Raw genomic sequence first — 144,179 nt, 5'->3', positions numbered from 1 at the left:
GCGATGCATTACTTGTTTATCTATAGACCATAAATCATGAGTCGACGCTATCCATATCGCATGACCATGCACAGCTAGCGCGAGAAACTTCAAGCTGCTGATCTTTCGTTCTCGCGTCTTTTGGGACTTGTACAGCTTCCGCTCACGCTAAGACTGACGTTTCTGATATTCCAGGAGTGAAGGGCTGTTCAATGAAGACTTCCCCTGAGTCACTTTTAATTATTGCTTAAACTGCTCATGTGTAATGATATGTCTCTGAGTTACGTGTTGATTTGCACGGTTGCTGAAGTGGTGCGAGGTGGGATAGTGGACCTAGTGGGATACAGAGCGGTCATGAAGTCCCTTTCCGTACACCAAGGGAGGCGTTCAAGGAGATCTTTAATGAGCGCCCCCAGAATATACGAATCCATCGTAACATCTCTATTTTGTGTTCCTTTTAACGCGGAAAATGCATTGCGGAGAGCTAGAGGGCGCGTTGCAACTTAAAGGGGCACTAAAGGCAAATACTAAATCGGCGTGTACTGTTTAAATACCATTCCATAAACCTCGCAACGCTTGTTTCGTGCTGAGAAAAGACTTAGTTTACGAGAAATTTGCACTGAAGGTTCCGAATACCTTTTTTTTTAATTCAAATCTCCCGCCACCCAACCAGGGGAGTGGTGACGTTGCATACGCCATCATACCCTTTGCTGCCGTCGGTGAGTAGAACGGCGCCCGACAGATGGCGATACCGAGCCAAGACAAAGCGGTGGATTCGCCGCTGCAGCTGCTTTTTGCTTAGGTGGCGTAGACAGTTCAGGCATACCGCGATATCACATGGAAGTTGAATTCTCTGCTACTTGCAGTTTGTGCGAGTTTCGCGAGCCAGCAAAACCAGCGCAGGCACTACGCGATAACGAAACTATTGAAACGCTAAACCTTTCAACTTCCCTCGTCGTTGTGGAAGGTAATTTCAACGAGTTCATCTTTCTAAAAATTAAATAGGACTGGGCATGCCCAGTTCTATTTCACTTGCTTTCGTCATCGGGCAAGTACTTGAATGTCCCGGGGGGAGTCTCTAATCATGCCCTACATTTACCTCGATTTCTCTATTATTAAGGCTCTCTTCGCGATAATACTGACGCCTCGGAGATTCTCGAGCACTAATCTATCACCTTAGCTTGACTTGATATTTGCCTTTAGTGTCCCTTTAAGGGCCGGTTGTAACACCTCTCTCCTAACCGTCCTATGAGCTCGTTATAACGAAGCTTGCGAGCGTGTCGCGTTCACTGAATCGAAGAAACGGCATCGATCGTCTGGAAGCACAAGCAGCTCGCGGCAATGCGTGGCAAAAAATTATATGTACAGACCGTAGCCCATGATGATCGATCTCACGACAGCTCGGCGCCCTTTGAAGTGTCACTTCTACTTCTTCTCTTCTTTGCCGCGTTGCAGGATCGATCTTCTTCTTCCTTCCTACGCTTATTGTGCCCAGAAGATCGTGTGGGTAGCTCACCTTGTGCTCAATTCGTATTCCACCTTTACTTGCACCCAAAAGGGTTGTCCACCCACCAATTTGGTGCTTTATACATCTTTTCAATCATGAAAGATCAACATGTTGGGGTTCCATATCTGGACCAGGACGAATTTTTCTTCACTTGCAAGGTTTTCATGCTGAGGAACCTATACAATTTTGTTCACCAGCACACGCAAACGGGCACAGCAAATATATATATGCTAATATATGTCATATATGCAAAGGGTTCCTATTTCGTTGCAAAGCATAAAACATAAGATTTCACGTTTCCGATCTGTACTCATGGTACAACTATGCATATATATCGTTATGGCAGCTCTCCATTACGATGTCTCTCAGAATTTGCCACGCCATGTGCCACTTGTTGACGTGATGCTTCTCGTCGCGTTTTCCGCAATGTAGGTGTAATGCTGCCCCATTAGGATGTTGTGGGCTGATAATAATTATTGATGCATTGTAGATAGCTGTGGTGTCATCGCGATCTCCCACTTGTCCCGTCCCTGTATACACATAGGAAAATATTAATTTTACTACTTCTGTTTGTATAGGGTTAGCGATGCTCGAGCTATTATTTTGTAAGTGTAGTGAACTTGCAATTGCGTAAAGAAAAAAAAATGTATTTGTGCTTTTTCCATGGGCGTTATGTTTAATCTTACTTTTAGAATTCGTGTTTGTGCACGACAACTCCTTGAAGAGCTGTAAGAAATAGGCCCACGAAAACAAACATATATGTGCAATTTCATTTCCACTGCTCGATACCAAAGATGCAATAATTTTTGGCCACCTTGGTTTGCTTAGCGGGCACCCTAAAATATCTAAACCTAAGTGTACAGACATTTTCATCGTCGGCCTGTACCAAAACGCGGAGACGCTTACACTGGAAGCACGAAATTGCATCTACAAAGCAACAAACGAATCAATATCTGAAAGAAATCTGCAGTAGAGTGAGATAAAAATTAAGAAAATGTAGTTGCTGACGTCCGCAGAAGTTTGACTTAAGTCTGCGAAGATTTCAAGTAAAAGTTGCAGTTAAATTTCACGGAATTGAAACGCCAAGTTCATTCTCCACAATTCCGAGACTCCGTAAGTTCTCCATAGCGAAACGGATATCGCAGCTACGTAAAGAGGAGTTAATGACGCACCTGTTATCTCTGTTGCAGATATTACACCCAAAAAGCCGCGTATGTAATTTAGCACATTTCCCGGTGGAAATGTTCTACCACATGCTGCTTGCAAAATTGCCACATCAATTCCTATTGCGGAGTTACATAAGGCTATAAACCTGGCGCTCTTTTTTGGTTTTCGCGATCTTTATTGATCTTCGCAAAAAAAAAAATGATGACCTCAATCAAAATTTGATGATTATCAGTAAATCAGAATTTCACTAGTTCATTGATATGCTCAGTCGAAGTCGGTTCCGCAATGAAAGCTTTTCAGCGTTTCGCATCGATTTGAATAAGAAAATAGGGCTCAACCTAAATGTTCCTCAGTGGAGCTTCAAAGCCTTGAAAGTGTTCTCGTGAGCGTTTTGGCCAGACGTTTATGAAGCATGAATCTACGGGCGATCACCTTTAGAACAGTTTTGATCGGGCGAATTGCATAACCTGTCGCCTCAGAAGTCCTGCCTGCTTCAAAAGTCGCGCCAATTTTGAATTGTCCGCATAGGAAAACGTCAACGTAGCCAAGGGCAACGCAAAAGACGCGCTGGTCATACCGGGCGTCACCAACGTCGTGTTTCTTAAAATAAGCTCGTCGAGCTACTAAATATAAGCTTCTTTCGGTGATCCGAGCATTGCGTTTTCCATGTCTACGATTTCTGCGGACTTTCTGCCCCAAATTTAGCGAGAACTTTGTATCCCGCTTGTCAACGCTGCGCCATCAGCTGTATGTGCGTGTGTGTGGTGTTTTAACCTTTTAATCCCTTTGTCAAACTTCTGCCTGGGCTTGTTGTCGGCTTGCGATGATATTAATTCGCTCCTGCTTACCAGTGCCACTGCGGTTAAACGCCTGAAAGCGGTAACGTAGCCTTGAACGGCCGGGAGGCACTTCTCTCCGAAAAGGTTTGTAGAACCCGCTCCCCATTGTTTGCGCATTGGGTTGTGATAACCTCCTCGTCGCGGACATTGCACTCCGATGCCCGATGTTGACTGCTCGCCAAACTCGCCAATGTCACATTTAAGCGAATGGCTCCACTTATGGCGTGAATATATGTGCTTTCGTTAACGACATCAGTTCAAACGGTTAGCTGTTGCTGGGTTGCTGTCCGGTTGAGTTTGCTGCAGCGACAGGCTGCATTGACAGTTGGTCCGGCGTGACACTGCGGTAATCGCCGTTTCATTGTTAGCGTCTTGTGCACTCGCCCTGGCTATGTCGTGTTTCCTTTCAATGGCGTTGGTGACCGTGTCGCAGGCTTATGGCAACGGTGGAGGAAGGCGATCCCATACATCCTCATTGCCTGAACTGCGTGAACGTTGCCAAATGTTCGGCGCGCCTGGAGAAAAGGACGAGCTGCCAGATCGTGCACTGCAAGCTCGAATGCGGCGCCAGCTTCCACGCGTGCAAATGCCAGGAGCATCAGCTGCTCTGTCCCAATGTCAAGGTGAGGCTCACGTCGTGTTGTCATTTGATTGTCGGCGATTGGTGTACGCTGTTTTCTCGTTTGGTTTTCAAGTTGTGACGACGATTAAGACGGTCGACGCTGTCATTTTCATGCAGCGCTGACTGTGCAAGACGCTGTCACTTTCGCGCAGCGCTTACTGGGCATTTGCCTGTTTACCTGATTGCCTGTTTACCAAATAACCGTTTGGGTGGCGATCCATTGCATGTCCCAAGCCTGTGTTTACTTCAAAGCTGCTGGTCTGCCAGCAGGATTTTGTCAGGAGCTCTGTAGTGTTTCATGCAAGTTTAGTATACCAATGTCAGCTTTTGTGAGGAGCAAGAAACGAAGCACTAATAGTGCTGGCAGTGCTTTTAAAACCGCAGTGTTGAGAAAAAGCACTATGCACCAAATAGCGCATGACAGCAAGTTTCAGCTGACAACATGACAACAATTTCAGCTGTTGGAAGCCTCCATGATAACATTGCTTGGAGTGACCAAGAGACTGTTTTCACAGTATTCATGATCCCTGTAATGATTTCATCTGTTAGAAGCCCCCATGATAGCATTGTTTGGAGGGATCATGAATGCTGTTAGAAGCTTCCATGATAACATTGTTTGGAGGGATCAAAAAACTCCTTTCACAGCATTCATGACCCCTTTTAATTTTTCCATGTCATTTGCTAGGTTTTCGATCTGTTTCAAAGACACACACGAAAAGTAAATGCACAGTCACCGCTAACTCTGAAACCTCTGTTCTCGTTATAAGCATTCCCATGTTATTTCCAATAGAATCCACCTATGGAAACTGCCGATGCTTCGCCTCTCTCGGCAGTTCGCTTCCAAATGTGCAATCAGTTAGGAGCAATGCCACTTTGTCGTGGCTTGTGCCAATTAATCACATTGTTGCCTGAAATAAGAAGCCAACTGATTCGCTGATTGCCATCAAGGGAGCACTTGCAAGAATATTCTTTGCATGTATGAGAAAGGTATTTTTCTACCGAAATACTTTTGACCACAAGTTACTACAGTTAAGTATATTGTTCCCGTTCAACAGCTTAGACTTTAGCACCACTAAACTCCATTTTGTGATAGTTTGGTTCTGCAGCAGCAAAGGAAATTTAATAGTAACAATGCATTCCCTCTCAGTGGCCAGGTGATGGTGGTGAGGGAACAATGATGACATGCAATTCTCTGGATAATTCAAAAGCTTTTGGGCTCCTGCTTCCTGCCCTGGGGGTGACTACATTTCATCTGCGGATGAAAAAATTATAGGTTAAGAACTTGGAAAACAGCTTTGCTGGTCAGCCAGAATACAAATTTTTGCGAGCGGTTTTTTCTTCATTTATTATTTTTCCACAAATAGAAAAAGAATATTGTCTTATTCAGTCATTACTTGACTCAGAAAAATGACTAAAAGGGGAGAAAGCACTGGAAAACTAGGTAAAGTTCAAGAAGAGGCTTGCTGCACCACAACGACAGTGAAAACGAGCCTGCTTTTCCAACTAGATTTTGTAGTGAGCGTTTCGGCCATTGCACGGAAACGAGCTCATACTGTTTTGCAAGTTGTCTATTCGCGAATGACTGCTTCCTTACCTGTGTAGCAGCATGCTGTCAAAGTGACAATCGCTGAGGCGAAGTGCGCTCACTGATAGTGTCACTAAATTTGCTCGCATGGTCGAGGTACTGAGAAACTCAGGTCATCAGAACTAATCTGGAAGTCTTCCACTCCCACCAAGTTTTGTTCGTTGGTCTCTGGCCATACCATTGGCAGTCTGCTCATTGTTAAGACACCATAGGGGTGCGTGCTTGTAGCATGTTTATTCTGACAATTTCCTGGGGCAAACAAAATTGGCAACAGCAGTGATACTGAATAAGTCACTGTTGTCTAAAAACAATGTGTTGCTTGTCAGCCTCTGCCGTTCCGTGTTTGCTGCAGCTCATGTGCTGCATCTAAATGCAAATCAATGCAAATTCAATGTTAATGAAGTGCGTATGTAGCCCTGAAAAGCATGTGCTCTAGGCAAATGTGAAAAAGTGTGTGCTATCCTTCCATCTGGTATTGTGTCTGCTGGTTAAAAAAAAAATTTTTTTTTGAAAATTTGAAGTTCACAGGCTGGCAGCTATGCGTACACTGGTAAATTTACTCATGAGACCACTCTTTCATACCTATTCCATAGCCGTGAGTGCTTGTAAGTGCTGGAGAGAGTGGGTATATGCGAGTGCAAATGCATGGACAAGAGTGCCAGCAGATGTAAGTGGCTGTAAATGTGAAATCTTTGTTGCAAATGTAAGTAGCTGTAAGTCATCTTTGTTGGCGCACGAGTGACCAACATCGCCTGCCTATTCCTACTGTCTGTTATCTTCAACGAAGTCGTCACCTAGTTCCATGACTTGCTAAAAAAAAACAAATAATTGGAGTTTGCTTTTGACTGTGGCACAGAGTATACCTCTAATGTGCGCGTCCTGTCGAAACGTGGGAGACGTCATCACTGTCTCATTCCTTACTCAAGGTGCCATGTGCCAACGCTGTCAACGGCTGCCCGGTGTGGCTACTCCGAAGCCAGCTGGGTACCCATCTGCAGCACTGCCCTGCGAGCCTTGTGTACTGCACAGCCGAATGGAACAGGTGGGGTTGGCTTCGCAATGCAACTGGCGATCGGCAGTGCGTCGATCGGTCGGGAAAGCTCCAGCTGGACTATGCCTTGGCCATGCGAGACCTGCGGTCTCTGAGGGACGGCAGCCATCGTGGGAAGCTAAACAAAGAGGGCAGCAAGGACGATGCAATGCCAGTGGCTGCAGCACCTGTAAGTGTTCCCATGGCCGTGTTTTTATTTGAAGGCGAGCCTCTTTTGTTTCAAGGCGATCAAGGCGAGTGTCCGAGTGCAAAAATAAAACCATCAGGACACATAGCGCCATGTGCGACCTGCATGTAGCCTTGCTGGTTCATCATGTCGGGGAAAGTTCTTTTAGCGCAAAAAACCGTAAAGATGTGAGGAGGCATGCTTTGGACACACACAGCACTTGCATGTTTGGTGTGCTCTGTGCGCCTCCTGATGTTCTTGTGTTTCCTTGTGCCTCCTTGTGCTAAAAAACTTGCCCTGACATGATAAATGAAATGAACAAGCCCACATCAGAATCCTGATTTAGTTTCCTTGCTGTGAAATTGAGAACAGCCCACATACGTGATTCTGATGGGATCCCAAATCTAACTTGCTCCCAGTCTTAAAGCATTAGATTTCTTGGGCTCTTCCCCCACCCCAGTTTGTGGTTTGTCAGTTTCTTGCCAGTTTCTGTATATATATCAGGTATTGCCTGATATATATACAGAAATAAGTACAAATCTAACATGTACCATTTTTCAGAGAAGTTGGGTCAAAAAATTGAGTGCACATTTCAATCAAACATAAACTGGAGCTGCGGCCGCGGTGTTAGCAACAGCATACCGTCAGATGCAGCATCATTGCCATCACAAAATGGAGGGCTAGCACATTCTCATGAAGGTTGTAGTGGGCTTATTTTATGCTCAATGGTCAAGCGATTTTGAATGTAGTGGGTCCATTCGATTTGCCTGCACTTTCTTAACTAGTTCACGGGATGCAGCACTTTGCTATTTGTTTCACCATTTCAACACAGTGGCATCTGCACATCGCCATTCGTTTCACTCAGTGCAGGCTTCGTGCAGGATGAGGTCACAGCATTCCCTGCACTCGTCAGAAAGGTAGTGTAGTGTTTGTGCAGGAGGCGTCGTGCCGGTTCTGCACAAGCAATAGAATTGTCCTGAGGACAGATGGGCGAACTCTGTTGTAGTGTTGTGCGGTAGAGAGGAAAGCTGAACGCTTGGGTCAGCTGGAATTTTTGATACTTGTTGACATGTGAGCAAAGACCCTTGAATGTCGATGTGTTCAGAGAAATTCTCCTGCACTATCGCAAAGAGCGGTTACGCTACCCCCCAGCACACAAAACACTAAATAAGTCACAATCCACCACTTGACGACTCCTTCAGACACGAACTTTTCCGAACCCCGTGCTTTACAACCGCATGTACCCCGAAGCATACTCCCCACTCCGCAAAGTGTGCAAGGCCCGCGCTGACCTCGATCATATTATCTGGCAATGCCCCAAAGCCACACCCACCAACACCTTTTGCACTAACACACGCATCATTAGTACGGCCGAGCAGTGGGAGACATTGCTGCTCAGCTTGGACCCAGAGGAGCAGCTCTGGGCCGTCCGGATGGCTGAAGACGGCACCAGAAAGCAAGGACTGGCCGTCGTCTGAGGAAGGGGAAAATTGGGCGTTATTCTCCCGACCCCCGACACCCCTTAACACCATCAAGGACATAATAAAGTTTTATCTCTCTCTCTCGATGCCCAAAGCTTGAATGGCGTCTAGGCCCAGAAAAGTGCCTTGGTTCGTGACATGAAATGTCACTACTGCAGCCTTGTTGCGGTACTTGGCGAGCACAGAAAAATGTCCTGAATGCTATGTTTCTTGCTGCGAATAATTTTTGGGTTGAAGACTCGAAGAAAACAAGGGAAAACCCTTGAAATGTTCTTCGTACATGGAGCTGTTCATCAGCGAGACTGTAGCTTCTGTATCCACAAGCATTTTGAGTGTCGCAAAGAAGATTTCAGTGTAAATTATTGCCGGACGGAAATTTGGTGCTTGAATTGTCAGCACAGATGAGGCTGTAGTAGCCAATTCTGCCTCAGCAGTAGAAAAAGCAAGCTGAGCTCGAGCAGGAGACTGTCGATGCATTCGGTTCCTCGAACGGCAAACTGTAGCGTAATGTCCCACTTTTCCACACGCATGGCAGGTAACATGCTTGGCTGGACAGCCTGGATCAGATGCGATGTGGCGAGGTGAACCACATTGGTAGCAATGGACTGCGATGTCTTGACTGGCTTCGCAGAGTTTGGGCTGGGCACCATCTTGGCCGGCCTCCCCAGATCACGACTTTCCGCCATGCCGTTGGGTGCCATCTTGAACCTGCTGGTTGGAGAGAGAAGGGTGGCGGGGACCACCTTCTTGTGCACCTGGCCAAGGAAGGCGATGGTTGTTGATGCCATCTTGGCGTTGCGTGGACACGCGATGCACAGGCCAACTGTTCCTTGTAAACTTGCTCCATGTTTCGTCCGATCTCCTCGGCCTTCTTGAGCGTGAGGGAAGGTCCTTCGTAGAGTAACCTTTCTCGTATTTTTCCTGATGCAATGCCTTGCAAAATTTCAGCATGAAGAGACTCGTCGGGCCAAGCGCCAAACGCACAAGCAGGTGCTAACCTTTGAAATGCGGTGATGAAGTCCTGGCAGGTTTCCCCGGGTAGTGTTTTCTGTTCCTGAAGATATGATTTACCAGGGGATTTGTGCTTTTTTCATAATGTGGGTCGACGATCTGAAGAATGTCTTCGAATGTTGCAGCTGTCAGGTCCGTTTGCGATGCCAGGTCGTAGTAGAGACGCTGAGGAAAGGATACTGTCGCTCGCTCATTTTTTCGTTCGGACTATTCGCTTACATTGACAATTATCGTTGATGGGCTCTGCGTAATTTTGTGTGGTCTAAAACTTCATTGTGGTTGGCCTCTGCATTTTTTTTTTCTTGCTCTCCCCTCTTTCTCAATGCAGTGTGTTAGCAGTCAAGAGATATATACATGGCTTTCTTTGCTATTTCTAAAATAACTGTTTTGACTCCCAATTTCAGTGCAAATCTTGTTCAAGGAGCCTTCACAGGGCATTGTGATCAACTTTCGTTGCAGAGGGGCCTTGGGACCACAGGCAATGCCTGGTGCTTGTACAACGGTGGCAACTGCACTAACAGCAGCGACGGCGTAGATAGTCATGCCACCGGTAGGTTGAATGGGTATGTGAACCACGTGTGCGAGACATCCTGCGTCAAGGCCAGGGAGGAGGAGAAGACAAATCGCGGTGATGTGGACTTCAGGCTCATGCGAGCAGCTGGTGCGTGCTTTGCGGCGAAGCACGGTGTTGGCCTGAATGTTGAACTGTGCGTCGAGTTCCTGACGCGGTACCAGCTGAAGCCGGACAAGGTCTACACGTTTTCTTGCTGCCAGGTGGGTGTTTTGCTCACTTCGTGGTGATAGCCGTTCAGAGCCCAAAATTGGGTTTGCTGTGTCTGATCTGCTTGCCTGCCTTCTTTTACTATGCGAGCGATGACCATTGTTGGCATAGTTTTATCATCTATATCAGTTGCAGTAAACATTGGCTTACTAACTATACAAGTGTGGTGTCATGCATGCGCAGACAAATAAGGGTACTGAACCGAACTTGAAAACCAAAACCGTACCCAGGTGAAATTCTAGCTGGAACTGAACCTGAACCCGAACCAATATTCTTGGAATGTGCGCGAACTCGAACTGAACCTGAATGAAAAAAATATGAAGTAATGGTTACTGGTCTGGCACGAAATGGTTCTGAGCATATAGGGTAAAAAAAAGAGGTGTTCATGCAAAAGTGTTTCTTTGAAATTTAATTACATTTTAGTCGGAACACCACAAGAGAGCATTGTTATGATTCACGAGTTGCTTTATGTGTGAGAATGGAGATAGGCGATAGGTATGTACTGGTAGCTATGCATAAACATGGTAGAGATGCTTGCACTTAAGAACACAGGCGTGCCAGATGTGTTCTTAAGAGAGGCCGCTGTAGCTCCCATTTCGGCCATTAGGTTATCTGGCTACTATTACTAGAAAAACCCTAAAACGCACATACCAGCACACGTGCAGCACAAAACGGACAGTGTCCTCGAGAAGAAAAAATTGGAAAACCAACTACAGTTAAACCTCAATACATGTATGACAAAATCAATAAAAATGACAGTTTATGTTGTTATGTAAAAATTTCATTGTATTGAAATTTGGCCTTTTATGCAAATAAGTACAGTTGCTGATAAATTTTTTTTTTACACAGAGGGGGCTGCAAATCTTCCAAATTATTGGGCAACTGAAAAAAAAGCACTTGAATGTGAAAAAAAAAATTGCTTTGTTGAATTTGAGAATCGGTGACAAAAGGTGCGGTTTTGGGGTGTGTCGATGACATGCTCACAATGGCGACACGAATGAAGTGAAGTCAGCCATGCTTTCGCATTCATTCCACTCTCATGGATGATTGTGTCGGCGGCAATGGAAAGTGAATGTTTTATCTGCCTCTGGCTTCAGTGCGTCTCCAAAACTAAGATTGTGCATCATCCAGCACTAAACGCATGGGAAGACGGTGCACAATCACTAAAAGTGTATCTGGGTATTGACTCTCTAAGTATTGGTAGTGACTCGCTATTAAAGTGACTCGCTCGAGTTTTAACGCTGATGCCCATAGAATGAAGGCAGTATCGGTCAAGGGCATTGAAGAAGCAAATGTTGGTGATTCTCTTGGTGATGCTTTGTTCAACCAACAACTTTAGAATATTTTTTTACATTACATGAGTGTTCTTGTCAAAGCAAAGTAAAAAAAAAAAAGGCTGCATGCTGGCGAATACATAGTTGTCAGTGTTTTGCACCAGCAGCTAAGTAGAATATGGTCACACCCTGTGCAACCAGGTGGCACCACCGACCTGGTTGTGCACAATTAATTCTCCATTAATTTGGTATTCCATAAAGGGCAATGTGTTTATATGAACAAATTAAAACTCTTTTGTTAACGCTCAGTAAGTTACCTGTTGAAGCCCCTTTGGTCTCGAGCACAATGTACTTGACTTCAGCATGTCCTGTTGTGTGTTTCAGGTCTTTCGTCGCGATGAATATGCCTGGCATTATCAGAATGTCCACAGGGACATACACTGTGGCCTCAATGGCTGGCTTGAGCACAGATGTCCGTTGGCCCAATATGGCTGCAGCTTCTCAAGGCGAATGTTTCATCCTTCTCCGTCCGGATCTCAACTCGTCTACAGTGAGGTACTGGAGAGCTTTGGACTTGCTTTTCCATCAGTGGGGAAGGAAGCAAAGCAAAATGGAGAGGGTGATGCAGATAAAGGGTGAGTTGTGCAAGAAACTTGGTGCCGACACAATTTCTGTGGGCATGTGTGTTAAAACAGTAGCTGCATGAGAAACCGCACCCTATGGTTCAGCCTGTTTCTCAGAAACCGTTTCTGTCTGGTGAATTTGATAACATCGCAGCTCCCAATGGGCCAGAATCCTAGTAGAGTTAAGAGCTCGCTTTACAACCTTGTTGTAATTTTTGTACTGTTGAAATTTTAATTGCAAAAAGGCTTTCTGCTTTTCTGCTGTGTGAAGGCACAACCTGTACATGCCAAGATTGGTGAACATTAATGATGTGTAACTACATCTACAAATTTAGAAATGTGCCATCATAGGTGAGAACATTAAGAGAATCCAGCCACTTGATTTTACTAAAGACCTTGTGAAACCAGCAAATAATGAAGGCAAGGGAAATTAACTGTTTGGTAATTGAAGCTTGGAAATGGTTATGAACAGAAACGGGAAAGAAAAAAGACAACTTGGATATTTGTGTAACAAGTAACAAAACCTGAACGCAAAGTTTTTGAGTGCATATAACACATCATTTTTTCTCATGGATTACATGTAGTGTTTTGTGTGCTCCAGAGCAGTAAGTTTCTGCTCCAAAAGCTAAGGTGCTGCTCCAAATTGCAATTTTGTTTTGCTCCAAAAGGTGCTCCAACAATCCAAGCAACACATCAGCCACTAACAGTAAAGTGCTGGAGAACTGTGGACTTGCCTTCCCATCAGCTGTGGAGGAAGCCAAGCCTAATGTAAAGGCTGATGCAGATAAAGGGTGAGTTGTGCTTATAACTTGACAAGACTAGGTGCACCTATCGCAGTAGCCGACCAGTGGCTATAACGTTGCACTGCTGAGGTCGAGGTCGCAAGTTTGATCCTCCCTGCGGTGGCTGCATTTGTATGGGGGAGAAATGCAAGAATGCCTGCGTGCTTGGATTAAGGCGCACATTTAGCTTTTGTCTTTCCCCATGATTTTGGACCTGTGTTTTAATCGTGTTACTCCGGACGTTGTCACATTCTGCCATCTTGGGGATTTTGAGCCGACCTGAGAAAGAGTAGCGGCCCTGTGGGTGTGGAAATGACAAGATGGCAAATTGATGCAAGCATTCAAAGGAAGCACCAAATCAGTTTAGACTGATAAAGCAATCTCCAAAAACCTTATTTTTGTTAATTTCATGGTAATAGGTAGATTATCAGCAGAGAAAATGAAGGTCAAAGTTCAGTTATTCAAATTATGCTCCAAAACCGCAGCACTGTCCCATCACTGTATTGTCACGCATTTCAAAGGATTTTTTTCGCCTTGTGGCCATTGTGGCTCAGTGCGTGTTCCTGAAACTTGCCAAGCTCAGTGTCTGGCTCCTTTGGAATAAAATGCGAGTACATCTTTAGCAATAAAAAATTAACTAGGCCCGCGCAGTTGTTAGAATCCATGATGTTACAGTGAGCTGGTGTGAGCACTTAAGGCGTCATAGCCCTCCTTCTTGAGTTCTTGCGTCTTACTAAGCCTCTTCTGATGGTGTTAATGGCTTTCTTGGTTTGGCGAGGTGTTCATTTGTAAATACATCTCAAATCACTTTTCTCTTTAGTATCCCTTTAGCAGTAAGGCGTAATTTGACGGTGTCCAGAGCAGCACCCAAGCGTAGCTTTCTGTATTTTTTCGGTGCCTTCCCAGCTGCTCTGAAATACGTGGGAGCCACTGGTCCACTATGGCAGCACTACGTTCCTAGATACATTGAGTCCGTCGTCGCTATAGCTTGGACAACTTTCACCACATTCGGCCGCTTGTCCTTAGTTTCTGCACAACACACACTGAAGTTAAGTTGACATGACCCTGACCATGCCTAATAAACCTAAAGTAAAATCGGAAAGTGAAGTCCTTTAAGGGACCCTTATTTCTGGCTTTACTGGGTAGGCATAAAAAAAAGTGTGCTGAATTCATTGACTACAATTTTCAATGTAAGTGAATAGCCCGAAAGAGTGAAAAAACAAAGGCTTCCTTTGCTGAAGTGCAAGCACCTACTACTGAGCACCATCTACGTAATGCTGACCAACCACAATAATGGGCAAAAGAGGCTATTTGCTTTGAAATATACAGGTAGCTGTCATCAAAAAGGCATGCTAAGAAGAGCACAGTGCTGGTGCCGGAGTGCTTGAGTGTTCTTGTTGGTAGCATTGGAGCCACACAACACAAGTAAAAACAACTGTTTAGTATACTGTTTCAATTCACAATGGCCTTTTTGTTGCTGGAAGCTAGGACTTTGATATCGTGATGTGGCAGCTAGTGGTTAGTTTCATTTGGGAGGAATTGAATATAAAATTTACTGCAATTAGGACCTAATTGACAATATGTGATCTTTGGCCATTTCGATTCTTCTGTGTTACACTTCACATTATCTTTTTTATTTGCTGTTCTCTTTCAGCTTTTGAGGGCATTTTTCTGTGCAATAATATAGTTTCGATGCGCCTTTGTGAACATGCACGTCTGTGGCATAAGCTTTTTTTATACCTATGTTGTTAGTATTTGTGGTCGCTTTCCAGTATATTAATGGTTTCTAGACGCGTGTAATTCGTGTTTGGTATGAGATATTTATAGTGTACAAGTTGGTTCTTAACGTATTTTTAGTTAGGCAATCTCGGGTGTGAGAGTACAGCTATGTGCATGTTTTGTGGTAGGATATCACTTCATCACTTTATTGCTTTATCACTTTATCACTTTATTACAACTGTTTATCTGCATTATAAGCACACACCTACGTTGTTTAAAAAAAAATATGCGGGGGGTTTTCTTCTTGCAGGGCACAATCTTGCCTACCCAACGGGCACTCTCATACCAATGGCACTTGCGGTGAATCTGGTGATGGCGTGATATCGAGTGCCCTAGCATTCTTGGACTCCCCTCCTCTTGATGGGGAATCTGGTGATGCCGCGTCATCCAGTGGCCAAGCATTCTTAGACTTCCCTTTTGAAGTAAGACCCTTTTTTTAGGGATGGGTTACTGGCTTTTTTTCCATGAAGTCAAATGCAAATAACTTTTTTTTCTCACGGCTGGGCAGTATCGCGATACAAGAGTATCTTGGAGATACTTTTGAGTATCTGTAATTCTTTATCGAGATACATTTGAAAAATGTATTTGTATCTCAGTAGCGAAATAATTTTCTGATGTGTCGATTATATTTCGATACTCTGCAGGACATGGGTGTCTCGTTACTTTCTCTTTTTTTGTCGAAAATGGGCCGACGTGTTTGCAGCACGTGTCATTGCTTTTTCCATTGACTGTCACGATTACAACTGTGAAAAGCTCAGCAACACGGCATAGAGAGACCATGAGCGAGACGTAGATCGGCGTTTCACATGCATGTGACGAGCGCCGAGAAACTTTCAACATGCTGCCGAGAGGCGAGAAACCAAAATATCAAGAAAAAGAAAGCACGCGCTATCACGAGAGAGTAATCGCCCAGTCTCGTTCGCGAGTCTTGTGTTGAGGCCGAACCGACGCTGTCAGAAGACAGCCTATTTGAGAAGCTGCTGTTTGCTTAAGTGCAACTAATGCTGCAACATTCGATGCGCTGCAGAATTATTCATAATATTATGCAGCACTTAGTAAATGTCTTCGCGGAGCATCCAACATCCCTGAAATAAAAAGTTATTCCATTATCCGTATTCTTGTATCTGTATTGTATCTGCGTTCCGTGACACTTTTCCTTATTTTGCAAGATATCTCCGAAATATCCCGTTACGTCAAAGACAAATGTACTTCAGCATCTGTATTTTAGGTTTCCAGCACATGTATTTTGATATCTGTATTCTGGAATACTTTTCTGAGTATCTCTGCCCAGCCTTGGTTCTTTTTTATTCCTCAGTTATGAACAATAAACGACCCAACTTGCCATGGTAGCCTGGTGGCTAGGGCATTGTGCAGCTTAACTTGAGGTTGGGGGTTCAATCACAGCCATGGTGGTGCAATAGTGGCAGTATTCTGATGGTGATGGAATGCAAAAACACTTGTGTACCATGCATTGGGTTCACATTTGAGAACCCCAGGTGGTTGAAATATAATTTAGAGCCTCCCACTACGGTGTTCCTCATAACCAGCTGAGTAGTTTAGGGACGTTAAAACCCCATAGTTTGATTTTTTAATGTGCATTCCTTGGCACAACCTCCATGGGGATCAGAATCAGCATAGTACAGCCCCAGATCATGACCGATGTGAGGGCTCTCCCTCCCTCTTGCTGTATGCAGGGTTGAAGCATTTCTCACATCAAGTTCATTTTCTGTTTAATTTCAGGTTCTGCAGCACATAGCTGGCTTTCTGGATGCTTTCAGCCTAAATAACTTCTCTCTCGTCTCTAAACGTCTAAGGGACGTCTCGTGTTCACTCCTGAAGAGCCGCGGAATGGTGGTGCTGAGATGGGAAAAGCATGGAAAACTTACCTGGAGAGTCCATTCAAAGGTAAGTTCCCCACCACATGCTTGGTGGCCTGGAAGACATGCATAATTTGTACTGTGCATTGTTGTGTGGGGCACTGTTCTGCGAGGCACTATTGTACGGGGCACTATTGTACGGGGCGCTATTGTACGGGGCGCTATTGTACGAGGCGCTATTGTACGAGGCGCTATTGTACGGGGCACTATTGTATGGAGCACTAATGTACGGGGCACTAATGTACGGGGCACTAATGTACGGGGCACTATTGTATGGGGCAGTACTGTACGCGGTACATGTTGTGGGGGGCATATTGTGCAAAGGGGAACTAAGGACGATTAGTACCTACTCCTTATAAGTGCTTCAAAAATTTGAATCAAGAGCCTCTACTTTACTCTTCGTGGGTTTTAGGTCCACATTACGAACACGAGGGAAAAAAGGAAATGGCATTGAGAAAGGTCATTTTGTATCTCCTGCCCTCATGGTCATGTAGAAATATTATGTACTGCCAGCGAGGTAGTGATGGTGTTCGTTACAGTAGGTGATGTTGTAGAACAATAATCTGGACATACTTGATTATTTGAACAGCTTCATGGACCTGCCACTCATCGTCCTCTAATGACTAATGACAAAAAGCACAGAAATTTCTGACACCTTACAGTATTCTGCTCCACAATTCGGAAACCGTTGACATGACCATGTGGTAATTCATCCTGTGGCTCAGGCAGACATGATTTAGTCACTGGCTTGCAACGAAGGTGCCAAATAAAACAACGTACAAAGGAAGGCGACATGGGACAAGCACGTAGGCGCACCTACATGGTTGTCCCGTATTGCCTTCCTTTGTCGATTGTTTTATTTGGCGCCTTTGTTGTAATCATGTATAACCAACTCGCCCAATAACACGGGCTCTGTCACTGGCAGCAGAGTCGCATGATACTGGCATACAAAAGTGTGCTCTACTGCAGTCTTAGTACACCACAGTACTAAGTGTAGTTTGTTGTGTCGGCAGCGGCAGGCAAGTGGGGGGCCCTCAGCCAGCGAACGTGCACGAGCGCCGACGCAGTGAAGGAGACACGGAGCTGACTGCTCCCGATGAAAACCGGAACGAAGACTCGGCCGACCTGCGGCCGTTTATTGCTTATAAAGGCTTCACACGCCAGATGACACCTCCTGATTGGTCCAAGCTCGTCACATCACAGAAGGGGGGTGCGCCATCTAGCTAAACAACTACAAAACATACACGTACAATGACACAGAGATCTGACAGGGGGCGACACTATACTACATCATCCCCCCCTGGAATCAAAGTAAACATACAGTGAAACGCGCACACAAGACGCGCACTTAAGTCCAAAGGCGATTTCAGTTCGTTCCCCCCCCACGTTCACAAACGCGCACCAGTTGTACACAAAGCACGCACTCAAGTCCACAACAAATTCAATCCGTCCCCGCCCAAGTTCACATACACGCGCACCAGTCTTGGGCACCAAAACACAGGCAGTCACTCAAAGTCCAACAAGGAACACGGCACAAAACTCACTGCACCGCAACAAGGAACACATTTTACCTGTGTGAACGAAAAATGTGAACTGCCTCCAAAATGTCACAACGAGGCCCCTAGCCATGGCATTTCGAAGACGGCAAAACGCTCTACATTCAAGAAACATAATCGTCAAGCCACGGAGGCCGTTTTTTAACACGATGAGGACGCGTGCGTACCTCAGAAGAACTTTGGGGGTTGCGACGCGTTTCGGTCGACTTTAAAGACCCAGTCGTCCCACTACTATTTCCCTCCCCCTGGTTGGAAAATTGAATGTGGTTGTCGCTAAAAACTGGAGAGGGTTGCCCAGGAAGCTCCTCTCGAAGTCCCAACAAGTCCTGGGATGCTACCGATTCCCCCACGGAATCAGAAACGATTGCTGACTGTGTAGACTCGGAAGCGATACAGTCAGGTGCACTACTTAAGTGATGCCTATGAAAGGACGATGTCACGCCAGACGAGTCATCGGAATGACTATCCAGGTTTGAATACGAGTACAAAAAATCTTTATCAGTTGTGGACAATGTACTATGTTTTGAATTATCTACTATTGTGGTTAACTTAGACGCATTCCACGTCTTCCCATCACTGAGTACAAAAGAGGATGGTCCTACCTGGGCCTTAACTGTACGAGGCGTACTGTACTTAAAAAATCCTTTCTTGGCAAGTTTTACTTTGACGGTGTCTCCCACCTTGATACGAGTTGCCTGAGCACCTCTACGTTTGTCTGCATACTGTTTAGTTTGCCGCTGTTTCTGCGAGACTCTCTCGCGAACTTGTGGAAGAAAACTGTCCTGAACTGTTATGTGCTTACGCAACCTGAAGTTGCTAATATCTATCTTTGAACGAGGTTGACGACCATGAAGTAGGAAAGCTGGGGAGAGACCCGTTGTAGCATGTGATGTAATCCTATTAGAACCCAAGAATTCTGAAATGCTTTTCGAAGCATCTCGACCTTCAAGCCTGGCTACCTGCAGGTGTTTGTTAATGACTCGGTTGAACCTTTCTATTTGACCATTTCCCTGAGGATAATAGTTGGAGGAGAAAAAATGAGCGATTCCTTTTTCCTTTAGGTAATCTTGGAATTGTTTTGAGACAAACTGCGGACCATTGTCTTTAACTATAGAGTCTGGCAACCCTTCACGGCTGAAAGCCCAGTCAAGAAGCTTAATGACATCATCTGTGGAGATGGAATTAGTACCAAGTACTTCTGGCCACTTTGAGTAGTAATCAACAAGGGTGACTAGATACCTAGGGTAGGACGTGTTTAATGGGCCAATGATGTCCATTCCCAATTTCTGCCAAGGGCCCGTTCGGCCATTCAACTGGTTGCAATGGAGCTACATGAGGCTTTGCAGACTTGTCTGCCAGCTTACATACATGACAATGCTTTACATACTGTTCAACAGTGCTATCCATCTGGGGCCACCAATAGCGTTCACGAAGAAGCTGCTTAGTACGTACTATGCCCTGATGATTTTCATGTGCCAGCTGTAGAAATGTAGGTATTAGGACACTGGGTGTTACCACACGATCACCACGCATGAGTAATCCATCTACAAATGACAATTCTTCATTCACATGAAAGTAAGCTATTAAAGCATTGTCTATGTTTTTCTTAGAAGGCCAACCTTCTGCTAGGCATTTACTGACCTTCTGAAGCGTCTCATCTGTACTCGTTGCAAGTTGCACTGTTTCCTTGTCAACGGCCGATGTGACTAAGGATACTATTTCTTCCTCCTGAACTACATTCTGCGAATCCTTTACTGGAAGTCTAGACAAGGCATCAGCTACTAGGTTTTCTGATCCTTTGCAATATTCAATGTGAAAGTTGTAATACAGTAGCCTGGCTGACCATCTTGAAATGCGAATAGGTCGACGACCTGAGTCGCCAGCGGACAGTAATGCAAATGCTGCTTGATGGTCAGTTCGAAGAGTGAACCGTCTACCCCGGAGGTAAACATGCAATTTTTCACATGCGAACAGACATGCCAGCGCTTCACGCTCACCTACAGAATACTTTCGTTCAGCTACAGACAAAGTTCTAGATGCAAAAGCTACAGTTTCTAGCATAGAACCATACGGTTGCTGTAACACAGCACCAACACCAACATCAGATGCATCAGTCGTGACTACCACAGGCAATTCAGGGTTGAAAATCTTAATGACAGGGGAACATGTAAGACGAGCTTTCAACTGGTTGAAGCTACGTTGTGCATCATCAGACCAAGCAAAATTTTGCCCTTGCCTGAGCATGAGGCGAAGCGGTTCTACAAGTTCTGCATAATGATCAATGAGCTTGGCATAGTAACCAGCTAATCCTAAGAAGGATTGCAATGACTTAATATCTGTAGGAGCAGGCGCATTCAGGATTGCTTTTACCTTGCTTTCTGTAGGCGAAATGCCTTCAGCTGAAATTTTATGGCCCAGAAAAGTCAGTTCTCTCACAGAGAAGACACATTTTTCATTCAGTTTCATACCACTGTTTGAAATGCAAAGCAAGACTTCTCTTAAGTTAGCATTATGCTCAGGTTTTGTCCGACCCCAGACCAAAATGTCATCAAGGTAACAGACAACATTCTTACAACTCTGCAAGATTTGTGACATCATTTTCTGAAACACTGCTGGCGCGGATGCCAAGCCAAAACAGACACGCTTGAACCTGAATAAGCCTTCATGAGTTATGAATGTAGTGAGATCTCTACTACCTTCTTCCAGTAACAGCTGGTGGTAAGCAGATGCTAGATCCAGCTTAGAAAAATATGTGGCACCATGAAACATTTGCAATAACTCTTCTATGTGCGGCAAAGGATACCCATCAATGACAATTGCCTTATTCGGTTCCCGTAGGTCAACACGGAGCCGGATGGCTCCATCCTTTTTGCGCACCACGACGAGTGGAGACACCCATTCAGAAGCCTCGACGCGCTCGATGACGTCTCAGTCCTCGAGACGTCGCAGTTCATTTGTCACCTGGTCACGGAGAGCCAGGGGTAGTCTGCGCAACTTTGAAGATACTGGTTTCATACCTTGCCGCTGATGTATTCGGTGCACGAAGTTTTTGACGAGTCCCAACTCGCCACTGAAGAAGTGATCAAAACCCGGAGGCACACCTGTGGGGCTCTGTACTGGAGAAAGCATAGCCAGGCAGCATGTCAGCGACGTACCGTCGATTTGTATCCCGAAGCGCTGGATGGCGTCAAGACCCAGCAGTGATGTTCCTGTAGACGTTACATGGAACGTAACTGAGCACGACCTTTGAAGAGACTGGACAGTGGCTTGGAAAAGGCCTTGAATGTCGATGCGTTGCTTGGAGAAATTCCTCAAGTCCACTACTGTTTTTGACAGTCTGTACTGTCGACCAAAGTGCTTTCTAAAATCCTCGGCCGTCATCAATGAGACAGACGCTCCTGTGTCCACGAGCAGCCGCATGGCGACGTCGTTAACCACGACCGAGACTTGTAAATCCCTTTTAGCTTCCAAAGTGCTCACCGTCAAGACAGACGCGGACGGCTGTCCTGCGGAAGTTGAAGACAGCGCGTCTGCGGAAGAGACGTGCTGAACAGTACGGGTTTTTCGGCATACTGATGCAAAATGGCCCAACGTGTGGCAGGCGTTGCACCGCCGGTTCCTTGCGGGACAATTCCTGTACGTGGCAATATGCTTCGTGCTACCACACCGATCGCATGAACTACGGTCAAAATTAGGGTCCTTCGCATCCTGTGCTTCATTGCGGGTCCCGAAGGAGCCTCGCGGAAAATGTCGATCATCTGGGCGGCCTCTTGGAAGACGTCGGCCATCTTGGCGGCTCCTTGGAAGAAGTCGGCCATCTTCATGGCCTCCCGGACTACGTCGGCCATCTTGGCGGCTCCCCGGAAGAAGTCGGCCATCTTGGCTCGTCGACGGAGCGCCAAGTTGAGCTGCCTCGATTCTCTGTATTTTCTCCGAGTCGAACGTGCGGTTCGCTCGATGCAGGGCTTCTAACGAGCGTCCAATTTCTTCTGCCTTGTCCAGGGACAGGGTTTCGCCACGAGCCAGCAACTTTTCGCGAACGCTGACATTCACTACCCCATGTATGATTTGGTCTCGGACGCGCTCGTCATAGGTTGTGCCAAAGTTGCACTGTACCGTCTTCTCCTTCAATGCGGTCACGAATTCCAGGAATCCTTCTCCCTCGATCTGCTTTCGACTGGTGAATTCGTGCCTTTCCGCCAGGACATTTGTTGACGCGGCGAACAGCCGGTCAAGCCGCTGCAAGAGTCTCGGAAGCTCTGACGCTGGCGGGGACCGCATCACTTGACGTTGATGCTGCGCCGGTCGACTGCCTTGCTGCTTCGCTTGAAGCTGACGCTGCGCTGGTTAACTGCCTTGCTGCTTCCTGCTCCTCGTCTGCAAAGTACTTCCGTTGTCCCTCACGCCCGAGAGCGCTGACGAGCGCGGACGCTCGTTGCACGTCCGTCCAGTCGCCACCGCCGGCCGCTTCGAGGTGGGCCTTAAAAATTTTTTTTCAGCGATACCAAGGGATTAACGGTGGGCCGGGCACTTCAAGAAAAACGGGAAGGTTCGCCGTAAAAGCCATGCCGGGTAGCGTGCAGGAGACTGTGCAGGAGGCAAGCCGGAGCTCGCCGCAGGAATGAGGCACGGAAGAACAAGGGGGCGAGTAGGCCTAGGCTCGGAAGCCTCGCGACGCCAAGTGCGTCGGCGGCGTTTGCAGGCCGTGCCGACACGTAAAGGACGCTTCACTTGCGAAGCTCGTTGGTTTCCCGGGGCTTCGGTTGGAACCGCTGCGGGATTCCCATCCTCGTTGCCAAAAGATGTTGTGTTGGCAGCGGCAGGCAAGTGCGGGGCCACCGGCCAGAGAACGCGCGCGAGCGCCGACGCAGTGAAGGAGACATGGAGCTGACTGCTCCCGACGAAAACCGGAACGAAGACTCGGCCGACCCGCGGCCGTTTATTGCTAATAAAGGCTTCACACGCCAGATGACACCTCCTAATTGGTCCAAGCTCGTCACATCACAGAAGGGGTGTGCGCCATCTAGCTAAACAACTACAAAACATACACGTACGATGACAGAGAGATCTGACAGGGGGCGACACTATACTACATAGTTGTAGACGGATAATTTGGACAAACTCATTGGCTTGAGCAGCTTCATGGCGCTGTGACTCACCCTATAGACGTAATGAGAATGACTGAGTTTCAGAAACGTTTTCAGATAGTATGTCATTCTGTATGAAAAAAGCAGGGGCACACCAAGCATGTGCACCCCCCCCTGCCCCCTTGCAGTTTCTATGTACCAGGGTAGAAACTGTGACAACATTCGCTCCAAACCAGAAAGAACGTGATAAAATGACGACTGTGATGTGCAACAGCGATGATGTGTTTTCCTGCCTCCCCAGGCTGCCCTTGTTTGCAGCATATTCAGTGCTGCCAGCTTCATAACACAGCAGCTCGTGGGCATCAGCCAGCAGCCAGCATTTGCAAATTGTGCTTGTGTGTGTTTGTTGGGTGGCAGAAAGTAAAGAAAGCCTCACTTTGAAAAACAAAAAAAAACGTAGATACAGCTTGAGGCAGGCTTTGTTCGACCGCTGTTCACCACGTTAATTGTCGATCTTTCTGTGAACCGCTGTCTTGATTGAGTCTGCACGTGAACTGCTACATTGAAAGGATGCTGAGAATTTCAAATGGCTCCAGGAAAACGCGAGAGAAAAGTAACAGTTTTTCCGGATAGGTGAAGCATTGGTTGCGATAGCAAATTATCTGACAGCTATATGAAGTAAGCTTAGTCATTTTATCAGCTGCATAAACTGCTGTAAAGAGTCCCTTACTAACCAAGTTATCAAGCGCGTTGTCAAGAGCGCACAGGCAAACACGAACACATCTCGCTTGACGACTGCGGACACTCGCTGTCAGAACGCTGGCCTGATGAAAAGCGGCAGCTGTTGTGAGTTTCCCTTCATGTCGCTTCTTGCTTCAACACGAGCTGGGTGTGCCAGAACATAGCGCACTTGAAGCCATAAACTTTTCTGAGGTCCCTTAGTGCTTCAAACCCAGTGCAGATTACCACCAAGGTAAGACGCACTCAGCTGCTGCAGCTGAAGTAGTAAAAGAGATCCAGACTAACCTGCCCCCTTCAGTCTGTGCACTTTAGTCTTAGAACGAGGAACACGCATCTGGGTATGCGTACCTCTGCGACAATGTTAATCCATCTTGTAGATAATGTGGCACTTAGGTGAGCTGGAGATGTAGTCGAGTTGAACATTTGATGAGTATTGAAGTGCATTGTCATAAATTCTTTTTAAATTTATAGTTAACATGGCAGTTTGAAGAACTGTGCACACAATTTTTTTTGTGTGCACAGCCCTCTTTTTGTTAATGTGAACACTGCATTTTATGCCTCTTTGCATATTTGAATGTTTTCTTGTATTTTCACATGTATAACTGCACTTGTTATATTGCCGTCACAGTTGCTTGTACCATGTGTATGTGAGGACGTCAGAATCCCTCAAACTGCTAGCACAACCTTTTCCTTGACCCATCTAGCAACATTTTTGTTACTGATTGATTGAGGAGCTGAAAGGAAATTTTTGATGTCGCAACATGACATGTGGCAGCAGTGACATGACGACCTGAATAAAATAAAAAGGGTATGAGTAGGAGGCTGGTAAGCAAGGTTGATGAAGCATGGTTATTCTGCTTTTCCTTTCAGAGCTGGTACTTCAGCAATGGATTCAGTCCAATCAGTAAGTGGGTGTTCTCGGATGAAGAGCACATGTCCAGTCACCTGAAGCAATGCGAGTACTTTGACCGCAACATCAAGACGATGCCTACGGCTGTATGCTTCGGCTTCAGAAACTCTCGAGGCCCCAAGACGCTAGTTCACTTGGCTATGAAAGCTCCACCGACTTGAGCAGTACCAGTTCTGTCTTTGCAAATCATTGTGCACAACATTAATGGCAGTGTTATGAAGGTGTATGAAAAATATTACTTGGGGAAAAGTATTGTTGGGACTTCGTGGTCCGCAACATCGAGTGTGATTGGTAGTTCCTGATGTCGGGCAGTGTTGCATCTATTTTTGGAATCTAGGGTTGTGCACTGTGGATTTGTAGAGTAATGGTGGCCTGTTGTCTTGTTTATCTTACTGGGAGGAGGAAATTGAAGAACGGCCTCGATCATCAGTGAACTAAAGCTCAGCAGTAAAGTTCTGGAACAGCTACAGGAATTAGGCTTTGATTGCATCAGGTATTGTGCTAATGGTGTACGTTGAAGATGTGTAAAGAGTACTCGCATGCCAGCTGATGTTGAAATCAAAAGGGGAAGTGAGCAGAGTGTGCAAGAGGGTCTGCAGCTTGCTCGTGTGACATTGCTTATTAGTTTGTGATGATCTCGAGAAAACCTGAGTAGGGGCAGCTCGCTTATGGGACATGTTGGGTGGAAAAGCTGAAGAGATTGCAGCTTATTTGTGTTGTTCTGCTGGCCTCGGGCAGTCCGTCTCAAACTGTAATAGTGAACATCAGGGGTGGGCCTCTAGATTGCCGAATAACAGAAGCGGATAATTTAACACCTTTGACTCTACTTTAGTGCTTTAGTACAGTCTAAAGCACCCCGCTGGAAGTGCACAGAGAGGCCACAAGCTGAAATTGTCAGCTTGTTGCTTGACTTGCCGTTTAGGGTAGGCTGCAATGATGGACCAAAGGACTGATCTAGTTCATAGACCTAGTGTGACTTGACTCAGGTGCAGCGTATCCTGCTGTGAGCAGCTAGCTCATGTGGTACCCATGTGGTACCCATGATTTTGTGCCAGTGGCCTGCATCACACAATGAAAGACATACATTTTCAGAAATATTGAATAACCTGGAAAAAGAAATCTATTCTATGTAATTACGCTGTCCTATACAAATATTTGTAGCAGGGTAATTCTGCACGCTATACAGGCAAAAATATGAACAGACTGTTAGTATTATTAGCTTGACTAGAAATACAAGATTTGCACATGTCTGTCACGGATGTGACATGAAAACGTACATTTTCTACAAATGTGTTTTGAAACACAAGCACATGATATAAAAGTTTGCACAATACTCAGGTCGGTATCACTGCTTTCACCTTAGGACATCTTGTGCACAGAACTTGTCAAAAATGTTGCATTGTGTTTTTTGCATGCAGAAAATTTCGGCCAATTTCACACATGCTCTAATTCTATCTAGATCTTTACTCACAGGGCACCCAAATCATGAGAAGGAAATTTACAGACGAATAGAAATGGGTTGGAGTGCATTGGGCAGCAGGCACGACGAAATCATGACTGTGAGCTTATCCCTCTGTTGTTGAAAAGAAAAGTACAATCATTGCATTCTCCTGGTGCTAGCATATGGGTCAGAAACTTGCAGGTTAAAAAAAAGCCCAAGAACAAGTTAAGGACCGTGCAAAGAGCAATGTAAACAAATATGATAGGTGTAATGTTAAGAGACAAGAAGAGAGTGGCATGGATCAGAGGGCAGATGGGGATAGCCAATATTTTAGTTAACATTACGAGAAAAAAATTAAGTTGGGCAGGCCACATAATGCGTAGGGCAGATAACCGGTGGATGATTGGAGTTACGGAATGGCGGCCAAGATAACAGAAGTGCAGTCGAGGATGACAGCCAATTAGGTGAGGTAATGAAATTGGAAGATTTGCAGGTGCAAGTAGGAATCGACTTGCACAAGGCGGGGGTAATTGGAAATTACTAGGAGAGGTCTTTGTCCTGCAGTGAACATAAAGGTAGGCTGATGATGATGATGATATATTTAAAAAGAAAGAAAGAAATTTGTACCCCTCAATATCTCATTTCTTTTTTTCCCCCAACCGTGCACACCCCTAATCACACTTTCTCTGTGGCCTGAATCACTCATTCGGTCCATTGTTTGAATTCACCTTTACGAGCAAACAGTCTCTGTTGGGACAGGTTTTGGTCTGTCATTGAGTGAGAAGAGAACTGCGGTTATATATGTAATGTTTACCTGTAGACGTGAACTCAGTGGCGTTGGTTATTTGATCTAGTGAACGTGTATTCCTAATGTGTGTGTGTGTGTTGAAGTTTATGAGAACCTTAAGTGTGTAGTGAGCTTCAGTGAACATCGCGTTCTCGTAGTGGATGTTCCGCGGTTCAGTACCTGCGAGTGTAAGGCCAATGGTCAGGGTGTCTGCTTAATGGCAGTATTGTTTTTGGTGATGACTGGCGAGTTTTTTGGTGCAAGAGTATAGCATTTGGTCATGCTATGCCTGCCACACATTTCAGGGTCTTTCACGTTTCGAGGCAGGCGCAGGTGGCATTTTGAGTAGCGAAGTGCACGATCAGAGACCGCATTGTGCAGTGCTTGTCTGTACCAATCATCTGCATTTGCTGTGTGCCAAGACATTCGTATTGTTTTTTTGTTTTTATATCTAAATGACTACAGAACAAGAGCCCTTTTAGCCAACATGGCAGAAGCCTTTAGGTTAATGTGTAAAAAAAAAAAGAAAAAGAAAATTATGGTGCCAGTTGGTATCGGGACCTTTTGCCCATGAAGTACAGAACTTGACTGCTGGAAGATGTCTTCCTTTTTTTTCCCCCATTTAAAGAAATGAATTGATGCCTTGGTGATCGAGCATTTTTTGGCACCAAGCATCTCCCATAGTGGCAAAACCTTTGCTGCGCTCTCGCAGGAGCCTTATCACTAAATGTGAGCATTTATTTTTTTATGGACAGGCGTAAACTGCACAGAATTTTGGTGGCTAAAATTATGCCCCATTTGTAGAGCTTTCAGTGTAATTTGTTCTTTTGACTATATTCTTTTTTGTGCTATTTATGGCATTTAAAGGTTTATCCTGGCACATCATGGCCAATTTGTGAACGGGCTGCTGAAATATCAGATCAGATTGCGTGCAATTTTTCTGCATTTATGTGATGCAATAACTGTAGTGTTACTTGTTTAATGTTTGTTGCCTATTTATTCTCGTTTTGTTCTCTCTTGATGGGAATGTGCTTTATGTACAAGCCACTTATTGACTTGCAAAAGAATTTTTGTTTGTTTGTTTCTTGTACATCTGGGTTTCTTGAGTGGGAGCATTACGAGTGTTTTAGGCCAGTGATTTTAGTTGGCAGAGCTGCATTATTTTGGTATATGAGCTGCAGCTGTTGTTTTGTGCATTCCAGTCGGTCTGCTTGATTAATGTGTTGACCTCAATGCCAGTCATGTGCTTAGCTCGTATAAAATGTGCACGAGCTTTATGAGCACTGCTACAGCTTGTCGAGTACACCTCTAAGATTAGTAGCATATTATGGAGCTTTCAGCGCAGGAGAGAAAGAGGTTCATTGCAACAAAATTACATTCTACATGAAAATATTTCGTTGCATCTGAAATCTGTTAAAGCAGTAATTCATTATGTCTATGTTTGTTGTAAAGAGGTGCGGTTGTGTGTGGGAGTGTGTATTTAGGAACAGCGCCATTAGTGATATCTTGTGGTGCTGTCATCAACCATAATGCACTAGTAAGAGCCTAACGTTCCATGACCCTGAGTAAACAAATTACCTTTGGAGTGACTATGTTGTTGCCGACATGTTTGACCCGGCAGATGAGGGCAGAACAGTTCGGTGTTTCAGCACAAGTTCTGTGCATTTTGGTCCAGCACGCTGTCACAAGATGCCACTACCAGTACTGGTGCTGTGGCTCTGTACGTTCCAGTATTTCAGCATACATCTATGCTAGTAAATGCTCCTGTACTAAATCTCACTAATGGGTTTGGCGCTATACTTGTGAACTTTCAAAACTGACGCTTGATGTGTTGTCTGTCTGGTGAGCCCTGATAAGTTCAGCTTTTTTCATGCTATTCTTCAGCTTCCAAGACACTGGCACTTTCTGCTTTCATTACGTGTTGGTTTGTAGCACTTCATATGTTGCGATTGGAAGTCTACCTGGAGAGAGCAACTGCCTTATTGAATGTGGCGAGGGCTTGTATTACCAAAGCATTAGAGTTGTGTACATTCAGCTCAATGTAACGGGGAACTACAGCAGTGTGTCGCCCATTTTTCTGTCCACATAGCTCAGAGATTAGTGAAAACAGCCTCTATTTTCTTAAGGTATCGCATCTGTTGATGGGGTTGTGTCAAATGAACACTTCCATTAGCAGTGATTTCACTGGGCGAGGAGTGTTCAGATTCAGAGTGGCCAACGTAATCCAGACCTTAAAAAGAAAGAATACCTTGGGTTTCGTGGAGATTACTTGCTGCCAGTGCAAAAGAAAATGGCATGTCCTCCACACAGGAGACGATTGCCGAAGCGCGTACACCACTGCTGAACCTTACTGCACTTCGCAAACTGTCTTAAGAGACTCTCTTTGTGGTGCAGATCTATTTGTAGGAGATGCCCGAAAGCCTGTGCTGGTGAGCGCACTTACTTCTTGCATTTCCCTAGTGTATTCTTTGTGTTGCTGTGCGTCGTGCTTGTCGTAGTAATCTTTTGTCGTTGCCAGGTCGCCCTCCCACGTAACACGTTTTACATTTCTCTCCGATAGTTGTGATGCCATGTGTCGGGGTCAAACCGACAATGAATGGCATTGCCAGTACTTTCTGCTGTCATGAATGCTACGGTTTTCATTGCCACTTTTGCTACCAGCAATCCTTAGTACACAAAATTTTCGAGGTGCTATTTTTTTGTAGGGTTGAATGAGATGACAGCGGGGTTATACCTTGGCAGTTTCTTTTCTTCTCTTAGCTTTTTTCGAGTTTGTTTGGAGAGCTATGCATTTGCACTTTAATCTAGCCTTTCCATAACCACGTGCTGCATTTCTTAATAGTTTGTCTCCTGCTTCACTCTTTTTCCCCCATTTATTGTCGGCTACTGAAAGTTGTTTCTTCGCGTTCCACTCCATATTGCATGCAATTTGCATTATTTCATGGAACAAGAGAACTTCACCAGGAATCTTCAAAAATGTGAAGATTACGCTTCTATTAATTAAAATCATTGCAAAAGCTCTAGAAAGGCAAAGCAAGCAACCTTCCAAAAAGGTGACGTGCATGTGACGGAGCTGCTGTGGGAACCATCGCATACTGATGACATTTCCGTGACAACCTTCGCAGTTTTGCCATCAGGGCCAAAATTTTAATCACTGATAAGGAGCCACTGTAACCTGGCATGGTACGCCATGCTACTTCTGTGCACTGCAGGGATTTGTCCCACAAGCACTGCCATGCGTGGTGAGCGATTAGCTGCAAACTTATTGGTGCGCTAAGGCGGGGTGAGTTGACGTCACGTCGCCACCGCTTCAGTCAGGTGTCCTCACAATCCACTCCTGTGTGCCTTAATCACAAGGTCTGGACAGAAAAGAATCGATGAGTTATAGACTTGACTGCGGTCGTTTATGTCGTGTGGATCAGCTGTGGCATCAGCTAGGTGCGGTTAGACATTGTTAGAATGCTAATTGCAGGGAATGTCTTTCTGACGTGTTTCTGCAGTGCCGTTAGCTCACATTGGAACTTTCTTTTCTCTCGACACAAGAACTGCGGTGTTATCCGAGCCAAAATGCGCACTGCGAGTATTGTCCTTTATACGTAGCCACTTGGAGCACACTTTACTGGAGTAATGGTGCTTTCATAACAGTGTAAAATGGTCACCACTAGACTGGGCGCCAAAACGCCGAAGGTGCATGAAATACAGTTCATGTAGCTGCTTGCTACTTAAACTCTCGGATGCTGTACATAATTTAGTGTACAAAGAAAAGGTGTTAAGTGTCCTAGATTTTCATGTTCGCAATGTATGTGCTAATCAAAAATCTTTAATCCTTCTAAAGCTTGCTTTTGCCAAGAGGTGTAATTATGTGCATTGGAAATACAGTCAAACCTGGATATATCGAACCTGAAAGGGATCACAAAAAAGTTTGATATGTAGGCAATCCAATGTATACAATAAAAATATTGTACAAATCTTTTTCAAGGAGGTGTTACAGCTGTTCGTTTACACAATAATTCGTTATATGTGGTTTCGATATACCGAGTTCGACTGTTTTTTCAAGGCATTATGGCCATGTAGCCTGTGGTTTAGCATATTGGAAGGACTGGCAGTTGATTTTTAAAACACTTTTCTTTTCCGCAGTATGATGGAAAGTTTCTCAGTTGTGTTATCAATTAACCATTGCTTCCTGTGCAAAACGTGTAATTATTCTTTAGTGGGCTTTTTCAATCTGAATGCTCTCCGAACCTGGTGCATTGGTGCTGGCAACAATTGTAACAGTGGTAACACGCCGCAAAACTGTTATGTCTGGATACGGATGCAGTTTTGACAGAAAACAAGATTTTTGATGATACGATTTTTACCTAGAAGAATGTGTCTGCTCCATTAGCTCACACGCCATACATGCATGCTTCTTTATTCGTTGTTGAAATGAATATTTGTCTGTACTGGTGCAATTTATGGAGGAGGCTACCCAGTATCATTCGCTTACCAGGCATTTGGAGGAAACGTACAACATACTTGGGAGTTAGTGCTAATGTTGCCAATGCAGTGTAATGATGCTAATGATGCCCGAATTAGGCAAATGCTTATGTGACACCCATGAGTTACAGAAGCAGAAATAGAGAACCACCTTAAATGGAACATGCGAGTTGATGTGCCCAGCAAAAGAATGTGGCCGCCTTTTCACTGGCTATATAAATTTAGTTATGTGTGAAGAAGCCTGCATAGTGGCAGTAATATATTTTCTTCCTTCAAAAGCAGGACACATTTGACGAGGACTGAAGCTTGTGTATACATATAAGGCCACAGGGTATACACGCTATGGGAACAGTCCCATATATTGTGACATGTTTCCTCTCACTTTGCCCAACTTTCAGGGCTGGTTTTAAGTACTATACATACTTTCTTGTTTAAATGATAACAGTACAATTTCTTGTGTGCCCAGGAAAGGCACGACTGTTTCGCCTGCACAACACAAGATATGCTCGGTTTTTGGTTCCTTCAAGCCACACTGGACAAATGAGTACTCCCTGTTTTCGTTGTCACTTGTAAAAGAGGGTGAGAAAGTTTAGTGAAGAGGCAAGCATGTGTCTGCTACAGACTGCATTCAATTCCAAGTTCCTGGTGTCTGCCTTTGTGCTTTTATCCCTGGGTTTTCTGTCACGGTGTGGGTGTTGTGCAAACCGGGTGTTGCAGTGTCACTACACTTGTGATAAGGTTTGGACCTACAGGCAGGATAGTCATGTTACCGGTGAAATTGTTGCCACATCTTGCAGCACAGCATGTTGTGATGTATTACTCTGGTTTACACTCGGTTGTCAACGGACAGTCCACCTGTGTGCTTTGTTGATGGTTGGAAAGTGCGGTTTATTGCGATCCTTAAGTCTATTTTTATAGAAGCATTTTTGAGATTCCCATTTTCTCCCACTTGTGACAAAAAAAAGTGACTCGCAGTAAGTCGTTTGTGCTGCGCGCATGTATGGTGGGTGTAGTGTTGTAGTGTTGTATAACTTGTAATGCTGGCTGTAATTCTTGTAACTAGCTGTATACTGTGCTGTCTTTTCAACCTTGATAGCTTGCACATGGCACTGCTGGCGCCATTGCCAGCTGCTGTCCACAACTTTTCTTAGCACTGCTTGGTACAGTGACAATTTTTAAAGGGGCCCTAAGCCACCCCAAGCTCAAAAATATATTTTTAGACAGCTGGTTTCCAAACACTATTTAGTGAGCATCGTTCTGCAAAAAACTCGATGTAGAGAAAGTAATAAGAGGATGGCATAGTTCTAAAGTGATTGAGGAAAGCAGGGCATTTGCCACTGTATTCTTGCTTCATTGCATGCACTTACTCAAGTGGCTGCCAGTGAAGCATCAGAAAAAATGCTTGCTGAGGTGAGCACATGGCTTGCATATGGCACCTTTTGCTCTCATTCCTTATTTCTTACTACCATGTTATAGTTGATTCTCCCACTGATTCAGGAAACTGCTTGTTTGAAGATTCTTGTGTATTGTGTGCTTTTAGATGAGTGCGTATGCAAAGTTGTGGACTGAAATCTTGGAGGCAACAACTGTCATTTGCCAAGTGCATGCTAGATGGCGCCACAGTACATACCACACCACCTTAAAAGCAGGTGTCGGCAAGGCACACAGTATTTGTGCCTTCCGAGCTAAAACTCATCAGCATGCACCTTAACCATTGGTCGACGAGCAATGGTTGACATCAGTGGCGCTGTGTACAGGAAAGCCTCAGATTGGCCCACTTGCAGTAATGCATGAAGAGCCTTTAGTTTGTTTTGTTGCTAGCCAAACTTCACATTTGATATCCAGTTACATGACACAGCACAATTTGGAGAACTACATTTGTGATCAAAAGCAAGCAAATGCAGAAGTAGAAGCCACAAATGTGTCTCGGTAATACTGTTGGCATGAAGGAAGCAAGCTCACAGTGCAAATGTTTTATAGTGGCATAAAGGGAAACTAGTTCCAGAAATGAAAATACTGCAGACGATGCCATTTTCTTATTTCTATTTTTGTTACTAAAGAACAAAAAAACACAAATGTGCATGCTTGACATTTACCTGGATTGCTCTGCCAACATGATGGACGATTCAATACTTGGAATAGTGGAGTGTTACAGGCATTTTGTGTACTTAAGAGACAGCCTGCCCAGTGTTATGCAGCGGAGGAAAATGTTGCTGGCATAGGGAAGAAAATGCAGTTGTGAAAAATATTTTTTGAACTCCCCACAATGAGTGGTGCCTCAATATAAAATGCATATCATAACTACTACATTGACCTCTGAAAGTGTCAATCACAGATGTTAGAACCAGCTTAGGGCCCCCTTAAGGTCATAGCTACAAGCAGTGCCTTTGGTATCCTGGAATGGCGACTTCTGCCACAACAGTGCAAGTTGTCAGTATTGCATATTCTATTTTTGTTGTTCCGCAATGCAACGCCAATCACTCCATTGAAATGATTGTTTCCACTCATACGAAACATGGCCAGTAATACAAGGTTAGTTTGTATCATTTTACTGTAACCTGAACTGACTTCTTTAAAGAAACTGTTAGGACTGTGATGCTCTCTTTAGAACAATCATTCAATTTAGTTGGTGTTGTTAACATTTATAAAATTTCTTTTTCTATGCTTGTGGCTTTGGTATTCTAAAAGCTTTTGTCTTGGTCTAATGCAGGTTGTGTAAAGTCCTTGCTTTCATGCTTTTGCAGTGTTCCTGCTCAGCACTGGTTGGGTGGCTCGCTGTCTCATGAGTGCTCAATGAATACACAATATGCTCAGTTCATACTTATTTGCAGATATGTTTGCACAGGTTTCTAGTTCCTGGGCTTCCGTTATTTTCCTTAACCAGAGCCTCGTGCCTGGTAACTTGGTATTGGCACTGCCATTGAGAGCCTGTGAACATGCTCAGCATGGAGCAGATATAGATACCTGAACTGGATTTGTTCAATCTACGTGTGCTCACGTGATTTAAACATACTCTTTCGTGTTAGTCTAGATATGTATGTGCTCCCCTAAGATGGAAGAAGAATCTGCTGTATGTACGGATTATGAGCCAAATTGTGCTTTCACTTTATGTGTCGGCATTGTTGGTGATTGGTTATGTTAATAAGGTGACTTTTCTCTGTGCTGCATGATTACCAGAAGGCCCGTGTTGCCTGTCTGATCGTCTTTCTGTAACTGTGCTTCTGAGAGCCACATATGTGAGGTCACGGGCATGGGGTGAAGCCATTGGTGCGACACCACCTAGGAAACTTGGGTGGTGCAAATCGGTGCCCTTGATTGTGAGGTTTTGCCCCGGGTGTGACATCGGGGCACTAAAGTAACTGTTCCAGATGGAAGCAGGTTCGCAGTACGGGCCCGGCTGCGTTGCCCTTACGGAGCATGCAGTTTGAATGAAGCAATCTTCTGTTTATTGTCACTGTTCTGTTAATTGTCATGTTATGCGGACATACATATATCAGAAAACAAAGCCCCAAACAATGTTGAACTGCCTGTGTCTCTGTGTTCCTCTTAGTTGGTGATCTGTGATTTCACAAAGTTGGTGCTGGTGCGAATCGTAACAGCCGTATGCGATGCTGTGCGACTGCAGCTTGTAGGAATTAGGAAAAAAAATCTTATGAAAGGCACTGAACATTAAAAAGCTTGCAATGCCTGAAATGTAAAAATAGTGTGATGATGTGTTCAAGAGAAACAGGGAGAAGAAATACCAGAGGGAAGGTCATAATAACCTTGATATGCTAAACCGGAATAGCGGAGAGTAAGGTAGTGTGTTGATATCAGAAACTAACGGGCAAATGATGGAAGTCGGGGAGAGGTTTTCATGCACCCTGTAATGGCCATCGAGGGTTGATGATGTGATGAGAATGACTGCAGTCGTGTGCTCGAGCTGTGTGTCTATGGGCTCTGGTTTGTCAAAATGGCCGCCAGGCACACTCGCTGTGCTTATGCAAACTAGAGGGTATACACCAAGGTGGCACGACTAGGTTCACTATAGATAATAGACCACAGCCAAGGAGCAGGACAAGTTACCTGGAAGTCAGCATCCGGCTTCACAAAAACTGATGTAACGACCTTCAATTTCCTTCTTCCATAATCTCGGGAGTGACATAGAAAGCTTGAAACAAGCACGTCCAAATTTCGAGCATTCCTAAAGAAGATCTCTCCTCTGATCAATTTCTGCGTTCTTAAAGGGCCTCTCACCAGGTCTCGTCGTAAATATTGGTTATTCTTGCAACTTAAGATGATCATTATGCTGATTTTAGTGTTTGGACAAATTGACTGCGGCATGAAAATTGCGCAGTTCTCGCTGAAGAACTGGCATTATTAAAATAAAGGGCATAGACGAGTCCAGTTACATTTAAAAACAGGCTTATGGAAAACTTTTAGAATATGAATTGCCCACTGGAAGCCACTAATTATGCAACATGGAGCCTGCGTACTCAAGCTCCATAATTGCGAAAAGGTCGATTGTGAGCCGCCAACCCCCCTGCCCAACCTGTCACTGAGACATATTAAATTTTTGAAGTGAACATCCCAGAACCATGATGTAATCTTGAGACCATCCATACTAGAGACTCCAAATTATAATTTTGACCGCCTGGGGTTTCCATAGCATGTACCCAAGTCTAAATACATGATCGTTTTTGCATTATTTCCAATGAAAGTGCAGTCGCCGCGGCCTGAATGAAACTCGGGACCTCAAGTTCATCAGCGTAACGGATCTCGAAGGCTATGCTTTCACTGGCTGCACGAACGATTACGGAAGCAAAAAATGCGTCATAGACGCCATGTAGTAGTAGCTGATACCTAAGCTTTGGCTTTTGCGCCCTCGAAGCGCTGGAGATCGCTGCAAGTGTTGACAGGAGCCGGAAACACGTCATGGTCGCCTAGCTTTGGACACCTCATATTCCCAAAGCAAGTGGTTATTTCACTACCTGTCGACCAGATTTCGACGATCGTTTGCTGTGCTAAGTTATTGTGCTCGAGTGTTATTTGTTTTGCCGAGAACCAGGAGGCCTTAAATCCGCCCCCGGGAGCGATTGAAGCAACGGCAGCCATATTGCTAGGGGCAATTGAGAGAGCGTCCTTAGCATGAGCCGCGGAATGTGCGCAGGATTCGATTGCATTTGTAGTCCCGCGATCAAATCGTGAGAAGAAACATTTTCAAGATGTGTATCAGTTCACAACTGTGTGTCGTTGAAAAAACGTGGGAACAGCAGAAAACACTTTTTTGTGACAGACTTGAACTTTTCAAAATGCATATTCGTTCATTACACGCTCCGGTCGGAACTTGCGCTCTGTGTCAATTGTTTTTAAATAATGCAAGTCGCGAAAGCAGTGTTACCGCGCTTCGCAATGCGCTTGATTAGATTAGATTAGATGTGGTGTATCCGAAACAATTGTACAGCAACGTGTAACGACGCGTAATTGGAGTTGAGCACAACCGCGCTTGTGTTCAAGCCAAAATGCAATGTCTTGCCGGGCGAGTTGATACGTATTTGTGAATAAAAAGGAAGCCACTGAGACACGCAGACGCGTACACGAGGGAAGAACTGGACTGGATTTCGATTTCAATTCGCTTCATTTGCGATATAGTTCTGGCTGGTTGAGCGCTGCACCTTAGGGGAGTGTGAGAGCGTAGCCTCGCTGCATGTCTACATGCCTCGTACACGACGTGTGTCAGGGCTGGCAATATGGCGTGTAGCTACGTTGCTACAATACTAATCGCTGTAGTGCGGGCATTGACCGTAAAACAGCCCATCAATGTAGAGTGTACGATAAAGTATTATTTCAAAGCTATATTTGTTATTTTCATGGTAAAGCTTCGGTTATTGGGAGATAAAGTCAGCCATGGAAAGAAGAATGATGGGTGTAACGTTAAGGGATAAGAAAAGAGCAAATTGGGTGAGGGAACAAACGCGAGTTAATGACATCTAAGTTGAAATCAAGAACAAGAAATGGGCATGGGCAGGACATGTAATGAGGCGGGAAGATATAACCGATGGTCGTTGAGGGTGACGGACTGGATACCAAGGGAAGGGAAGAGTAGCAGGGGGCGGCAGAAGGTTAGGTGGGCGGACGAGATTAAGAACTTTGCAGGGATCGAGACCGCATGGTGGCTTCTCCCGGCGGCGAATTCTGCGAAGTGTTTCGTCGACATCCGAAGGAACGCCGAGTGTGGGAAGTGCGTCGCAGTCGGAATTGGCCCGCGAACGGCACGCCAGGGGCGGAAGGCGCGTAGGCCTGGCTTGCTGTGTGTACGGGCGACCCAATAGAGGCGTGGCAGGCGATGCGAAGGATGCGCAACTTCCAGCATCTGGACGTCATGCGTTCTTTGCAGTCCTTTGCCTGTCCAATAACGCAACAGCTGCTCATATACCCGCTAGTCGGGCTATAAGTGGAACTTTAGCTATACTTTATTTACCGTGGTTTCAGTTTGTGTCTATAATAAGACCACGTTTCTTCCGCAATGAAACGCGACTTTTTTACCAAAGCTCTGCCATATAGATCAGAACACATCGCATCGCACATTTGCGGAAAACAGCCGCTGCCGTTGCGTTAGACTTTCCCTAGTGGTAAAATGATATGTTTAGATGTGTGAAAGAAATAAGTATAAATGGGCGCTTTTGTATTCGATGTTTGAAGCGACACGAGGCATCTGTAGCAGACTACTAGTTTTTAGAGTGAACGGTGTTTCTCTGCGCAATTTACAAGTAGCGCTTTTTACAAGGGCGCTCAGCTGCCCGGAATTGCTTGATAGCTACAATAAAGCGTGTTGGCTTTACTTATTCGACTCTCTTGCGTCGATGCGGCACGTATGGTGGACTATGAGACGTGTTAAAACGCTTCAGGCAGTCGGCCGATGTACGTAGCGCCAGGGGAAAGGAGCACCTAGATAAAACGAAAAAATAAAATATGAGTTATGAATTATGTACGTAATGACTGCGCCACTGCAGCGTGCCGCTCAAGAGCCCTTCTTCATATTATACAAATCAAAGTATCGCTCACGCATGTGCTATCCTTTGACGCCATTTATAAATATTTTGCACCAACGCAGCAGAATGTTAGCCTCTTCCAAGGACGTTCCATCTCTGAGACAACGAGCGTGTAAATACGATTATTCCGGCCACTGAAATCCTGCCATAATTTCGAACGAGCCACCTCGCCAACGCTGAAGCAAGCGTCCTGCCTGAGTAGCTAAAAACGCCAAGAGGGCGTTGTTTGACAGCATCCAGAACAGCACCGCGGAGCAGCGACCGTACGTTTTGGACTGACACGCTTACAGGTGACAGGAACAACGGTGCTTCGCATAAAAATCGTTGCAGGCGTCTGATGCTTTCGGAGTGGGCAGGACGCGTTTCACACGGCCGCATTAGTTCGTGTTGTTATAGAGCGAATTCTCGTCTCCCCTCCCAAACACTGGCGCACACCCACTATGGGGGGAATGGTCAAAAGCCTGTGGTTTTCCGTATGGTTAGAATTAAAGCAAAACTAGATTTGAAGAGTTGAGCATGGGACTAAAGAACTGCAATTTAGAAGTGTAATGAAAATATGATTAATAATTCTTCTTTGCCTCTTCTGCGGGGCTTGGCGCTCGTCGTCGTTTCGTCGCTGTTTTTGTGGCTCGAGGTAGCGTGTGGGCCACGAATCCACCCGGCACATTGACGAGTTCGTCCGGCAGTACGAATCAAGGAAGAATGGTTTACATTATTTACACTGGCTCCAGATACGGAAGCACGTTCCACGGAGGAGCACATTAAACGTCTGTGTTCGTATCGGGACACGTCAGCACACCTCTCTGCAACAAAAGTCTCCACTTTTAAAACTGTCGTCTTCCCTAGGAGACCCGACTAGGGAATCCGATGACTATATCTCGGCCAACCACAACCGTCGAATTGGTCGTAATATACATCCCATGATGTCGTACTGTTCCGCGAGACTCCGCCTCCTATGTCGCACCTTCGCCCCCGTATATGGCGCAAGCGTGTAGCAATCTGGGAATCCTGTGTCGACGCTGTTCGCACGGTATCCTTCGACATTGGCCCCTGTCGTCAATTAGTTCAGCTTGTCAAGGTCAGGTTCAGGTAAAGTGACGTTCGCTGTAATCACCGCTTCTACGGAGGGCGATGGCTGCTGTCGCCTCGAAATGAGCCCCTCTGATTGCGCGTCACAGTTCATGTCGGGCCTGGGCGTCGTCCGGGCGGTCGCTGATGAAAGGACTGTCTCGTGGTGAACGTCTTAAGAATGTTCATCGCCGTGTTCAGACGTTACACCCGATGTATTTTTGGATGTAAATTGAGAATTTGGGCCTCTGGGTATGGGCTGGATGCTATCGTGTCGAATACGCAGCTTGGGCCATGTAGGTATACGTGTACATTTTGCTGCTGGCTGCTGCCTGGACTGTAGTATAGACAACTTGGGTCACTGGTCTTGTATCACTGGGAATGTGCACGAACAATAACTTCATGCGCTCAGTACGTGTAACTCGGTATGTGCCTACCGTGTAAGTGTCCAGTTGCCCAATCCCGTGGAATGCACGTGTCGAAGGTCCGTAAGGAGTATGAAGACTTAGATGTATTTAGATATGTGTCGCATTTCTTAGTGCATGCAACTTTTATCAACACTCCTCGCGCACCATGCACCGCCTTAGTTCGAACTCGTGAGGCAGAGAGCTAAAATGCACTGGCGACCAGGCTGCCCCGCTGTCATCCGCGACTGCAACTAACTCGCTAGCTCATCAAAAAACACTTCGCCTCACCTACACTGCAACACTGCCTTGGATATCTGCGTGTTCCTTCGTCTTCTACTTCGTGGTTATGGTTTAAAACGTAACACTAATATGGTACTGTTACCGCTCGTTAATCATCATTCCCGTGGCCGACTGGCAAGAAATGCTGGTCTTCGCGGGGGTGGGAGGTGGCCAGGCTAAGTCTTGGCGGGTGATTGACGCATTACTCACGTCAAAGAGGTGGTCTGCCGCCGGGTGGTACTTCTGGTATCTGTCCGACCTCCTCAACAGGGAGAGCTATGGGCAGGTCACGGGGCCCGACTGAAGCGCAGAAGCACGGTATCGGAATCCCGGGATACGAAGGGCTCCCAGCAGCGCCATCTTTTAGCGCGAACGCTTATCCCGTTGAAGTTTTTCTCCGTCTTCTGCGGTATTTGTGGTGTTCTGTGTGTTTTCCTTTATGCGAATAGAGGCGGTGACATCGTTTTACTGAACGGTTGTAACGGAACTTCTAGAATCTCAGGAAGGAAACACCGCAGCCAACGTTCCGAATTTTGCAGGAGCGTCTCATTAAATGTCTCATTGAAAAGAAACAAGCGCGAGAGAAAGGAGCGTGTTTATCCCTTTTTGCACGCACTGGTGCGCCCTGGGTTTCGGATGTTACCCCAGGCTTCGCGGCGGCGGCGCCAGATGGCGCCGAGTGGCCAGGCTAGCCTAAGGTCCCTCTATAATTTTCAAGGTAGCGACATCTGCCGCGCGCGCCACTTAGGAAGTTCCTGTAGCAGACGGCGCCCACGCTAAACTGCGGCACCGCGGCATTCGTGAGGTGAAAAAATATCTGCATACGCGCGGAAATAAAGCCTACTGGTGCCTGACTGTGGAGAAAAACGAAAGAAGGACCCGAACTGCTAAATAGTCCTTTAATTTCAAATAAGCGCTCCAAGAAAATAGCTCAAGAGAGCGTAATGAGGGCTTGATCGCCTCGATTCCGCATGTTTACATTTCGTTCGTTTGCGCTCAATCACCGCGCGAGCCTTAGTGATTGCTTGCGCTTAATCCCGTATGCTTTGCGAAATCTTTTGCATGTAAGTGTGCTACGTACACATAGCGGTTGCATTGAAAAAAGTCGTGTAAAAATGAAGGCTGACAGTCGCTTGGACCGAAAAACTTTCGGCATAACGTCGCTCAAGCGTGCGATTCTCAATGCGCGCGATCCTCATGGCAACTAAACAACATTTTGTGTGTGTGTGTGTGTGTGTGTGTGTGTGTGTGTGTGTGTGTGTGTGTGTGTGTGTGTGTGTGTGTGTGTGTGTGTGTAAACAAGTGCGCCAACAGCCTTCTTGCCGCTCAGTGTGTCTGTCGTGCAGCGATTACACGACGACTGCTGTGTCTTGTGGTTCAATGCCACGAGCCAGTGCAACTGTCGCCACATGATGAAGAGGCGGTAGGGATCGTGTCAGCGTGTCTCCTCGATCGTGTTGGGTCTGCCAGCGCGATTTGATCTCGCGGCACACCAATATCAAGCGTAGTGTGTGCGCGTGTGTGAATACGGTTGACTATTCTCGTGAACCATGCGACGTCGCCGCGTAAACTCGAATCATGACGCGCATTGTTGTGTTTATCCCTTTTCGCCTCTGTGTACCGCTGAAGCCCCGTAAGAATTAGAGGGCCCTTATACGAAACGCACGCGGATTGGCCCAGCTATTACTGGACTGTGTTTTGCTGGCAATCCGTGTATCGCTTGTGGCGTTTTTCTTATGTTCATTTACAGTTGTGTGTTTTTCATCAGTAAAATGGCATTGCCGATTACTGAAGCATCTTCGAGTGTAAGGGAAACTTGGAAGGAACGAGCTCGCAGCTGTATGTAATGTACTTTTATATACTTTATTACGCTTTATTATTTGACGGCCAGTAGCTGTGGCTATGCAGTATTCGCTTTTAAAAGCAGAGTAATGCACGCACTTAGCAATATATTTATTCACATATGCAATGCACAAAATACGATTAGGATATTGGAAATTACTTTTTGGACGTGTAAAGCGCAGTTAACAACACGCGCACAAACACAGGAAAGCGTAAAAGTAGAATTCACTGCTGAATTTAATTTTTTATCGCACGTAACGCAATGCGAATATTTGTCAGCAAGTTAATGCGTTTCTGCCCCACTATTTACTTGCATGCTAGGTCATACTGCACTTGCTAAGTCAACGGGCTCGTAATGCACTAAAATCAGTAATATCCACAAACTTCGGCCGTCAACATTCATGCGCGCGAATGAAATAATACTGCAGCTCTGCACACACAGGTGTATACTTTCTCTCGCACCTTCGTATCGCTCTACGTTACTTTCTTCGCATAGTCGTGCCGTTACCGACGGTTCAGTCTTTCCATCCATTTCTATACAACCACAATTACCTTCTGGTTAGGTTTTGTTTGCTGCGCGGAATGCAAAATAACTTGTCGTCCTCCGTCTGATCTCAGCACCATTCGCACAGCAACAAGGCATTTCGGTCCTTCGCATCCTAGGTCATACCGATCTATTCAGCGGGCTCACAGCGAACTAAAATAAATAATATCCACAAACTTCGGCCCTCAGCATTCACGCACGTGAGTGAAATACTATCACCGCTCGACAGACGCTCGTGTATACTTTCTATCGCACCTTTGTATCGTTGTATGTTACTTGCCTCGCATAGTCGTGCTGTTAGCGACGGTTCAAAGTCCGTCCGTCCGTCCAATTCTGTGTAACCATACTTTTCTTCTGGTTAGGTTCTGGGTGCAGCGCGGGATGCAAAATAACTTCTTGCCATCCTTCGTCCGGTTTCGGTACCCAACCGCACAGCAACAAGGAATTTCGGCCCTCCCGGAACGAAATTATCGCAGCGATGTGCATAGCACAACAGGCGAAACGCGCGCACTTCGCCCGGCGCGCAGGAACTTTCATGGCGGCAAAGGGGCGGAGCAAGGTCACATGTCACAGATCAGCCTATCGCAGGCGTTGTCGGCTGGATCAAAGCCTGTCGGTACTTTTAAATGATTGAGGGACTTTAGGCTAGCCCTCAGCGGGGGATTCACGCGTTTCTCAGGTCATAGAGTTGGCCTGCGGCCGGGTGGTACTGCTGGTCTCTGTCCGGCCTCCTCAACAGGAAGAGCTATGGGTAGGTCACGGGACCCGATTGAAGCGCAGAAGCACGGTATCTGAATCCCGGGGTACGAAGGGCTCCCAGCAGTCCCATCTTTTTTTGTTAACTCTTAGCCACGTTAACACATTGACCAGGCACTTATACGCTGTTCATCGTTCCACGCTTAACACATTCTGTTTGTATATGTACCATGATCAGGAAGCTCTGGAGCTTCCCAAGACATCCGCTGTACGTCAAATATACTCTATACGAGGCATAATTACTTCGTTAGTGTTGCTCGACGTAGAAACGGCCCAACCATGTTACAGTTCACAACCTTGGGTCACGCAGTCGCCCTTGCTCAGCTTCTTCGTTTTATTTAATCAAGTTGCTCATAATACAATTGGTAGAGTAAAATGTTGTTTGCTTCAAGCACGTGGTCAGTTTTCTCCTGTTTAAATACCAAAAGGCATACAATGATTGTCATGTGGGCGAAGTAAGAAGCGCGAGTTTTAATGATACGTGTCGTGGCAAGTTATCACATTTCTTGTGTAAATCGTCTGCCCGAGACATTTCGAGGCTTAAAAACGCATAATAGAGCATATACTTCATACAACAAGCTGGAAATATGTCAAACTGTGGGGCTTCATGAAGTGAGTCACAAAGCCTTGCTCGGAAACAAATTCTGAAATTGCGAACGTTGAAATGTGCACAGTACTTGAATATGTTTCAAACAGCTCATTCCAAGAAGCAAAAGTAGGGTCGGTGAAACTTCAGTGTAGTTAGATAAATAGTGAAGCTGCAACAAATTAGCTAAACTTCATTTTTATGTGTGCTGTATGTGGATGTTGACAGGAGACTAAAGCTCCTGCCGTGAGAGATCTGCTGGGTGTGTCGAACTGACTATCAATGATAGTAAGCCTGAATCTTGTTAAATGCTGTTGAAACCGCACGGGGGACTGTTTTCATTCGCAGTGAGTTTCTACCATGAAATTCTACATATTTCCGGGCAGGCATAGACGGGGCAAGAGAGAGAGAGAGAGAGAGGAGACAAACGTGGACGTCTGCTGTTGAGACGTGCTTGTTCGCTTTCGCCCGCCAAATTTTTGTCTGTGTCGCGCACTTAGTTGAGGGAGCTCTCGCGTGACACTTGGGACCACTAACAAAGTGTAGGCTGGGGTTCGTAGCGTCAGCTGGTCCCCATTGTTGAGCTAAAGCAGCACAGGCAGCTTTGTCCAGGTGCAGCTATGGCGTCATGTGAAGCGACCACCATTCTTAATAACAGAAACGAAGAAAGAGGCAAACGATTCCTCAAAGACTACAAAAAATGAAAGAAGCGTGAGAAAACACGTGGAAAACCGCCTCACAAGCACAGAGAGAGCCTTTTACACAAACATCGCGTCGCGCGGCACAATGACTGTGACACCCCTGAGGTGCCGAAACACATGACGAAATCCGGATCGGGTTTTTTTGCACGGGCACTTTCGACCGCGATTGTGCGCGGCCCGGTTCCAGTCGATCGGGATTTGCGTAGCTCTCGTCTGCACCGTCGTGCTGAGTGAGCTCAACAAACTCGACCTGGTTTGTTGGACCACTCAGCGATGACCATTCTTGATCGCGATGAAAAAATTTGATTCGGATCGGGCTTGATCGCGATCGAAGGTGCCCGTATTGCATCGGTATTAAAGAACGGCGGAAGGCCAAATCGATTCAAACCCTCCCCTCCCAACAAAACTTGCGGATTCAAGATGTCACTCAGTACTGTCAGGATGTTTTTTGACAAACACGTTATACCTAATCATACGCCTGGGCTGCAACTATTTCCAGTTTTCTACTGCAGAAATGTTACCGATCGGGAGGCTCGTCCAAACGGTCCGCACGCGCTGTCGTACAAACACGAGAAAGCGCTATGTAAGTCGCCGGGCAAATCAGCCAACGCTCGAGGCGTCACTGAAAAGAGCCGCAAGTAGAGCTGCAGCGGCATTCTCGCTGTTACGAGTAAACTGTCACGGCTGAGCTGCAAGGTGAAGCAACATCGCTAACGCGAATAATAGCTAGCATTCAGGAAAAAGGCAAACACTTTGGCATTCCGTCGAGCACTCCGAGGCGCCTGAGCCCTGTTGTCGGAGCAGTCAAGACTGAAGCGTTTCTTGCAACGTCATCACAGCACAGCGTCGCCCCTGTTGGAGACGGTCCGCCGTAACCTAGGCAACCTGAACCACTGCCAACTCCTCGACAGGTTCAGCTCGCTTTATCAGCATAGCGACGCTCTTTCCCATTTTAATCCTTTCTTCGGCGGCACCGATGCAGCGTTAGGAGTATGCCTGGAGCATCGCGGTTTGGAAATGGCGCCTGTCTTTATGCGATGTGGTGGGGAGCGTGTCTTGCGCGGTGGTTGCGCGCCCGCTGGCCAGCCCTGAACCACGTGGACGCGTAGAGAGTTCACAAGGACTTTGAGTTGAACTGTCCCGAGACGTGGCTACGACGTATGCAGCACCTCCAAGCGCCCTGGACCGACGTGCCACTGAGAACAGTCACCGCTCACGCAAGACCTAACGGTAGGGTGATCACTTCGTGATTTGCGCTATCGCGTGCTTCATTAACATTTTATTGTTTGCTTGTGTTATGGTAAATCACAGCTCAATGTAGCTCTTGTCACCTTTAACGCCACCATAGGTTTCCTTAAAAGTGCGAGCAGATTGAAGGCGGCTACGCTGTTAACGCCCATGGCGTGCTTATGCAAGAAAGTGATCTTAATTTTCGTAAGAGATTTTATGTTTACGCCTTTTTTGTTCTCGCCACTACTGGCTCGTGTGACGCCGTTGTTTTCTCCGTTCACCGGAAGGTCAGCACATGATGTCTGAATTTAATTGTCAGCGTAGGTTGACCAGTGCTATGGGTATCGATTTTTCTCGTGGATGATAGGCGCATTGTGGCTCTTGCGATACGTTATCCTGAACAGCAGTCCGATGCTTTGGCGACTTCGAAAGGTTTCTGTTGTCGATCCAACTTCGTCATTGGAGACTGCAAACGTGTTCTTAATTCAGCGCAAGAAATCAGTGGTCCTGCACTCTAAAAGGAGTTTGCACCCTTTGGAGCTTATCATGTAACATAATCATAATCATCCGCCTTGCTTGCGTTTGCGTTCTTTAAAACTCTGCGCTCGCTACTTTTATATCGAGGATGTTGTGTAACACCGATTACGCAGATACCTGGGGTACTGGGCGCGCAACAATAAAGGAAGGAAATGCGCACAAGACGCGCATTTACTGTGGCATAGTTACTAGCGCTTGGAACAACGCAAGCCCTGAAGGGTACATACTCTTTTGTGGGTGTGGTCATGGATACCGTAGCCTTTAGGCAAACACGTTTCATACTACGTTGTTTTGACATGTGCGTCACCACGTACGCATACAGTTCAAGCACGCATGGCTACACATTCTCACTTAGCCCATTCAGAAAACAAAACGCTCGAAAGACGCGTACGCCGAGCTAGACCAAACAGAAACCTCGTTAATATCTTCTTAGGACCTCCTACAGTGTCCTCAATTCATCGCCAATTTTCAAAAGAAATTAGTTTCGTCTTGGCCCGTTTGCTGTCGTTCCACAGAACGAGATAGGTGTGCTAGTGGGGCTTAACTGCTTCTAACTTCCGAAAGCAGTGAATGATTCGCATACATGGTCTACATACAGGCATCTACTCCACTTTTCAGACCATAAAGTGAAGTAATATTTGGCTAAACTATGGCGCATCGCTTTATAATCGACCACAAAATTGTACAGCATACATAGCTGCCCATTTACGACAATGGTGTCGGCGATGTGCGAACACAAACCACCTTTCTATATTAGGATAACCACCTTTATTAGGATAAAATAGCGAAAGCGTCCCAGTTCAAACAGGTCGTAAGCGCAAAGCCTGCAACACGTTTTGCTTGCAATTGCGCATCGGAAGCCCTCCCCGCTCGCAACGATTATCGCATGGTCACCGTGAAACGGTACGCTGACAGCTATGCTTAGTGCAGCGAAGATTTCGCTTTCTTTCTGCAAGTCGCTATCATGGACCAACACGCGTGTTCTTTCGGCGATCGATCGATCGTGTTCTTTCGGCGATCAAGCCAATAAATGCGCAAGCCTTTCGTCGCAGATGCTTTCTTGAAGCGTATCTTTCTTTTTTTTTTAGTGTAGCAAGACTATGCCGGTGTTGCTGCAAAGCCGGTCATTCAAATTCAAAAACCGGGTAACTGGAATGGTTACGCTGTCCGTCTGTTTGGTTTTAATATCGGTGTATTTGCGCATATTGGCTATCCTGTAGCTGGTACCCAAATTCTTTGAATAGCTGCACTTCGTGGCGGGAAATTCAAACTGCTACACCCAGCAAATTACTGCAGGCCTATAGTGAAGCCTGCACATGGGTTTGAGCAGCCTGTTTCGAAAGCCACACGGAGATCGCACGCTTCAGGAAGAAATCTATTGCTGCCTGTATCGCAACAATGTGCTCCCTGTTTAAGCGAGCTGCTGACAAAGCTCAACCAGGCAAGCACAAGCAAACATAGCATAACCAAGCGTATTATACTTAGCTGCTACTGTAAAGTAGACGACACGACGTCACATCATGACGCAGAGTCAGCGAAGGCGGGCGGTGTAGCACCGATCGCTTGGCTAAAGAGTTGAGGAGAAAAAGCATGGCTCGGGAGAGAGTAACTTCTAATCATCCACAGAACTTCCGAAAGCAATGACTGCTTTGCATACATAGTCTACATCCAGGGATCCACTCCAGTTTGTCAGACCGTAAATTGATGTTGTAATATTTGGCTACACTACAGCTCGTCGCTATGTAATATGCCACGAAAATGTATAGCGTACTTAGTTGTTCGTTTACAACAATGGTGTGGGGTATGTGCTAACGCAAACGACTTGTAGTTTGTTAGGCTACAGTGGCGAAAGCGTTCCAATTCGAACAGGTCGTAGGCGCAATGCCCCCCCCCCCCTCCCCCACGTTTCGCTAGCGTTTGCGCATCGGAAGGCATCACCGTGCGACGATTATCGCACGGTCACCGTGAAATGAAACGCTGACAGCTAGCTTAGGGCGGCGATGATTTTGCTTTCTTCAGTCTGCATATCGCTATCATGGACCAACGCGTGTGTTCTTTCGGCGAGCGAGCGAGACCGATCGCGAGCGCGAATTTCGAAGCTGAAGCCTGCGTCGCTGCCTTATCAATTTCTCAGCGGCAGCACCGGAGGTTAAAGCAATAGTAGTTCATGTTCGCACATCGAAAAGACTATTTGATATGTAATCTTGAACCTTATAGAATGTATGACGGAACCACTCAAGAGATGTGGAGTAGCCGGCACCTTAAATTGTGCGCCAACATCTTCTTATATCAATAAAAAAAAGGAGCAATGCGTTGTGGATGCGCGAGCCTATCGTCGCAGGGGCTTTCTTTAAGCGGTGTTTTTTTCTTCTTTGTTTTAGTGTAGCAGCAGTAAGCCGGGGTGTTGCTGCAAAACCGGTTCTTCGCAATCGAAAAGCGGATAACCGGAGTAATTGGTTACGTGATCTGTTTGGTTATAATGTTGGTATATATGAGTTTGTGCATATTCGTTTACCCGAACCTATTACCCACAGTCTTCGAACAGCTGTAATCCGTGGCGTGAAATTCAAGCTACTACCCAATGAATTACTCCAAGCCTATGTGAACCTTGCGCGTGGTTTGAGCAGCCTGTTTTGTAAGCCACGCGGAGTGCTAAGGCTTCAGTGAGAAATTTATTTATTTCCAACGTACTGTCAACCCCATGGTGGCTATTTAGGTGTGGGTGAACAAGCTTTGACACATAAATGTGCATTTGCAATCCTGGCTTTTCTTTTTGTTTGAGCCAGAAAAAAAGAAAGAAAGAAATGCGGCGTAGTTGGGAAGAAATACAGGACGCAAACAATATCGACAAGTAAAAGAGAGGACTGCCTTCTCGGCAAGCTCAACAAACTTAGGAAATGTCTGCGCAGTGGCGCACGGGTTCAATCCGTTCCATTCTTGTACAGCTTGCGGGAAGTCGCAGAACAAGAAGGCGTTATTATTGGAGGAAAATTCTTGTAGTCTATTTGAGTGCATCTGTTGAGTCTGGCGAGTGGATTTGACGTATGCAAAGTCTGAGTAGTTAGGTTAAATGAGTTGTGGAGTGGCATATACAAAAAATTCGGACGCTATTGTTTCGCTCGGCTTCCCAGTGTGTGAAAGCCTGCACATTGTGAGAGCTGAGTTCGGGAATCGGTACGCTTGTAGCGGTTATAAAGAAAACGGAAAGCTTTCCTTCGAATCATTTCGAATGTGTGGCTGTCATGTTTCATGTGCGGAAACAAAAGTATATTCGTTGATTCTTAAATCATCCGAATAAGTGGGACATAGTCGATGTATTTTGCTTCAAGTGCCGAGTGACTCCCTTGAGAAAGAACAGTTTCTGTTTGCTTTCCTGGCTGCCTGTTGGATATGAGCAGTCCATGTCAAGTCGGTAGAAATGATGAGTCCTAAATAATGGTGCTCGGAAACACTTGAATTATGGCATTGTTAAATGAATAAGAATAATCTAAATTTCACTTTTCTTTTGTAACATACATTTAAACCGTTTTTTTTTCTAAATTGATTGACATCTGCCAATCCTTGCACCTCTGCCCGACTTTAATGCGCCATTGAGTTTAATTTGATCATCAGTGTTCTGGATTTATTGGTAAAGCACGCAGTCACTTGCAAACAGTCGGCTTTTAACGTTAACTTCTTTCGCAATATCATTTATGAAGAGCAAAGAAAGGAGGGCAGCCAGAAGAGTGCCCTGAGGTACATCGCAAACAATTGGAACAGGATCAAAAGAATGGTCTCCAAGATGCACAACCTGGCTCCTATTGGACAAATAATCACTTACCCAGCAAGTCCCTGGCCCATCTGCGAGTATGTACGTAAGCTTGAAAATTAGTTTCGCATGAGCGACCAGGTCAAGGGCTTGTGATAAGTTCAGAAAGAGCATATCAGTTTGACACTGCATGGTTAGGGCTTGTGCAAGGTCATGAGTTATTTTTATTAGTTTATACCATAAGAAGGCAACAAACACTGACACCAAGGACAACAATCCCGGCCACGGCGGCCGCATTTCGATGGGGGCGAAATGCGAAAACACCCGTGTACTTAGATTAAGGTGCACGTTAAAGAACCCCAGGTGGTCAAAATTTCCGGAGTCCCCCACTACGGCGTGCCTCATAATCAGAAAGTGGTTTTGGCACGTAAAACCCCATATATTATTATTACCAAGGACAACATAGGAAAAGTTACTTGTGCTTAATACTCTAAATATGATAAAGAAACGATAAATTAAGGGAAGTGCCGCATGTTGTGTCGGCTGGCGCTCGTCTTGATAAGAGCACTCTGCGAAGTGCGCATGCGCCACTAAGTGTTAAAAGCAGAGTGCCCCTTGCTAGCGGCGTCTCTTTCTTGCCGAGCCTCAACCCACAAGCATGGGTTAATAAACGTCGTTCACCCGGAACTTGTCTGATTCTTTTCGACACGCCTGGCGCAAAACGTAACACGTGGCGACGAGGATGGGATTTTGAAGAGCTGCGCAGCGTCAAGGAAGGCAAGTGTTCTCGGCATTCAGCCTCTGTTCATTATCGACCGACGATTGAAGAGTACTGCTTTTTCTTTTCTTCGCTGACTGATACCATGAACGAAGAAGCCAGTGCAGGTTCGACGCAGTTTGCTGCTCAACTGGGCCACATGGAACCATTCGACGTTTCCTCGAATGACTGGGCGTCGTACGAAGAACGGCTGACGTCGTTTCTTATCGTCAACCGCATTCCCGAAGGTGACAGAGTACATGCATTCCTGAGCATCATAGGCCCCAGTACCTACAGTCTTCTGAAATCGCTGGTTGCCCCGGAGCTGCCTTCAGCCAAGAGCTTCGAGGTACTAAAGAAGACGCTGGGGGACCATCTGTCGCCGAAACCGTCGGTCATTGGCGAGCGAGCAAAGTTCCACAGGAGGCAGCAAGTCGAAGGCGAGTCCATTTCTGATTACATTGCCGAGCTACGGAAGCTAGCACGCACCTGTGATTTTGGAAGCGCGTTAGATGAATCCCTCCGGGATCGCTTCGTCTGCGGCTTGTTAAGAGAGGATATACAGCGAGTGCTGTTCACGGAGGATAGCAAGCTTACGTTTCAGAGAGCGGTAGAGCGCGCTGTGGCTATGGAGGCGGCAACGAAAAGCACTGCGGAAGCCCGTGCAGGGGTGTCTACAGCCAACCTCATGCATAAGGTACAGGCGACTTCGAGTGTCCAGTCGCAGGCATGTTTTCGCTGCGGGTCGCCGAAACATTCCGGCAAAGCGTGTCCCCACGTAAATGACAAATGCTATAAGTGCAACAAAAGGGGACACCTACAACGAGTTTGCCGTAGCACCTCCAGCACGTCGCGAGGGAAACGCCCCTTCAAAGACACTGTAAAAACGTTATCGGTAGTATCCCGCTCGGAAGTGGTATCCGTAAAGGGCGTATCTGCTCCCAGTATTGAGCCCATCATGGTACCGATGAAAGTAAATGATGACAGTCCATATGGAGCTAGATACAGGTGCCGCCGTCACAGTCATGCCTTTCAAACAATACCGCCAATTTCTTTCATCAGCCAGGCTCAACCCGACAGAAGTGAAGCTCCGCACCTATACAGGAGCCCTGGTGATCCCAAAAGGCGTCCTGCAAGTCAAGGTGCAGCACGGTGGCAACACGGCGAGCCTTCCTTTATACGTCGTCGACCAGGAGGGGCCGCCGTTGCTGGGTCGGGAATGGCTTCAGGCAATTAGGCTGGAGTGAAGCAAAATCTGGAACGTCCACCAGCTGCCAAGGTCAGAGCTGCCTTTTTCTGGTCGTTTAGAGGAAAGGCTACACGCCTTGATCGCAAAGTACGACTCTCTATTTAAAGATGAGTTAGGCATGATTACAGAAGAAAGGGCCGAGCTGTATTTCAAGCCTAATCAGGCACCGAAGTTTCTCAAAGCAAGAAACGTGCCGTTCGCACTGCAAAAGGCGGTTGAGCTTCAACTTTCGAAGATGGAAAAAATGGGCATCATAACGGCCGTTGCCACGTCAGATTACGCAACGCCAGTGGTACCCGTTATCAAGAAAGACAGTGGCATACGTCTCTGTGGCGATTATAAGGTGACAGTGAATCCGTGCCTTGACGTCACACGTTACCCGTTGCCGAAGGTCGATGACTTATTCGCGGCTCTGTCTGGTGGCACTCATTTTTCAAAGATCGACCTAAACCGCGCTTATCAGCAAGTGGTCATGTCTGATGCCTCAAAGCAATACCTAACCTTGAACACGCACAAAGGATTGTTTGTCGTCAACCGATTACCTTTTGGAATCGCTTCCGCGCCGGGGATTTTCCAAAAGATAATGGACACGATGTTGAAGGACCTCAAGGGTGTTTGCTGCTACCTAGATGATATTTTGGTAACTGGGAAAACCCTAGAAGACCACTTAGCTAATCTCGAAGCGCTGCTGGGGCGTCTTCAAAGCCGAGGTGTCAGGGTAAAGAAAGAGAAGTGCTCGTTTTTTCAAAGCGAACTTCACTACCTTGGGCACAAAATCAGCGCTGAAGGCATTGCCCCATTGTCAGATAAAGTTGACGCACTTCTCCAGGCTCCAGAACCAAAATCAAAGAAGCAGCTTCAGTCTTTGTTGGGCGTTGTGAACTATTACAGTAAGTTCGTGCCCCAGTTAGCAACGATAGCTCAACCATTTTTCAGACTTCTGCAAAAAAAGGTAGCGTGGCACTGGGACGAGCATGCTAGAAAAGCGTTCAACCAAGTGAAAGCGCTATTGGCACAACCACCTACGCTCGCACACTATGACCCTGAAAGACAACTTAGGCTGTCATGCGACGCTTCTCAGTATGGTGTAGGAGCGGTCCTATTTCATGTCAACGCACCTCTTCACCCGTGGTCATGGCCGACTTCACCGTGGCAGCGTGTTCACGTAGACTTTGCGGGACCTTTTCAGAATACCATGCTTTTAGTGGTGGTCGACGCACATTCTAAATGGCCAGAGGTTTTCGAAATGAGATCGACAACTACAGAAAGCACGATTCGTTGTTTGACTGAGCTCTTCGCACGTTTTGGTTACCCTGAAACAATTATTTCCGATAATGGACCTCAGTTTGCTTCGCAGGAGTTCAAGCACTTCGTGCAGGCAATGGGAGCGCGCCACGTCCTCACGGCTCCCTACCACCCCAGCTCCAATGGGTTGGCAGAGCGTTTCATCCAGACCTTAAAGAATGCGCTGCGCAAAGACGGCACAGGAGGAACATTGCAGGTAAAGCTGCATAAATTTTTGCTGTCGTATCGCAACACGCCACATGCGACGACTCGTGAATCACCGGCGGCATTGCTCCTAGGACGACGCTTACGCAGTCGGCTAGATGCCCGTAAAGCCTTCCGTGGGGGAAAGAGTAGCACACAGACAGTGCACACAGGCATTAAGTCGTCCGTGTCGCGAACGTCACTTCTTGGTAGGCGACAGCGTGTTGGCACGTAATTCTGGAAAACCAAAGTGGACTCCCGCTGTGATTGTTGCTCAAACAGGACCTGTCTCTTTCCAAGTACGTGCAACCACCCCGAGGGGCACATTCACCTGGCGTCGGCACCAGGATCAGCTGTTACGAAGGCCTGCAGAGGACGTTACCCCTAGGCATGGCGAGTTCCTGTTTTATTCTGAGACTGCAGGCGCACCAGTTCCTTCCAGTCCTCAACCGCCCACGGTAACTCCGGTTGCGCAACAGGCAACACCAGCACCCGCCGAGGCAAGACGCTACCCCATGCGAGATCGTCGCCCACCGGATAGATTCCAAGCTGGACTCTGAGTGACTGTGTGCTCCATTAAAAGGGGAAGTGGTGTTGTGTCGGCTGGCGCTCGTCTTGATAAGAGCACTCTGCGAAGTGCGCATGCGCCACTAAGTGTTAAAAGCAGAGTGCCCCTTGCTAGCGGCGTCTCTTTCTTGCCGAGCCTCAACCCACAAGCATGGGTTAATAAACGTCGTTCACCCGGAACTTGTCTGATCCTTTTCGACACGCCTGGCGCAAAACGTAACACCGCAGGTAGGGAACGATCCCACAACCTTCGTTATCGTTCCTTTACATAACGGACCACACTTTTAGGCTCCACTATCTCAGGGATCGGTCCACGGTAAGATGCCCGATGTGGAGGAGTTGAGTTAACTCGCTAAGAAGGGCTTTGTCTTTACAAAATTACGGCAAAAGACATTCTCGGCGACTATCTAAGTCAATGCGAAGCACTTCTCCCCTGCACGTGGCGCAAAGCCAGAAAGAACTCACTTCCGGGGAAACACTCGCTCGATCACCGTCACATGCGCAGACCGCGACACCCTGACAACGTACGATTGGAATCAAAGCCAGTCGCACACTCTACATGCCGAACCACGATCGTCTTCGACAAAGTGCTTTTCGAAAGTAGGGGTCGGCGTTCCGCAAGTGGCGGGCCTCCAGTCGGCGCCGCTTGGCCTCGGCAGCCACTTCGGCAGCCGTTCATTTGGCGTTCCGTTGTTCTTCGGCCGCGCGTCGCTTCTATATACTCCACGACTCCATGTGTCTCGTCGGCCCGTGGCTTCGCCTCCTGTCTCGTCACTTCGGTACGTCTCGCATACCTCTGTGGTCTTCGCAGAGCTTTTGTACTTTTACGTGGCTCGTAGCGTACCCTACGCTCGTACCCACGAGTGAAACAAGGAGAGCAGGCGCCAAGCGAGTACTGCCAACACCATCTATAGACTAGGTGGTGTTTTTAAAGCGATGTGCGAGCGGGTGCGTGGGGGTACATGCGCATCGGTGACAAACTCTGTGACTTTGCACGACCTTGCGTTTGACCGTGGCTCCGACTAGGCAAATAAATTCTCCTCATCAAGAAAGAAGGAAAAAATAAATGCTGTGAATTACGGAGGAAATGAGTGAGCCACTGCAGTGTACCGCTCAAGAAGCTCTGTTTGCTATACTTGCGAAATAAATCAAAGGATCGCTCGTCGATGTGTTGCCCCTGGACGCCATATACAGTTTACACCAGTGCAGTAGAATCTTTTCTTCCGGTTACGTTCACCTCTCGAAGTCGCACATGCAGGAGCGACAGTGAGCATTTTGGACGCTCACATTCTGCTATAGTTTCAAACGAGCGACCTCGCCAGCGCTGATGCAAACGCCCTGCCTGAATGGCTAAAAACGCCAACATCGTGTAGCTTGACAGCATCCAAAACTGTGCTACGGATCATTGACCGCACTTTGGGACTGACGCAGCTAGTCGACATGAAAGGCGGCACTTCGTATAAAAGGGCTCAGGGGGCTGATTCTTTCGGAGCAGGTCGGGAATGTTTCTCACGGTCGCATTCGTACTTCTTCTTTTAGAGCGGAGCTTTCTTTAGCTCTTCTGCGTAGTATGACGCTAATGGTCGCATTCTCACCTTATATATTTTTGTATATAAAGAACTTGAGTGGTGCTACAAGGTAAACAGAACAAGTATTTAATTTCGACAGTTTCGATCGGTGGACCGATCTTCGTCAGGGTTTACAAAAAAATGGCAGTTCGGCCGTGGTAGGGAAGACACCAGACCGGCTACCCGGTCGTTCTTACATACATCAATCCGAGAGGAACAGTTGTGACAGCGATTGATTTTCGGCGCCTTGGCAGATTTACAGCGGCCTTTGGCAGCTATATATATATATATATATATATATATATATATATATATATATATATATATATATATATATATATATATATATATATATATATATATATATTGTACTGTAAAATAGGGAGCAGTGGGGCTGTGGCTAGGAGAGAGACAACGACGACGAGAAAGAACAACCTTGTTTCGGTGCTCGGTTGGCTACACTACCTCTCGCTGCTCCAACGTTCTAGTCGCGAACGCTTACTGCTCAAAGTGCTTCGCGACATTTGGTGGAGGTGCTGGACTTCTTGCCAACCTGGAACTCCGAAGCCGGACGATCCCTGTCACATCTCCCATGCCTGAGGAGACTAGCACTACCGCGCCACCCATGGCACCGCCTCCAGTCATCTGTCCTGGTGCGCCACGCCAACGGCATCCACCCATATTCAATGGAACTGACGATCATGACGTAGAGGACTGGCTGTCATCATACAACCGAGTGAGTGCCCACAACAAATGGTCTGATGCTGACAAGCTTGGCTACGTCCCTTTCTAACTTTCCGGGGTCGCCCATCTTTGGTTCCGCAAACATGAGGCTGACTTTTCCACCTGGTCAGCATTCCGAACGGCACTTCAAGAAGTATTCGGTCGTCCTGCTGTGCGCAAACTTCGGGCTGAACAGCAGCTTCGCTGTCGTGCCCAACAAAAAGGCGAAACCTTTACGAGCTACATTGAAGATGTAGTTGACATCTGCCGGCGTATAGACCCTAATATGACCGAAGATGGCAAGGTCAAGAACATCTTGAAAGGCATAGAAGACGACGCCTTCCAAATGCTCTTGGCAAGGAATCCTCAGACGGTCAACGACATCATAACGCTTTGCCAGAGCTATGAGGAGCTGCGCAAACAGCGGCTTTCTACGCGCCGAGCTCTTGCTCCGGACGTCGCGCTTTCAGCTCTGAGTGATGGCGTCACTTCTACTCCTTGCACTTCAGACCTTTTCGACAGCATCAAGCAATTTGTCCGAGAAGAGGTGGCGCGCCAACTCTCTCTTCTGCCAGTCGCTTCAGCCTCAGAGCCGCGCTTGTCTCCAGATCTCCGTCACCTGATACAGGAGCAAGTCGCTAACGCAGTACCACTTGCTCATCAGCCGCCTCGTACGCCTGTGCCACTTACGTACGCTGCCGTTGTCGCCAATGCAAGGCCTCCTTCTGCAGGTAATCAATCCAGACTTACCAGCGCCTTTCCCTCACCTCCGCAAGCAGCTGCAACATATTCTCCTGCCCCCCCAAGCAGCTACTGGCCGCCACAGCAGCCCGTGCGCCCACCTCGCCAATATTTCCAACAGTCTACGCCCGCTGTTCTCAATCCATGGCGCACCCATGACAATCGGCCTATCTGTTATTCGTGTGGCCTACCTGGGCATGTAGCACGGCTTTGCCGCCGGCATGGATGGTACCCTTCGGATTCTCCGAGGGCACAAAGTAACGGTTTCGACTCTCCGTCCCGTTCTGCTACTGCCGCTCAGCCCTTCGAAGCCTCGTCTCCTCTTTCCCGACCCTTCAATACCCGTCGGTCTCCGTCTCCCCGTCGGCGTTCTCTGTCGCCGCTTATCCGTCGTCCTGAAGCTATCCGAGAGGAAAACTAAGGACCGCAGTTCCAGAGGCAAGAACTGCGATCTCAGCGAACTCCTCAAGCCCTCATTTATTTCCTGCGAACGTCCTTGAAGTTTATGCAGAAGACATTGCCGTTCATGCGCTTGTAGACACGGGAGCAGCAATATCAGTGATTTCGGACCAGCTTCGTGTTACCCTTAGAAAAGTCGCGACGACTTATTCAGCCATTTCATTACGTACAGCTAGCGCTGCGCCGATTGAACCCTTAGGGAAGTGTACCGTGCGTGTTGTTATTAGCGGCGCTTTATACCATATTGAGTTCGTTGTTCTGCCTCGCTGCTCCCATGCCATGATTTTAGGATGGGACTTTCTGTCCTCTCATCATGCCGTTATAGATTGTGCCCGTGCTGAACTCGCGCTGTCGCCATTCAGCACCAACGTTTTTGAAGATACTGATGACACTTCCAGTCGTGTGTTCGTCACCGCCGACACCGAGATTCCTCCATACTCTGCCGCACTTGTACCCGTTTCCTGCATTGGGTTTTCCGACTCCACAGTTCTTTTCACGCCGTCTCCGCTTGTTGCTCGCCGCCATCCTTTCTTGCTTCCTTTTGCCCTTCTTGCCATTCGACAAGGTTCGAGCGCACTTTATGTATCGAACCTGTTCCCTTGCCCTGCCAGGCTGCTCCACAATGAGTGTCTTGGTTATGCCGACGAAATCGAACCACGCTTCCTTTACGATGTGCCTGACGACCCGGCTTCTCCTCCGGTTGACGCTCTGGCCCTTCAAGTTTCTCCTCCCACGCCGCCGTGTGACCCAACATTTTACCAGAGTATTGATCCCAACCTCACTCTAGCGCAGCACGCCCAGATCGTCCATCTTCTTGACCGCTTTCGCACGTCATTCGACCTACAACAATCTCGCTTAGGCCGTACTTCCACTGTTGTCCATCACATCGACACCGGCAACCATGCGCCTTTACGCCACAGACCGTATCGTGTATCCGCCACGGAGCGTAGCGTGATCGCTGAGCAAGTTGCAGACATGCTCCAACGCGGTGTCATACAACCTTCGCACAGTCCCTGGGCTTCTCCTGTAGTGCTGGTAAAAAAGAAAGATGGCACAATTCGCTTTTGCGTGGACTACCGGCGACTTAATAAGATCACTCGCAAGGACGTTTATCCGCTACCCCGCATTGACGACGCGCTAGACTGTCTCCAAGGCGCTGAATTCTACTCATCCTTAGACTTACGATCCGGGTACTGGCAAGTGCCAGTGGCTGAGTCAGACCGTCCGAAAACGGCCTTCATCACACCTGACGGTTTATTTGAATTCACCGTGATGCCATTTGGCCTGTGTAATGCGCCTGCCACATTTGAAAGAATGATGGACAACATCTTGCGCGGCCTCAAATGGCAGATATGCCTGTGTTATCTGGACGACATCGTTATCTTTTCACCGGACTTTCCTTCCCACTTACTTCGACTTGAACGCGTCCTAAAGTGCATCGCCGATGCTGGCCTCCAGCTTAACTTGAAGAAGTGCCACTTCGCTGCCCGGCAGCTGGTCATCCTCGGCCATGTCGTGTCGAAAGAAGGTGTACTTCCTGATCCGGCGAAACTACAAGCTGTTGCCCAGTTTCCCCGACCAACGACTTTGAAAGAACTGCGCAGCTTCATTGGATTAGCGTCCTACTTTCGCCGTTTCATCCGCAATTTTGCCACTATAATTGCACCTTTAACGCGGCTTCTTCATGGTGGCCACAACCTTTCAACCTGGTTATGGGATTGCGATGCCGCCTTCACAAAGCTGCGTCGTCTCTTGACGTCACCACCAATCCTGCGCCACTTCGACCCCAGCGCTCCAACTGAAATACACACGGATGCCAGTGGCGTTGGCCTTGGGGCCGTTCTCGCTCAGAGAAAGGCCGGCTTCGATGAGTACGTCGTTGCCTTCGCCAGTCGTGCACTCACTAAACCTGAATCGAACTATTCTGTCACAGAAAAGGAATGCCTCGCTATAATTTGGGCCATAACCAAATTCCGTCCGTATCTTTATGGCCGCCCGTTTGACGTCATAACTGATCACCATTCGCTGTGCTGGCTGTCATCCTTAAAAGAACCGTCCGGTCGTCTTGCTCGATGGGCCCTTCGACTGCAGGAGTATGACATTCGCGTACTGTATCGTTCTGGCCGAAAACATTCGGATGCGGATGCCTTGTCTCGTTCGCCACTAACAGACGAGGCTCGCTTCCCGAAAGCCTCATTGTCCGAGTCTTCCCTTGCTGCCACGGACATTCTTCTGGAGCAGAAGAAAGACCCATGGATTGTGTCCATGCTGCGTTTTTTGTCCAGCCCATCAACACCCACTAACAATCGCGCATTACGTCGCCAAGCACATCACTTCTCCATTCGCGACGGGCTCCTGTACCGTCGCAACTACCTCCCGGACGGCCGCAAATGGTTGCTTGTCATCCCGCGACATCTGCGTTCGGATATTTGCGCAGCGTTCCACGACGATCCCCAGTGCGCACATGCAGGGGTACTGAAGACATACGCGCGTCTACGCCTTCGTTACTACTGGCGGGGGATGTATCGATTCATCCATCATTATGTCCGCTCCTGTTTGGTTTGCCAACGCCGTAAAGATCCTCCTCGTCGTTCAACCGCCCCATTGCAGCCTTTGCCTTGCCCAGCACGTGCTTTTGATCGAGTAGGCATCGACATTTACGGACCTCTGCCAACCACATCAGATGGCAATCGCTGGGTAATCGTGGCCATCGACCATCTTACGCGCTATGCGGAAACTTCCCCTTTGTCCAGCGCTTCTGCACGTGACGTCGCCTGGTTTCTCCTGCGCCACATCATCCTTCGCCACGGAGCTCCCAGGGAATTACTCAGTGACAGAGGCCGCGTCTTCCTCTCCGACGTCATCGAGGCTCTCCTCAAAGAATGCCGCATCATTCATCGCACCACTACTGCGTATCATCCGCAGACTAATGGCATGACGGAGCGCTTTAATCGCACCCTTGGTGACATGCTGGCCATGTACGTTGCATCCAACCAAACCAAATGGGACCATGTTCTACCTTTTCTGACCTACGCTTACAACACCGCCACGCAGACTACCACAGGATTTTCGCCCTTCTTTCTCCTGTACGGACGCGAACCTTTTTCCACAATGGATACTATCCTTCCGTACCGCCCTGACTCCACGGAAACAACTACCCTATCCGAAGCTGCTGCACACGCAGAAGAGTGTCGCAAGCTTTCCCGTATATTTACATCAGCAGACCAGCAACGCCAGAAGCACCATCGAGATAGTTCCAATGCTCCTGTATCCTATGCTCCTGGCTCGCTAGTGTGGCTTTGGGTTCCAGCCTCTACCACCGGACTGTCACCGAAACTCGCGTCGAAGTACCAAGGCCCATACCGCATATATATATATATATATATATATATATATATATTGCCACGACAAACTTGGTGACATTCAAGTTGTGCGCCCTTTGCATTGGGCACAGTGCACGCCGTACAGTGATGATGATGTTAATCAACAACAGGCAGCGATCTTCGTGGCACGGGCAGCCAGTTGGACCCGGCTCGCATGCGCCACGCGCACGAGGTGTCACGCGAGAAGAGGAAGACGTTTCGAGCCCAGTTTGGGAACGCGACTGCCGCGGATTCCTGCCGGACCGCAGTGACTTTTACTTGTGGGCACAAGTTCGCCTTTAATAAATACCCTTGTTTTATTAACATCGTTACATTTCTGGTGGAGGTGCTGGGTATGAGTCGAAGCCCCACGAACGAAAGTCAGCGTAGCTCCGACAACCCACGAGTCCATCCCGTTGAACTGACACCTGTACACCAGCGGACCAGCCGCCGTCTTCGAGGTGACTCGCCCGAATTCGGCCCTCTCCTCTTCTTGCCAAGAGAAACTCCCACAACGGACGCCGCCACAATGACTACCCAGGTAACACCGGCACAGCTAGTCGTAAGCCAACCTCGCAAGCCGCCAACATTCCATGGTGACTCGTTCGAAGACGTGGAAGATTGGTTGGAACTGTTCGAGAGAGTGGCGAGCTTTAATGAATGGAATGAGAGACAGAAGCTCCGTAACGTCTATTTCGCGTTGGAAGACTTCGCAAAAACGTGGTTTGAAAACCACGAACCCTCTTTGACCTCTTGGGAGGAATTTCGACGACAACTGCTAGCAACGTACGCCAGCACGGATCGTAAAGAAAAGGCTGAAATCACACTTCAAGCCAGGAATCAGCTCACAAACGAGAACGTGGCGATGTACATCGAGGACATGTCCCGCCTGTTCAAGCGTGCTGATCCCACCATGAGTGAAGATAAGAAGCTGCGCCATCTCATGCGTGGGGTAAAGCAGGAACTCTTTGCAGTTCTCGTCCGCAACCCACCGCGCACGGTTGCCGAGTTCAGGTGTGAAGCAACGACCATCGAAAAGACGCTGGAACAGCGGGCTCGGCAATACAACCGTGAGGCAAGCTGCGCACCTGTCCATGTCTTCCCTGGAGGCCTGCCAAATGACCTGGAAGCCCTGCGGGAGCTTGTCAGGTCAGTGATCAGGGAAGAGCTCAACAAGTTTCGGACACCTCAGGCTCCAGCTGCACTATCTATCGTCGACGTTGTCCGGGACGAACTCAGGAACGTCATACGGGATCCAGAGCGTGAGCCACAGCCGACGCGGCGCATCCCAACGTACGCCGACGTACTCAGGCAACCTGCGGTACACAGTAGTGGAGCAGTTGCGACGACCGTTCCCTACCCGTCGACAGTACAAAGTGCACCTCGTCTACTGGAACCACCGGCTGCCTATCAGCCTTTAGCACGTAGTGCACCTCGTTTTGTGGAACAAAGGCCCCGGAAAAGTGACGTCTGGCGTGACCACGAGCGTAGGCCTCTGTGCTTCCACTGCGGAGAAGCGGGTCACCTGTATAGGTTCTGCCCGTACCGTCAAGTTGGGTTAAGGGGTTTTCCCTTAAGCGCACCATGCCCCCGAAACGGTGAAAGGCCAGCGGAGATCGAAGAATACCTGTCGACGCGCCAAAGCCCCGTTACTCTTCGCCAACGTCAACCACGATCACCGTCACCCATGCGCTACCGATCGCCTAGCCCACGCGCGTCTCCAAGATTGCCTAGGCGTCGTTCACCAAGCCCACACCAGGAAAACTGAAGCAAGCGACCTGTGGAGGTGAGGCCGCTGATAACCAAAGTTACGAAGATCCTCCAACGCGATTCCAGTGCGGTGACGAGATAATTCCAGTCTACAGGTGCAGGAACGAAACGAGTACGTCAGATTTGCGGTTGATAATAGATGGATGCGAGCTGAATGCCTTAGTCGACACCGGCGCTGATTATTCGGTAGTAAGCTTCAAGATGGCGAAGCGCCTTAAAAAAGTTGTGACGAAGTGGACTGGTCCGCAGATACGGACGGCAGGCGGCCATCTTATTACGCCCCTTGGCCGATGCACCGCAAGACTTACGATAAAAGGCTTCACTTACGTTTCTGACTTTATTGTACTGCCAGAATGTTCGCGGGAACTTATATTGGGAATGGATTTTCTACAAGCTAACGGTGCCATAATTAACCTACGTAGGTCCAGTGTATCTTTCTCGACAAAACAAGCTATACCTGTAGAAGAATCGGAGGAGCGACGTCTCGCTGCACTGCGCGTCGTTGACGATGACGTAACTGTGCCGCCACGCTGCAGTATAATGGTTCTTGTGGAGAATGAAAGATTTTCCGACCGCGAAGGCATAGCCGATGGAAACATCGAGCTCCTTTTCAACAAAGATATTTGCGTGGCTCGGGGCCTTGTTCAGTTAAGCGATGGCCGTGCAAATGTCGCACTTACAAATTTCGGTAATGAATTCCAACACATCGCACAAGGAACAGCTATTGCCTATTTCCACGAGTTCTGTGAAGCGACCGAATTATGCAGCCTAACTACGTCAACTGCCCTGACAGGAACCTGCAGTGTCGACAGATCCATTACCGTCAACCCGAGACTCCCTGAAGCCCAAAAGAAACAGATATATGCCCTGATAAAGGATTTTTCTGACTGCTTCTCCACGTCCTCGAAGGTACGGCGCACGTCTGTTGCGAAGCACAGAATCATAACAGAGGACGCCACAAGACCGGTATGCCAGCACCCGTATCGAGTGTCACCAAAAGAAAGGGAGATCATCAAGAAGCAAGTAGAGGAGATGCTTTCAGATGACGTTATTCAGCCTTCCAGCAGTCCATGGGCGTCTCCGGTAGTGCTGGTTAAGAAAAAAGATAACACACTTCGATTCTGCGTCGACTACCGTAAGCTGAACAGCGTAACCAAGCGGGATGTGTACCCCCTTCCGCGTATCGACGATACGTTAGATCGGCTCCGATGTGCAAAGTTTTTCTCCTCCCTGGACCTCAAGAGTGGATATTGGCAAATAGAGGTGGATGAACGGGACCGTGAAAAGACAGCATTCGTGACCCCTGATGGCCTCTACGAATTTAAAGCACTTCCATTCGGCCTTTGTTCCGCACCCGCAACGTTCCAGCGAATGATGGACTCTGTGCTTGCAGGATTGAAATGGCAGTCATGCTTAGTGTATTTGGATGATGTGGTCGTATTTTCCACCACATTTGACCAACATCTAGAGCGCCTGCGACTAGTATTAGAAGCTATTCGAGCAGCAGACTTGACAATTAAGCCGGAAAAATGTCAATTCGGCTTCGATGAACTTCGGTTTCTCGGACACGTCATCAGTGCTGAAGGCTTTCGACCAGATCCCGAAAAGACAGCAGCTGTTGCGAGGTTCCCGACACCCACGGACAAAAAGTCAGTGCGACGTTTCTTGGGTTTATGCGCATACTACAGAAGATTTGTGGAAAACTTTTCAAACATCGCTGAGCCCCTTACAATACTGACAAGAGAAGATCAACCTTTCATGTGGAAAAGCGAACAACAAGACGCCTTTGACGAGTTACGGAAACGCCTGCAAGCTTCTCCAATCCTTGCCCATTTTGATGAGACAGCCGACACTGAGGTCCATACCGATGCGAGTAACGTCGGCCTCGGTGCCATACTAGTGCAGTGGAATAACGGCCAGGAGAAAGTAATTGCTTATGCCAGCCGTAAGCTCTCGAAAGCAGAGACAAACTACTCCGCAACCGAGAAAGAGTGCCTTGCAGTCATTTGGGCAATATGTAAATTTCGGCCCTACCTATATGGTAGACCATTCAGAGCAGTCAGCGATCACCATTCGCTTTGCTGGCTGGCGAATCTCAAGGATCCATCCGGACGACTAGCAAGATGGAGCCTTAGGCTTCAAGAGTATGACATTACTGTCGTATACCGATCGGGGAGGAAACACAGCGATGCCGACTGCTTGTCACGCGCACCCGTTGAGACAACTGTGTCAGAAGAAGAGGATTTCCCGTTCCTTAGCATTGTTGACACTTCACAAATTGCTCAACAACAACGAGATGACCCGGAATTGCTTCCGCTTATACAGCGCCTGGAGGGACTGGACGTTCATCTGCCGCGTATTTTCTCTAGGGGGCTATCCTCGTTCTGTCTGCGAGGAAGTGTCCTCTACAAGAGAAACTTCGAGAACAGCGAGACAAAGTTTTTAGTTGTCGTACCCACATCTATGCGAGAAGAAGTTTTGCATGCATGTCACGATGAGCCGACGTCTGGACACATGGGCGTGAGCCGTACAGTCGCCAGGATTCGTCTGAAATATTACTGGCCCAAGTTATTAGCATCAGTGCAGCACTACGTCAAGACTTGTCGCGAGTGTCAAAGGCGCAAGACTCCATCCGTAAAACCGGCCGGCCTCCTCCAGCCAATAGATCCACCAAACGCCCCATTCCAACAAGTCGGTATAGACCTCCTTGGACCCTTCCCAACATCATCTTTAGGCAAAAAGTGGATAGTTGTGGCCACGGACTATCTGACGCGTTACGCAGAAACTGATTCCCTGTACAATGCAACGGCTGTCGAAGTTGCAAAATTCTTTGTCCACAATATCGTGCTCAGGCATGGCGCTCCCACAGTTGTCATTACCGATCGTGGAACGGCCTTTACTGCGGACCTAATGAAGTGCTTGTTGCAAATGACACATACTGATCACAGGAAAACTACTGCGTACCACCCTCAGACAAACGGTTTAACTGAACGCCTTAACAGAACACTGACCGACATGCTTTCTATGTATGTCGACGTTGAACATAGGCTGTGGGACGAAATTTTGCCATACATCACCTTCGCATATAATACGGCCGTTCAGGAAACAACACGAGTCACCCCGTTTGAACTTGTATTCGGCCGAGCAGTAACCGCAACTTTGGATGCTATGTTGCCGTTACAGGCAGAAACCCATAACTCATCTGACCTAGATGATTTCTTGCAACGAGCCGAGGAGGCACGACAGATGGCAAGGTACCGAATACGCCGCCAACAACGCATCGACTCCAGCCGGTACAACCAGCGCCGTAGTGAAGCTCACTACCAGCCCGGTGACAAGGTGTGGGTATGGACCCCAGTGCGCCGCCGTGGACTGTCTGAAAAGCTTCTGTGCCGATACTTCGGCCCTTACGAAATACTTCGTCGTATAAGCGACATCACTTACGAAGTGAAATCCGCTGGACACGAGAGCCCAAGACGGCGCAACTCCACGGAAGTTGTGCATGTTGTCCGCATGAAACCCTACGAGGAGAGGTCATGAACAACAACAACAACAAAAAAGTGAGAGCCCACAGGAACCCCTACTTCGTCTCACGCATCGGGCCGATGCGCCAAGGAGGGGGATAATGCCACGACAAACTTGGTGACATTCAAGTTGTGCGCCCTTTGCATTGGGCACAGTGCACGCCGTACAGTGATGATGATGTTAATCAACAACAGGCAGCGATCTTCGTGGCACGGGCAGCTAGTTGGACCCGGCTCGCATGCGCCACGCGCACGAGGTGTCACGCGAGAAGAGGAAGACGTTTCGAGCCCAGTTTGGGAACGCGACTGCCGCGGATTCCTGCCGGACCGCAGTGACTTTTACTTGTGGGCACAAGTTCGCCTTTAATAAATACCCTTGTTTTATTAACATCGTTACAATATATATATATATATATATATATATATATATATATATATATATATAGAAAATTTGGGCCACTGGGGGTGTGCTAGATGCTGCCTTGTCGAATGCGCAACTTGGCCCTTGTTGTTATACGTATCCGAATAAACACTGTTGCCTGCTGCCTGGACTGTAGTGTAGACAACTTGGGTCACTGGTTTTATATGCACGACCGGGAATGTGCCCGAACACACAAATCGACGCGCTCAGAATGTGTAACTAGGTGTGTGCCTATACCGTGTATGTGTCCTGTTCTTGATCGGTCCCCTAGAATGTATGTGCCACACTGCCATAAGGTGTATGACGCCTTAAATACGTTTGAATACATTTCGCACTTCTCTGTCCATGCACCTTTCACCGATACTCTTATGCATCATGCATCGCCCTAGTTCGAACTCGTGAGGCAGACAGCTAAAATGTACTGGCTACCAGGCTGCCAATCTGTCATCCGCTACTGCGGCTAATTCGCTTGCTCAAACAAGTTTCACGTCATCTGCATTGCAACGTTGCATTGGATATCTAGTGTTGCTTCGGCTTCGTGGTTAAGGGTTAAAACGTTGCACTTATATATTACTGTTATCGTACGTTAATCACCATTTCCGTGACCGACTGGCAAGAAATGCTGGTCTTCGCGGGAGTGGGAGGTGGCCAGACTAGCTCTTGGCGTGGGATTCACGCGTTTCTCAAGTCAAGGAGTGTGTCTGCCGCCGGATGGTGCTGCTGGTACCTGTCCGGCCCTCCTCAAAAGGGAGAGCTATGGGCAGGTCACGGGGCCCGACTGAAGCGCAGAAGCACGGTATCGGAATCCCGGGATACGAAGGGCTCCCAGCAGTTCCATCTTTTAGCGGCTGTCTTTTTTTACCACGTCAGAGTGACTTACCACCGGTTCTGCTTTTGCGATCGACCGGTTAAAATTCCCCTCTTCGAGGGCATGGAAGAGCGCGAACGTTTTTTCTGTTCTAGTGTTTTTCAATCTCCTGCGAAACTAGAATCTCGGAATAGGATCAGGAACATGCTACCCAACGTTCCGGAATTTGCAGAAGCATCTCATTAAATGACTTTGTTCCCTAACTCAGTCGGCATTTCAAGGCTCTTCGATATTCAGATCTGGGGAGACATCGAGGCCGGTATACGTCTACAATTCCAGGCGGCAATGTCCATATTGTTTTTTTTTGTTTATGTCGGTGCTACAAATTCTTTGCTTTGTGGAAGCTTGATGAATTTCTTTATTATTCTGTTTGCAATGCATCAGTTCAAACTGCATTTTTCCCGTGTGTAAGCTACGCCCCGAACTTACAACAGGGCACATTGATCGGGCAAGCTCAGACGAACACTCTTCTCACTTCAGCGCCTTCCCAGAGGTCCGCTTCCTGAGAAAAACTCTCGCAATATAGATTCGTCTATAGCAACACAGCACGGGGCGTATGGCAACGCCATCCAAGAGCACCCTCATTAACCAAACCGTTATCCCCCCCCCCTCCCCCCCCCTATTCGCCCCACTTAGTGGTTGACCCCGCAAAAACCTTTCACGACATACAGTTCTTTGCGGACTGCAGCAAGTTTTTAAAAATTGCCTGTGGCAGATAACACAATTCTAACGTTGATCTTCATTACTTCTTCACTCAAAAAAAAAAAAGCTTACACGTTTTGGGGTGTATATTTGCTACAACAATAATCGTGATTTGTCTTGCCCGGATTTCCTTTCTTGAAAACGCTGCGCTCGTTACTTTCCTGTCGGGAATGCTCTGTCATGCTGATAACGCGCATGCCGTTCGTGACTTGGAAGTATCCTGCTCGCAGCGTAAAGAAAGGAAATGCGGGCAAGACAGATGGTTATACTTGTGGCAAATATACACCCCAAAGGGTGCAACTGTTTTTGGAGCGTACGAAAAATAAACATGCTTACTTCATTAAGTAACGTATTCGGCTTATTTGCTGTTTAATTCATTACAGCACATATCTCAATCTACTAATTATAACGGGTGAGCTCGCAAGGGCTAGCCAGTTGGACCGTATTCTCAGGTTAGCTGCAGTTCCGAGATATCTTCAATGTGTCGAACGAAATTATTCGGCGTTCCAGTTACTTATTTCCTTTTTTGAGAAAACGCTGTTTTATGCGTTAAAGCAGAAGGACGCGCTAGGCATACCCGTGGATCGCGGCGCCGTCTGGTAGCGTCATCGGAAAAGCGACCACGGTTCTCTCATTTTGCTGTACGGACGACACGCTGTCCCGTTCCAGTACACCGTACCTCAATTACAGTCGGGCCCGTCGTCTACAGAAATCGCGCCTAGGCCACAGATTCATCGCATGGCTCCTCTTATACGCAAGCAGCGCCCTTTCCCTTTTTTCCTGCTTTCACGGGCGAGAGCGGCGCAGTGCAAGCATCGCAGCTTCAGCAATGGCGTCTGTCTTTCCGCGGTGCGTTGGTGAGCTTATCTTGCGCGATGGTGGCCGGCCCGCTGGCGTGCCGTGAACCAAGTGGACACGTCGAGAATTCGCAAGAACTTTGACCTGAAGTGTCCCTGACACTTGGCTACGACGTATGCTGCCCTTCCACGCGCTACGAACCGACGTGCCTTTGGGAACAGTCACCGAGCACGCAAGACCTAATGGTAGGGTACACTACTTCGTGATCTCCGCTATCATATGCTTCATTAATCTTCTATAGTTCGCTTAATTATGATAAATCACAGCTCAGTGTAGTTCTTGTCATCTTTAACACCACTATAGGTTACCTTAAGATTGCAAGCAGCTTGAAAATGACTGCGCTCTTAACGCCGATGGCTTGCTTCGGCAAGAACGTGATCTCAATTTTCGTAGCAGACCTCATGTTGATGCCTTTTTTTTGTTCTCACAACTACTGGCTCGTGTGGAGCACTTTTCTCCGTTCGCCGGAGTGTCAGCATGAGTTCAGCGCTGCATTTTCAATATAGGCTGATGTGGGCTAGCTGTCGATTTTGCTTCTGAATGTTAGGTGTTATGTGACTTGTCATGTTCCCGCGCTGGGCAGTTAGGCACTTTGGAGACGTTGAAGAAAAACGACAGTTTTATAAACAGATCGTGGTTCTGGAACGTAAAAAAAGAAATCTTTAGTGCCTACTCCCGTTTGTAGGACCATCAATTCGCGTGAAACTGAAGGGCTTCGGCGAGATCTTTAGTCCTTGGCCATTCTATGGCGGATGGGCGGATCGCTTTTTAATCCAGCACGAAAGCCTAAAGAATTGTTGGATGCCGATTTACAACAGCGTGTGTCAACGCGATCACCTTTCTGGGATCCCATAAGCAAGACTGGGGAAGCCTTCAAGGGGCACGTTAGCGCAAAGCCTTCGCCGTGCTTAAAAGCTTGCTCAAGGTCATTTCGCATCGGAAGGAATTGTTGCGTGAGCGGATGATCTCGTTTGCACTACAATGTTGCGCTTAGTGACGGGGCAGTGGTGGTCTCGGTTTTTCCCGTCTGCTTGTCGCTGTAACGACCCGTTCTTTCGGCAAGCAAGCCCAACCGATTGTCGGCGTGACTTTGTGAAAGTCGCGTCCTTACCAATGTATAAGTGGCATCATAATACGTGAAAACCATTAGTAGTTCACGCGGCACGTCTGAGAGCGAAGTTTTCGAGGGGCACATTGCTGTCGTCCCTGTCTTTTTCTTTTGTAGGCTGTCTTTTTGACGCACTGTCAGCGGCAAAAGTTTGCGGGATCTGAAATGCCTGACACGGAGCGACGCAAAACTGCATTGCTGCGCCCTCTGACGTCACACGTCGTGGTGCGGAGGCTTCCGGCACTTCCGCGCCAGGCGTGCTTTGCGCATGCGTGCCCTGTCTTCGCTGTCGGGCATGTCTCGCCGATCGCTTCCACGCGATGTGCTTTTGACGCTTGCGGCAGTCGCTGAAGCGCCGAGTCACTATTGCCGCGTGTTTGCTTGGGCTGCTGCGATGGATGACGGAGCTCTCGAGCGTCTTCAGCGCAGCACACAACGAGGACATGCACGCGCACACATGCACGAACGAGTTTTACAGCCAAGCTGTGTATCCCTCCGGCGGTGGTCGTGTGTGGCTCCCGTACGCGTCGCGTCGACAGAAAAAAAAAAAAAAAATTCGGCTTCAGTTTCTCACGAATGCACTGTAGCTCTCAATCTAATGCAGGTATCTTGAAAAAAAAAATCGTACAGAAACTGGCCGCTAAAGCGACTGTAATTAGGCGGAATTTCATTATTTCACAGTGAAGTTATAAACGTTAGACAATTCCCGTCTGCTGTCAATACATGGTTGTCTACGGAGAGAGTATGGTTACACGAAACGGCTGTAACTCTCAACTCTTGTTTTATTGAAACTGTTTCGAAACAAATTAAACGACAATTAGCCGCTAAGACGACTCTATGGTTACGCCGAGGTTTACCTAATTTTCCTAATTACGTATTTCACGTTGAAGCTGTAATTATTGTGGAATTCTTGTATGCCATGGGGCCGTACTTGCACACGTGGCTACTTCGTAAAATAGTAGTAAATCCCTCCACAGTCAAAAGATGTATTCGTTGAGCAAAGTTTTGTTCGTTCTCCGTCCTCGCTTCACCGTTGGAACTTGAAGCTTCTCGGACGATGATCGGCAGTTGTTGATCAAACGCAGGCAGGAAACGATGAGATCAGATGTACAAGAAATATTTATACGTAAACTTTTCTATATACATGGCAGGTAAAACAAATACATTACAAATTTGAACAATTGAGAAACAAAGTCTCACTCTTCTACTGTCTCAATGACTGTTAGAGCCCAGACTCGTTTTAACGTACATAGTACGGGAGCCCAGACTCGTTTTAGCGTACATAGTACGGAGGCTCACTGATCTATCAGCAATCCTGATTTCAGCCAAGTCTGAGGGACAGCATGTCGTCCCGATTTTTATAGCCCAAATATACAAAAAAAAGGCGGTAGGGCCGTTGGCCCGTCCCACAGGTTCAGTTGCCAATCAGAATCAACTGTTTGTTAAGCCACAACCCACAGGGATGGGCTTACTCTTAAAAATAAACATATTGGAAAACAAAGCTTTTCCTTCTTCCCTAAAACTCCGTTGCCCTCTCATTTCTCCGTAGTTAGTGACGGGCTCAGCAAAACACGCCAGGCCCGAACAAGTTATCGCTAGACCGCCTCAAATCCCAACGGCGTCTAGGCCGCAAATGTCTCGGAAGCAGGGGCATCGACACCACATAGTGCCGCTGTACTCAAAGTTTGGCCGTGTGGGAGACGGATGGCCCTCCTTGTCCTTCAAACTTATTGTCTACAAGACAAAGTTCTCCGAGTGCGTGTTTCCAAGACGCCGTCGTCCGAATGCACTCTTTACGTGTGCACCGCATTCCTACAGCGTGCACTGTAAGCTGGCCTTCGACACCACACAGGCAGTCGCACCCCACAACAAGGCTGGCGATTGCGTTCCGGACGCGTAGAAGATCAGGTCCATGCTCACTGCATGCGGCACGGGGTCAGAGTTGCTAAGTCCTTCTTAACCTCGGCGGCGCCTCCAATTAGTCAGGCACTCGGGCGCCAGACCCACAATACCTTGTACAGCGGTCCCTTTCAAGGCTGGTCTGTGTGACCGTCGGCGGACTGCCAACACCGTGCGCACAATACTGACTTCCCGGAATCGGCACTCGCCCTCCTGGCGCCTGCCGCGACGCGTCACCCAACACCGCGCGGTGCCTGTGACCCCACATAACACAGCAACTGTCGCCCCGCTGACATGGGGGAAGTGAACCCACTCTCTATACACAAAGCACGCGGCCGATTCGTGACACTTAAGAACACGAACGATCAGAGCGACCTTACACGTTGTCTATGTCCTTCAATAATAATAATAATAATAATAATAATAATAATAATAATAATAATAATAATAATAATAATAATAATATAGGCAGATGCGTCGATTGAGGTAAAACACCACAGCTTCGCTGCTCGTCCGTCTTCACAGAGCGGAATGGCAGATGAATTTTTTTTTCAAAGCCTAAAGTTATATTAGTTTTTTCTTTCTTCGTGGTTTGTTCTGTGCACTGTCCCGCTTTTCAAGATGCTCGGGGCTAGTCCAACTGTATATGGCCTTTATTGAAATACTTTTGTAGTTTCCTAATGTCGTATACATAATTAAGTTTTGAATGCGTATGTGTTTTGCTGCATCACGCATGTGTGCAAACGCTGTGCGCAAAGCGCGCATTCTGCGCTGCGCATGTAAGATATGTTTAATTCTCGATCAGCACATTCCTGCTCTGACGTCCATATATTTCTTGCCTCCCAGAGTGGTTTGCCGACCTGGACCAGATGATACGATTGCCTACTTGATTCTGTGTGACGTCAGCGCAGATCGACCGAGCAGGCAAGTTTTCGGCAGCCGTGTTTTCTTTTATTTTTTATTATTTTTTTACACCGGACGACTAGGCAAAGGTTTACGCGGATTTGAGCGCTGAGCGTAGTGATATTAGATGTGGATTAAGCCATGTACCAACAAACGGTTGAGGACCTCAACAGAGAGTGTAAGAGTGGGGTTGATTATTATGCAGAAGACAAAGATAATGATCAATGGCCGGGCAAGGTAAGATGGTTCAGGATTGCCAGTCAGCCTCTACAGTCTATGAAGGAGTACGTTTACCTAGATCCTGGGCGTGAGAAGGGAATTTATAGAATAAATATGAGTTGGAGCACACACGGCAGACATGAAATCCTGAGTGGAAGCTTACCATTATTATTGAAAAAAAAAGATGTACAATCAGTGCATTTTACAGGTGCTAACATATGGGGCGAAAACGTGAATACTAAGGAGCTTGAGGACAAGTTAAGGACCGCGCAAAGAGCGATGGAACGAAGAAAGTTAGGCGTAACGTTAAGGATACAGAAAGAGAGCGGTGTGGATCAGAGAGCAAAGGGGATAGCAGATATTCTAATTAACATGAAAAGAAAGAAATGGAGCTGGGCAGGTCATGTAAAGTGTGGGTTAGATAACCGCTGGGCCATTAGGGTTAGAATGGGTGACAAGGGAAGGGAAGCGCAGCAGAGAAGACTAGGTAGGGCAATGAAATTCGGGGGGGGGGGGCGGTGGTTGGAATCTGTTCGTGCAGGACAGAGGTAATCGGAGATCGCAAGGAGGGGCCTGTGTCCTGCAGTGGAAATAAAATAGGAAGATGATGATGAAGCCATCTACCGTATAATACGAAATAGGTCGGAAAGATGTATTCGTTTAACTACTTGAGATAACGCATTCGTGGGAAGTTGCTATCTGATGTGCGAAAGAGCATTTGTAATGAATGTATAAAAGGCGAAACACAGTCAAGCACCGCCTTAATAACGTGCTTAGAACTTCAACAATTTTTGTCATACAGGTCACTTCGTTGTAAACGTCGCACACACAGTATCCTTCACACCAGAGCATGCACGCTAAGCAGGTTCAACAAAATAAAACCTTTATTTTACATACCCGCCGTGGTTTTTCAGTGGCTATGGTGTTGGGCTGCTGAGCACGAGGTCGCGGGATCGAATCCCGGCCATGGCGGCCGCATTTCGATGGGGGCGAACTGCGAAAACACCCGTGGTGCTTAGATTTAGGTGCACGTTAAAGAACCCCAGGTGGTCGAAATTTCCGGAGTCCTCCACTACGGCGTGCCTCATAATCAGAAAGTGGTTTTGGCACGTAAAACCATATAATTAAAAATTAATTAAATATTACATGAATTTAAGAAATACTTAAATAAAAAAAACGGCCATTTCCTTCGTGCTCACCTGTCTGACAGCATGTGCGAATGCAGCCGACCCCGAGGTATTACTCCGAGCTTCACAGCAAGCTTGTGCGGCGAGGCACCGTAGATTTGCAAAGTGAGTCTGCACATAGCCAAACGCCACCGTCGCATAAATTTTTGGTTTGTTTAGAAGGCCTTAACTACTATTGCCTTCGTTTACATACGTGGCCTGTCAACCTTGTAAGCGGTTTCAAAGACATTGTCTGTCGCCAGTTACGGTGACATGATGTCGTCGTGGTCAGCTGCGACCAGTGGCGTAGCTAGGTCGTCTGGCACCCGGGGCCCTTAGCTCTGCTGTCAGCCCCCCCCCCTTCCCCCACTCCCCGGGTGTAGTTGAGGAAGGCGAGGATATCGACAGTTTTCGGGTGTCTTCAGATGTATATGACACCCCCCCCCCTCTCTACTGGCCCCGTGCACCCGGGGCCCACGCCCCCCCCCCCCCCCCCCCCCCTTGCTACGCCACTGGCTGCGACGTGTTCGTCAGTCCTCGCACTTACTGATGCGTTACATGAAGCGTACGGGTTGAGCGATTCTTGAAGCAATGCAGCAGGACTACTACGGACAAGTGCGTTGCTATAGTTACCATTCGGGCTTGCGCACAGCGCACGTTGATGACGTCGGCAGAAGGTAGTGGTGGCACTGTTACATGATCTTCTTTGGTAAAGGAACAAATGGGCCATTGGGAACGATTAAATTCCTTCGCTGCACAAGCAAATTCGTTGTAGCGGTCTTCGTTACGAAAGAGTTCACACCATGTGTGAAATACGGGAATTCGGCCGAGGCATAATCAATCCTTCGTTATAGAGGTCATTTCGTTGTGCAAGCGTTACCTTGTAGAGAGGCGTTCGACTGTATGTGGCTCTAGAAGAACGTTCAGGGGCACGAAGTGGACGAACATGCTGTACGAACTGGTAAACACATAGCATGGGCACCTATTCAGCACATTTTAAGGAGCACGGCAGACATCAGTTACATAACCATTAAAAAATTACCCGTAACCAAAAGTGGTCCAATCCTCTCCCATGCCCCATGTCTTCCACTAAGGCAAGAACAATAAACCAAAAACAATGACCTTGCAGGATATTGGTTCAGAATTCACATTTAGCCGAACACAGACACAATTTCATATTTACTTTAGACTAAAACGTTGGTGAAAGGGAATTATTGTTTCTTGGGAACGTTTCGCTTGCCTTGTATTTGTTTCGAGGTGTAACTGAACGGTTATAGTTCACGACCAAGTCGACTGAACCGGGACTACAATTGACTAATTTGTACTGCAGACAATATTCATTGTCGCGATTGATTGAAACGCGCAATACTGCTACTTGCCATTCCCCATTAGCGATTGTGTGAGATGTTGGTACGATTTAACCACGTGTGTTTAGGCTTTAGATTATGACCCACACACAGCTTGATCATAGCTACATCAGAGGTAATCTAGTAATTATGCGTATGTGGTGCACTGAATTCTCGTTCGTGTTCCGTAGCAATATACGTATCTTTTAAGACGTTTCTTACAACTGCGCGAAAAAAAAATGAGGACGCAAGAAACACACACCACACCACGAGCGTGGACTGCCTACTGTTTATTTTTGGAAAGCAAGCAGCATACATATATTTCATTCGGGAACCTGTGCACATGTCCGCATTGTCACTCTCAGATGTGCCGATAAACATAAACACGTAAAAGATTATCTGCTGGGTAACAGTGTAGTTCAAGATTGCGACAAGCAATCACTGAAATAACCGTGAGTCATTATTACAGCATCATCGTAACAGGGAGAGATAACATAAAAAATTGCACAGGAAGAAAAAGAGGAAGAGACCGCGAGTACGATAAGAAAACGGATGTGGCCCTTAAATGACCAGCGTAAAGGTGGAGGATGAGCGCATAAAATTGTTTGAAGAATGCAAAAACGCAAGAAAACAACAACTAAAATACATGACAAACGGGGAATATGACACCGATCAACAAATGTGGTAACCACGTCATGAAAGCACGAAGGCTCAAAATATGCCTAAGGAAATGAAATGCAAAGTGTGGGTAACGGCGATTGTCGAATTTATAAACATGTCTATGGAAAGAGTGAAACGTGGTGAAAAAACTAATGCTCGGCGGCATTCACAGCACACAACACCTACAACGACAAATGTATCAGCACGCCATCTGTCTCGTTGCTTCTGAAAGGAGGAGTCAATTTTCTGGAATATGCCTTTTAAAAAACTCCTCTCGATGGTCTAAAGACTTTTTTTCTTTTGGTATTGTTTGTTGTAGGTACTTTGTACTGTGAATGCCGCCGAGCGTTAGTTTTTTTCACCAAGTTTCACTCTTTCCATAGCCACGTATGTAAATTCAATAGTCGCCGTCACCCCCACTTTTCATGCTTCTTTTCATTAGGGCATATTTTGAGTCTGCATGCTTTCATGACACCATTGCCACATTTTGTGGATCGGTGTGCTATTCCCCGTGTGTTCTTATGTTGTTTTCAGCTTCTCTTTTGCCTTTCTGCCTTTTTGCTTTCTTCAAACGATTTTATGCCCCCATCCTTCACCTCTACAGTGGTTATTTGTTAATTGTTTCCTTCACATACTCCGTTTCCAGTCCGTTTCCTTCACATACTCGCGGTCTCTTCCTGTCTTCTTGTTTTTTTTTACGTTATCTCTCCCGCTTTTGATGGTGCTGTATGAATGGCTCAAGTTTATTTCGTTGATCGCTTGTCGCAATCTTGGACTACACTGTTACCCAGCAGATAACTTCTACGTTTCTATGTTTATCGACACATGTGAGAGTGACAAAGCGGACAAGTGCATAGGTTCCCGAATGAAATACATGTATGTTGCTTGCTTTCCAAAAATAAGCAGTACTGCGCTCGTGGTGTGCTGTATTTCTTTCTTGTGACCTCGTTCTTCTCGCGCAATTATAGGAAACGTTTAAAGCTATGAACCAACTAGCCCGCCAGAACGCCCTACTACCAATATACGCAACACGGTCGAACGGATCAGGAAAACCAAGTCCCTTCTAATGGCATCTGCGCTACTGCTGTATCAGGTATTTCTTTTTATCCGGAACACTTAAAAGACTGCCATATCATGGCCACTGTAGTTATTTCAGATAAGTTACATAGCTATGCGAACGTATGCAGCAAGAAGAAATTGATCTATTTAACTGAGATACGCAAATTACCCTTTTCATTACTAACGTTAGGGCGCACTCTGTAATTGAAAAATCAAAGCTCAGGTTTAGAGTCATATCTGCTTAGGTGAAATTCTAAGAGTAGCACCGCTTTCAAGATATCCGTCGCCAAAATCTGCCATAAATACCTCGACTTTTCAGTTAAGATTTATTTTAGTTGTTTACAGAATTCGTGCGTCGCCGTAGGGGCATTACTGTACGGGGGCGGACGGGTATACAAAGTCAACATAATTTGGATAAATAGCTGGATAATGTAACTGCGGGAAAATCAAAGTGCGCACAATATCTAATGACATGGTCAATACAAAATAACAATAGTGCATCAAATGGCACGAGCAGTACAAAGTCAAAGTACGCATGAAATACACCGTCATAGGTTACAGCAATGAAACAAAGACGCTGTTATCTTTAAAATTGGCGCGAGGATGTGGGGCTGCCGCGCCCCAGGTGTGCGCGCGCTTAGGTTGGCGCGATGAAAGACGATGAAGCGCGTTAGCTGCACCGAAGGGGGTGGGAGGGGGGAGGGGAGGACTGTATACTGTCTACTGTGTCATTTATGTAAACCGAAAAGTAAGAGCGGACCCAAGCTACCTTGCGGTACGCCCGAAGTCAAGCTTACGAACGATTACACATCTGCATTTATAACGACACGTCTTTTACGATTACTTAGATCATTCAGATTACAAGTTTGCATATTAGCGTTGAAGTTTATGGAGCGAGTTTAATGCCTAATAAATTGTGAGGCACTGTGTGGAACGCGCTGCAGACATAAGAAAGAAAAGGCATAAACGCATTTCTTATAGTTAAGTGCCTTTAGTATGTCGCGTTGAAATTCTGCTGATTGCGTTATGCACGATCCGACCCCCGCCAATATTAGTGCTGACATTAGTGAAAAATTAAGATTCAAGATGTTTAAATAACGCCCCGTAAATAACACTTTTAATAATTTGCAACATATTGAGGTTAAGGTTATATGACGGTAATTTTGTAATTTTTTTTTTTACTACTAGCCTTATGCACATGGACGATAGTTTCTATCTTTTAAATCCTTTGGAACCAAGCTCATTTCAAGAGACAATTTGTAGATAAAGCATAAGTGCTGGGCAACAATAGTGTGCCTTTTTTATGTGTACACGATGATAGTCGGCCTCACCCTGCAGCCTTGGGACCACACAGCAAAAGATCCAAAGGTGTATAGTCAAGTTTTGGTATCAGCCATTTAATCACCCAAGTTTCTTACGAGATAACGCCGGCGAGTGTAGAGTCCTTTCAATAAACACCGACTGAAAATAAGCGTTAAATGTTTCTGTTTTATCTATGTCAAACGTAATGTTTTTACTTGCAGTTATTAAATCGAGGACACAGGCGTCATCTATTCTACTGTTATTGACGTAATTCCAAAATAGTTTTGGATTAGCTTGGCAAAAAGTAACGCTCTGCTTGTTTCTGCTTTAACTGTAGGTGGTTGTTTTCTCTTTGAACCGTTTATCTCACTATGCCCGTTTGCTCTTTGATCCGAACCGCTCTATTTCTGTCTCTTAACGTTATGCCTAGCAATTTCGTTCCATCGCTCTTCGAGCAGTTCCCATTATAGACTTATTACTCAGCGCAATGATATAGACGTTATAATTTCGGCAACAATAGTCTGGTAAGGTTATTCTATCCAGCAATTGATCCTTTAGCAAAACTCATCACAAGCACCGCCGCCCTTACGTTGCATTAGCGGGAGGTGAAATCTGACACTAGACAATCAATCATCAGGCATTACGTAGGCAAATTTGCTCGCTGCGTTAAGCTAACGTCAAATGAGCATCAGCCAAATGTCAGAAGAACATGATGTTGGCGTCCAGCTTCCATATATAGTCATCACCGAGAGTTCAATGAAACTCACACCCTGCATATTCGTAATATTAGCGAAGGCGAAAGCTGTACTTCAGGCGAAAGGCTATGGCGGTTGGGATTGTCATGTGTTAGCACCCCATGCGTTCGGTTGCCTTCCGTCAGGAATTGCGGTAGCATGGCTTTTACGCAATGTGGGCCTAGGTCCTTCTACGCAAGCTACCATGTTGCGCTTTGTTCCTGTGTTTTGCTTTTTCGCACTGATGAGACAGATTATTTTTCCTTTTTACGGAATTATTCATTTGTCAGACCTAGGCGCTGTGTTTGTGTGTTTCGCTTGCGTTCGCCTGTTTTTTGTACGCGACCGAGATACTTTGTGGCACTTTGACAAGCTGACTATCTTCACGCAAGGCAAAGAACAGTGCCGGCCGTATACATAATTGAGTCCGGCGGCGAGTCTCGCGAAACCTCGCGAAACTATCTCCATAAGTGGTCACCACAGAATACACGTCTGCTTTTGCAAGATGACGAAAAAAGAGAAGGCATGCTAGCGGTGGCCGGCACAAACTGGGTTTGCTGTCCTGTCGTTTTTATAACTAGGTTGTACCTGAAGCAGTCATAGTCGAGGCAAACGCCACAAGTGTCGATGTCTTTCTAACTCAAATGAGACCGCTCGTCTATATGCCTAACCAACTCGGGCCAAGCTGACTATACTAACTCAAATGAGAAGAGCCGGATGACCTAATGATCCTAATGTCCTTATAGAGTGAGTCTAACGTATGGACGATTGCTTGAGTCGTTGAACTATACGTCAACCTGGACCCGCTTGTCTCAGCGACAGCTGCCTTCGCGGTTGCTGTCTCCCATAGCAATGCATAGCATGGGAGACTTATAGATATTTTTTTTCAATAGGTCATGGCTGCGGTTGACGATGTCAAGAACAGAACCCGAAAGGATCGCGTCCTTATTTCTTTCACCGTGTTTCTCACATACCCGTGCCATATGTCTCTTCTTTTTCAATGGTGCCCTGAGCGAACGGCAAGAGATCGAACTGGTCGTGGAGGGCACCCATCCCTCAAGCGAAGGCGATGCTGGCGTTTCGTGCATCGTTACCGGGACCGGCGTGGGAGGCCGCACGGTGACCGACTCTACTAGTTAGGCCAGCAAGGTGTGTGCATCGAAGACGTGTCTTCTTGCGTCTTGATCTTTCCGTAGCCTTTCGCTCTACAAAGGTAATTACGTAAAAAAATTATTTTACGCTCACTAAACTTAAGTAAACAGACATTCCTTATAACCCTTAGCAATAAAGCGTAAAAAAAAACTCTAATAAGTGGTTATCGTTAGCGCATCGACAATTATGCCACCTCTTTATGGTACCACAAAAAATGCAATCTGGGAAATCGGAACTTATTCAGCGAAGTATCGCTTGAGGAATAATCAAATTGCAGACGTGCGTTGAGTCAGAATGGAAAGTTCATTGAAAAAATTATAACAGTTTTGTCATAAGCGTAAGACGTCTGAGCAAACAGGTAGTGTGAATGAAGATTTTTTTTCCAAGCTTGTGAGCCCATAATGTAACGCCTTCAAGCTCAGCGGAAAAGTGTATCAATAAAGAATAAAGAAAAAAGGCGAACAAAGCAAGGAATGCGATTTAAAAATAATATTACACGAAGTATACGAATCATAGATGTAGTGGCTGTATGAACTGAAGTAAACGTCAGCTAAATAAAAAGAGCTGTTGTGCTTGAAACTTGCCACTGGCCAATTTCACTTATGCTTATTCATTAAAGCCAACGCCCTTTTTTAGCGATTTAGTGATAAGATACGTGCATTTGCAGGGGAACTGCAGTCAGCGTTGGTGCCCCGCGCGGCGGCACCAACCACGCGACAGTTTCTAGCCTTTTTCGTCGGATTTTTCACCGTCGGCAGGTTCGCCGTCGGTCATCGCCAAGGCCCGGTCGTGTCTTCGCTGCACCTTAGCCGGCACCGTGGAGCGTAGGCGGGCGACTTCGTGGAGTTTCTGTTCCAGCAGTTCCTCGAGTCTGACGCTGCCCGTCGGGCCTTGTTTGTCGACGACCACGTTCTTGAAGACAAGATCACCGAACCGAGACCTGAAGCGAGTCATGATTTCTTGAGCTAGTTTTTCCTCCAAACTAGCTCAAGAAATCATGACTCGCTTTAGGTCTTCAGTCTTCAGGTCTTCAGGCTAGAAACTATCGCGTGGTTGGTGCCGCGCGGGACACGAGCACGCAGGGACGGACCGAAACGTGCGGCCACTTGCTTGGACGAAAAGGGAATGCGCCTTCTTTATTGGGCCCGAACATATATAGACAGACATACACAGGTCACAGGGGGCACCACACTCTGGTGGCAGCCTAACAAACGGGGCTGAACTGTGGCGACCTCTACAGAAACTGTGGCGAAGAACTACGTTAATGCTGCTCACGGAGCGCCCCATTTGGGAGCAGCAGACCGTACTGCGGCGAAGCGCGTGGGCCTACATAGTGCACGCGTTTTTGCATGCAACACGCATCCTCAGTGCCATGACGCTATGTTTGCTTCGGCCGTGTTACCGCGTGGTGTCTTTTGCAGTGAAACTAACGGGGCGTACTTACCTGTGGCGAAGGTGCAAGCGAAGGGGTACGCTCATAGGCCGCCACAACAACCTCGACATCATCATGCTGTGCGACAGAGGCAAGAACCGGTGTCAATAGAATATGGCTACAGATTGTATATAATCCTTCTCATTCAGTTTGCACCCTTTTAAGTGGGTAAGAATGTACTTTTCTTTTGTCCTAGTTGATAGTCAGCGCTTGTCTACGTCGTCCTTTTTTGTCCTCCGTCTATGTATGCGCTGTAAGCGACGATTTATACCATGGAATACCAACTAGCCCGTACTCAAACCTTGCTTCAGTATAGGCTGATGTTTTTTTCTGCGAAAAGTAAATTGGGCAACTTGGTTTATCACTTAGGCAAATTAGTGTCAGCATACGCAGATTTGCAGGGAAAGTGATGTATGCGTGGAATTTGAGCTTTTCTCAGAATTCAGTCAACAGGAATGTGGTGGAGTACTGTGTATAGGCTAGCGTGTTTACCGCTATAAATTAGTTTAGCAAATCGTTTTCTAATGATATAATTCAGTGGCAGTATTCGTGCAAAAGCAGGAATAGTGATGTAGGCGTCCAGTTTGAGCCTTTGAGAGAATTGAGTGTGCTGCAGTAGGCTGATCTTCTAAGGGGCTAAAAGGCTGATTTTTTTCTGCGAAAAGTAATTTTAGGCATATTAATTTATCAGTTACGCAAGTTAGTGTCAGTACACGTACATTTGCAGGGAGAGTGATGTGTGCCTGGAATTTCGTCTTTTCAGAGAATTCAGTCCATAGGAATGCGGTCAGGTACTAATTGTCTACAGGCTGGCATTTTTGCCGCTATAACCTACTTCAGGAAATCGGCTTACTAATCAGATAAGTTAGTGGCAGTATTCGTGCAATTGCAGTAGTAATTAAGTTAGCGTCCAGTTTAGCCTTTCTGAGAATTGAGCGAACATGTGTATCCGAGCATCTGAGGGGGCTGTAGGCTGATATTTTTCTGCGACAAGTTTTTTGGGCAAATTTGTTTATCCATTACGCAAGTTGGTGTCAGTATACTTATATTTGCAGGGAGAGTGATGGATGCGCGGAATTTGAGCTTCCTTAGGGAATTCAGTCAATAGGAATGCTGTGACATACTAAATGTCTAAAGGCTGGCGTTCTCCCTGTTATAATCTGCTTGAGCAAATTCGTTTACTAATCATATATGTTAGTGGCACTATTCGTGCGATTGCAGGATCAAAGAAGTAAGCATCAAGTTTGAGCCTTTCAGGGAATTGATTGAACAGGCGTATCCCTTAGCTCCAAAGGGGGTAATAGGCTCATTTTTATTCTGCGAAAAGTAACTTTAGGAAATTCGTTTATCAATTAGGCAAGTTCGTGTCTGTACACGTACATTAGCCGGAAGAGTGATGTATGCGTCGAATTTGAGCGTGTCAGAGTAATGCAGTCAATTCAACTGATTCAACTGAATCAGTCGACTGATTTGAAGAAATTCGTTTTAGAATCATATAAGTTAGTGGCAGTATTTCTGCAATCGCAGGAGTAATGAAGTAAGCGTCCAGTTTAAGCCCTTGAGAGAATTGAGTGGGTAGGAATATGGTGAGCTTCTAAGGGTGCTCTAGGCAGATCGTTTCTTCGAACAGTAATTTAGGCATATTCGTTTATCCATTAGGCAAGTTAATGTCAGTATACGTGCCTTTCCTGGGAGAGTGATGTATGCGCGGAAATTGAGTTTTGCGGAGAATTCCGTCAGTAGGAACGTGGTGATGTACTAATGGTCTGCAGTCTGGCGTATTTTGCGCTATAAGTTGAGCAATTTCGTTTACTAATTATGTAGGTTAGTGCTAGTGTTCATGTAGTTGCAGGAGTAGTAAAGGAAGCGTCCAGTTTAAGCCTTTCAGGTAATTGAGCGAACAGGAGTTAGCTGAGCTACTGAGGGTGCTATGGGGTGATATTTTTTCTACGAAAATTAATTTTTAAATTTGTTCATCAATTAGGTAAGTTAGTGTCACTACACGTACCTTTCCAGGGAGAGTGATGTATGTGCGGAATTTGAGCTTTTCAGAGAATTCAGTCAATAGGAATGTGGTGAGGTATTGTGTATAGGTTGGCGTTTTTACCGCTATAAATAAGTTGATCAAATTCGTTTTCTAATTGTAGAATTTAGTGGCAGTATTCGTGCAGTTGCAGGAATAATGAAGTTAGCGTTTAGTGAAGCCTTTCCGAGAATTGTGTGAACAGGAGTGCCTGAGCTTCTATGTGGAGTATAGGCTGAGTTTTATTTCTGGGAGAAGGAATTTGGGCAAGTTTGTTTATCAGTTAGGCAACTTAGTGTCAGTATACGTACATTTGCAGGGAGAGTGATGTATGCATCGGTTTTGCGCTTTTCAAAGAATTCAGTCAATAGGAATGCGGTGAAATACTGTCTATAGGCTGAAGTTTTTTCCGCTATAACTAAGTTGAGCAAATTCGTTTACTACTCATATAAGTTAGTGTCAGCATACGTGGAGCTGCAGGAATAGCGATGTAAGCGTCCAGATTGAGCCTTCCTGAGAATTGAGTGAGCTGGAGTGCGCTGAGCTTCTAAGAGGGCTATAGGCAGTTTTTTTTATCCTGGAAAAGTAATTTGGGCCAATTCTTGTATCAATTAGGCAAGTTAGTGTCAATACACATGCATTTGCAGGTAGAGTGATGTATGCCTAGAATTGGAGCTTTTCAGAGAATTCAGACAATAGGAATGCTGTCAGGTGCTAAATGTCTAAAGGCTGTCGTTTTTTCCCGTTATAACCTTTTTCAGCAAATTCGTTTACGAATCATATAAGTTACTGGCAGTATTTCTGCAATTGCAGGAGTAAAGAAGTAAGCGTCCAGTTTGAGCCCTTCAGGGAATAAAGGAGCAGAAGTATGCTGAGCTTCTAAGGGTGCTATAGGCAGATTTTTTTTCTTCGAACAGTAATTTGGGCACATTCATTTATCCGTTAGGCAAGTTAGTGTGAGTATTCGTACCTTTCCAGGGAGACTGATGTATGTCCGGAATTTGAGCTTTTCAGAGAATTCAGTCAATAGGAATGCGGTGAGGTAACAACTGTCTATATGCTGGCGCTTTTTCCGCTAACACTAAGTTGAGCAAATTCATTAACCAATCACATATGTTAGCGGCAGTATTCGTGCAATTTCAGGAGTAATAAAGTGAGCGTCCAGTTTGAACCTTTCGGAGAATTTAGTAGATAGGAGTATGCTGAGCGTGTAAGAGGGATATAGGCTGATCTTTTTTTTCTCCGAAACGTAATTCGGGTAAATTCGTTTATCAACTGTGCAAATCAGTGTTAGGATTCATAGATTGTCAGGGAGAGTGATGGATGTGTGGAATTATTGCTTTTCAGGAAATTAGGTCAATTCGATTGCGGTGATGTACTGTCGACGGGCTGGCGTTTTTTCCGTTATAGCTATGTTGAGGAAATTCACTTACAAATCATATAAATTAGAGACAGTATTCGTGAGATTATAGCAGTAGTGAAGTAAGCGTCCAGTGTGAACCTGTCAGAGAATTGGCTGAACAGGAGTACCCCGAGCTTAGAACGTAGCTAACACAATTGAGCTGATGTACTAACATACCATTAAAAGCTGACGTTTTCCTTCTATGATTCATTTATGCAAATTCGTTTATTATTCAAGTAACTTAGTGTCTATAAGCGGGCATTAGCAGGGGAAGTAATGGATGGGGTTGAATTTGAGCATCACATTGAACTGTGCTAACACGACTGAGCTGCGGTTCTAACATACTCTTAAAGGCTGATGTTATTTCCTGTATTAAGGTTTTCCGCAAATTCGTTTATTAATCAAGTATGTTAGTGTCTTTAAACGTGCATTTGCAGGGGGAGTGATAGATGGATAGAGTTTGAGCTGCACATAGAATTTAGCTAACACTCTTGAGCTGAGGTTCTCACATGCTATTATAAGCTGATGTTTTTTCCCCTATAAGGCATTTTCGCAAATTCGTTTATTAATCAAGCAAGTTTCTCTGGGAACGGGAACTTGCAGGGCGAGTGATGCATGTGTGGAATTTGAGCTTCACATAGAACTATACTATAATAGGCTGATGGTTTCTACCGTTTTAAGTTATTTGCGCAGATTCGTTCATTATTCAAGAAAGTGTCTGTAAGCGTGCATTTGCAGGGGCAGTAACTGATGGATCCAATTTGAGCGTGACATGGATCTGAGCTAAAACTACTGAGCATAGGTTCTAACATATTAATATAGGCTGATGTTTCGTTTTCGCTATGATTGTTTTTCGCAAATTCGTTTTTAATCAATCAAGTTAGTGTCTATAAACGGGCATTTGCAGGATCAGTAATGAATAGATCGAATTTGAGCGTGACTTAGATCTCAGCTTACACCAGTGTGGTGAGGTTCTAACATAATAACGCTATAACATATTAACGCTATAACGCTATATACATATATAAACATATACCATATAACGCTATAACGCTATAACATAGTAACGGTATAATTTATTTGCGTAAATTCATTTATTGATCAAGTTTGTCTGTAAGCTGGAAATTTGCTGGGGAAGTGTTGAATGGGTTGAATTAGAGCTTCACATAGAACTAACTATACTATTATACGCTGATGTTTTCTTCCGTGTTAAGTTATTTGCGCAAATTCCTTCATTAATCAAGTATGTTACTTTGTGTAAGCGTGCATTTGTAGGAGCAGTGATGGATGGCTCGAACTTGAGCTTCACATAGAACTCAGCTAACACGACTGAGCTGAGGTTCTAACCTACTATTATAGGCTGGTGTTTTTTCCCTCTATAATTTATTAGCGCAATTTCCTTTATAAATGAAGTAAATTACTGTCTGTAAGCGTGCATTTGCATGAGCAGTGATGGATGGGTCGAATTTAACTTCACATAGAACTATTCTATTGTAGGCTCGTGTTTTTGTCCGGTAGAATTAGTTTGCGCAAATTTGTTAATTAGCCAAATAAGTTAATATCTTTAAACATGCTTTGCAAGGGTTCTTGTCCACTGTTAGTTATCTGCCCAAGTTGGTTTAATAATGAAGTAAATGGGTCTAAGCGGGAATTCACAGGGGGAGTGATGAATTGGTGGAATTTGAGCTTCACATAGAACTGTACTGTTATAGGCTGACGTTCTTTTGCCGCTACACTTTATTTGTACGAATTCGTTTATTAATGAAGTAAGATAGTGCCTGTAAGTGGTCGTTACCAAGCGGAATTATGGATGGCTCGTATTTGAGCTTCATGCAGAACTATACCTTTAGAGGTTGATGCGTTCTTCCACTATAATTTATTTGGGTAATTTCGTTCAATATTCAAGTAAGTTAGTGTGCTTAAGCGTGCACTTGCAGGGGCGGTGATGGATGGATCGGATTTGAGCATCACATAGAACTGAGCCAACACGACTGAGCTGAGGTTCTGACATGCTATATGCTTACGCGTTTTCCGCAATATGTAATTTGCGCAAGATCGCTTTATAATCATGTATGTATTGTCTTTGTGCGTGCGTTCAAGCGGTGGGATGGGTGCATCAAGTTTCAGCTTCAGAGAAAAATAAGTTAGCACGATTACGCAGCGGTTCCATGGGGTATAGGCTGATGTTCTTTCCTCGAACAGAAATTTCTGCATATTCGTTTAATATTAACGGATGTTAGTGTAAGCATACGGGCTTTTGCAGGGGGAGTGATAGATGCGTCGAAGTTGAGGTTTTCAGAGATTTGGGTCAGACGACGTGGCTGAGGTTCTGTTGGGCTATATATTTTTTTCCGAGATTAGTAATTTTTGCAAACTTATAGTCATGTAATTTAGTAACTGCGTACGTGGGTTTGCAGGAGGAGTGATGGATACGGCGAGATTAAGCTTTTCATGGAGGTGATTTACCACAATCGAGCTGGTTGCAGTTTTCCGCGACAACTCTAACTTCTTGAAATTCGCTTAATAATCGTGCAGTTAGCTGTGCAGCGGGAGTGAAATATGTGTGGAATTTTAGCTTTGTATATAAGTAATTCCGACACCGCAGACGTTCTATCGGGCTATAGACATACGTTTTTTCCGCGATGACGTACTTCGCATATTCGTTTAATATTGGTGCAAGTTTGTATAGGCGCATTTGCAGGGGTAGTGATGGATGGTTCGAATTTAAGCTTTACGGTGAAGTGAGTTAACACGACGTCGCTCAGGTTCTGACACGCTGTAAGCTGGTGTCTCTTCTGCGAATTGATTTAACTATCATTTACGTGTCTGCACACATGCATTTGTAGGGGGCGTGATGGACGCGTTGAGTTTGAGCGTTACAGAGAACTGAGTTAGCACGACGTAGCGTAGGTTCTAACGGGCTAAATGCTTGAATTTTGCTCTATAAGTAATTTGCGCAAATGAGTTTAATAACCATATAAGTTAGTCTCTATATAGGTGCGTTTGTGCCAGCGATAGTAATAATGCTCATGTAGTGTCTACATAAATGTTACCGCAATTAAAAGAAAGGGAATGGCGGAATCTCAGAACAAGTTCGAGTTTGATGGTGACCAGGCTAGCAACCGAGTGTCTCGTATCATGAAATATTTTATTTATATAATTTATTTTTTATCATGAAATAAACCACGTTTTGTTTTGTTTGCTTTCGTCCATCGCTGCCGAGAACGGCCGGCACGACATGGACCCGGTCGTGTCGTGCACTTATCTGTTGGCCGAGGACGATGCCGTGTTTTGCGGCTTCGTCGCCAGGTGAAGCGTGGGAGGCAGCACCGGGGACATCTATACGAGTCAGAGCAACAAGGTGAGCTCATCGAGCAGTTTTGTTGCGTCGTAATTTTTCAAATACCTCTCGCTCTGCACGGTGAATTGCCTGTAAAATTATTTCGGTAGCTCTATATTCGAGCAGCCCATGTCACAAGGTCGACTGCGGTGTGCAAGGTATACTGCAAAGACCGTTATGCATCATTTTTTTTTTAATTCATCCTTTTTAATGTGTTTTGTCGTTTCGTCCCGCTATCACTCGCTTTTTTTCTTTGGCTAGAGTGCTATAGTTCGCACTGATCAATCAGTCCTAAACGTGCGAATAAACTGCTTATCGGCTCCCATTCCATCATTTGTGCTTTTAATAAGCTTTAACTTCGAAATTTGCATTATAATCACAGAAATTTTGGTATTGTTTCGAGTATACTGGGCTGTGAAGACCTCTTTATATACATGGGGAGACCGGCAGTTCCTCGTTCGAGAACTATTCGAAAAGTATTCGATATTCAATTCGTTTCACTTTGGACACTATTAGATTCGTATTTGATTCAGTTTTGTCATATTGCACTCACACACCCTCAGCAAAATTCAATACAAGCAAAATAGCTAATGTGAGGAATTACGGTGGGTGTTACGACGGTCCTCAAAGGATAGGAGGCGCTCAGCGTGCTCGTTCAAAGTTGGTGAAAAAACTCCTTGTGACTGGTGCGCCATTTGCTTTCAGTGGCGGTGGTTTTCAGAGGCACATAATTTAATAGCGGGAAGCTACGTAGGCGTTCTGTTGTAGTCAGAGGGCTTCCTAAAACTATATTATACATAGAACTATACTATTATAGGCTAATGTTCTTTCCCCTATAATTTACTTGCGCAAATTCATTTATTAATCAGTAAAGCTAGTATCTGTAAACATGCTTTGCAGGGGCAGTGATGGATGGGTGGAATTTGAGCTTCACATAGAACTATACTATTATAGGCTGATGTTCTTTCCCCTATAATTGCGCAAATCCGTTTATTAATCAGTTAAGTTAGTATCTGTAAACGTGGTTTGCAGGGGAAGTGATGGATGGTTGGTATTTAAGCTTCACATAGAACTATACTATTATAAGCTAATGTTCTTTCCCCTATAATTTACTTGCGCAAATTCGTTTATTAATCAGTAAAGCTAGTATCTGTAAACGTGCCTTGCAGGGGCAGTGATGAATGGGTGGAAATTGAGCTTCGCATAGAACTATACTATGATAGGCTGATGTTCTTTCTCCTGTAATTGCGCAAATCCGTTTATTATTCAGTTAAGCTAGTATTTGTAAACGTGCTTTGCAGGGGAAGTGATGGGTGGTTGGTATTTGAGCTTCACATAGAACTATACTATTATAGGCTAATGTTCTTTCTCCTATAATTGCGCAAATCCATTTATAATCAGTTAGGCTAGTATCTGTAAACATGCTTTCCAGGGGCAGTGATGGATGGGTGGAATTTGAGCTTCACATGGAACTACACTATTATAGGCTGATGTTCTTTCCCCTATAATTCACTTGCGCAAATTCGTTTATTAATCAGTTAAGCTAGTATCTGTATACATCCTTTGCAGGGGCAGTGATGGATGGGTGGTATTTGAGCTTCACATAGAACTATACTATTATAGGCTAAATCAACTTGTTTAACGTTATCTTTAGTCCGTGTCCATATTCCTTTACGTATGCGCCGCTCTTCAATAATTTTTGTTTACGCCAACTAGGGCGACTGGGGTGCTCAAGTGGCCTGGTGTCTTGGTTCCCGCCCTGCAGACCTGGTGACGAGCAGTTCTTGCCTACTTGCGTATTGCTGCCCGTACAGCGGACTTAGTGGCCAGCTCTTCTATCAGCCTGGTGTCTTGCCGTCAACCTTGTGCCACCCGTTCTTGCGAAGTGGTATCTTGCTGTCAATTCTACGGGCCTAATGGTCAGCTGTTGTAAAGACCTGGTATCTCTCTATCCACCCTGCCGGCTTAGTGATCAGCTGTTCTAGCGGCCTGATCTACCGCTTATCATAAGAATGAACGTGCCTTAAGGATTCACATGAGGCAAAAGTCTGTTTATTTCTATGATAATTTCTTTACAAAAACGTCAAGTTGGGCGAGTTCGTAGATCAACATCATCGAATACCTGCGTAGTGAGCATTGAGTGCTCGTTAGAAAACCCCCGGGTGGTCGAAATTAAACCGGAGTCTGACACTACGCCGTGCCTCATAATCATATCTTGGATTTTGCACGTAAATTTGAATTGGAATTTTGGGCTTGGTTCAGGCAGCTGGGGAACTCGTAGCCGAGTCAAGCTTCGTGTCCCAGTTGATGAGGTGAGCACAATGCTTGCAACTGTTTTGACGTAATTACGCTCAATCAACCTTTTGTGTAACCACTATATGCGAAGTTCTATCACGCTGCTTTTTGCTGCAAGCGCTTCATTTTTGGTACCTGTGAAGTAGGCGTATCAATGGATAGTCAAATGCACTGCAGCTTCTTGTTCAGTGCAGCACGTCGCTGAATTTGATGTTGACGCGTAAAAAAAGTAACCTGTTCCTTCCGTATTACGAAACGCTGTTCCAAACTGATAGTGAATTCAAGAAATACTGTGGGCAGCTAAGCTATGCATCTGCCGAGCTATACATCTGCCGAGCTTTCGCCTCCTTACTGATTGCTTTCGTGGCACCATCGGTGGGAAAAAATTTCGAATCGGTAATACGCCGAAAAACGTGAGTCATGCAAAACAATAATAATAATAATAATCTTCAAGACTCATTGAAATTTGTTAGAAGCAATGCTTTTTTATTAAACGCTATACAACTAACGGCGACGTTGAATTTTATTCATACAATGAGTAAATTCATGCAATATTGATGCATAGGCTTCACCTCGCACAATACGTATATTGGTGCGTCGCAGCGTTCGCAAACTATTCCGAAATGCAAACACCAAACCAGATGGGTGCACAGTGTTAATGTCTGTGTATCGATGCGACGAGGACAAGTGTGATGTGTGTTGCTTTTCGAGTAGAACGGTAATGACAGGGTTAGGCAGTGAAAAGTATGACACATTCGTATTCATATGTACTCGGGTCGTATTAGAGACACTCGTAATCTTGATATAGCGTGGTTTTGAAGCTTTGCGAAGGTGGTCCCAGAGGACCATGTATCCTTTGCTGTATAACCTACGTCCTCAGGCCTCTGAATATCTGAAAAGCGATCGTATCATTATGGGAAGGAAGAGATTCTTCTCCGTAGGTCAAAGCACTAGAAAAAAATTTAGAACGATCGCGTTTACGTGGCCAGGCTGCTTTATTGGTGAGGCCAGTGTATCGCATAACATTTTGTTTCCTCATTTTTTTGTGGACAACTTTTAAAACATTTGTGTTCAATATGGACCTTCTCTCTTGTGTTCACGCCTGTTTGTAGCTTCCGGCAACGCCATTTTCACTTCTCTGTCGTTTCATACTCAGAGTTATTTTCTTACATTCTGTTACCAACCTATAATAATATAACAATAGTAATATTAGTAAAATACCATTACCACTACCAATAGGCGTCAGTGACATTCTGAGGAAGACAACAAGATTGCGACACAACGACGCTGACATGATGACGGGGTGATGACTATGTCGTCGGTGGCATAACTAAACATCTGTGGGAGGAGAAAATGGCCACCATAGGCATGAATAGCGCATGCGCTGCCATTGGCGATGATGCTTAACAGCGGTAGGGGTCGACAACGGCCTTGTGCAGTGTTGAATGCGTCTGGTTGCAACTTTTACACGAATAGCTTTCTTTCCCCTTTCGACCGTTTTTGTCGTTGTTCTGTGGTCGACGATTGATTTTCGGATTCGGCAAAGAAAACTTTCGTTCTCAGTTCGTTCGTTCGTTTTTTTCAATCATTCAGTCAATGGTTCGTTAGTTCGCTCCTGCAGTCTTTCGTTCGTTCATTCCTTCACTCTTTTGTTAGTTTGTTCCTTCAGTCATTCGTTAGGTTCTTAGTTCGGGCTATTTATACGCTGATAATCATCGCCGATGATTTCTGCATTTTCTTCCTGCCACAGCAGTTGAGCACTTGTGCGACCAACGTCGCAGTCACAATCGCATCGTCATCATGTCGTCGTGACTTTGTAATCTTGTGGCTGTCATGCTCAGCATGTTGGTGTCATTGTCATCTGCTTTGTCATTCTCGTCAAGCCGTCATCGTAATCGTTTCCGTATCTCACTGTAGCCTTTACGGTGCTGTATTCTTTAAGCCCCTGAAGTGGTTGTCATCGCCGTCATGTTGACGTCATAGTCAAGCTTTGTCGCTGTCGTCATGACCGCGTCGGCCGCGTGGTCGTTTGCAGCGTTAGTCCTTGTGGCATGGTCGCAGTGTTTGTGCTATCGCTGTCACCGCGGCGTAGCTGTCATTTTTGTCCTGCTTCAACGCCGTTTTCATTCCTGAGGATGTGTGGACGTCGTCGTACCATTGCCTTCGTATTCTCTCTCTCTCGCACACAGGCCAGATGAGCGCACATTCATGTGCACACAGACACTCGCACACTGTTATTAATTAGGTTTCGAGATAAGTAGGCAGGCAGGCAGGCAGGCAGGCGGCAACCCGCCGATCAGGTAACCTGAAGTACCTAACTGGTGTAAAAGGAGCACCTTTGATACTTACATTTCTCAGCTTTCGCAATTATTTAAATATGTATGTTAAAGCGAATCTTCCACTGCCCACTCGCCCGGGTTTAACGTGGCTGCTGCTGCTGAGTCAGTCGGGCGGGCGGACATATTTGTGGATATATGTATAGAAAACTATATCGGGTGATAATTTTTATATTGTGCGAAATTTTTAAATATCGCGTGTGGCAGATGGTGAAACCCATGCCATCATCAAAATTGGCTCCTAGTGGATATGCCTTGCAACCTAATCACAACATGTGCCATAAACTGATCTTCGTGAACTTTCGCCGATTAGTTGATTGTACGTCGGTTTTTTGTGAAATTATTGTCAGCTTCTTGAAATACTTCAGATGGCGGAATAAAATTACGCCATCTACCACAAGGGTTTTTTAGAAATTCTGTAAAACGTACGAATGATCACTTGTATGTGTGTCGAGTGCAGGCACCATCAAACAGGCTTATATAACCTCTGCATGCTGACCACCAATAAGGTAGTAGTAAGATAGTAGTGATTAGGAGTAAATTCTTACATAACACCTTAACATCTAATACAGGCAATCAAGTACCCTTGAAGTTCACAGACGTCGATATGATTGGCACATTATATTTTAGTGATCACTTAGGGAACTTGATTGATTATATGACACTGTGTATGCGCCACTGGGCGTGTCAATTCTCGGCCGAACCTCCAGAAACTGTGGTACAGTGTCCATAATATAACTAGACGTGCGTAATACCTCTTTGTGCATACACATTTTATCGCCATATTTCCCTCGCGAAGCATAAGAAAATGTTTGACCATGTGACATTGATGTTTGACGCTGTGTAGCTACTTGATTTAGTGTTTGAATTGCAGCAAAACTTGTGAATATTGTGGTATTTATTTATTTATGTATTTATTTATTTATTTATTTATTTATTTATTTATTTATTAATTTATCCATCATACCTTACAGGCTTCTGCATGGAGCATTGACTAAGGGTTAACGTGATAAAATAAGCAAGCAAACGGATCCAAAGGCAGAGTAACAATATTTGCGAAGCTGCACTGCAACATAAAAAATGTTTCCACAGCCATACCCAAGGAAAAAAAAATATAGCCGTCATCACCCCCCATCAGCGTATTTATGTACTCTCCCAGAGATTTTCATAACCTTCGACTTGCGCCAGCTGATTGCATATGAAGTCTGCGCCCCAACTTTCTATTTTTATCACACCACCTAATCTCCTGCGGTTCTCGACTGCACTTCCCTTGGCACTCAGTCTCTAAACTTTAATGCACCTCCCGTTATCTCCCCTACGCGTTACGTGGACCGTCCAGCTCCACATTTTCCTCTTAATATTTACGCATATATTGGCTGCCCGGTGTTTGCTAACTAATCCACATCTCATTCTTCTTGTCTCTGAACAATATTCCTAACATTTTTCCGCTCAAGTTTGTTAATCCCCAAGTATGCTCCTTATATTGGTTAGCCGAGTAAATAATTGTCTCATAAAGTGACTTTCAGGTGGGGCTGATCTATGCGTTGAATCTGGGCTGTTAAGAAAAGCGATAGAACACATTGGCGCTAATATTCTAAAGGGCTAAAGCCTTCTGCTCCTAACAGGGAAACTAATTTGCGGAAATTCATTTATTCAGCGCCTAAATTATTGTCTGAAAAAGGGGTTTGATTGTGGGAATGATCTATGCGTTGATTCGGCGCGGTTAGGAAAAGTGATAGAGGTAGCGTTAATATTCTGTAGGGCTAGAGGCTTCCCCTTTTTACGTGGCAAACTATTTGTGGAAATTAGTTTGTTACTCGAGTAAACAATTTTCTCAGAAAGTGACTTTCAGATGGGAACGATCTATGCGTTGAATCTGAGCTGTTAGGAATAGCGATAGAACACATTGGCGCTAATATTCTAAAGGGCTAACGCATTCTGATCCTAACGGGGAACCCGCCGTGGTTGCTCAGAGGCTACGGTGTTGGGCTGCTGAGCTCGAGGTCGCGGGATCGAATCCCGGCCGCGGCGGCCGCATTTCGATGGGGGCGAAATGCGAAAACACCCGTGTACTTAGATTGAGGTGCACGTTAAAGAACCCCAGGTAGTCGATATTTCCGGAGTCCTCCACTACGGAGTGCCTCATAATCAGAAAGTGGTTTTGGCACGTTAAACCCCATAATTTAATTTTAATTTCCCTAACGGGGAAAGTGATTTGCGCAAATTCGTTTTTTCATCGCTCAAATAATTGTCTGAAAAACGGGACTTGAGGGTGAGATTGATCTATGCGTTGATTCGGTGCTGTTACGAAAGTGATAAAGAGGTTGCGGTAATATTCTAAAGGGCTAGAGGCTTCTCCTTTTTACGTGGCAAATTATATGTGGAAATTCGTTTCTTAGTCGAGTAAATGATTGTCCCAGAAAGTGACTTTCAGGTGGGATTGATCTATGCGTTGAATCTGAGCTGTTAGGAAAAGCGATAGAACACAGTGGCGCTAATATAATAAAGAGCTAACGTGTTCTGCTTCTAACGGGGAAACTAATTTGGGCTAATTCGTTTATTCATCGCTTGAATAATTGTCTGAAAAAGGGGACTTGAGGCTGAGAATGATCTATACGTTTATTCGGTTCTGTTAGCGAAAGTGATAAAGAGGTGGCGTTAATATTCTAATGGGCTAGAGGCTTCTACTTTTTACGTGGTAAATTATTTGTGGAAGTTCGTTTGTTAGTCGAGCAAGTAATTGTCTCAGACAGTGACTTTCCGGTGTGATTGATCTATGCGTCGAATCTGAGCTGTTAGGAATAGCGATAGACCACATTGGCGCCAATATTATAAAGGGCTAATGCGTTCTGCTTCTAACGGGGAAACTAATTTGGGCAAATTCGTTTTTTCATCGCTTAAATAATTGTCTGAAAGAGGGTATTGGACGGTGAGAAAGATCTATGCGTTGATTCGGCGCTGTTAGGAAAAGTGATAGAGGTCGCGTTAATATTGTAAAGGGCTAGAGGCTTCTCCTTTTTACGTGACAAATTATTTGTGGAAATTCGTTTGTTAGTCGAGTAAATAATTGTCTCAGAAAGTGACTTTCAGGTGGAATTGATCTATGCGTTGATTCGGCGCTGTTAGGAAAAGTGATAGAGGTCCCGTTAATATTCTATAGGGCTAGAGGCTTCCCCTTTTAACGTGGCAAAATATTTGTGGAAATTCGTTTGTTAGTCGAGTAAATAATTTTCTCAGAAAGTGACTTTCGTATGGGATTCATCTATGCGTTGAATCTGAGCTATTAGGAATTGCGATAGAGCACATTGGCGCTAATATTTTAAAGGGCTAACGCGTCCTGCTCCTAACGGGGAAACTAATTTGCGCGAATTCGTTTTTTCATCGTTTAAGTAATTCTAAGAAAAATGAGACTTCAGGGTGAGAATGATCTATGCGTTGATTCGGTGCTGTTAGCGAAAGTGATAAAGAGGTGGCGTTAATATTCTAAAGGGCTAGAGGCTTCTGCTTTTTAGGTGACAAATTATTTGTGGAAATTCGTTTGTTAGTCGAGTAAATAATTTTCTCAGAAAGTGACTTTCGTATGGGATTCATCTATGCGTTGAATCTGAGCTATTAGGAATTGCGATAGAGCACATTGGCGCTAATATTTTAAAGGGCTAACGCGTCCTGCTCCTAACGGGGAAACTAATTTGCGCGAATTCGTTTTTTCATCGTTTAAATAATTGTATGAAAAATGGGACTTCAGGGTGAGAATGATCTATGCATTGATTGGGTGCTGTTAGCAAAAGTGATAAAGAGGTGGCGTTAATATTCTAAAGGACTAGAGGCTTCTCCTTTTTACGTGGCAAATTGTTTGTGGAAATTCGTTTGTTAGTCGAATAAATATTTGTCTCAGAAAGTGACTTTCAGGTGAGATTGATCTATGCGTTGAATCTGAGCTGTTAGGTAAAGCGATAGAGCACAGTGGCGCTAATATATTAAAGAGCTAACGCGTTCTGCTTCTAACGGGGAAACTAATTCTGGCTACTTCGTTTATTCATCGCTTGAATAATTGTCTAAAAAAGGGGACTTGAGGGTGTGAATGATCTATAGGTTTATTCGGTGCTGTTAGCGAAAGTGATAAAGAGGTGCCGGTAATATTCTAAAGGGCTAGAGGCTTCTCCTTTTTACGTGACAAATTATTTGTGGAAATTCGTTTGTTAGTCGAGTAAATAATTGTCTCAGAATGTGACTTTCAGGTGGAATTGATCTATGCGTTGATTCGGCGCTGTTAGGAAAAGTGATAGAGGTCCCGTTAATATTCTATATGGCTAGAGGCTTCTCCTTCTTACGTGACAAATTATTTGTGGAAATTCGTTTGTTAGTCGAATTGTCTCAGAAAGTGACTTTCAGGTTGGATTGATCTATGCGTTGAATCTGAGCTGTTAGGAAAAGCGATAGAACACAGTGGCGCTAATATATTAAAGAGCTAACGCGTTCTGCTTCTAACGGCGAAACTAATTTGGTCCAATTCGTTTATTGGTTGCTTGAATAATTGTCTGAAAAAGGGGACTTGAGGCTGAAAATGATGTATCCGTTTAGTCGGTGCTGTTAGCGAAAGTGATAAAGAGGTGGCGTTAATATTCTAAAGGGCTAGAGGCTTGTTCTTTTTACGTGGCAAGTTATTTTTGGAAATTCGTTTGTTAGTCGAGTGAATAATTTTCTGAGAAAGTGACTTTCGGGTGGCATTTATCTATGCGTTAAATCTGAGCTGTTAGGAAAAGCGATAGAACACAGTGGCGCTAATATTCTAAAGGGAGTGTGCTGAGCTTCTAAGGGGGCTATAGGCAGTTTTTTTAATTCTGCAAAAGTAGTTTGGGCCAATTCTTGTATCAATTAGGCAAGTTAGTGTCAATACACATGCATTTGCAGGTATAGTGATGTATGCCTAGAATTGGAGCTTTTCAGAGAATTCAGGCAATAGGAATGCTGTCAGGAGCTAAATGTCTAAAGGCTGTCGTTTTTCCCGTTATAACCTTTTTCAGCAAATTCGTTTACGAATCATATAAGTTACTGGCAGTATTTCTGCAATCCCACGTAGATAACATATGTACAAAAGCATACCGACAACTTGGATTCATCCGGCGAAAATTGTCAGCTGCACCTGCGCATGTAAAACTAAACGCCTATATGACTCTAGTAAGACCCATCCTGGAGTACAGCGCCATAGTTTGGAACCCCCATCAGTCTTACCTGAAAGCGAAACTTGAAAGAATTCAAAGCCTAGCACACCGTTTTAATTACTCCCGATACTCCCGCTACGATAGCGTGACACTTCTCCGTAAAAGGGCTAGCATCTCGACGTTAGAATGCCGACGACTAACTGCCTGTATGAAATTTCTTTTCCTGTTATATCATGATTGCATCAACATAACTAAAGACGTGTACCTAAAGCCACCTCACCACCGCTCCAAAAGAATCAATCACGACTTGTGCATACGGCCATTTGCTGCTAGATGTAATTTATTCAAATTTTCTTTTTTTCCTCGATCCATAGAACTATGGAATAGCCTGCCCCGCCATATTGTGAATGATGTGTCAATTGATGTCTTTGTTGCGAACGTTGAATCTTTCTTTGAAAATGCTTTTGTAAATGTGTTGTAGTCACAGCCTTCTTGATTATGAGTCATGAATTGTATGATTCTACAGCTCTGCACACTTTCATTCTATTATTTATATAAGTTATGTATCTTTTCATTCATCTTCCGGAACACCAAACCTGTTGTACCACCTATTGTACATTCCACTCCTGTCAGAGCCTGAGAAAGGCTCACAGTATTATGAAATAAATAATAATAAAATAAATAAATTGCAGGAGTACAGAAGTAAGCGTCCAGTTTGAGCCCTTCAGGGAATTAAGGAAGCAGAAGTATGCTGAGTTTCTAAGGGTGCTATAGGCAGACTTTTTTTCTTCGAACAGTAATTTGGGCACATTCGTTTATCCGTTAGGCAAGTTAGTGTGAGTATTCGTACCTTTCCAGGGAGACTGATGTATGTCCGGAATTTGAGTTTTTCAGAGAATTCAGTCAATAGGAATGCGGTGAGGTACCAACTGTCTATATGCTGGCGCTTTTTCCGCTAACACTAAGTTGAGCAAATTCATTAACCAATCACGTATGTTAGCGGCAGTATTCGTGCAATTTCAGCAGTAATAAAGTGAGTGTCCAGTTTGAACTTTTCGGAGAATTTAGTAGATAGGAGTATGCTGAGCGTGTAAGAGGGATATAGGCTGATCTTTTTTTTTCTCCGAAACGTATTTTGGGTAAATTCGTTTATCAACTGTGCAAATCAGTGTTAGGATTCGTAGATTGTCAGGGAGAGTGATGGATGTGTGGAATTATTGCTTTTCAGGAAATTAGGTCAATTCGATTGCGGTGATGTACTGTCGACGGGCTGGCGTTTTTCCGTTATAGCTATGTTGAGGAAATTCACTTACAAATCATATAAATTAGAGACAGTATTCGTGAGATTATAGCAGTAGTGAAGTAAGCGTCCAGTGTGAACCTGTCAGAGAATTGGCTGAACAGGAGTACCCCGAGCTTAGAACGTAGCTAACACAGTTGAGCTGATGTACTAACATACCATTAAAGGCTGACGTTTTCCTTCTATGATTCATTTACGCAAATTCGTTTATTATTCAAGTAACTTAGTGTCTATAAGCGGGAATTTGCAGGGGAAGTGATGGATGGGTTTGAATTTGAGCATCACATTAAACTGTGCTAACACGACTAAGCTGCGGTTCTAACATACTCTTAAAGGCTGATGTTATTTCCTGTATTAAGGTTTTCCGCAAATTCGTTTATTAATCAAGTATGTTAGTGTCTTTAAACGTGCATTTGCAGGGGGAGCAATAGATGGATAGAGTTTGAGCTGCACATAGAATTTAGCTAACACTCTTGAGCTGAGGTTCTCACATGCTATTATAAGCTGTTTTTTCCCCTATGAGGTATTTTCGCTAATTCGTTTATTAATCAAGCAAGTTTCTCTGTGAACGGAAACTTGCAGGGCGAGTGATGCATGTGTGGAATTTGAGCTTCACATAGAACTATACTATAATAGGCTGATGTTTTCTACCGTTTTAAGTTATTTGCGCAGATTCGTTCATTACTCAAGAAAGTGTCTGTAAGCGTGCATTTGCAGGGGCAGTGACTGACGGATCGAATTTGAGCGTGACATGGATCTGAGCTAAAACTACTGAGCATAGGTTCTAACATATTAATATAGGCTGATGTTTCGTTTTCGCTATGATTTTTTTTCGCAAATTCGTTTTTAATCAATCAAGTTAGTGTCTATAAGAGGGCATTTGCAGGATCAGTAATGGATAGATCGAATTTGAGCGTGATTTAGATCTCAGCTTACACCAATGTGGTGCGGTTCTAACATAATAACGCTATAACGCTATATACATATATAAACATATGCCATATAACGCTATAAATAACATATAACGCTATAACGCTATAAAATAGTAACGCTATAATTTATTTGCGTAAATTCATTTAATAATCAAGTTTGTAAGCGGGAAATTTGCTGGGGAAGTGTTGAATGGGTTGAATTAGAGCTTCACATAGAACTAACTATACTATGATACGCTGATATTTTCTTCCGTGTTAAGGTATTTGCGCAAATTCCTTCATTAATCAAGTATGTTACTTTGTGTAAGCGTGCATTTGTAGGAGCAGTGATGGATGGCTCGAATTTGAGCTTCACATAGAACTGAGCTAACATGACTGAGCTGATGTTCTAACATACTATTATAGGCTGGTGTTTTTTCCCTCTATAATTTTTTTGCGCAATTTCCATTATAAATGAGGTAAATTACTGTCTGTAGGCGTGCATTTGCAAGAGCAGTGATGGATGGGTCGAATTTACCTTAACATAGAACTATTCTATTGTAGGCTCATGTTTTTGTCCGGTAGAATTAGTTTGCGCAAATTTGTTAATTAGTCAAATAAGTTAATATCTTTACACATGCTTTGCAAGGGTTCTTGTCCACTGTTAGTTATCTGCCCAAGTTGGTTTAATAATGAAGTAAATGGGTCTAAGCGGGAATTCGCAGAGGGAGTGATGAATTGGTGGAATTTGAGCTTAACCTAGAACTGTACTGTTATAGGCTGACGTTTTTTTGCCGCTACACTTAATTTGTACGAATTCGTTTATTAATTAATTAAGATAGTGCCTGTAAGCGGTCGTTACCAAGCGAAATTATGGATGGCTCGTATTTGAGCTTCACGAAGAACTATACCTTTAGAGGCTGATGCGTATTTCCACTATGATTTATTTGGGTAATTTCGTTCAATATTCAAGTAAGTTAGTGTGCTTAAGCGTGCATTTGCAGGGGCGGTGATGGATGGATCGAATTTGAGCATCACATAGAACTGAGCCAACACGACTGAGCTGATGTTCTGACATGCTATGTGCTTATGCGTTTTCCGCAATATGTAATTTGCGCATGATCGCTTTATAATCATGTATGTATTGTCTTTGTGCGTGCGTTCAAGCGGTGGGATGGGTGCATCAAGTTTCAGCTTCAGAGAAAAATAAGTTAGCACGATTACGCAGAGGTTCCATGGGGTATAGAGTGACGTTCTTTCCTCGAACAGAAATTTCTGCATATTCGTTTAATATTAACGGATGTTAGTGTAAGCATACGGGCTTTTGCAGGGGGAGTGATAGATGCGTCGAAGTTGAGGTTTTCAGAGATTTGGGTCAGACGACGTGGCTGAGGTTCTGTTGGGCTATATTTTTTTTCCGAGATTAGTAATGTTTGCAAATTTATATAATAGTCATGTAATTTAGTAACTGCGTGTGTGTGTTTGCAGGAGGAGTGATGGATACGGCGAGATTCAGCTGTTCATGGAGGTGATTTACCACAAATGAGCTGGTTGCAGTTTTCCGCGACAACTCCAATTTCTTGAAATTCGCTTAATAATCGTGCAGTTAGCTGTGCAGCGGGAGTGAAATATGTGTGGAATTTGAGCTTTGTATATAAGTAATTCCGACACCGCAGACGTTCTATCGGGCTATAGACGTATACGTTCTTTCCGCGAAGACGTACTTCGCATATTCGTTTAATATTTGTGCAAGTTTGTATACGCGCATTTGCAGGGGTAGTGATGGATGGTTCGAATTTAAGCTTTACGGTGAAGTGAGTTAACACGACGTCGCTCAGGTTCTGACACGCTGTAAGCTGGTGTCTCTTCTGCGAATTGATTTAACTATCATTTACGTGTCTGCACACGTGCATTTGTAGGGGGCGTGATGGACGCGTTGAGTTTGAGCGTTACAGAGAACTGAGTTAGCACGACGTAGCCTAGGTTCTATCGGGCTAAATGCTTGTATTTTGCTCTATAAGTAATTTGCGCAAATGAGTTTAAGAACCGCATAAGCTAGCTTCTATATAGGTGCATTTCTGCCAGTGATAGTACGAGTAACAATGCTCATGTAGTGTCTATATAAATGTTACCGCAATTAAAAGAAAGGGGATGGCAGAATGTGAGAAGAAATTCGAGTTTGATGGTGACCAGGCTAGCAACCGAGTGTCTCGTATCATGAAATATTTTATTTATATCATTTATTTTTTTTATCATGAATTAAACCACGTTTTGTTTTGTTTGCTCTCGTCCATCGCTGCCGAGAACGGCCGGCACGACATGGACCCGGTCGTGTCGTGCACTCATCTGCAGGCCGAGGACGACGCCGGGTTTTGCGGCTTCGTCACCAGGTGAAGCGTGGGAGGCAGCACAGGTGGCATCTATACGAGTCGGAGCAACAAGGTGAGCTCATCGAGCAGTTTTCTTGCGTCGTAATTTTTCCAATACCTCTCGCTCTGCACGGTCCGCAGTTGCCTGTAAAATTATTTCGGTAGCTCTATATTCGAGCAGCCCAGCATCATAAGGTCGACTGCGGTGTGCAAGGTATACTGCAAAGACCATTATGCATCATTTTTTTTAATTCATCCTTTTTAATGTGTTTTGTCGTTTCGTCCCGCTATCACTCGCTTTTTTTTTCTCTGGCTAGAGCGCTATAGTTCGCACTGATCAATCAGTCCTAAACGTGCGAATAAACTGCTTATCAGCTCCCATTCCATCATTTGTGCTTTTAATAAGCTTTACTTCGAAATTTGCATTATAATCACAGGAATTTCGGTATTGTTTCGAGTATACTGGGATGTGAAGACCTCTTTATATACATGGAGAGACCGGCAGTTCCTCGTTCGAGAACTATTCGAAAAGTATTCGATATTCAATTCGTTTCGCTTTGGACACTATTAGATTCGTATTTGATTCAGTTTTGTCATATTGCACTCACACACCCTCAGCAAAATTCATATACAAGCAAAATAGCTAATGTGAGGAATTACGGTGGGTGTTACGACGGTCCTCAAAGGATAGGAGGCGCCCAGCGTGCTCGTTCAAAGTTGGTGCGAAAACTCCTTGTGACTGGTGCGCCATTTGCTTTCAGTGGCGGTGGTTTTCAGAGGCACATAATTTAATAGCGGGAAGCAACGTAGGCGTTCTGTTGTAGTCAGAGGGCTTCCTGAAAGTCGGACAAAGTATGCCCCTGTAGGAGAAGTACTGAAGCAGGTCCCGTCGCTTGCCGTGGTACAGCATGCGGCCAGTCAATGTGATAGCCACTGGAGTAAGGAAGAAGGAAGATAGCTGCTATGAATCCCATTCAGATAGAAAAGTCTGATGACATGGAGGCTTCTTGTAAAGCTGGTGCAACGTGATTTGGTCGTTTATTCACAGCCGCAGCCTCATCTGCGTCTGTGATCCAGTGAGGTGGCCAGCTTTCTTTGCCTATTCCCCAACACAGTTGGCGGCATGTTACCACAATCTCCCGAATTTGAGCTTCACAAACGACTGCACTAACACAATCGAGCTGAGGTTCTAACATAGCTGATGTTTTTTTTTTCGCTATAAGTTATTTGCGCAAATTCGTTTATGAATCAAGTTAGTGTGTGTAAGCATTTGCAGGGGGAGTGATGGATGGGTCGAACTTGATCTTCACATAGAACCATACTATTGTAGGCTGGCGTTTTTGTCCGCTATAATATATTTGCGCAAGTTCCTTTATCAATCAAGTAAGTATCTGTGAACATGCTTTGCGGGGTGATTCATGAATGGGGGGAATTTGAGCTTCACATAGAACTATACTATTATAGGCTGAGGATTTCTTCCATTATAACTTATTTACGGAAATTCGTTCATTAATCAAGTAAGTTAGTGTGTCTAAGCGGGCATTTGCAGAGGGAGTGATGGCTGGGTCGAATTTGAGCTTCACATAACACTGAGCTAACTCGACTGAGCTGAGGTTCTTACATACCCGTATAGGCTAATGTATTTTTGTTTCACTATAAGTTATTTACGCAAACTTGTTTATGAATCAAGTTAGTGTCTCTAACGAATTGCAGAGGGAGTCATGAATAGGTCGAATTTCTGCTTCACATAGAACTATACTATTGTGGGCAGTTATTGCGCACATTCGTTTATTATTCAAGTAAGTATCTGTAAACGTGCATTTACAGGGGAAGTGATGGTGGGTGGTATTTGAGCTTCACATGTAACTATGCTATTATAGGCTGATGTTCTTTCCGCTATAATTTACTTGCACAAATTCGTTTATTAATCAGTTAAGCTACTATCTGTAAGCATGCTTTGCAGGGGAAGTGATGGATGGGTGGTATTTGAGCTTCACATAGAACTATACTATTATTGGCTGATGTTCTTTCCCCTATAATTGCGCACATCCGTTTATCAATCAGTCAAGCTAGTATCTGTAAACGTGCTTTGCAGGATAAGTGATGGATGGGTGGAATTTGAACTTCACATAGAACTATACTATTATAGGCTAATGTTCTTTTCCCTGTAATTTACTTGCGCAAATTCGTTTATTAATCAGTAAAGCTAGTATCTGTAAACATGCTTTGCAGGGGCAGTGATGGATGGGTGGAATTTTAGCTTCATATAGAACTATACTATTATAGGCTGATGTTCTTTCCGGTATAATTGCGAGAATCCGTTTATTAATCAGTTAAGCTAGTATCTGTAAACATGGTTTGCAGGGGAAGTGATGGATGGTTGGTATTTCAGCTTCACATAGAACTATACTATTATAAGCTAATGCTCTTTCCCCTATAATTTACTTGCGCAAATTCGTTTATTAATCAGTAAAGCTAGTATCTGTAAACATGCCTTGCAGGGGCAGCGATAGATGAGTGGAATTTGAGCTTCACACAGAACTATATATACTATTATAGGCTGATGTTCTTTCTCCTGTAATTGCGCAAATCCGTCTATTAATCAGTTAAGCTAGTATCTGTAAACGTGCTTTGCAGGGGAAGTGATGGGTGGTTGGTATTTGAGCTTCACATAGAACTATACTATTATAGGCTAATGTTCTTTCCCCTATGATTGCGCAAATACATTTATTAATCAGTTAAGCTAGTATCTGTAAACATGCTTTTCAGGGGCAGTGATTGATGGGTGGAATTTTAGCTTCACATGGAACTACACTATTATAGGCTGATGTTCTTTCCCCTATAATTTACTTGCGCAAATTCGTTTATTAATCAGTTAAGCTAGTATCTGCAAACATCATTTGCAGGGGCAGTGATGGATGGGTGGTATTTGAGCTTCACATAGAACTATACTATTATAGGGTAATACAACTTGTTTAACGTTATCTTTAGTCAGTGTCCATATTCCTTTACGTATGCGCCGCTCTTCAATGATTTTTGTTTACGCCAACTAGGGCGACTGGGGTGCTCAAGTGGCCTGGTGTCTTGGTTCCCGCCCTGCAGACCTGGTGACGAGCAGTTCTTGCCTACTTGTATATTGCTGCCCGTACAGCGGACTTAGTGGCCAGCTCTTCTATCAGCCTGGTGTCTTGCCGTCAACCTTGTGCCACCCGTTCTTCCGAAGTGGTATCTTGCTGTCAATTCTACGGGCCTAATGGCCAGCTGTTGTAAAGACCTGGTATCTCTCTATCCACCCTGCCGGCTTAGTGATCAGCTGTTCTAGCGGCCTGGTCTACTGCTTATCATAAGAATGCACGTGCCTTAAGGATTCACATGATGCAAAAGTCTGTTTATTTCTATCATAATTTCTTTACAAAAACGTCAAGTTGGACGAGTTCGTAGATCAACATCATCGAATACCTGCGTAGTGAGCATTGAGTGCTCGTTAGAAAACCCCCGGGTGGTCGAAATTAAACCGGAGTCCGGCACTACGCCGTGCCTCATAATCATATCTTGGATTTTGCACGTAAATTTGAATTGGAATTCTGGGCTTGGTTCAGGCAGCTCGGGAACTCGTAGCCGAGTCAAGTTTCGTGTCCCAGTTGATGAGGTGAGCACAATGCTTGCAACTGTTTTGACGCAATTACGCTCAATCAACCTTTTGTGTAGCCACTATATGCGAAGTTCTATTACGCTGATTTTTGCTGTAAGCGCTTCATTTTTGGTACCAGTGAAGTAGGCGTATCAATGGATAGTCAAATGCACTGCAGCTTCTTGTTCAGTGCAGCACGTCGCTGAATTTGATGTTGACGCGTAGAAAAAGTAACCTGTTCGTTCCGTATTACGAAACGCTATTCCAAACTGATAGTGAATTCAAGGAATACTGTGGGCAGCTAAGCTATACATCTGCCTAGCTATACATCTGCCGAGCTTTCGCCTTCTTACTGATTGCTTTCGTGGCACCATCGGTGGGAAAAAATTGCGAATCGGTAATACGCCGAAAAACGTGGGTCATGCAAAACAATAATAATAATAATCTTCAAGACTCATGTTGAAATCTGTTCGAAGCAACGCTTTTTTATTAAACGCTATACAACTAACGGCGACGTTGAATTTTATTCATACAGTGAGTAAATTCATGCAATATTGATGCATAGGCTTCACCTCGCACAATACGTATATTGGTGCGTCGCAGCGTTCGCAAGCTATTCCGAAATGCAAACACCAAACGAGATGGGTGCACAGTGTTAATGTCTGTGTATCGATGCGACGAGTACAAGTGTGATGTGTGTTCCTTTTCGAGTAGAACGGTAATGACAGGGTTATGCAGTGAAAAGTACGACACATTCGTATTCATATGTACTCGGGTCGTATTAGAGACACTCGTAATCTTGATATAGCGTGGTTTTGAAGCATTGCGAAAGTGGTCCCAGAGGACCATGTATCCTCTGCTGTATAACCTACGTCCTCAGGCCTCTGAATATCTGAAAAGCGATCGTATCATTTGGGAAGGAAGAGATTCTTCGCCGTAGGTCAAAGCACTAGAAAAAAATTTAGAACGATCGAGTTTACGTGGCCAGGCTGCTTTATTGGTGAGGCCAGTGTATCGCATAACATTTTGTTTCCTCATTTCTTTGTGGACAACTTTTGAAACATTTGTGTTCAATATGAACCTTCTGTCTTGTGTTCACGTCTGTTTGTAGCTTCCGGCAACTCCATTTTCACTTCTCTGTCGTTTCATACTCAGAGGTATTTTCTTACATTCTGTTACCAACCTATAATAATACAACAATAGTAATAGTAAAATACCATTGCCACTACTAATAGGCGTCAGTGACATTCTGAGGACGACAACAAGATTGCGACACAACGACGCTGACATGATGCCTGGGTGATGACTATGTCGTCGGTGGCATAACTAAACATCTGTGGGAGGAGAAAATGGCCATCATAGGCATGAATAGCACATGCGTCGTCATTTATGATGATGCTTAACAGCGGTAGGGGTCGACAACGGCCTTGTGCACTGTTGAATGCGTCTGGTTGCAACTTTCACACGAATAGCTTTCTTTCCCCTTTCGACCGTTTTTGTCGTTGTTCGGTGGTCGATGATTGATTTTCGGATTCGGCAAAGAAAACGTTCGTTCTTAGTTCGTTCTTAGTTCGCTCGTTCGTTTTTTTTCAATCATTCAGTCAATGGTTCGTTCGTTCGTTAGTTCGCTCCTGCAGTCTTTCGTTCGTTCATTCCTTCACTCTTTTGTTAGTTTGCTCCTTCAGTCATTCGTTAGGTTCTTAGTTCGGGCTATTTACACGCTGATAATCATCGCCGATGATTTCTGCATTTTCTTCCTGCCACAGCAGTTAAGCACTTGTGCGACCAACGTCACAGTCACAATCGCATCGTCATCATGTCGTCGTGACTTTGTAATCTTGTGGCTGTCATGCTCAGCATGTTGGTGTCATTGTCATCTGCTTTGTCATTCTCGTCAAGCCGTCATCGTAATCGTTTCCGTATCTCACTGTAGCCTTTACGGTGCTGTATTCTTTAAGCCCCTGAAGTGGTTGTCATCGCCGTCATGTTGACGTCATAGTCAAGCTTTGTCGCTGTCGTCATGACCGCGTCGGCCGCGTGGTCGTCTTGCAGTGTTAGTCCTTGTGGCATGGTCGCAGTGTTTGTGCTGTCGCTGTCACCGCGGCGTCGCCGTAATTTTTGTCCTGCTTCAACGCCGTTTTCATTCCTGTGGCTGTGTGGACGTCGTCGTACCATTGCCTTCGTATTCTCTCTCTCTCTCGCACACAGGCCAGATGAGCACACACTCATGTGCACACACACTCGCACACTGTTGTTAATTAGGTTTCGAGATAAGTAGGCAGGCAGGCAGGCGGCAACCCGCCGATCAGATAACCTGAAGTACCTAACCGGTGTAAAAGGAGCACCTTTGATATTTGCATTTCTCAGCTTTCGCAATTATTTAGATATGTATGTTAAAGCGAATCTTCCACTGCCCACTCGCCCGGGTTTAACGTGGCTGCTGCTGCTGAGCCGGTCGGTCGGGCTGACATATTTGTGGATATATGTATAGAAAACTATATCGGGTGATAATTTTTATATTGTGCAGAATTTTTAAATATCGCGTGTGGCAGATGGTGAAACCCATGCCGTCATCAAAATTGGTTCCTAGTGGATATGCCTTGCAACCTAATCACAACATGTGCCATAAACTGATCTTCGTGAACTTTCGCCGATTAGTTGATTGTACGTCGGTTTTTTGTGAAATTATTGTCAGCTTCTTGAAATACTTCAGATGGCGGAATAAAATTACGCCATCTACCACAAGAGTTTTTTAGAAATTCTGTAAAACGTACGATTGATCACCTGTATGCGTGTCGAGTGCAGGCACCATCAAACAGGCCTATATAGCCTCTGCATGCTGACCACCAATAAGGTAGTAGTAAGATGGTAGTGATTAGGAGTAAATTCCTACATAACACCTTAACATCTAATATAGGCACTCAAGTATCTTTGAAGTTCACAGACGTCGATATGATTGGCATATTACATTTTAGTGATCACTCAGGGAACTTGATTGATTATATGACACTGTGTATGCGCCACTGGGCGTGTCAATTCTCGGCCCAACCTCCAGAAACTGTGGTACAGTGTCCATAATATAACTAGACGTACGTAATACCTCTTTGTGCATACACATTTTATCGCCATATTTCCCTCGCGAAGCATAAGAAAATGTTTGACCATGTGACATTGATGTTTGACGCTGTGTAGCCACTTGATTTAGTGTTTTAATTGCAGCAAAGCTTGTGAATATTGTAGTATTTATTTTTTTATTTATTTATCCATCATACCTTACAGGCTTCTGCATCGAGCATTGACTAAGGGTTAATATGATAAAATAAGCAAGCAAACGGATCCAAAGGCAGAGTAACAATATTTGCCAAGCTGCAGTGCAACATAAAAAATGTTTCATGACCGCAGCCATACCCAAGGAAAAAAATATAGCCGTCATCACCCCCCATCAGCCTATTTATGTACTCTCCCAGAGATTTTCATAACCTTTGACTTGCGCCAGCTGATTGCATATGAAGTCTGCCCCCCAACTTTCTATTTTTATCACACCACCTAATCTCCTGCGGTTCTCGACTGCACTTCCCTTGGCACTCAGTCTGTAAACTTTAATGCACCTCCCGTTATCTCCCCTATGCGTTACGTGGACCGTCCAGCTCCACATTTTCCTCTTAATATTTACGCATATATTGGCTGCCCGATGTTTGCTAACTAATGCACATCTCATTCTTCTTGTCTCTGAACAATATTCCTAACATTTTTCCGCATAAGTTTGTTAAACCCCAAGTATGCTCCTTATATTGGTGCCCATACCCTTTTCAAGGATAGCGGTAAGCTGTTCTGATTTCGCAACGCGTACCGTATGGGATCCAACTGATTTTACTTTGCTGTAAATTTACTTGCCATGATCAAAGTCAGTTAGGCTATCCCATTTCCTTAATGTCCATTGATATTCAACCTTCGTCTTAATCTGTCGGCTGAGCTACACCATAGCAGTTATGCAATACGTTACTTGCGAATTACCATAATCGAAAAAAGAATTGCATATCGTAATGATATGCACGTTATAATTTTGGCACCAATAATCTCGCGGGATTATAGCCACGACTTGATCCTTTTAGCGAATCTTATCACAAGCACTGCAGTCCTTAATGTGGAATAGGTGGAAGGTGAACTCTGATATTCGACAATCGGGGATCACGTAAGGAAATCTGCGAAGTGCGTTAAGCAAGGTCGAATGAGCGTAAGCAACATGTCAGACGAATATGTTGCCGTCCAGCTTCCAGGCGCACAGTCATCGTCGAAATTAGAGACTCACACGAATCTTGCATATTCATAATAATAAAATAAAATGAGAGAGATATTTGAGGTAAACTACGGCGCTTCGGTTTGCGATGTGTTAGCATCGCAGGGCTTCGGTTCTCTCCTGTCAGGAGTTGCGGTATCGTGGCGTTTGCGGAATTGGAGCTTAGGCCCTTCTTCACAACCTACTATTTTGCGCTTTGTTCGTGCGTTTTGCTTTTTTCTCTAATGAGACAAAGCATATATTTGTAACTTTTTCATAATGATTCATTTGCTCGTAGCTGGTGCTGTCCTTGCGTGCTTCGATCGGGTTCGCCTGTTTCCTGCACACGACCGAGGGCGGTTATGGCGCTCTGCAAAGCTGGCTATTTTCGCGAGGTGTCAAGAGTGCTGTCGGCTGTATACATCATTGTGTCCGGGGTGTGAGTCTGGCGAAAGTGGAACTATCTCCACAATTGGTCGCTTCATAATACACACCTAAATTTGCAACATGCCAACCGAAAAATAAAAAAAGATATTATCAACGGCGGACACATTTAGGACTTGTCGTTCTGTCCTTTCGTCGCTAGGTTGCAGCTGACGCAGTCACGCGCAACCTAGTACAAGTAGCGAAGTCTTTCTCTGCGCGACAAATAAAAAAGAACGAAAAGAACTGATGGCATATTGAGTTACACTTCTTGGAGTACCCAAGACAATTGACGACTGAAATTTTGTGGGAGATCACTGCGACGTTTGACGTAGTGATAAGAGTAGAACCTCATGGTTTCCTGTGCCCACCTTTGTCTGTGTGCTCCTCACATACGCGCGTAATATTTTCTTTTTTTCTTCGTTTATTTCATCGGTACCACGAACGAACGGCACGAGATCGACCTGATTGTGTCGTGGACCCATCTGTCAAGCAGTGACATTGCTGGCCTTTCCTGCATTCTCACCAGGACCAGCGTGGGAAGCAGCATGATGGCCGACTCTACCAGCCGCACCAGCAAGGTTAGCGCATCGAAGACGCGCGCCTGGCGTTTTAATCTTTCCGAATACTTTCACTCTGCAAAGGAAATTGCGTAAAAACAATTTCACTCACACTCGAGGACGCCAACGGTTCTTATGACGCTTAGGAAGGTAGCGTCATAACGTCATGACGCTTAGGAAGCTATAGCCTAGCATTTTTCCTTTTTGTGCGATAGATAATATGAGCCTATTATTTTGTCAATCCTTTAGGTTAGTATCAGCAAGTTCACTTGCACGGGGCGTAATGTATCCTTAGAAATTCAGCTTTGCAGAGAAGCGAGTGACAAGGATGGTGTCGAGGTACTAATGCGCTATAGGCTGTTGCTTTAAACCACAACTCATTTGGACAAATTGGTTTTTCAGTCATGTAAGTTAGGCTGAGTGCAAATGCGTTTGCTGAGGCGGTATTGTATGCATGCGATTTGAGCTTTTCAGAGATATGAGTGAACAGCAATGAGTTGAGATTCGAATAGACTATAGCCTAGCGTTTTTTTTTTGCGATAGCTTATATGCGCCTGTTCGTTTGTCAATTGTTTAGGTTAGTGTCAGCATATGTTCACTTGCACGGGGCGTAAGGTATCCATAGACATTCAGCATTGCAGTGAAGTGAGTGAAAAGGTTCATGTCGAGGTTCTACTGGGCTATAGGCTGGTGCTTTTAACCACAACTCATTTGGACAAACTGGCTTTTCAGTCATGTAAGTTAGCCTGAGTGCAAATGCGTTTGCTGAGGCGGTGTTGTATGCATGCGATTTGAGCTTTTCAGAGATATGAGTGAACAGCAATGAGTTGATATTCGAACAGGCTATAGCCTAGCGATTTTTTTTATGCGATGTGTCAGATGTGCATATTCGTTTGTCAATGGTTTAGGTTAGTGTCATCATATGTTCACTTACACGGGGCGTAATGTATCCTCAGAAATACAGCTTTGCAGAGAAGCGAGTGAAAAGGATCGTGTCGACGTTCTAATGGGCTATAGGCTCTTGCTTTAAACCACAACTCATTTGGAGAAATTGGTTTTTCAGTCATGTAACTTTGCCTGAGTGCAAATGCGTTTGCTGAGGAAGTTGTATGCATCCAATTTGAGCTTTTCAGAGATGTCAGTGAACAGCAATGAGTTTAGGTTCGAACAAGCTATAGCCTAGCGTTTTTCCTTTTTGTGCGATAAATAATATGTGCCTATTCGTTTGTCAATTGTTTAGGTTAGTATCAGCATAAGATCACTTGCACGGGGCGTAATGTATCCTTAGAAATTCAGCTTTGCAGAGAAACGAGTGAAAAGGATCGTGTCGAGGTTATAATGGGCTAAAGGCTGATCCCTTTAAACACAACTCATTTGAGCAAATTGGTTTTTCAGTCAGGTAAGTTTGCCTGAGTGAAAATGCGTTTGCTGAGGCGGTGTTGTATGCATCCGATTTGATCTTTTCAGAGATATCAGTTAACAGCAATGAGTTGAGATTCGAACAAGCTATAGCTTTGCGTTTTTCCTTTTTGTGCGATAGCTAATATGTGCCTATTTGTTTGTCAATCGTTTAGGTTAGTATCAGCATAAGTTCACTAGCACGGGGCGTAAGGTATCCTTACAAATTCTGCTTTGCAGAGAAGCGAGTGAAAATGATCGTGTCGAGGTTCTAATGGGCTATAGGCTAATGCTTTTAACCACAACCCATTTGGACAAATTGGCTTTTAAGTCATGTAAGTTAGCCTGAGTGAATGTGCGTTTGCTGAGGCGGTGTTGTATGCATCCAACTTGAGCTTTTCAGAGCTATGAGTGTACAGCAATGAGTTGAGATTCGAACAGGCTATAGCCAAGAGTTTTTCCTTTTTGTGCGATAGCTAATATGTGCGTATTCGTTTGTCAATCGTTTAGGTTAGTATCAGCATAAGTTCACTTGCACGGGGCGTGATGTATCCTTAGAAATTCAGCTTTGCAGAGAAGCGAGTGAAAATAATCGTGTCGAGGTTCTACTGGTCTATAGGCTGGTACTCTAAACCGCAACTCATTTGGGCGAATTGGTTTTTCAGTCATGTAAATTAGCTTAGTGTAAATGCGTTTTCTGAGGCAGTGTTCTATGCATGCAATTTCAGCTTTTCAGAAATATCAGTGAACAGCAATGAGTTGAGATTCGAACAGGCTATAGCCAAGCGTTTTTCGTTTTTGTGCAATAGATAATATGTGCCTAATCGTTTGTCAATCGTTTAGGTTAGTATCAGCATAAGTTCACTAGCACGAGGCGTGATGTATGCTTAGAAATTCAGCTTTGCAGAGAAGCGAGTGGAAAGGATCGTGTCGAGGTTCTAATGGGCTAAAGGCTGATCCCTTTAAGCATAACTCATTTGAGCAAATTGGTTTTTCAGTCATGTAAGTTTGACTGAGTGCAACTTCGTTTGCTGAGGCGGTGTTGTATGCATCCAATTTGGTCTTTTAAGAGATATCAGTTAACAGCAATGAGTTGAGATTCGAACAAGCTATAGCTTTGCGTTTTTCCTTTTTGTGCGATAGCTAATATGTGCCTATTTGTTTGTCAATCGTTTAGGTTAGTATCAGCATAAGTTCACTAGCACGGGGCGTAAGGTATCCTTACAAATTCAGCTTTGCAGAGAAGCGAGTGAAAATGATCGTGTCGAGGTTCTAATGGGCTATAGGCTAATGCTTTTAACCACAACCCATTTGGACAAATTGGCTTTTAAGTCATGTAAGTTAGCCTGAGTGAATGTGCGTTTGCTGAGGCGGTGTTGTATGCATCCAACTTGAGCTTTTCAGTGAGATGAGTGAACAGCAATGAGTTGAGATTCGAACAGGCTATAGCCTAGCGTTTTTTTTGCGATAGCTAATATGCGCCTGTTCGTTTGTCAATGGTTTAGGTTAGTGTCAGCATATGTTAACTTACACGGGGTGCAATGTATCCTTAGAAATTCAGCTTTGCAGAGAAACGAGTGAAAAGGATCGTGTCGAGGTTCTAATGGGCTAAAGGCTGATCCCGTTAAACACAACTCATTTGAGCAAATTGGTTTTTCAGTCATGTAAGTTTGCCTGAGTGAAAATGCGTTTGCTGAGGCGGTGTTGTATGCATCCAATTTGGTCTTTTAAGAGATATCAGTGAACAGCAATGAGTTGAGATTCGAACAGGCCATAGCCTAGCGTTTTTCCTTTTTGTGCGATAGCTAATATGTGCCTATGCGTTTGTCGATCGTTTAGGTTAGTATCAGAATAAGTTCACTTGCACGGGGCGTAATGTATCCTTAGAAATTTAGCTTTGCAGAGAAGCGAGTGAAAAGGATCGTGTCGAGGTTCTAATGGGCTATAGGCTGTTGCTTTAAACCACAACCCATTTGCACAAATTGGTTTTTCAGTCATTTAAGTTAGCCTGAGTGCAAATGCGTTTGCTGAGGCGGTGTTCTATGCATCCAATTTGAGCTTTTCAGAGATATGAGTGAAGAGCAATGAGTTGAGATTCGAACAGGCTATAGCATAGCGTTTTTCCTTTTTGTGCGATACGTAATATGTGCCTATTCTTTTGTCAATCGTTTAGGTTAGTATCAGCATAAGTTCACTTGCACGGGGCGTAATGTATCCTTAGAAATTAAGCTTTACAGAGAAGCAAGTGAAAAGGATTGTGTCGAGGTTCTAATGGGCTAAAGGCTGATCCCTCTAAACACAACTCATTTGAGCAAATTGGTTTTTCAGTCATGTAAGTTTGACTGAGTGCAAATGCGTTTGCTGAGGCGGTGTTGTATGCATCCAATTTGGTCTTTTAAGAGATATCAGTGAACAGCAATGAGTTGAGATTCGAACAGGCCATAGCCTAGCGTTTTTCCTTTTTGTGCGATAGCTAATATGTGCCTATTCGTTTGTCGATCGTTTAGGTTAGTATCAGAATAAGTTCACTTGCACGGGGCGTAATGTATCCTTAGAAATTTAGCTTTGCAGAGAAGCGAGTGAAAAGGATCGTGTCGAGGTTCTAATGGGCTATAGGCTGTTGCTTTAAACCACAACCCATTTGCACAAATTGGTTTTTCAGTCATTTAAGTTAGCCTGAGTGCAAATGCGTTTGCTGAGGCGGTGTTCTATGCATCCAATTTGAGCTTTTCAGAGATATGAGTGAACAGCAATGAGTTGAGATTCGAACAGGCTATAGCCTAGCGATTTTTTGTGCGATGTCTAATATGTGTATATTTGATTGTCAATCGTTTAGGTTAGTGTCAGCATATGTTCACTTACACGGGGCGTAATGTATCCTTAGAAATTCAGCTTTGCAGAGAAGCGAGTGAAAAGGAACGTGTCGAGGTTCTAAAGGGTTAAGGCTGATCCCTGTAAACACAACTCATTTGCGCAGATTGGTTTTTCAGTCATGTAATTTAGCTGAGTGTAAATGCGTTTTCTCAGGCAATGTTGCATGCATCCAATTTCAGCTTTTGAGAGATATGAGTGAACAGCACTTAGCCGAGATTCGAACAGGCTATAGCCTAGCCTCTTTTTTGCGATAGCTTATATGCGCCTATTCGTTTGTCAATTGTTTAGGTTAGTGTCAGCATATGTTTACTTCCACGGGGCGTAATGTATCCTTAGAAATTTAGCTTTGCGGAGAAGCGAGTGAAAAGGATCTTGTCGAGGTTCTAAGGGGCTATAGGCTGATACTTTCAACCACAACTCATTTGGGCAAATTTGTTTTTCAGCCATGTAAATTGGCTGAGTGTAAATGCGTTTGCTCAGGCAGTGTTGTATGCATCCAATTCGAGCTTTTAAGAGATATGAGTGAACAGCAATGAGATGAGATTCGAACAGGCTATTGCTTAGCGTTTTTTTTTTCGATAGCTAGTATGCGCCTGTTCGTTTGTCCATCGTTTAGGTTAGTGTCAGCATAAGTTCACTTGCACGGGGCGTAATGTATCCTTAGAAATTCAGCTTGGCAGAGAAGCGAGAGAAAAGGATCGTGTCGAGGATCAAATGGGCTATAGGCTGATGCTTTTAACCACAACGCATTTGGACAAATAGGTTTTTCAGTCATATAAGTTAGCCTGAGTGCAAATGCGTTTGCTGAGGCGGTGTTGTACGCATCCAATTTGAGCTTTTCAGAGATATCAGTTAACAGCAATGAGTTGAGATTCGAACAATCTATAGCCTAGCGTTTTGCCTTTTTGTGCGATTGATAATATGTGCCTATTCGTTTGTCAATCGTTTAGGTTAGTGTCATCATATGTTCATTACACGGGGCGTAATGTATCCTCAGAGATACAGCTTTGCAGAGACGCGAGTGAAAAGGATCGTGTCGAGGTTCTAATGGGCTAAAAGCTGATCCCTTTAAACACAACTCATTTGGGCAAATTGGTTTTTCAGTCATGTAAATTAGTTTTGTGTAAATGCGTTTTCTGAGGCAGTGTTGAATGCATGCAATTTCAGCTTTTCAGAGATATCAATGAAGAGCAATGAGTTGAGATTCGAACAAGCTATAGCTTTGCGTTTTTCCTTTTTGTGCGATAGCTAATATGTGCCTATTTGTTTGTCAATCGTTTAGGTTAGTATCAGCATAAGTTCACTAGCACGGGGCGTAAGGTATCCTTACAAATTCAGCTTTGCAGAGAAGCGAGTGAAAATGATCGTGTCGAGGTTCTAATGGGCTATAGGCTAATGCTTTTAACCACAACCCATTTGGACAAATTGGCTTTTAAGTCATGTAAGTTAGCCTGAGTGAATGTGCGTTTGCTGAGGCGGTGTTGTATGCATCCAACTTGAGCTTTTCAGGGAGATGAGTGAACAGCAATGAGTTGAGATTCGAACAGGCTATAGCCTAGCGTTTTTTTTGCGATAGCTAATATGCGCCTGTTCGTTTGTCAATGGTTTAGGTTAGTGTCAGCATATGTTAACTTACACGGGGTGCAATGTATCCTTAGAAATTCAGCTTTGCAGAGAAACGATTGAAAAGGATCGTGTCGAGGTTCTAATGGGCTAAAGGCTGATCCCGTTAAACACAACTCATTTGAGCAAATTGGTTTTTCAGTCATGTAAGTTTGCCTGAGTGAAAATGCGTTTTCTGAGGCGGTGTTGTATGCATCGAATTTGATCTTTTCAGAGACATCAGTTAACAGCAATGAGTTGAGATTCGAACAGGCTATAGCATAGCGTTTTTCCTTTTTGTGCGATACGTAATATGTGCCTATTCTTTTGTCAATCGTTTAGGTTAGTATCAGCATAAGTTCACTTGCACGGGGCGTAATGTATCCTTAGAAATTAAGCTTTACAGAGAAGCAAGTGAAAAGGATTGTGTCGAGGTTCTAATGGGCTAAAGGCTGATCCCTCTAAACACAACTCATTTGAGCAAATTGGTTTTTCAGTCATGTAAGTTTGACTGAGTGCAAATGCGTTTGCTGAGGCGGTGTTGTATGCATCCAATTTGGTCTTTTAAGAGATATCAGTGAACAGCAATGAGTTGAGATTCGAACAGGCCATAGCCTAGCGTTTTTCCTTTTTGTGCGATAGCTAATATGTGCCTATGCGTTTGTCGATCGTTTAGGTTAGTATCAGAATAAGTTCACTTGCACGGGGCGTAATGTATCCTTAGAAATTTAGCTTTGCAGAGAAGCGAGTGAAAAGGATCGTGTCGAGGTTCTAATGGGCTATAGGCTGTTGCTTTAAACCACAACCCATTTGCACAAATTGGTTTTTCAGTCATTTAAGTTAGCCTGAGTGCAAATGCGTTTGCTGAGGCGGTGTTCTATGCATCCAATTTGAGCTTTTCAGAGATATGAGTGAACAGCAATGAGTTGAGATTCGAACAGGCTATAGCCTAGCGATTTTTTGTGCGATGTCTAATATGTGTATATTTGATTGTCAATCGTTTAGGTTAGTGTCAGCATATGTTCACTTACACGGGGCGTAATGTATCCTTAGAAATTCAGCTTTGCAGAGAAGCGAGTGAAAAGGAACGTGTCGAGGTTCTAAAGGGTTAAGGCTGATCCCTGTAAACACAACTCATTTGCGCAGATTGGTTTTTCAGTCATGTAATTTAGCTGAGTGTAAATGCGTTTTCTCAGGCAATGTTGCATGCATCCAATTTCAGCTTTTGAGAGATATGAGTGAACAGCACTTAGCCGAGATTCGAACAGGCTATAGCCTAGCCTCTTTTTTGCGATAGCTTATATGCGCCTATTCGTTTGTCAATTGTTTAGGTTAGTGTCAGCATATGTTTACTTCCACGGGGCGTAATGTATCCTTAGAAATTTAGCTTTGCGGAGAAGCGAGTGAAAAGGATCTTGTCGAGGTTCTAAGGGGCTATAGGCTGATACTTTCAACCACAACTCATTTGGGCAAATTTGTTTTTCAGCCATGTAAATTGGCTGAGTGTAAATGCGTTTGCTCAGGCAGTGTTGTATGCATCCAATTCGAGCTTTTAAGAGATATGAGTGAACAGCAATGAGATGAGATTCGAACAGGCTATTGCTTAGCGTTTTTTTTTTCGATAGCTAGTATGCGCCTGTTCGTTTGTCCATCGTTTAGGTTAGTGTCAGCATAAGTTCACTTGCACGGGGCGTAATGTATCCTTAGAAATTCAGCTTGGCAGAGAAGCGAGAGAAAAGGATCGTGTCGAGGATCTAATGGGCTATAGGCTGATGCTTTTAACCACAACGCATTTGGACAAATAGGTTTTTCAGTCATATAAGTTAGCCTGAGTGCAAATGCGTTTGCTGAGGCGGTGTTGTACGCATCCAATTTGAGCTTTTCAGAGATATCAGTTAACAGCAATGAGTTGAGATTCGAACAATCTATAGCCTAGCGTTTTTCCTTTTTGTGCGATTGATAATATGTGCCTATTCGTTTGTCAATCGTTTAGGTTAGTGTCATCATATGTTCATTACACGGGGCGTAATGTATCCTCAGAGATACAGCTTTGCAGAGACGCGAGTGAAAAGGATCGTGTCGCGGTTCTAATGGGCTAAAAGCTGATCCCTTTAAACACAACTCATTTGGGCAAATTGGTTTTTCAGTCATGTAAATTAGTTTTGTGTAAATGCGTTTTCTGAGGCAGTGTTGAATGCATGCAATTTCAGCTTTTCAGAGATATCAATGAAGAGCATTGAGTTGAGATTCGAACAGGCTATAGCCTAGCGGTTTTCCATTTTGTGCAATAGCTAATATATGCCTATTCGTTTGTCAATCGTTTAAGTTAGTATGAGCATAAGTTCAATTGCACGGGGCGTAATCTATCCTTAGAAATTCAGCTTTGCAGAGAAGCGAGTGAAAAGGATCGTGTTGAGGTTGTAATGGGCTATAGGCTGATGCTTTTAACCACAACTCATTTGGACAAACTGTTTTTCAGTCATGTAAGTTAGCCTGAGTGCAAATGCGTTTGCTAAGGTGGTGTTGTATCCATCCAATTTGAGCTGTTCAGAGATATAAGTGAAAAGCAATGAGTTGAGATTCGAACAGGCTATGGCCTAGCGTTTTTTTTTTTGCGATAGCTAATATGCGCCTTTTCGTTTGTCAATGGTTTAGGTTAGTGTCAGCATATGTTCACTTACACGGGGCGTAATGTATCCTTAGAAATGCAGCTTTGCAGAGAAACGAGTGAAAATGATCGTGTCGAGGTTATAATGGGCTAAAGGCTGATCCCTTTAAACACAACTCATTTGAGCAAATTGGTTTTTCAGTCGGGTAAGTTTGCCTGAGTGAAAATGCGTTTGCTGAGGCGGTGTTGTATGCATCCAATTTGATCTTTTCAGAGATATCAGTTAACAGCAATGAGTTGAGATTCGAACAATCTATAGCCTAGCGTTTTTCCTTTTTGTGCGATTGATAATATGTGCCTATTCGTTTGTCAATCGTTTAGGTTAGTGTCATCATATGTTCATTACACGGGGCGTAATGTATCCTCAGAGATACAGCTTTGCAGAGACGCGAGTGAAAAGGATCGTGTCGAGGTTCTAATGGGCTAAAAGCTGATCCCTTTAAACACAACTCATTTGGGCAAATTGGTTTTTCAGTCATGTAAATTAGTTTTGTGTAAATGCGTTTTCTGAGGCAGTGTTGAATGCATGCAATTTCAGCTTTTCAGAGATATCAATGAAGAGCATTGAGTTGAGATTCGAACAGGCTATAGCCTAGCGTTTTTCCATTTTGTGCAATAGCTAATATATGCCTATTCGTTTGTCAATCGTTTAAGTTAGTATGAGCATAAGTTCAATTGCACGGGGCGTAATCTATCCTTAGAAATTCAGCTTTGCAGAGAAGCGAGTGAAAAGGATCGTGTTGAGGTTGTAATGGGCTATAGGTTGATGCTTTTAACCACAACTCATTTGGACAAATTGGTTTTTCAGTCATTTAAGTTTGCCTGAGTGCAAATGCGTTTGCTGAGGTGGTGTTGTATGCATCCAATTTGAGCTTCTCAGAGATGTGAGTGAACAGCAATGAGTTGAGATTCGAACAGGCTATAGCCTAGCGTTTTTCCTTTTTGTGCGATAGCTTATATGTGCCTATTCGTTTGTCATTCGTTTAGGTTAGTGTCAGCATAAGTTCACGTGCACGGGGCGTAGTGTATCCTTAGAAATTCAGCTTTCCAGAGAAGCGAGTGAAAATGAAAGTGTCAAGGTTCTAATGGGCTATAGGCTGATGCTTTTAACCACAAGTCATTCGGGCAAATTGGTTTTTCAGTCATGTAAATTAGCTGAGTGTAAATGCGTTTTCTCAGGCAGTGTTGCATGCATCCAATTTCAGCTTTTGAGAGATATGAGTGAACAGCAATGAGATGAGATTCGAACAGGCTATTGCCTAGCGTTTTTTTTTTTCGATAGCTAGTAAGCGCCTGTTCGTTTGTCCATCGTTTAGGTTAGTGTCATCATATGTTCACTTACACAGGGCGTAATGTATCCTTAGAAATTCAGCTTTGCAGAGAAGCGAGAGAAAAGGATCGTGTCGAGGATCTAATGGGCTATAGGCTGATGCTTTTAACCACAACTCATTCGGGCAAATTGGTTTTTCAGTCATGTAAATTAGCTGAGTGTAAATGCGTTTTCTCAGGTAGTGTTGCATGCATCCAATTTCAGCTTTTGAGAGATATGAGTGAACAGCAATGAGATGAGATTCGAACAGGCTATTGCTTAGCGTTTTTTTTTTCGATAGCTAGTATGCGCCTGTTCGTTTGTCCATCGTTTAGGTTAGTGTCAGCATAAGTTCACTTGCACGGGGCGTAATGTATCCTTAGAAATTCAGCTTGGCAGAGAAGCGAGAGAAAAGGATCGTGTCGAGGATCTAATGGGCTATAGGCTGATGCTTTTAACCACAACGCATTTGGACAAATAGGTTTTTCAGTCATATAAGTTAGCCTGAGTGCAAATGCGTTTGCTGAGGCGGTGTTGTACGCATCCAATTTGAGCTTTTCAGAGATATGAGTGAACAACACTGACTTGAGATTCGAACAGGCTATAGCCTAGCATTTTTTTTGCGATAGGTAATATGCGCCTATTCGTTTGTCAATCGTTTAGGCTAGTGTCAGCATATGTTCACTTGAACCGGGTGTAATGAATCCTTAGAAATTCAGCTTTGCGGAGAAGCGAGTGAAAAGGATCTTGTCGAGGTTCTAAGGGGCTATAGGCTGATACTTTCAACCACAACTCATTTGGACAAATTGGTTTTTCAGTCATGTAAGTTAGGCTGAGTGCAAATGCGTTTGCTGAGGCGGTATTGTATGCATGCGATTTGAGCTTTTCAGAGATATGAGTGAACAGCAATAAGTTGAGATTCGAATAGACTATAGCCTAGCGTTTTTTTTTTGCGATAGCTTATATGCGCCTGTTCGTTTGTCAATTGTTTAGGTTAGTGTCAGCATATGTTCACTTGCACGGGGCGTAATGTATCCTCAGAAATACAGCTTTGCAGAGAAGCGAGTGAAAAGGATCGTGTCGACGTTCTAATGGGCTATAGGCTCTTGCTTTAAACCACAACTCATTTGGAGAAATTGGTTTTTCAGTCATGTAACTTTGCCTGAGTGCAAATGCGTTTGCTGAGGCGGTATTGTATGCATGCGATTTGAGCTTTTCAGAGATATGAGTGAACAGCACTTAGCCGAGATTCGAACAGGCTATAGCCTAGCCTCTTTTTTGCGATAGCTTATATGCGCCTATTCGTTTGTCAATTGTTTAGGTTAGTGTCAGCATATGTTTACTTCCACGGGGCGTAATGTATCCTTAGAAATTTAGCTTTGCGGAGAAGCGAGTGAAAAGGATCTTGTCGAGGTTCTAAGGGGCTATAGGCTGATACTTTCAACCACAACTCATTTGGACAAATTGGTTTTTCAGTCATGTAAGTTAGGCTGAGTGCAAATGCGTTTGCTGAGGCGGTATTGTATGCATGCGATTTGAGCTTTTCAGAGATATGAGTGAACAGCAATGAGTTGAGATTCGAATAGACTATAGCCTAGCGTTTTTTTTTTGCGATAGCTTATATGCGCCTGTTCGTTTGTCAATTGTTTAGGTTAGTGTCAGCATATGTTCACTTGCACGGGGCGTAAGGTATCCATAGACATTCAGCATTGCAGTGAAGTGAGTGAAAAGGTTCATGTCGAGGTTCTACTGGGCTATAGGCTGGTGCTTTTAACCACAACTCATTTGGACAAACTGGCTTTTCAGTCATGTAAGTTAGCCTGAGTGCAAATGCGTTTGCTGAGGCGGTGTTGTATGCATGCGATTTGAGCTTTTCAGAGATATGAGTGAACAGCAATGAGTTGATATTCGAACAGGCTATAGCCTAGCGATTTTTTTTATGCGATGTGTCAGATGTGCATATTCGTTTGTCAATGGTTTAGGTTAGTGTCATCATATGTTCACTTACACGGGGCGTAATGTATCCTCAGAAATACAGCTTTGCAGAGAAGCGAGTGAAAAGGATCGTGTCGACGTTCTAATGGGCTATAGGCTCTTGCTTTAAACCACAACTCATTTGGAGAAATTGGTTTTTCAGTCATGTAACTTTGCCTGAGTGCAAATGCGTTTGCTGAGGAAGTTGTATGCATCCAATTTGAGCTTTTCAGAGATGTCAGTGAACAGCAATGAGTTTAGGTTCGAACAAGCTATAGCCTAGCGTTTTTCCTTTTTGTGCGATAAATAATATGTGCCTATTCGTTTGTCAATTGTTTAGGTTAGTATCAGCATAAGATCACTTGCACGGGGCGTAATGTATCCTTAGAAATTCAGCTTTGCAGAGAAACGAGTGAAAAGGATCGTGTCGAGGTTATAATGGGCTAAAGGCTGATCCCTTTAAACACAACTCATTTGAGCAAATTGGTTTTTCAGTCAGGTAAGTTTGCCTGAGTGAAAATGCGTTTGCTGAGGCGGTGTTGTATGCATCCGATTTGATCTTTTCAGAGATATCAGTTAACAGCAATGAGTTGAGATTCGAACAAGCTATAGCTTTGCGTTTTTCCTTTTTGTGCGATAGCTAATATGTGCCTATTTGTTTGTCAATCGTTTAGGTTAGTATCAGCATAAGTTCACTAGCACGGGGCGTAAGGTATCCTTACAAATTCTGCTTTGCAGAGAAGCGAGTGAAAATGATCGTGTCGAGGTTCTAATGGGCTATAGGCTAATGCTTTTAACCACAACCCATTTGGACAAATTGGCTTTTAAGTCATGTAAGTTAGCCTGAGTGAATGTGCGTTTGCTGAGGCGGTGTTGTATGCATCCAACTTGAGCTTTTCAGAGCTATGAGTGTACAGCAATGAGTTGAGATTCGAACAGGCTATAGCCAAGAGTTTTTCCTTTTTGTGCGATAGCTAATATGTGCGTATTCGTTTGTCAATCGTTTAGGTTAGTATCAGCATAAGTTCACTTGCACGGGGCGTGATGTATCCTTAGAAATTCAGCTTTGCAGAGAAGCGAGTGAAAATAATCGTGTCGAGGTTCTACTGGTCTATAGGCTGGTACTCTAAACCGCAACTCATTTGGGCGAATTGGTTTTTCAGTCATGTAAATTAGCTTAGTGTAAATGCGTTTTCTGAGGCAGTGTTCTATGCATGCAATTTCAGCTTTTCAGAAATATCAGTGAACAGCAATGAGTTGAGATTCGAACAGGCTATAGCCAAGCGTTTTTCGTTTTTGTGCAATAGATAATATGTGCCTAATCGTTTGTCAATCGTTTAGGTTAGTATCAGCATAAGTTCACTAGCACGAGGCGTGATGTATGCTTAGAAATTCAGCTTTGCAGAGAAGCGAGTGGAAAGGATCGTGTCGAGGTTCTAATGGGCTAAAGGCTGATCCCTTTAAGCACAACTCATTTGAGCAAATTGGTTTTTCAGTCATGTAAGTTTGACTGAGTGCAAATTCGTTTGCTGAGGCGGTGTTGTATGCATCCAATTTGGTCTTTTAAGAGATATCAGTTAACAGCAATGAGTTGAGATTCGAACAAGCTATAGCTTTGCGTTTTTCCTTTTTGTGCGATAGCTAATATGTGCCTATTTGTTTGTCAATCGTTTAGGTTAGTATCAGCATAAGTTCACTAGCACGGGGCGTAAGGTATCCTTACAAATTCAGCTTTGCAGAGAAGCGAGTGAAAATGATCGTGTCGAGGTTCTAATGGGCTATAGGCTAATGCTTTTAACCACAACCCATTTGGACAAATTGGCTTTTAAGTCATGTAAGTTAGCCTGAGTGAATGTGCGTTTGCTGAGGCGGTGTTGTATGCATCCAACTTGAGCTTTTCAGTGAGATGAGTGAACAGCAATGAGTTGAGATTCGAACAGGCTATAGCCTAGCGTTTTTTTTGCGATAGCTAATATGCGCCTGTTCGTTTGTCAATGGTTTAGGTTAGTGTCAGCATATGTTAACTTACACGGGGTGCAATGTATCCTTAGAAATTCAGCTTTGCAGAGAAACGAGTGAAAAGGATCGTGTCGAGGTTCTAATGGGCTAAAGGCTGATCCCGTTAAACACAACTCATTTGAGCAAATTGGTTTTTCAGTCATGTAAGTTTGCCTGAGTGAAAATGCGTTTGCTGAGGCGGTGTTGTATGCATCCAATTTGGTCTTTTAAGAGATATCAGTGAACAGCAATGAGTTGAGATTCGAACAGGCCATAGCCTAGCGTTTTTCCTTTTTGTGCGATAGCTAATATGTGCCTATGCGTTTGTCGATCGTTTAGGTTAGTATCAGAATAAGTTCACTTGCACGGGGCGTAATGTATCCTTAGAAATTTAGCTTTGCAGAGAAGCGAGTGAAAAGGATCGTGTCGAGGTTCTAATGGGCTATAGGCTGTTGCTTTAAACCACAACCCATTTGCACAAATTGGTTTTTCAGTCATTTAAGTTAGCCTGAGTGCAAATGCGTTTGCTGAGGCGGTGTTCTATGCATCCAATTTGAGCTTTTCAGAGATATGAGTGAAGAGCAATGAGTTGAGATTCGAACAGGCTATAGCATAGCGTTTTTCCTTTTTGTGCGATACGTAATATGTGCCTATTCTTTTGTCAATCGTTTAGGTTAGTATCAGCATAAGTTCACTTGCACGGGGCGTAATGTATCCTTAGAAATTAAGCTTTACAGAGAAGCAAGTGAAAAGGATTGTGTCGAGGTTCTAATGGGCTAAAGGCTGATCCCTCTAAACACAACTCATTTGAGCAAATTGGTTTTTGAGTCATGTAAGTTTGACTGAGTGCAAATGCGTTTGCTGAGGCGGTGTTGTATGCATCCAATTTGGTCTTTTAAGAGATATCAGTGAACAGCAATGAGTTGAGATTCGAACAGGCCATAGCCTAGCGTTTTTCCTTTTTGTGCGATAGCTAATATGTGCCTATTCGTTTGTCGATCGTTTAGGTTAGTATCAGAATAAGTTCACTTGCACGGGGCGTAATGTATCCTTAGAAATTTAGCTTTGCAGAGAAGCGAGTGAAAAGGATCGTGTCGAGGTTCTAATGGGCTATAGGCTGTTGCTTTAAACCACAACCCATTTGCACAAATTGGTTTTTCAGTCATTTAAGTTAGCCTGAGTGCAAATGCGTTTGCTGAGGCGGTGTTCTATGCATCCAATTTGAGCTTTTCAGAGATATGAGTGAACAGCAATGAGTTGAGATTCGAACAGGCTATAGCCTAGCGATTTTTTGTGCGATGTCTAATATGTGTATATTTGATTGTCAATCGTTTAGGTTAGTGTCAGCATATGTTCACTTACACGGGGCGTAATGTATCCTTAGAAATTCAGCTTTGCAGAGAAGCGAGTGAAAAGGAACGTGTCGAGGTTCTAAAGGGTTAAGGCTGATCCCTGTAAACACAACTCATTTGCGCAGATTGGTTTTTCAGTCATGTAATTTAGCTGAGTGTAAATGCGTTTTCTCAGGCAATGTTGCATGCATCCAATTTCAGCTTTTGAGAGATATGAGTGAACAGCACTTAGCCGAGATTCGAACAGGCTATAGCCTAGCCTCTTTTTTGCGATAGCTTATATGCGCCTATTCGTTTGTCAATTGTTTAGGTTAGTGTCAGCATATGTTTACTTCCACGGGGCGTAATGTATCCTTAGAAATTTAGCTTTGCGGAGAAGCGAGTGAAAAGGATCTTGTCGAGGTTCTAAGGGGCTATAGGCTGATACTTTCAACCACAACTCATTTGGGCAAATTTGTTTTTCAGCCATGTAAATTGGCTGAGTGTAAATGCGTTTGCTCAGGCAGTGTTGTATGCATCCAATTCGAGCTTTTAAGAGATATGAGTGAACAGCAATGAGATGAGATTCGAACAGGCTATTGCTTAGCGTTTTTTTTTTTCGATAGCTAGTATGCGCCTGTTCGTTTGTCCATCGTTTAGGTTAGTGTCAGCATAAGTTCACTTGCACGGGGCGTAATGTATCCTTAGAAATTCAGCTTGGCAGAGAAGCGAGAGAAAAGGATCGTGTCGAGGATCAAATGGGCTATAGGCTGATGCTTTTAACCACAACGCATTTGGACAAATAGGTTTTTCAGTCATATAAGTTAGCCTGAGTGCAAATGCGTTTGCTGAGGCGGTGTTGTACGCATCCAATTTGAGCTTTTCAGAGATATCAGTTAACAGCAATGAGTTGAGATTCGAACAATCTATAGCCTAGCGTTTTGCCTTTTTGTGCGATTGATAATATGTGCCTATTCGTTTGTCAATCGTTTAGGTTAGTGTCATCATATGTTCATTACACGGGGCGTAATGTATCCTCAGAGATACAGCTTTGCAGAGACGCGAGTGAAAAGGATCGTGTCGAGGTTCTAATGGGCTAAAAGCTGATCCCTTTAAACACAACTCATTTGGGCAAATTGGTTTTTCAGTCATGTAAATTAGTTTTGTGTAAATGCGTTTTCTGAGGCAGTGTTGAATGCATGCAATTTCAGCTTTTCAGAGATATCAATGAAGAGCAATGAGTTGAGATTCGAACAAGCTATAGCTTTGCGTTTTTCCTTTTTGTGCGATAGCTAATATGTGCCTATTTGTTTGTCAATCGTTTAGGTTAGTATCAGCATAAGTTCACTAGCACGGGGCGTAAGGTATCCTTACAAATTCAGCTTTGCAGAGAAGCGAGTGAAAATGATCGTGTCGAGGTTCTAATGGGCTATAGGCTAATGCTTTTAACCACAACCCATTTGGACAAATTGGCTTTTAAGTCATGTAAGTTAGCCTGAGTGAATGTGCGTTTGCTGAGGCGGTGTTGTATGCATCCAACTTGAGCTTTTCAGGGAGATGAGTGAACAGCAATGAGTTGAGATTCGAACAGGCTATAGCCTAGCGTTTTTTTTGCGATAGCTAATATGCGCCTGTTCGTTTGTCAATGGTTTAGGTTAGTGTCAGCATATGTTAACTTACACGGGGTGCAATGTATCCTTAGAAATTCAGCTTTGCAGAGAAACGATTGAAAAGGATCGTGTCGAGGTTCTAATGGGCTAAAGGCTGATCCCGTTAAACACAACTCATTTGAGCAAATTGGTTTTTCAGTCATGTAAGTTTGCCTGAGTGAAAATGCGTTTTCTGAGGCGGTGTTGTATGCATCGAATTTGATCTTTTCAGAGACATCAGTTAACAGCAATGAGTTGAGATTCGAACAGGCTATAGCATAGCGTTTTTCCTTTTTGTGCGATACGTAATATGTGCCTATTCTTTTGTCAATCGTTTAGGTTAGTATCAGCATAAGTTCACTTGCACGGGGCGTAATGTATCCTTAGAAATTAAGCTTTACAGAGAAGCAAGTGAAAAGGATTGTGTCGAGGTTCTAATGGGCTAAAGGCTGATCCCTCTAAACACAACTCATTTGAGCAAATTGGTTTTTCAGTCATGTAAATTAGTTTTGTGTAAATGCGTTTTCTGAGGCAGTGTTGAATGCATGCAATTTCAGCTTTTCAGAGATATCAATGAAGAGCATTGAGTTGAGATTCGAACAGGCTATAGCCTAGCGGTTTTCCATTTTGTGCAATAGCTAATATATGCCTATTCGTTTGTCAATCGTTTAAGTTAGTATGAGCATAAGTTCAATTGCACGGGGCGTAATCTATCCTTAGAAATTCAGCTTTGCAGAGAAGCGAGTGAAAAGGATCGTGTTGAGGTTGTAATGGGCTATAGGCTGATGCTTTTAACCACAACTCATTTGGACAAACTGTTTTTCAGTCATGTAAGTTAGCCTGAGTGCAAATGCGTTTGCTAAGGTGGTGTTGTATCCATCCAATTTGAGCTGTTCAGAGATATAAGTGAAAAGCAATGAGTTGAGATTCGAACAGGCTATGGCCTAGCGTTTTTTTTTTGCGATAGCTAATATGCGCCTTTTCGTTTGTCAATGGTTTAGGTTAGTGTCAGCATATGTTCACTTACACGGGGCGTAATGTATCCTTAGAAATGCAGCTTTGCAGAGAAACGAGTGAAAATGATCGTGTCGAGGTTATAATGGGCTAAAGGCTGATCCCTTTAAACACAACTCATTTGAGCAAATTGGTTTTTCAGTCGGGTAAGTTTGCCTGAGTGAAAATGCGTTTGCTGAGGCGGTGTTGTATGCATCCAATTTGATCTTTTCAGAGATATCAGTTAACAGCAATGAGTTGAGATTCGAACAATCTATAGCCTAGCGTTTTTCCTTTTTGTGCGATTGATAATATGTGCCTATTCGTTTGTCAATCGTTTAGGTTAGTGTCATCATATGTTCATTACACGGGGCGTAATGTATCCTCAGAGATACAGCTTTGCAGAGACGCGAGTGAAAAGGATCGTGTCGAGGTTCTAATGGGCTAAAAGCTGATCCCTTTAAACACAACTCATTTGGGCAAATTGGTTTTTCAGTCATGTAAATTAGTTTTGTGTAAATGCGTTTTCTGAGGCAGTGTTGAATGCATGCAATTTCAGCTTTTCAGAGATATCAATGAAGAGCATTGAGTTGAGATTCGAACAGGCTATAGCCTAGCGTTTTTCCATTTTGTGCAATAGCTAATATATGCCTATTCGTTTGTCAATCGTTTAAGTTAGTATGAGCATAAGTTCAATTGCACGGGGCGTAATCTATCCTTAGAAATTCAGCTTTGCAGAGAAGCGAGTGAAAAGGATCGTGTTGAGGTTGTAATGGGCTATAGGTTGATGCTTTTAACCACAACTCATTTGGACAAATTGGTTTTTCAGTCATTTAAGTTTGCCTGAGTGCAAATGCGTTTGCTGAGGTGGTGTTGTATGCATCCAATTTGAGCTTCTCAGAGATGTGAGTGAACAGCAATGAGTTGAGATTCGAACAGGCTATAGCCTAGCGTTTTTCCTTTTTGTGCGATAGCTTATATGTGCCTATTCGTTTGTCATTCGTTTAGGTTAGTGTCAGCATAAGTTCACGTGCACGGGGCGTAGTGTATCCTTAGAAATTCAGCTTTCCAGAGAAGCGAGTGAAAATGAAAGTGTCAAGGTTCTAATGGGCTATAGGCTGATGCTTTTAACCACAAGTCATTCGGGCAAATTGGTTTTTCAGTCATGTAAATTAGCTGAGTGTAAATGCGTTTTCTCAGGCAGTGTTGCATGCATCCAATTTCAGCTTTTGAGAGATATGAGTGAACAGCAATGAGATGAGATTCGAACAGGCTATTGCCTAGCGTTTTTTTTTTCGATAGCTAGTAAGCGCCTGTTCGTTTGTCCATCGTTTAGGTTAGTGTCATCATATGTTCACTTACACAGGGCGTAATGTATCCTTAGAAATTCAGCTTTGCAGAGAAGCGAGAGAAAAGGATCGTGTCGAGGATCTAACGGGCTATAGGCTGATGCTTTTAACCACAACTCATTCGGGCAAATTGGTTTTTCAGTCATGTAAATTAGCTGAGTGTAAATGCGTTTTCTCAGGTAGTGTTGCATGCATCCAATTTCAGCTTTTGAGAGATATGAGTGAACAGCAATGAGATGAGATTCGAACAGGCTATTGCTTAGCGTTTTTTTTTTCGATAGCTAGTATGCGCCTGTTCGTTTGTCCATCGTTTAGGTTAGTGTCAGCATAAGTTCACTTGCACGGGGCGTAATGTATCCTTAGAAATTCAGCTTGGCAGAGAAGCGAGAGAAAAGGATCGTGTCGAGGATCTAATGGGCTATAGGCTGATGCTTTTAACCACAACGCATTTGGACAAATAGGTTTTTCAGTCATATAAGTTAGCCTGAGTGCAAATGCGTTTGCTGAGGCGGTGTTGTACGCATCCAATTTGAGCTTTTCAGAGATATGAGTGAACAACACTGACTTGAGATTCGAACAGGCTATAGCCTAGCATTTTTTTTGCGATAGGTAATATGCGCCTATTCGTTTGTCAATCGTTTAGGCTAGTGTCAGCATATGTTCACTTGAACCGGGTGTAATGAATCCTTAGAAATTCAGCTTTGCAGAGAAGCGAGTGAAAAAGATCATGTCGAGGTTCTAAGGGTCTATAGGCTGATGCTTTTAACCACAACGCATTTGGACAAATAGGTTTTTCAGTCATATAAGTTAGCCTGAGTGCAAATGCGTTTGCTGAGGCGGTGTTGTACGCATCCAATTTCAGCTTTTAAGAGATATGAGTGAACAGCACTTAGCTGAGATTGGAACAGGGTATGGCCTAGCGTTTTTTTTGCGATAGCTAGTATGCGCCTGTTCGTTTGGCCATCGTTTAGGTTAGTGTCAGCATAAGTTCACTTGCACGGGGCGTAATGTATCCTTTGAAATTCAGCTTTGCAGAGAAGCGAGAGGAAAGGATCGTGTCGAGAATCTAATGGGCTATAGGCTGATGCTTTTAACCACAACTCATTTGAGCAAATTGGTTTTTCAGTCAAGTAAATTAGCTGAGTGCATGTGCGTTTGCTGACGCGGTGTTGTATGCGTCCAATTTGAGCTTTTCAGAGATATGAGTGAACAACAATGACTTGAGATTCGAACAGGCTATAGCCTAGCATTTTTTTTTTTTGCGATAGGTAATATGCGCCTATTCGTTTCTCAATCGTTTAGGTTAGTGTCAGCATATGTTCACTTGAACGGGGTGAAATGAATCCTTAGAAATTCAGCTTTGCAGAGAAGCGAGTGAAAAAGATGATGTCGAGGTTCTAAGGGGCTATAGGCTGATGCTTTTAACCACAACTCATTTGGACAAATTGGTTTTTCAGTCATATAAGTTAGGCTGAGTGCAAATGCGTTTGCTGAGGCGGTGTTGTACGCATCCAACTTGAGCTTTTCAGAGATATGAGTGAACAGCAATGAGTTGAGTTTCGAACAGGCTATAGCCTAGCGATTTTTTGTGCGATGTCTAATATGTGTATATTTGATTGTCAATCGTTTAGGTTAGTGTCAGCATATGTTCACTTACACGGGGCGTAATCTATCCTTAGAAATTCAGCTTTGCAGAGAAGCGAGTGAAAAGGAACGTGTCGAGGTTCTAAAGGATTAAGGCTGATCCCTGTAAACACAACTCATTTGCGCAGATTGGTTTTTCAGTCATGTAATTTAGCTGAGTGTAAATGCGTTTTCTCAGGCAATGTTGCATGCATCCAATTTCAGCTTTTGAGAGATATGAGTGAACAGCACTTAGCCGAGATTCGAACAGGCTATAGCCTAGCCTCTTTTTTGCGATAGCTTATATGCGCCTATTCGTTTGTCAATTGTTTAGGTTAGTGTCAGCATATGTTTACTTCCACGGGGCGTAATGTATCCTTAGAAATTTAGCTTTGCGGAGAAGCGAGTGAAAAGGATCTTGTCGAGGTTCTAAGGGGCTATAGGCTGATACTTTCAACCACAACTCATTTGGGCAAATTTGTTTTTCAGCCATGTAAATTGGCTGAGTGTAAATGCGTTTGCTCAGGCAGTGTTGTATGCATCCAATTCGAGCTTTTATGAGATATGAGTGAACAGCACTTAGCTGAGGTTCGAACAGCGTTTTTTTTTTGCGATAGCTAATATGCGCCTATTCGTTTGTCAATCGTTTAGGTTAGTGTCAGCATATGTTCACTTGCACGGGGGCGTAATGTATCCTTAGAAATTCAGCTTTGCAGAGAAGCGAGTGAAAATGATCGTGTCGAGGTTCTAATGGGCTAAAGGCTTATCCCTGTAAACACAACTCATTTGCGCAAATTGGTTTTTCAGTCATGTAAATTAGCTTAGTGTAAATGCGTTTGCTGAGGCGATGTTGTATGCATGCCATTTGAGCTTTTCAGACATATGGGTGAACAGCAATGAGTTGAGATTCGAACAGGCTATAGCCTATCGTCTTTTTTGCGATAGCTATATGTGCCTATTCGTTTGTCAATTGTTTAGGTTAGTGTCAGCATATGATCACTTGCACGGGGCGTAAGGTATCCTTAGAAATTCAGCTTTGCAGTGAAGCGAGTGAAAAGGATCTTGTCGAGGTTCTAAGGGGCTATAGGCTGATCCTTTCAACCACAACTCATTTGGGCAAATTGGTTTTTAATTTATGTAAATTAGCCTGAGTGCAAATGCCTTTGCTGAGGCAGTGTTTTATGCATCCAATTTGTGCTTTTCAGAGATATGAGTGAACAGCAGTGCGTTGAGATTCAAATGGACTATTGCCTGATGTTTTTTTCAGCGATAATTTATTTGTGCAAATTCGTTCATTGATGTGTTAGTTTCAGTAGACGTGCGCTCTCAGGGGGCGTGATGAATGCTTCGACTTTGAGCTTCCCGGGCACACGGAGATGCTGTCTAAAGCGATAAATGAACGATTAGGCAAACAATAATTTTCCTCTTAAATTTGAAAAAATGGTAAGCCCATGAAACCATCATTTTTCCGAGAAAAAATAAAGTGTCCCAAAGGCGCTGGTTCTCCGCCTATATGGGTCCCCGGGCACACGAAGAAGCCGTCTAAAGCGATAAATGAACGATTAGGCAAACAATAATTTTCCCCTTAAATTTGAAAAAATGGTAAGCCTATAGCCCATGAAATCATAATTTTTCCGAGAAAAATTAACGTGTCCCTAAGGCGCTCGTTCTCCGCCTATGTGAGTTCCTGGGCACACGGAGAAGCTGTCTAAAGCGATAAATGAACGATTAGGCAAACAATAATTTTCCCCTTAAATTTGAAAAAATGATAAGCCTATAGCCCATGAAAACATCATTTTTCCAAGAAAAATTAACGTGTCCCTGAGGGGCTCGTTCTCCGCCTATTGAGTCCCCGGGCACACGGAGAAGCCGTCTAAAGCGAAAAATGAACGATTAGCAAACAATAATTTTCCCCTTAAATTTGGAAAAATGGTAAAGGGGATAAAAAACGATGCTTTCCCTCGAATATTAAGTGTCCAATCCTATTGTACAACCTTCTGTTGATATCTTGTTACGTGTACACCTTTTCCCGTCAAACTGGAATTAGAAAGACGTTGGCCATAGCCACTGTAGCTGTAGGTGAGGGACATTCTGACAGAAGTCAATTTGCACAGTTTGTGTTAGAATGGTGGGAAACTATTCTGAATGGAGTTGTTTCAAGGAAGAGTTTGTTTCATTTTCCTCATACTGCTGCTCACCGAGGGCAACATGTAACACAGTAGTATGCCAGGTCACGCTACAGGCATTCCGATCGATTATTTTCTGGTCACGCTGCTGTTTACGCTGATGGTACAGCGGTTAAAATGGGAAATACAGCCGAACTGCAAAAAATTAGGCCTTCATGTCAACAGCATGGAATTTCTGGAGTGCCTATCGTTAAGGTAGCTTGATGTGTGTCTTGCAGTCGGAGGAGATAAAAAGCACTCGTTTCAGTATCAGAATTCACATACTGGGCCGATTCATCACTTCGACTCATGCTTTTTACAAACTTTGGCTACCCTCACAAAGCAGTAGTATGCCACAATGACAACTCAATATTTGAAATATTCTAAGTTAAATGCTATTAATAGGATGGCCCATAAAATGGCTCATATTTCCAGGCTAGAATTCTCCCGCATGGAGCACGTGGGTTGCGCTGCGTGCATGTCACCGAACGTCACGTGGTTTCGCGCAAGAACTTTGCGGCGTTCGAACGTTTAGATAATGGCTCATCGTCCAGTTTCTATGAACGGTGCCTTTTGTATCCTTGCTTGGCGATGTGCATTGTGATAAGTATTTCCTCGTAGGCAGTTTAGGCCACGTTCTTTCTAAAGTTTTTGAAAGTTATGATGTGTTGTATCTTGAATATCACTGTTTTTTACCGTACATTTTGAATCATACGTTTTCTTTTTCGGGGGGGGGGGGGACTTGTAACCACACGTTTTCATTAACAATGAAAAGGTACCTTACACTGTGTCGATGAGTAGCCTGTTAGGTACGGTACATTAATAAATAGATACATAAATAAATAGGTTAATAATAAATGTTTCTGTTATCTTATATTCATGGTCGACGCACCGTGACCGGCGCTAGGAACCAGGGTCCGTAAATTTCCTGTTCCCATTGTACATAGCACCTACTGTCTATCAAACAGTAGGCAAAATTCTGAAAACTGAGGAAAACAGGCTGCGATCAATTTTTTGCTGCCTGAAGGTGTTCGCAGCCCTCTAATTATTTTTTCACGTTCAGAGCAACGTGCTCATCGTCAGTGGTGATGATGGCGAGGACCTCCCCACCATGGCCTTGGAACGACAATCCCTCGATCGGGAGCAACTTGCTGCCGGACCGCCGAACAGCCGCTGACCCAGGCTGGAGAAGTTCAGTTCGAACGTCAAGTATCGAACCGGCGTCAGAGTGGCCACATCTATCGTCACGACAACGAGGCAATCAACACCATTGCTGGAAATACCGACAAACGCCTGGTTACGCACACACATACACCAAAATAAAGACTCAAAACAGCGCTGGCCACAAGGCCAGAAGAATACGACGATGGCGGCGTTCAGCGCCGATGACGTGCAAGAAAACTCGCGCTTTCGTACCACGAGTCTAACTAATAAGTATTTGCGGGGTAGATCTTCGGTAGCCTCAAGAGATGTTAGGGCGGGTCATTGAAATAGAGCTTCGGTAACACAGGCTTACGGAGTTACCCTGTTGGTGATGGCAGAGGAAACGCGAGGAGCGAAACGTTGGTGGATGGCATGAATGGCCCAAAGAGCGGAAAACCACGCACGACGGCAAAATGTGATGTTCACGGGAGGGTATTCGCGCAATGTGTTCTTCACGCGGTCACCAAGGTGTTTCTGCACCCTTTTAACCCTGTACTGCACAACGCAGATTCTGTATAGTGCGCGTTCGAGGCTTCGTAATTTAAATTGGCGCACGTGGAACACAAGTAGTCGTATTAATTCACAATCAGGTTATTTTTATGTCCACTACATGACGAAGGCCTCTCCCAGCGATCTCCCATTACCGCTATCCTGTGCCAACTACTTCCAACTTGCGCCTGCGAATTTTCTCATCTCAGCTCGACTGGGCTTCCGTTTTCTTTGCACCCATTTTGTAACGCTAACGCTCCGCCGATTATCAGTCCTACGCATTGCATAGCCTACCCAGCTCCATTCCTTTCTCTTTGTGTCGATTACAATAGCGGGTATCCCTGTTTACCCTCTAATCCACAGCGCTTTTCACCTGTCTCTCAACATTACGCCTAACGTTATTGGTCCCATTACTCTTTTCGCGGTCTTGTTCTCGAGCTTCTTAGTCAACCTCCATGTTTCGGCCTCATATGTTGGCACCAGTAGAATGCAGTGATTGCAGACTTTTTCTGCGATAGTGTTTCTGTTTTAGTGATAGTGACTTTTTCTCCCAATCAGGATCTGGCAATGCTTGCCGTACGCACTCCAACTTATTCTTTCTCTTCTGTAAATTTCTTTGTCTTGATCAGTGTCTCTTGCGACTTCTGGCCTAGGTAAATGGACTCCTTCACAAAGCCTAGAGGTTGATTGGCAATCCGGAACTTTTGTTCTCTTGCCAGGCTATTGATCATTTTTCCTTCTGATATTAATCCAACTGCACCATTAGACTTTCTGTTAAGGCCCTAAATCATTTGTATATCCTCCCCAGTGCTGCTTAACAGGACGTCGTCTGCAAACCGAAGGTTGCTGAGATGTTCGCCGTTAAACCTCTCCTAGTCCATATTTTGGCATCTTCAGTACTTTGAAGCATGCAGTGAATACCATTGGAGAGTTTGCGTCTTCTTCACTACTTTCTCTATACGTACCTTTCTACTTGTGGAGAAAGAAGGTAGCTGAGGAATCCTTTTAGATATTTCCGAAGATATTCACATATGCCATATGTACTTCTTGATTACATAATACTTCTGTGAAAATGCGTTTGATTGCTTAGAGACACCAGCAGTCATAATGAATGAAAGCGTTGTAGAGTGGGTGCTCGTACTCTGCAGATTTCTCAATTACCTTATTGATAACAAAAGGAGGAGGAGGAGGAGGAGGGAGGGAGGGAAGGAAGGAAGGAAGGAAGGAAGGAAGAGAGAGATCCTTCGAACATCCCGAAGCTAGCCTGCTTTCTTCCTTTACTGAAGTCAAGTGGTGCCTTCACTCAATTGGAAATTCGTGAATGCGTTGGAGCCATGTGGCTTTTGTGATTAGGTTCGAATCTAATTACTAACGAGTGCTTGCTGAACTTATTCTCAGCACAAATGTGTCCTCCAAGACGAGAAATAGAGGAAATGCTAGGAATTTTCTTTGATGTAGAAATGTGTTTCGGCATTACAGGGTTAACTACTCCCTAATAGTATTCGCGTTAGTGTTGTGTGCTTTGAACAGCGAACTCTGCAAAGTAAGTATTTGGAGACTTCCGTAACCAGCGGTCTCGTTAACGGACAACGAAGCCTGGTCGGACACGTTACTTATAATGCTATTCACAGCGAATCTTGGACTCGCCAGAGGATGAGTACGCTGCAAAAAAAAAAAAAAATTACGCGATGGCTTGTGGAGCGCGCGCCTCAACTGGTGCCTATCGATTGTGTAGCCGCTACAGTTAACCGTGCCACTGGCATTATGCGCGAGCTAAGCAATCGTCGTTCAGGATTAGAGATGCTTCGATTGACCGTTTCAGTTTAGCGTTTGCAACCGAACAATAGCATTACGTACGTGAAGAAATATCATCGACCCTTCACACGTTCTGAACGTTAGTGGGGGTTCTGCGGTTTGCGTGCGCTGTGATATCGTACGGTATTTAACGAGTTTCAGGTTCGAACGTCTGCGTACGCTTAGTAGCGTCGAACATGCTCCAGCTTCAGCGTATGTTCTGATAACCGCTCTCTGAGACGCGTTTGTCGCCAGTACCTACAAAACTGAGTTTGCGCTTTCTCTGAACTCGCCTGAAACGTTAGCGCATAGCGCGTGCAATTTCAGAGATCAGCCGGCGATTCCGGCGCCCGTAGGCCTAACCAGACTCGTCTGCATAGCAACGGCGAGGTATTTGCTAGTGGGTCGTCTTGGCGTGGATACGTTCGGCACGAGGTACCAGACGGCGGTCTGTTTTGTGGAGTCCTTACGTTTGTGTTCCCGTGCAGTAAACTGACCGTCTTCAAAGGATGCACAGCGTGACGTCCCACAAATCCGATTACGTTTAACGTACGTAAGTCGCCAAACTCTCTTCTAAAACGGTCAGATAGTTTCGTGCTCTATTGCAGTTCTACAGCGTGCCTTTTTCGGGTGCCCTATCCTTCGGCTAAGCACAAGCGTACAGCTGTTCATTCCAAAGGCTTCCCCAACTATTTTACATATGTTCTGCGTCTAAAATGAAGACCGTTTTTTCTCGAGCAGCTACCGCCTTTCCGCTCTTGCAGAGCTGATATCAATGTAGTGTTTGAGTGTGCACGCACACGCACGCTGTTTAACACAACCAGAGAAATGGTTTGCCTCGTGTAAGAACGTTTACTGGCTTCGAAATAAACTTGCTTTGAATTAACGCCGTGCGTGTCGAGTCTGACTTTGTCTTCCTCACGAATGTCTCGCATACGAATGATGCGTTCACTACCTACAAAATAACGCATACGTACTTACCTGGCCGTGTACATCACGTTGCCGTGGACAAAATTGCACCAATCAAGCGTATGTAATGGTTGGAGTGCATTAGAGGCTAGACGCTGTTACTCTACGCCGCGGCAAAGTTGTCTACGAACAGTGTAGCGTCACCGCGCAGCCAGATTGACTGGCGGCTTCCTGTGCGCATAAGCATGGCCAGAGTGGGGCGGAGCACGTCTTATCTCGTCCTCAAAATGAACGGAGAGAGTGGAGGCCGCGATAACGGCCTAGCTGGCCAAGCTACTGGTCGACAAAAAAGCTGTAAACGGTGTGCCGTTCCGGTGGTTGAGCGGCTTGAGTGCTGATCTCGTATCCTTCAGGACGGTGGTTCGATTCCCGCTGCCTGCATCGCTGAAAAAAGAAAAGGCGGCGAAGCGGATGCCGGGGCTCGAAGTGCCATCCATGAAGGTTCGAGGTGGACGCGATGCTGGGTCTCGGACCCCAGAGGACCTCCTGCATCGTAGTAACGGCGTACGCATGGCTAGTGCGCGGATTGAAGGCGGTGCGGACGTCGGCACTATGACGCAGGTGACCCCCTGGGAGTTACGCTGCCGTACAGCTGGGTGCCGGAACGCCCAGTGCCAGAACTGGGAGTTCCGGCAGCCAGCTGTACTCTCGGCCGCCGGAATGTGGCGGATAAGAGGGAGTTTTGTTTCATGGTGCACATCATTTCCTCTCGCTATCCCCCGGGTATCCCAAGAGGGTGGATACCTGTTGCTTTTGTGGGAAGTGCGAAGCACACCCCACGGAGAACGGCGCCGAAGAGAGGACGTAACACCCTTAGAGGAAACCCACGTGTAAGACTGTCGTAGAGAAAACCGACCCGGCCCACCCTGAAGAGACCGAAAAGCACCCCCCCCACAGAGGAAGCGCCGACCCGGCCTACCTCCAAGAGACCGAACCCCCGGCCGACCCCATTCGCTATTTTGCCGCGAGAGGGGCCCACCTCTATAAAGATCGCGCGGCAAAAGATTGGGGGCGGGGCTCGTCTCCGAACACTCCCCGACCCGGCCCACCGAAAGGTGGGCCGGGTCGGGGAGTGTTCGGTCTCTTACTGGTGGGCCGGGTCTGCTTTCTGTAGGGGGTTCGATCTCTCAGAGGTGGGCCGGGTCTGGTGTCTGCATCAGCTGTCAGGTCCGGTCGGCTTTTACATGCGTTCGGGGGTGGGGGATCAGCTGTCAGGTTCGCTGTTTTTACATGCATTGGGGGCGGGGGGGTCATCAGGAGAATACTACCTCCGAGTTACGAAGTTACCTCCGAGCCGAAGTTACGAAGTCCTTTCTCCGTTTGTCACGTTGGCCGTTGTGGGCACTTATGCCAAAAACAGGAGCAACAGGTATCCACCCTCTCGGATACCCGGGGGACAGCGAGAAGAAATGGTGTGCACCACGACACACCACTCCGACTTGTCCACCACATTCCGGCGACTGAGTTGGGGCCGGGTCTCACCTGAGCCCGGAACACGCCCTGACGCACTAGCCGACCCCCACCCCCTTTCCCCTAATCCTCAGCCTACCTACCTCCTCGCGCCCGCCTACTCTACCCCCTCCACCCCAAAGTTACAGCTGCCCCGCAATAAGTTAACGATCGTCCGAGCCGTGGTGCCCGCATCGCAACTTTTTTTTTCAAGCAATGCGGGCGCCGGGAATCGAACCACCGCCGCTGGAATTCCCTTGGGAACCCAAGCTAAACATCTAAACCACTCAGCCACCGGAACGGCACAACAGCATAGCGAACGAAGGCGACCGGTACCTTGAGGCAAGCCGCAGCTAGCGATAACAGCCCACTAGCCGGCCCGTTCCGATTACGGACGAGAATCACCGCCTCTATCCGGACCTATAGTTAGACGGCTTCTGCATGTGCCCGGGGACTCATAAATGCGGAGAACCAGTGCCTTACAGACACTTTATTTTTTGCCGCAAAAACGATATTTTCATGGGCTATGGCTTACCATTTTTTCAATTTTGAGGGGAAAATTATTCTTTGTCTAATCGTTCATTTATCGCGTTAGACGGCTTCTGCACGTACCCGGGGACACGTATATGCCAAGAACCAGCGCCTTAGAGACACTTTTATTTTAGCCGGAAAAATGATATTTTCATGGGCTATAGGCTTACCATTTTTTCAATTTTGAGGGGAAAATTATTCTTTGCCTAATACTTCATTTATCGCGTTAGACGGCTTCTGCACGTCCCTGGGGACACGTATATGCCAAGAACCAGCGCCTTAGAGACACTTTAATTTTTGCCAGAAAAATGATATTTTCATGGGCTAAAGGCTTACCATTTTTTCAATTTTTAGGGGAAAATTATTCTTTGTCTAAACGTTCATTTATCGCGTTAGACGGCTTCTGCGTGTACCCGGGACACGTATATGCCAAGAACCAGCGCCTTAGAGACACTTTAATTTTTGCCGGAAAAATGATATTTTCATGGGCTATAGGCTTACCATTTTTTCAATTTCGAGGGGAAAATTATTCTTTGCCTAATACTTCATTTCTCGCGTTAGACGGCTCCTGCACGTCCCCGGGGACACGTATATGCCAAGAACCAGCGCCTTAGAGACACTTTAATTTTTGCCGGAAAAATGATATTTTCATGATATTTTCATTTTTTCAATTTTGAGGGGAAAATTATTCTTTGCCTAATACATCATTTATCACGTTAGGCGGCTTCTGCGTGTACCCGGGGACACGTATATGCCAAGAACCAGCGCCTTAGAGACACTTTTATTTTAGCCGGAAAAATGATATTTTCATGGGCTTATAGGCTTACCATTTTTTCAATTTTGAGGGGAAAATTATTCTTTGTCTAATCGTTCATTTATCGCGTTAGACGGCTTCTGCACGTACCCGGGGACACGTATATGCCAAGAACCAATGCGTTAGAGACACTTTTATTTTAGCGGGAAAAATGATATTTTCATGGGCTATAGGCTTACCATTTTTTCAATTTTGAGGGGAAAATTATTCTTTGTCTAATCGTTCATTTATCGCGTTAGACGGCTTCAGCGTGTCCCCGGGGACACGTATATGCCAAGAACCAGCGCCTTAGAGACACTTTTATTTTAGCCGGAAAAATGATATTTTCATGGGCTGTAGGCTTACCATTATTTCAATTTTGAGGGGAAAATTATTCTTTGCCTAAACGTTCATTTATCGCGTTAGACGGCTTCTGCGTGTACCCGGGGACACGTATATGCCAAGAACCAGCGCCTTAGAGACACTTTAATTTTTGCCGGAAAAATGATATTTTCATGGGCTATAGGCTTACCATTTTTTCAATTTTGAGGGGAAAATTATTCTTTGCCTAATACTTCATTTCTCGCGTTAGACGGCTTCTGCACGTCCCCGGGGACACGTATATGCCAAGAACCAGCGCTTTAGAGACACTTTAATTTTTGCCAGAAAAATGATATTTTCATGGGCTATAGGCTTACCATTTTTTCAATTTTGAGGGGAAAATTATTCTTTGTCTAATCGTTCATTTATCGCGTTAGACGGCTTCAGCGTGTCCCCGGGGACACGTATATGCCAAGAACCAGCGCCTTAGAGACACTTTAATTTTTGCCAGAAAAATGATATTTTCATGGGCTAAAGGCTTACCATTTTTTCAATTTTTAGGGGAAAATTATTCTTTGTCTAAACGTTCATTTATCGCGTTAGACGGCTTCTGCGTGTACCCGGGGACACGTATATGCCAAGAACCAGCGCCTTAGAGACACTTTAATTTTTGCCGGAAAAATGATATTTTCATGGGCTACAGGCTTACCATTTTTTCAATTTTGAGGGGAAAATTATTCTTTGCCTAATACTTCATTTCTCGCATTAGACGGCTTCTGCACGTCCCCGGGGACACGTATATGCCAAGAACCAGCGCCTTAGAGACACTTTAATTTTTGCCGGAAAAATGATATTTTCATGGGCTATAGGCTTACCATTTTTTCAATTTTGAGGGGAAAATTATTCTTTGCCTAATACTTCATTTATCACGTTAGGCGGCTTCTGCGTGTACCCGGGGACACGTATATGCCAAGAACCAGCGCCTTAGAGACACTTTTATTTTAGCCGGAAAAATGATATTTTCATGGGCTATAGGCTTACCATTTTTTCAATTTTGAGGGGAAAATTATTCTTTGTCTAATCGTTCATTTATCGCGTTAGACGGCTTCTGCGTGTACCCGGGGACACGTATATGCCAAGAACCAGCGCCTTAGAGACACTTTAATTTTTGCCGGAAAAATGATATTTTCATGGGCTATAGGCTTACCATTTTTTCAATTTTGAGGGGAAAATTATTCTTTGCCTAATACTTCATTTCTCGCGTTAGACGGCTTCTGCACGTCCCCGGGGACACGTATATGCCAAGAACCAGCGCCTTAGAGACACTTTAATTTTTGCCAGAAAAATGATATTTTCATGGGCTATAGGCTTACCATTTTTT

General features: G+C 44.9%; 3 protein-coding genes and 1 long non-coding RNA gene across 5 annotated transcripts in view; 3 read left to right on the top strand and 1 right to left on the bottom strand.

Moving 5' to 3' along the window:
• The window catches only part of LOC139049553 (uromodulin-like), a 17,823-nt gene extending 16,395 nt beyond the window's left edge, over window positions 1–1,428 (bottom strand). The window contains exon 1 of the mRNA XM_070525096.1: window positions 1,350–1,428. Coding sequence (XP_070381197.1) covers window positions 1,350–1,359 — 10 coding nt within the window. The 5' untranslated portion in view covers window positions 1,360–1,428. The remainder of the gene's footprint in view (window positions 1–1,349) is intronic.
• A 1,771-nt stretch (window positions 1,429–3,199) lies between these two features.
• On the top strand, window positions 3,200–35,045 carry LOC139049702 (F-box only protein 30-like). 2 transcript variants are annotated; one of them, XM_070525435.1, is made up of 9 exons: window positions 3,200–3,576; window positions 3,926–4,115; window positions 6,626–6,919; window positions 9,868–10,182; window positions 11,848–12,098; window positions 12,755–12,877; window positions 14,898–15,069; window positions 16,388–16,552; window positions 24,779–35,045. In XM_070525435.1, the coding sequence occupies exons 2-9, from the start codon at window positions 3,930–3,932 to the stop codon at window positions 24,977–24,979; spliced, it is 1,707 nt and encodes a 568-aa protein (XP_070381536.1). In that variant the 5' UTR covers window positions 3,200–3,576; window positions 3,926–3,929; the 3' UTR covers window positions 24,980–35,045. The 2 variants fall into 2 exon arrangements, with proteins under 2 accessions (XP_070381536.1, XP_070381537.1); XM_070525436.1 differs by lacking the exon at window positions 3,200–3,576 and adding an exon at window positions 3,672–3,838.
• A 15,754-nt stretch (window positions 35,046–50,799) lies between these two features.
• Window positions 50,800–54,019, top strand: LOC139049701 (uncharacterized). The gene is made up of 2 exons (XM_070525434.1): window positions 50,800–51,448; window positions 52,071–54,019. Exons 1-2 carry the CDS (start codon window positions 51,115–51,117, stop codon window positions 52,253–52,255), a joined length of 519 nt encoding a protein of 172 aa, XP_070381535.1. The 5' UTR covers window positions 50,800–51,114; the 3' UTR covers window positions 52,256–54,019.
• Window positions 54,020–89,020: 35,001 nt separating this feature from the next.
• On the top strand, window positions 89,021–138,090 carry LOC139049699 (uncharacterized). The gene is made up of 4 exons (XR_011508506.1): window positions 89,021–89,074; window positions 90,770–90,941; window positions 111,632–112,337; window positions 136,313–138,090. It is a non-coding gene; the product is annotated as an uncharacterized lncRNA (long non-coding RNA).
• Window positions 138,091–144,179: the final 6,089 nt, after the last annotated feature.

Source organism: Dermacentor albipictus, chromosome 9 (genome assembly GCF_038994185.2).
Source record: "Dermacentor albipictus isolate Rhodes 1998 colony chromosome 9, USDA_Dalb.pri_finalv2, whole genome shotgun sequence".
NCBI lineage: Eukaryota > Metazoa > Arthropoda > Arachnida > Ixodida > Ixodidae > Dermacentor > Dermacentor albipictus.
Note: the sequence above shows the minus strand (reverse complement) of the source record. Positions and strands in the feature narration are given on the sequence as shown.

Coding starts and splice junctions, on each gene's coding strand:
- LOC139049702 (XM_070525435.1), top strand. CDS start 3,930: ATGGCAACGGTGGAGGAAGGCGATCCCATACATCCTCATTGCCTGAAC. Junction 6,920..9,867: donor TGCCAGTGGCTGCAGCACCT/GTAAGTGTTCCC, acceptor CTTTCGTTGCAG/AGGGGCCTTGGGACCACAGG. Junction 15,070..16,387: donor TCTTAGACTTCCCTTTTGAA/GTAAGACCCTTT, acceptor GTTTAATTTCAG/GTTCTGCAGCACATAGCTGG.
- LOC139049701 (XM_070525434.1), top strand. CDS start 51,115: ATGAACGAAGAAGCCAGTGCAGGTTCGACGCAGTTTGCTGCTCAACTG. Junction 51,449..52,070: donor CAGGAGGCAGCAAGTCGAAG/GCGAGTCCATTT, acceptor TTCTTTCATCAG/CCAGGCTCAACCCGACAGAA.